The 140,177-nt window shown below is 37.9% G+C and overlaps 14 protein-coding genes and 2 long non-coding RNA genes across 25 annotated transcripts in view; 9 read left to right on the top strand and 7 right to left on the bottom strand.

The window, feature by feature from the left end:
- LOC113675234 (uncharacterized) overlaps nt 1–6,721 on the top strand; it is an 18,298-nt gene extending 11,577 nt beyond the window's left edge. For all 7 annotated transcript variants that reach the window (XM_089200043.1, XM_089200042.1, XM_089200039.1 and 4 more), the window contains 9 exons: nt 730–1,020; nt 1,367–1,419; nt 1,770–1,832; nt 1,921–2,004; nt 2,397–2,483; nt 3,212–3,691; nt 4,236–4,307; nt 5,332–5,433; nt 5,570–6,721. In XM_089200043.1, coding sequence (XP_089056169.1) covers nt 730–1,020; nt 1,367–1,419; nt 1,770–1,832; nt 1,921–2,004; nt 2,397–2,483; nt 3,212–3,691; nt 4,236–4,307; nt 5,332–5,433; nt 5,570–5,680 — 1,343 coding nt within the window. In that variant the 3' untranslated portion in view covers nt 5,681–6,721. The remainder of the gene's footprint in view (nt 1–729; nt 1,021–1,366; nt 1,420–1,769; nt 1,833–1,920; nt 2,005–2,396; nt 2,484–3,211; nt 3,692–4,235; nt 4,308–5,331; nt 5,434–5,569) is intronic.
- A 1,945-nt stretch (nt 6,722–8,666) lies between these two features.
- LOC113675224 (uncharacterized) lies at nt 8,667–18,456 on the top strand. The gene is made up of 8 exons (XM_027191767.2): nt 8,667–9,589; nt 10,979–11,254; nt 12,239–12,333; nt 12,779–12,862; nt 13,438–14,061; nt 15,171–15,236; nt 15,862–16,011; nt 16,271–18,456. Exons 1-8 carry the CDS (start codon nt 9,106–9,108, stop codon nt 16,295–16,297), a joined length of 1,806 nt encoding a protein of 601 aa, XP_027047568.2. The 5' UTR covers nt 8,667–9,105; the 3' UTR covers nt 16,298–18,456.
- Nucleotides 18,457–19,721: 1,265 nt separating this feature from the next.
- On the top strand, nt 19,722–22,002 carry LOC149047809 (uncharacterized). The gene is made up of 3 exons (XR_016184762.1): nt 19,722–19,820; nt 20,663–20,736; nt 21,940–22,002. It is a non-coding gene; the product is annotated as an uncharacterized LOC149047809 (long non-coding RNA).
- Nucleotides 22,003–27,015: 5,013 nt separating this feature from the next.
- On the top strand, nt 27,016–34,747 carry LOC113679619 (uncharacterized). Its single transcript, XM_089198741.1, is given in 5 exon segments — nt 27,016–27,201; nt 27,465–27,542; nt 28,241–28,308; nt 28,725–33,290; nt 33,615–34,747. Coding segments are annotated over 4 exon segments (4,872 nt in total). The 5' UTR covers nt 27,016–27,029; the 3' UTR covers nt 33,279–33,290; nt 33,615–34,747.
- Nucleotides 34,748–38,436: 3,689 nt separating this feature from the next.
- Nucleotides 38,437–44,232, bottom strand: LOC113671289 (RNA-binding protein 28). Its single transcript, XM_089202067.1, has 6 exons — nt 44,041–44,232; nt 43,736–43,930; nt 42,472–43,155; nt 41,203–41,649; nt 40,126–40,390; nt 38,437–39,837 (listed from the first exon to the last, which is right to left on the bottom strand). The coding sequence occupies exons 1-6, from the start codon at nt 44,204–44,206 to the stop codon at nt 38,907–38,909; spliced, it is 2,688 nt and encodes an 895-aa protein (XP_089058193.1). The 5' UTR covers nt 44,207–44,232; the 3' UTR covers nt 38,437–38,906.
- Nucleotides 44,233–44,245: 13 nt separating this feature from the next.
- Nucleotides 44,246–61,309, top strand: LOC113671290 (conserved oligomeric Golgi complex subunit 4). Of its 2 annotated transcripts, none has more exons than XM_089202069.1 (30): nt 44,246–44,382; nt 45,278–45,360; nt 46,484–46,598; nt 46,744–46,794; nt 46,981–47,031; nt 47,355–47,430; nt 48,012–48,129; nt 48,382–48,457; nt 49,102–49,156; nt 49,523–49,624; nt 49,854–49,891; nt 50,678–50,746; nt 51,165–51,220; nt 51,711–51,807; nt 51,960–51,999; nt 52,611–52,660; nt 53,020–53,079; nt 53,234–53,328; nt 53,740–53,796; nt 54,416–54,484; nt 54,940–55,027; nt 55,443–55,505; nt 56,367–56,420; nt 56,860–56,913; nt 57,032–57,124; nt 57,718–57,801; nt 58,624–58,725; nt 59,237–59,365; nt 59,728–59,819; nt 60,527–61,309. In XM_089202069.1, exons 1-30 carry the CDS (start codon nt 44,299–44,301, stop codon nt 60,567–60,569), a joined length of 2,244 nt encoding a protein of 747 aa, XP_089058195.1. In that variant the 5' UTR covers nt 44,246–44,298; the 3' UTR covers nt 60,570–61,309. The 2 variants fall into 2 exon arrangements, with proteins under 2 accessions (XP_089058195.1, XP_089058194.1); XM_089202068.1 differs by having other exon boundaries at nt 52,602–52,660.
- A 1,043-nt stretch (nt 61,310–62,352) lies between these two features.
- On the bottom strand, nt 62,353–64,963 carry LOC113671282 (activating signal cointegrator 1). The gene has a single exon (XM_027187492.2). It carries the CDS (start codon nt 64,961–64,963, stop codon nt 63,419–63,421), a length of 1,545 nt encoding a protein of 514 aa, XP_027043293.2. The 3' UTR covers nt 62,353–63,418.
- Nucleotides 64,964–65,022: 59 nt separating this feature from the next.
- LOC113671283 (uncharacterized) lies at nt 65,023–79,723 on the top strand. The gene is made up of 16 exons (XM_089202066.1): nt 65,023–65,735; nt 68,581–68,754; nt 69,652–69,783; nt 70,315–70,410; nt 70,813–70,927; nt 71,352–71,416; nt 71,539–71,706; nt 72,096–72,187; nt 72,813–72,938; nt 73,433–73,680; nt 74,199–74,462; nt 74,781–75,549; nt 75,719–76,013; nt 76,284–76,414; nt 76,722–76,803; nt 77,150–79,723. Exons 1-16 carry the CDS (start codon nt 65,163–65,165, stop codon nt 77,576–77,578), a joined length of 3,759 nt encoding a protein of 1,252 aa, XP_089058192.1. The 5' UTR covers nt 65,023–65,162; the 3' UTR covers nt 77,579–79,723.
- Nucleotides 79,724–80,006: 283 nt separating this feature from the next.
- On the top strand, nt 80,007–89,359 carry LOC113671285 (uncharacterized). The gene is made up of 12 exons (XM_089202070.1): nt 80,007–80,334; nt 80,456–80,534; nt 80,921–80,977; nt 83,786–83,897; nt 84,372–84,413; nt 84,826–84,899; nt 85,175–85,284; nt 85,613–85,709; nt 86,217–86,293; nt 86,755–87,937; nt 88,193–88,294; nt 88,884–89,359. Exons 1-12 carry the CDS (start codon nt 80,210–80,212, stop codon nt 89,016–89,018), a joined length of 2,193 nt encoding a protein of 730 aa, XP_089058196.1. The 5' UTR covers nt 80,007–80,209; the 3' UTR covers nt 89,019–89,359.
- A 7,291-nt stretch (nt 89,360–96,650) lies between these two features.
- LOC149047808 (uncharacterized) lies at nt 96,651–102,096 on the bottom strand. Its single transcript, XR_016185332.1, has 2 exons — nt 101,847–102,096; nt 96,651–97,490 (listed from the first exon to the last, which is right to left on the bottom strand). It is a non-coding gene; the product is annotated as an uncharacterized LOC149047808 (long non-coding RNA).
- Nucleotides 100,630–108,155, top strand: LOC113671284 (uncharacterized). 3 transcript variants are annotated; one of them, XM_089202074.1, is made up of 2 exons: nt 100,630–100,676; nt 104,803–106,789. In XM_089202074.1, the coding sequence occupies exon 2, from the start codon at nt 104,978–104,980 to the stop codon at nt 105,806–105,808; it is 831 nt and encodes a 276-aa protein (XP_089058200.1). In that variant the 5' UTR covers nt 100,630–100,676; nt 104,803–104,977; the 3' UTR covers nt 105,809–106,789. The 3 variants fall into 3 exon arrangements, with proteins under 3 accessions (XP_089058200.1, XP_089058199.1, XP_027043295.1); XM_089202073.1 differs by lacking the exon at nt 100,630–100,676 and adding an exon at nt 100,762–100,925; XM_027187494.2 differs by lacking the exon at nt 100,630–100,676 and adding an exon at nt 107,659–108,155 and having other exon boundaries at nt 103,498–105,796.
- Nucleotides 108,156–110,829: 2,674 nt separating this feature from the next.
- LOC113665742 (acid phosphatase type 7) lies at nt 110,830–124,988 on the bottom strand. The gene is made up of 8 exons (XM_089202072.1): nt 124,602–124,988; nt 122,568–122,660; nt 116,671–116,826; nt 115,993–116,068; nt 115,094–115,211; nt 114,482–114,679; nt 113,679–113,884; nt 110,830–111,769 (listed from the first exon to the last, which is right to left on the bottom strand). Exons 1-8 carry the CDS (start codon nt 124,923–124,925, stop codon nt 111,594–111,596), a joined length of 1,347 nt encoding a protein of 448 aa, XP_089058198.1. The 5' UTR covers nt 124,926–124,988; the 3' UTR covers nt 110,830–111,593.
- On the bottom strand, nt 119,008–120,632 carry LOC113671287 (uncharacterized). The gene is made up of 2 exons (XM_027187499.2): nt 120,229–120,632; nt 119,008–119,828 (listed from the first exon to the last, which is right to left on the bottom strand). The coding sequence occupies exons 1-2, from the start codon at nt 120,497–120,499 to the stop codon at nt 119,368–119,370; spliced, it is 732 nt and encodes a 243-aa protein (XP_027043300.2). The 5' UTR covers nt 120,500–120,632; the 3' UTR covers nt 119,008–119,367.
- Nucleotides 124,989–128,335: 3,347 nt separating the features above from the next.
- LOC113665722 (putative skeletal organic matrix protein 7) lies at nt 128,336–137,927 on the bottom strand. The gene is made up of 4 exons (XM_089202065.1): nt 137,783–137,927; nt 136,296–136,560; nt 135,272–135,796; nt 128,336–128,748 (listed from the first exon to the last, which is right to left on the bottom strand). The coding sequence occupies exons 1-4, from the start codon at nt 137,886–137,888 to the stop codon at nt 128,457–128,459; spliced, it is 1,188 nt and encodes a 395-aa protein (XP_089058191.1). The 5' UTR covers nt 137,889–137,927; the 3' UTR covers nt 128,336–128,456.
- Nucleotides 129,845–134,855, bottom strand: LOC149047807 (uncharacterized). Its single transcript, XM_089202064.1, has 11 exons — nt 133,590–134,855; nt 133,377–133,480; nt 133,066–133,175; nt 132,801–132,874; nt 132,588–132,700; nt 132,388–132,483; nt 132,188–132,280; nt 131,962–132,062; nt 131,590–131,742; nt 131,308–131,427; nt 129,845–131,218 (listed from the first exon to the last, which is right to left on the bottom strand). Exons 1-11 carry the CDS (start codon nt 134,282–134,284, stop codon nt 131,069–131,071), a joined length of 1,809 nt encoding a protein of 602 aa, XP_089058190.1. The 5' UTR covers nt 134,285–134,855; the 3' UTR covers nt 129,845–131,068.
- Nucleotides 137,928–138,856: 929 nt separating the features above from the next.
- The window catches only part of LOC113665739 (organic cation transporter protein), an 11,826-nt gene continuing 10,505 nt past the window's right edge, over nt 138,857–140,177 (top strand). Inside the window, exons 1-2 of the mRNA XM_027181461.2 lie at nt 138,857–139,064; nt 139,416–139,489. Of these exons, the coding sequence (XP_027037262.2) occupies nt 138,893–139,064; nt 139,416–139,489 (246 nt within the window). The 5' untranslated portion in view covers nt 138,857–138,892. The remainder of the gene's footprint in view (nt 139,065–139,415; nt 139,490–140,177) is intronic.

The raw sequence follows: 140,177 nt of genomic DNA, 5'->3' as shown, positions 1-140,177 counted from the left end.
ATCAGTTGTCGCCAGCAGAGTATAGAGGGGGACAGTTAAAAAATTGACTGCCAATTAGCTGTCAATAACGGGGGGTATCATTAATTTTACACAGCCAAAATCCTTCCACCCCTCCCCCCCAGTCAATGATTAACAACCGGTCTCTAACTGTTGATAATACATCTTCGGGCTGTTCAGGCACGTGATATCCATATTTGGCCTCTTTTCCCTTTCGCGAGGCTTGTTCTTGTGTATATGATTCGGCGTCAAGCAGAGGGAAAAACCCCGACTCTGAAACTCCAATTTGCAGTGGCAAGTTGGATGTACTTGTCGTGTATCAGGTCATTTGAACATGAAGTCAAAATGAATATACAAGTAATCATGCAGTTTTCTACAGTTATCATTCTATTATATTTGCAATAATAGCGTTTCACGGTGACTGCAACAATCTGTTTATAAAACTTCCTCTGACTGCTTCTATATTTAGCCTCTTTTCGCTTTCGTGGGCCTTGGTCATGCGTAAATGACTTCGCATCTTAGCAGCACAAATGTAGAAAGTTAACTCATTCCCTCTGTTGAATAAACTATCCTCCAGCCGAGGTCGACAATCAGTGTCCCAAGCTGATGTTTATCCACTAGATGCACAATTTTTCATCGCATGAAGCCCCATTATTATTTCATTGAACACTCTTCGCCGGAATAATATCACTCAGAAATTGTTAATATCTCTGACTTTTGATGTCGCTACAGATTGTTTCATCGACGCGATCGATGCAAAACATCAGTTAACCGAGTCCGTCATCCATACACTGCGACTGCCTGAGAAAATTGGAGATAAGTGGAAGGACTTAGCAAGGAAACTGGGCTACATTGAATCCGTCGTTAATGCAATTCAAACTGAGGAAAATAACATTCCAAAGGAATGTTGCATCACTGTCCTTGTGCGATGGATGGAACGAGAAGCAGAGGGTGCCACTGTCGAAAGGCTTGCACAAGTTTTAACGGAAATAGAACTGAAGAATCTCTCCCGATTACTAAAAGGTAGGAGACCGTGAAAAGGCATAAGACAATTTATTATATAGGTGGCTACGCCCGTAGGCAAGATGAAGTGAACCTATGTGCTGATTGGCTACCCAAGCAGGCAAGATGAGCACCCCCTTGACTACTCGATCGGGATTGCACCGTTTTGATCCCGCGCCAGAAAGTTCTTTAAAAATTTGCGTGGAGCCGACTTACAAACTCTCTAGTTTTTGGACAATGTCGTTAATAGAGATGCAAAAAGCGGCAGAAGACAGTCAAAACAAAGATTTATGCGATTTAAGTCAATTTAAGCTCAGTTAAAATCTCATGGCAAAATTTCCTCAATGCATGTAATACTTTTTCGTAGATCACGCATTGGATTTCGAAGTGGATGTAGTTGGATCAGACGATCGAGGCCAAGTAAGTCCTTAAAATTATAGAAATAAGTCCTTAAAATTAAGTAAATTGGATAAAAAGTTTAAGCTTCCTGAATATTTGACCGAATCTATACCACAATACCATCGGTAGGCTTAAACCGAAACAATGCAACCTGGCATACAGACGTGCGCAAAACCTGCCTTTAAGGATAGTTTGAAGGTATTTGTTGAAAATAAAGGGTTCGGAGCCGCTAAATTTCAAGTTCTCCTCTCGACACCTACCCGGTTTATCCGCACATTTGTACGCGAGGCTAAATTGAATGCTGAAATTGAAAGTTGGCAAAAAGTAGCTTATTCAAACTAGCTAAACCTGTGTATCGTTCTTTATTTCAGGTTGACAAATTGCAGAAGAAAATAATTGAAATACAAGCAAACGCGAAGCAATTGGAGGAGGAGGTGGCGAAATAATTCTTAATTGACTGTTAAGCTTTTGGAGAGTGAGCGAATTAACTGAAAATCCATTTCTGTCTGTATTTTTCTTAAGGGTTCCAAAGTGAAGGCAAAAATGAAAGAATTAGAAGAAAAACTTGCAGTGACGACACAGGAAAAGCAAATCCTCGAAGAACGAGTGAGTTTTAATGAAATCACGTATCTTATGCGATCGCCGTTTATCTCCAGGACTTCTGGACTATGTCTATTCACTGAATGGCTGAAACGAGATTCAAAATAAAGGAGGTAAAAGGTAAAAGGTAAACAGTGCAGACAACGTCCAGGCTCACGATGAAATTGAATTTGCTATTAATACCTGACTTCATTGAACAACGTAGCCTCTGACGTAGCCAGGCGGGATGGTCTAAGGGCACCCGAGAGATACGAGAAGAATGGGGATTAATCAAAAAGCTGCTCCGCAACTTACCGTGATGTGCTCGCCAGTTGGGCTAATTTGCCTGTATAATTCTTACAAAAAGCAAGTGAATGAATCTCTTTACTCAAAGCTAATTGTTTGCTTTTATGACACAGTGCCAGAAATTGCAAGAGGTTAACTCAGAACTGGTAAAAGAACTGCGAGATGTCAAACAGCAGATCCAAGCCGGGAGTTCTAAACAGGTAGGAAAGTTATTGAGAGGCTACTAGGGTCACTAAGTGTTTATAGAATTAACTCTGAGGGTAACATAATATCATTTACTTCAGCATGGACGCCAGCAGGATTTTTCAGTTGGCGGTCGGTCCTTCATTATTTCTTTTTGGCATTTGAAGGCATGTCAGGCTGTCTTGGGAACCAGTCCTCAGTTATAGCCGGGAAGGGGGGAGGGGAGGGGGGATTTGAGGATTGTCGGGGAATACGTGGTTTTTAGGGGGAATGGAGGGGGGACCACTTATAACCAACAGAGATTAAAGGGGGGGGGGGGTATAGAAAATCAACTGCTAGAAAGGAAGGGTAATAAGAATATCACAGAGCCTGAAGGGTGAATCAGGAAAATTTTATCATGAGACACCCCCACCCCCCTCCTGCGATAGATAAAAGCCGCCCCCTTCGTAGTAAAAACTTTCACTTCCTTTTAACAAAAGTAGTGGTGGACCTTCTTTTCTATTTTAAGATTTATCCCTTGGATTGATTTCTGTGCACCACCATTCCTTCATTAAAAATGGGCGTTTAATATCACAGTAGAGATCAGACTAATAAAGAACGAGAGATCGTTGTTCAGTTGAGGCTTCTCAGTGAACGACTCTACGAGGGCGTGATATCTCCGCTGCAAGTTTCGGTAATGATATTGTGCACCACCATTCCCTCACTGAAAATGGGCGTCTAACATCGCTTTCTGTTTTCTTCGTAGGATGTCAAGACTGGTTTGGATTCACCACGAGAGGAGGAATCAGAAAATACCAGAGATGAGACTACAGAACAAGGGGTCGTTGTTCAGCTAAGGCTTCTCAATGAACAACTCATCGAGCGCGTGATATCTCCGCTGCAAGTTTCAGAAGTAAAAGAGGACAAACTTAAGACTTCTGTCATGGTAGACCTACTGATCAGACTGAGTATGACGCTGCAAGAGTTATACAGCACCACTCTGTCCATGGTTACCAAGTCCTGCAAATGCAGCGAGGATGTGAAACGCGAATTTTATGACTTCGCGTATCATGGTCTACGAGCTGAGCACAACGATTTGATGCACCGAGTGGAGGAGTTAACATCAGTCGAAAAAGAAATGACAGGCGAGGAGCAAAGCGAACTTTCTAAACTGAGAGAGCTCCAGAGTAACCGACAAAGGCTGGTTGATAGATTGGAGAATCTGTGGAGAGGTCTGTTCTCACCGGTAGGGATACACGATTTGTTTAAAATATGAAAATCATGTTTCTCAAATAGCTCACATCACTCAGGTTAGAAAGAAAGAAATCCTGAGATCTCCAAACAGGGGTCGAATCTACACAACTTTCTATTTCTTCTTCAGTGCTCTGAACTATCGCCGCACGATGGACGTCTCTCTAAATTTTCAACGGACCAAAAAGATCGTAGGAATGGCATCAACAGTTTTGCATGTTTTCTCTTTATGACTCAGTAACGTCCTTTCCTTGTTTATAGCAAATAAACCAGCAAAAAAACAAACAAAGAAACGATCACCAAAGAAACAAAGGAATAAGCTGATAGGATAGGTGAACGAAAGAGCGTAGAAATTAGGGAATGTACAGCTACCAGGCATACATAGACTTGGGTAAGTTCGTGACCGAAAATTCGAACACTGACATTGTGATCACAAATAAGTTGTGCACTCACGATGAAATCAGAAACTAAAACTCTGGCGCATAAAATGATTCACATTTGTGAAAAGAAATTATTTGTGTGTCTTCTTTAAACTTCAGTATGAGAGTCGTCCAAAAGTAACATGCTCTGAACCCTATGGAGCAAGTGGATGTTCTGCTGACTCTGAAAAGGTGAGATAGGTTTAGCAGCGAATCACTTTACCTCTCATGATTACTCGTACCTTACTCCGAAGAACCTTTCCTCCGTCTTTTTCATTTCTGTCGTCCCCGAGCAGTTTGCCACGTCAACAATGACCATTTTTATTCGCAGACAAGCCAAAGGACACTGGGTTTTTTTAAAAATGTTTTTATAAATTGGTTTGTTTGTCGGTTTATTTTCATATTTACCTTGAAATGCCACTCAAAGTTTAATTACAGATCTACTGAGAACAAAAAAGTGGCAAAATGGTTTGGAAACTTAAAGAAACCACGAGGCAGAATTACTACCTGAGCTTCCTTACTAAAATACGTTTTGTTACAAGAATTAATTTATCAGTGATCACGAGAGAGATCATGGAAAAACGACGGCAAACACTGAATAAAACTTCAGGGGCCAGGCTTTTTCAAAAGGAGTGTCGTCACTGTGTCAAGCAGTTCTCACCAGTTTTCCTTTTACTTAAAAAGGACTTACAAAGGAGGCTACACCATTGAACTTATAATAGCAAGAAAGGAAGAAGCGAAGGATGTTAGAATTAAGTTATCATGTATCTCCTCAACTTTCCCTTATCCCTTTAACACCCATGAGTGACCAACACATAATTTCTCCTTACAATGTCAATGCAATATCAAGCAGGTAAGTGACGAGAATGAAGAAATTATCAATTAAAGGATTTTCAGTTGATCCAATACCAAATTCTCCCAAACAACATCGTAGTAATTGTATGACAGACGCCAAGGAGAATTACCAATGAGATCCTGGGGATGAAAGGGTTAAACGTTACAACACATACTGAATTGTGAACCCAATTCTTTGAATATCTGGATTAGCGTATGAAGCTTACGTGTAGCCGTACCTCCCCCCCCCCCAAAAGGTAAAGCCTTATGGGGGAAAGGTAAGGCCACACGTAGGCTATAGCGTATGAAGAATGTCTAACTAGAAAAGGGAGAAGACCATTAAAATTTTAAGTAATGTAAGACTTTTTCCTCTGATACTTAGAACTTGCAACGATACCATTCATATCCACGTGAACAGAACACAAGCACAACGGCAGCTACAACAAGCGACGACGAAACACATGAAGGGTGTATCCCAAATCCAGTGAGTAAGGCCCTAACACATTACCAGGGCCACTGAGCTGTGACTTATGGGCATGCGCTAACTTCCCAGTTCTCTATTGTTTTTCTGCCAAAATTTTAATTCTCATGAAAAGTGATCCTTTTTTTTTTCCTTGCAGTTCAAGGGGACAAAGTTGAAGAACCCTTTCAAAAGAATAGGAAGTCAACATAACTCATGTCGCCTGGTGTCCTACTCTGTTAAAGACCCCCAGGGGTTCCGTTTAAATTGAACGAGTAGTTAACAAAAATTTAACCAGCTAGTCGTCGCTTACAAAGTCTTATTGTAGCAGTTCCTAGATCTTAGAGGAGAGCTAAAATGGCGTAGATATACGTAGTTATCGTATTTTAGCCAGAGCAGGTTTAAACATGATGAAGATTCTCGCAACAAACACATCCCGTCGAGAAATGAGGACTTAGAAGCACACGGGATAACCTGGACACGACTTCCGTTGCCTGAGCTATCGAGCGCACCAGGAAAACTGGGTCGAACCCTTCAAGTCGAGGCTTATCGCAAAAGACTATTTTGTGACAAATTCCCATCTCTCAAAAAGAGAAACTTCTAGCACGACATTATCACCAGCCAAATCAAACGCGAGTAACTTCTCCAGAGCCCCGTTTTCACTTTTAACAGGCAGTGACGCTTCCACTCTTTATGCGCTTACTTTTGTCAAAGTTATCTTTCCCATTCTACAATACATTACAATATTCTTTATTTAACGAAGGTGACGTAATTAACCCAATGAGTTATCTAACTTACGGCCTTCACAGCAGTACAAAGACGTAATGACTGATCAGCAAAACGACTTACTACGCGAGAAACTAAAACTAGAAATTGTATGGTTTACCACTGATACCTTGATTCTCTTCAGCTTCTGGCTGACGAGCGGAACATATCTTTAGTCAAAAGCATCAATGCATTGAAGAATCTATCAATTAAAATTTTTGACATTTTGAAATTTCAATTAGTTTTTCATATATAGCATGGGAGCTTTACAAGATTTGTAGATCATCGAATTCTCTGAAATGAAAATTTGGGCTTTTATAACAGTTGTAGATAAATACATATTTGTAAAAGTTAAAAGGTATCCTTTTTTCGGGATCCATTGAATTCACGCGTAAGAATAATATACTTGTACTATACTTATAGGACTTTCAAATGTGAAAACATTGTAAATTGTATATAATATCCATTATTTTAACAACCCTGCGTTTTGGCTTATTTATCGCTACAGCATGAGATCATCTACTCCTATTAAAACTTGAAAATAGCACATCAGGTATATCGATAAAATATGTTTGTTATGAATTTCTTAGAGTTTGATTTAGCGCGGTAGGGTCTGTTATGCGATCGAGCCTTGTATCCTCACCCTATAGGAAATTCGAAGGACGTCATCAGTTTTTAAACTCCAGCGGCCAACATCCCTTAAAATTTGACTTTTTCGCACGTTTTTATTTTATTATAGTGTTTTCCATTTAGAGAGTAGAACTGTTTCAAATTTTTTTACTACGTTTTTCACGCAACTCTAAAATGCCGGCTGAGAATGCCACGCATGTAAAAATATTTTAAGATTTTTTGGCCAGCGTAAAAGTTTGTCTCTTGAGCCGTTTGAAGAATAAAAAAATGCGTTAAGTATAAAAGCTACTCGTTCAAGTTCTGATGCTTAACTAATCACTTTTTTTACCGTAACTGGAAGATGTTTGCACATAATCTTCCGGCCGCCTTATTTGTGCCCCTCGGAAGACCACATATTTACCATCCTATATTGAGTGCATGTTAATGTTGTAAATGTATGTTGGGGATTTTGGCACGTACTGTGGAAAAACCGCAAATACTAGCGACTTGTTTCCGATTTAGGCTGGTTGTTTGTTTATCAATATTTCACAATGTCTCAAATTCTTGCCTTTACGCATTCAATATTTTTATTTTAATTGTCGATGCCTTGTGGGTGCCGAGCCACTAATATTAGCAGGTACCTGCGTTTAGACAACGCACTGGTATTATGCATTCTTTTAAGGAAATATTTTCCATAGCTAATAGTCTGTCTTTCCAAATTTATACATTTTTCAGATGTCACTAGTCTCATCGGGCAAAGAACACGATATATTGGGACCAAGTCTGGACTCAGTCTAGACACAAGGCAGAGGCGGCGGCGGGAAGTGGGGGAAGGGTGGTCGACTGCTGGGGGTGGTAAGGCGTGATGAGGTAATAGGTGAGGACTCGGGAAGATTTACGACTCCATCGAACTTACCTAATGTTTTAGTTTCTTTCCCTTTTACTGGATAGAACACTTGAATAAATAATCTCTTTAAACTCCATTACAAAGCATCTTTAAATCGGTTTCCACTTTGTCCGATGTTTGCTTGGTTTCTTTTTTCGGAAGCCGTTGAGCGATATTTGAAAGTTTTCAAAGCCAGTTTATGACAAGTGATTAACACTTAAATTTTGCCGCAGTTTTCTAAAAAAATTGTATTGCGAATCACTGAACAGCGACTTCTAGGGTCACTTAATTTTTCTTTTTAATTTTCCATTCTATGTTGTTTGTTTTATCATCATCATTATTTCTTTTCTTTGAAGAGAAACTTGACCACAATTATAGGTAAACATTGGATGCAACTAGGAACTTTCGCATATTCCGCCTCTACGCTTACCCCACCCCACCCCAACCTACCGAAGTTAAGCTATACATATCATTACGGAACCGCAGACCTGCACCGAAAAAACAGCTGAGAGAAAACGGCTGTACGTATGATCCATGTCTATATTGCGGTTTTGATTTGATATTTGAACTTCAATTTTGATATAATTATAGATACCTATATATAATTCTTATGTTAATCTTACCACCAAATGATCTGTCAGTGCTATCACGAGTTTCACGCAATATCACTTACATTTCATTGTGTAGGCGCGTTTGTCTGAGCCTTGCAAAATTTTAAATTTTCGGCATTTTTTGCGTGTGTTTCTCATTCCTACAAATCGTTACATACACAGAAGATCATGAAGTGAGCTGCTGAATCTTTCTACAACAGACTCTCTTATCTCGGTAATTTTAAGTTCTGTTGTCGATGCTCTCTCTCTTAATTGCCATGGTGGTTGTCTTAGTTGTTGTTTTTTTTCTTTTTCCTAAATGTTTACAAACGTTTCTAAAGCGTGGTCATTTTACCCGGCCTCCAAGTACTTGTCTTGATATAGAGTATTTGATCGATTTTGTTTAGGTTGATGTGTTGGGCAGGAACTCCGATCTGTGTTCGGGCTCGTCCTCAAGCACACACCTGATTGGTGGCTATTTAAATCGATGACTCAACCATTTATTCATTCTTCCGTTCCTTGCAATCTACGGGCTGTCGTATGGAAAGCGCTGGCACGTTGTAATATATTTGCCCGTAGTTTTCAAATGAAGTGTGGGCGGATTTGTTGGGCACTGGGATTTTAGTACGCGTGTTCAGGATTTGGCATTTCCGTGTTTGCAGCTTCTAGTAAACAACTTATGTTGAATACGAATTTCGAAGCTGCTGGATGTTTAACCTAGCTGCAGTAATTTGAGCGTGACAGTTTTTCTGTTTATTTGATTTTTTTCTAAAAATCACGGCCTTTTGATTAAATTATAGGTATTGTTAATCGAATTTCGCTTAAGTCAAGGAGGAAGCAAAAACAATGACTAACTCTTTTCGTTCGAGCGAAGAAAAGATGGCCTCCCTAACTCCGCGAGAAGCTAACTCCGACTTCGATTTCGATGAATTCTTTGAAAGGTACGGTCCGCTTGACAACGTGGACGCCTTCATTGACTCTCAGTTTGCATACGCTCTAGGAGGCGAAGAAGACGGCGGAGCTCAGGTGTTTGGGAGCAAAATGGAGGTTCAAAACATGGAATCTGGCAACGTGGCCACGTTGCAGAGCTTCGCGTTTGGAACCGAAACGCAATTAAACTTGGACAGTACAATTTCATTATCTTCGCCTCAAGAACATTTGGAAAGTCATTCGGTGTGTCCTTACTGTCGACGAAGTTTAGAAACAGAGAATCCTGAGGTCATTTGTGGCGCAGCACGTCCAGTCGGCGATATAAACAAGATCGATGAGGGCGCCAAAGCAGATGAGATGATGAACCGACGTGTGATTCATGATGGGGTTGAAGGAACAGGTAAGCTCCACAGTTGTTTGTTTTTGTTCAGTCCTAAATTGCATATCACTCTATTGCGGTAGGGGTTTAATCTGTGGGCAAATGCGAGCGATAAGCCTACTAATATATGTGATCAATAGACTCTCTATTTGTTTTGACTTGAACGCCCGATATTTTAGTAACGTCATCCTGTGCTTTTGCCTTGTAGAATAACAATTCCGGAATTTTCATTGAAAAGATGAGGTTCATTTTTAATGTTTTGCACTTTAAGCTGTTTGTGTTTGAGGTATTCTACCATCTTAACATCATTTATCTTTGCTCTTAATTGTTTTGCTTCCAAATGATTTAGCAAGGAAGTGTCAAACAAAGCGTTTTAGATATTTGGTTACCATTTAAATAGGTAATCAGACGGAAGATGCGTGAATTTGTTTATTCTCATTCACACATTTTTGATGAAACCGGTGTACTGAGATCATATAGCGTTAGACTTCATTCATTTGTTGCTAAGGAAATGAAGAAACAACGTTGTGTTTCGAAAGGAAATGCCAAATTTGCTACGGGAATCCACCCGGCTGTTAAAATTAAGTGCTGTCAAACGTCTGTACCTCTGATTGGTGATTTTTGTTCCCTCAGACAAATTGGTAACCACAAATCTTACGTGACGTCAATTCATTCAAAGATAGCGGAAATTAGCTTATCATACACGGCATCATCTTTTTTGTTTTTCTGGTTTAAGAACCAGTTTTTTTGGACAGTTGGGAAAGTCAGAGCACCATTGAGAGATCAGTGATTACTTCTAAGTAGCTTCTAAGTGGGAAATGAAAGTAAATGAGGGTATAGTAAGGGTATGAGGGTATCCAGTTCATGCTGTGAATTGAGTCAATTCAAACACAAATAAAAGTTATGCATAAATAGTCTCTGGAACAGAAGTCAGTGATTTATCTGATTTTCAAAGAGAAATTGAAAACATATGCATAGAGCATACTGACTAGCTTTGTCAATGAAAACAACTTTGCAAAAGAGGAAAATTTTTTTATTTCTTAATCCTTTTCACCTCAACATCACCATGCATATTCTCTGCACTGCTCTCTATACATTTCCTAAGGTGCTGACAAGGAGAATTTGTTTAACAATCAAGAGCTTCTTTTGTTGGTGATCGTCTCCTTTATTCTCATGACCATAATGTTTGATTCAGGGGTGATAATGTAAGGAGAAATTAGATGTTAGTCATTCTTAGGGGTTAAAAGGTTAAATGAGAATTTACAGTGAGTCTTTCACCTATAAAACCAAGAATTACCTTATTAGTGGAATCAACATGTCCCAGCTAATGCCATGATTTCCCCTTTCTGTGTTCTAATATCACTCTTAATCCAAACGTGTAATGAATCATTGTTATTTAATTGTTAACAGGAGACCCAATTGACCCAAGGAAATCTGTGGTAACAGAATTAAAGCTGGCAGAAATAAGTGAAGATGTAGGAACTTGTTGGCGTCAGTTAGGACCTAAACTTGATATTGCAGCAGCTAAGATTCAAAATCTGGATGAGGAGTACAAATTTAATCGAGACAAAGCCAATGCCCTTCTTCTTATTTGGGAACAGAAAGAAGGAAAAGGTGCAATGGCTGGAATTCTTGCAGATGCTTTAGAGAGTATTGGAAGAAAAAGCATTGCAGAAAAACTGCTTGGTGAGTGGGTATCCTGTGTAAGATTAGTGCGTGTCTTTTGCAAGATAAATGGGTTGTAGATGCATGTATGATAATGTCTGTTTTTACTTTGTTAATGTAATTATCCTGAGTTATGTAAAGGCTTGTAACATTTTCATTGTTTGTAACTTAAATGGATCATTGTGAGAATCAAAAAACATTGGCAATACACTTAACCCTTTAACTCCCAGATCAAATTTGTCATTCTCCTTACTGTCAACCATACAACTCTTATGATGTTAGTTCAGAGAATTTAATATTGGATCAACTAATTATCCCCAAATTGACATTTTTCTTTATTCTTGTCACTTAACTGGTTGACATTGTATCGATATTGTAAGGAGAAATTCTTTCTTAGTCATTCACGGGAGTTAAAGGGTTAAATCATGTCATGATGATATCTAAGGGCATAATACATGTACATGTAGCTACAGTGTAAAGGTTTTGAAATTTTTAAGGTGAATAGTTTCTCGCATGCAACTGAGTTTGATGCTGAAGGAACATTTTTCATGAAAATGAAATTGTAAGGTTGTGCTAAACGTTTTCCTCTTAACCCTTTAAACCCAAAGAGTGACTCATGTCTAATTTCTCCCTACAATAAAATTATCATCCCTGATTCACACATTTAAGTCATGAGAATGAAGGAAATGATTTCCAACAAAAGAAGCGTTTGATCAGTAAACAAAATCTCCTTGTCAGCATCTTAGGAAATGTATAAAGAACATGGAGAATAATTATGCATAATGATATTAGAGTGTAAAGGGTTGATGAGATCCATTGCTCTTTGTTGGACAGTGCAAGGCTTTTGATTTTAAAGGGAGAACTAAACTGAAAATTACTGTGCAAGATCAATAACCTCTTGATCCTCTTTTTTCAAGTTATTTTTTCTGATTAGAATTTTCACCAACTTTTATTTGAAATTCAAAGCAGCTGTTGATTATTATTGTGATAAATTTTTCTTTACAGGAGGGAGTGAAGTAAACACTTGTGTATCAGTTGTTGAGGGTCATTCCGTCAGTTTAACAATCAGATTTGATTTTGATGCTGAACTGGACAATAAGGTTAGTAGTTGGATTAAGATCACAGGCTGTGTGTGAAAGTAACCCTCCTTTGGAATTTGCACTAGAATAACTAACAATGTATACCCCTGCTGTAACAAATACAGATAGGTTTGTTATAAAGAGATCTGACAACAGGGTCGCCATTAGAAGGTGGTAGGTAACAGAAATGCTGACTGTCAGGACATTTTTTATCTGCTACCTTTTTAATTGTGATCAAAAGAAAGAAAATAAGTATTTTTGAACTGATTTTAAAATATTTACCTAAATATGTCCCAGAATGCTGGAAAAGTGTCTGAAAGAGTAATTCAAATTTCAAATTTTTTCCAGGAGAGCATGCCTCTCAATTTCCCTAGATGGGTAGGCAGTTCACCTGCCAGATTTGGAAATGTGTCTGCAAATCTCATGATAGAATACTGTTAAACCTTTTTTGTGGTATTTTTTACAGCTTATGCTGTGTGAAGATGTGCAAGGCAACAAATTCATGCTGAAAGCTCTCACCAGCAGTGACAAATTTTGGGATACAGAAGAGGTAATATCTGTTTTGAGTGGAAAAGTTTACTACAAGTCATGCACTTACCAGAATATCTTTTGACATATGTGTCGTTATCATTTATATTTTTAACATGAACTCAGTTATTTACTGGTAGCTATGATTTGAGCTCAAATCATGAAGGGAATTATGAAATGTTAAAGTTATTTGAAGTTTAAGTCTTCAGAGGCTGAAAGAAATCCCTTAAAGATTGAAAATTATGGCAGAAATTTATAGTTAATGTTTTTCCTACAAGTTAAGTTATGTTCACCTTGTCATTATGTTCAACTAGATTCAGTGGGATTTTATGTGGAAAAATATTTTATTAGGAAAATGAAACTAGCCAGATAAAGAAAAAATGCCATACTGTGCTTGGACAATAGGTTCTTGTTGGTGAGGGCAAAATGGTATTGAAAATAATTAGAAGGGACAAGGACACTGATTGATTAGTTAGCCAAACTTTGTATATGAAAATTTATCTAGTTTATGCACAAGAGGGCTGAAAGCTTACTGGGGAAGAAGAATTATTTGATTAAATCAGCCCTCTTAGAGAGAGTTGATTGTTCCCTTTGCAGATTCTTAGAAATAAAAGGTTTTTGGAGAATGTTGCTGTAGCTGCACAGGAAATGGCAAAAACAACAGAGCAAAGAAGGCAAGAGAGTTTAAAACGTATTTCGTCAGAAGTTCAAGAACTGAGGCAGAAACTGAAGAAAGTAAAACTTGATTGTGGGGATGGTGATCCAAATGATGGCTGTAATTACTACTCTGTAGATGTAGCCCAGCCTATATGTGATTCATTTGAGGATTCAGCTCAGGAGAAGTGTCATTTGCAAGATGAAAGTGTGGAGCAGATGATACAGTCATGTGTAGAGCAGCGCAATCTTTGTCAAGGCATCTTTGATGCTCTGATTAAGTTAGTTAGTGAGGTTGGACAGCCCAGGGAGGACAGTGCTAAGTGTATTGGACAGCTTTGTGATTTTACCAAAGAGCTAAGGGATCAGGAGAAGACACTTTTCTCCAAAATTGAGTTTGTTCATAACCAGCATCTAGATAAAAATCAAGTCATTCGAATAGAACAATTACAAAAATGGAAGAGAGCACAGAAGGAACAAGTGGAAGGAGTTGAAAAGCTGTTGTCAAATGTGCTCCAACAAGGAAGTATGGACAGAAGACAATCCTATGGGAAAATGGAACGTCAGGTAATTCAAGTCACTCAGTCTCTCATGTAGAAAGATTTTGTCTGGTTTTTGAAGGTTTTTTTCCTTAACTTTAAGGTAGATATTTTGGGGTTTATCTGAGAGCTGTTGGCCGGAATATCTTTAAGGTTGTTGTTTTCTGTCAGTGGAAGAGAACAATTGGCTTGGAAAGTGAAGGTTGTGTTCCAGAGACATCTAGCCACTCTGCCAGCATATTCTCATGACTGAGGGCAGTTGACTGCAGAGGAAAGTTTATGTCAAAACAAAGTTTATTATCTTCTGGGTAACTGGGTTGAACTTAAAACCACTAGTAAAATGATTTCATAAACTTTCCTTAGCAGTCAACTTAACAACTTATTCTACTACCACAGGGCTTCACTGTTATTATGTATGTTGACAATGCTCTTCTGTAAAAGGGATAACTAGAATGATTTTGAAAAGGAAATGGCAATTAACGGTGTCCAAAAGGCTCAAAGGAATACTTTTCTAAAATTTATTATTTACATTTCTTACATGTAAACACTTAAACTACATTACTTACTGGAGACTACTGGCTATGTGTTGTTTGAGAAACCCTAACTACATAAAGTAATATGTGTTTGATCTTGGAGAGGAATGTGCTGATCAATTCAAGGCTTTAACATCCCTCCCTTTCCCCCAGCAACCCACAGGCATTTGACTGTCATCTGCGCTGGGGGTGGGGAATTTGAACCCTGCCTGGGTGGGGTGGGGGAAATTTGAACCAGAACTGTTAAGTCTTTTAAGTAGAACACATGTTTTATCTTTTAATATGAACAAGGTGTTTTAAGGTAAAGAGTTCATAATTTAAAAAAAAAGGGGAATGATCGATTCACTTTCACCTTCATAAACAGATGGAGAAAGAGAGAGAGAAAATGAGCTCTAAAAAAAATTACAGTTGCTAATCTTGCCTTTAAAAACAATTGATTGTTAAGTCCAGCACTTGGGTGGAGCATTTAACACTATTGTGGCTGTGGAGTCCTGACTGCTCCCTTGTTATTCATTAGTTGTGGAAACTTCTTCTGCTTCTCTTTGCGTAGTCAAAGTTTGAATTGAAAACTGAGGGGTTTTTTTTGGCTGATTTTTCACCATAGAAGCTTCTGAACCGCAGATCAGAACCAATTATGTCCACCAAAACACCTCCTGGATATGGAAGAAGGGTAAGAAATGATTCATAAGTGATAGCTCTGGGGCTAAGTGTGCATTTGTTGTTCACAGCTGAGAAAAACTTATAGATAGCATATTGCTGTGCCTATGTTAATATAAAGAGAACAGATAACCTCAAAAAATTGATAGAACAAAACTTACTGACCACATATGGTAATGAGATTTGACAGAATTGTCTGTGTCATTTACTTGTACAACTGAAAAGACAGCAAGCATAATGGAATTGATTTGTTATGCGCTCAACAGAGAAATTGATTTAAAAATATGAAAAAAAACTACTCTTCAGTATGTGACTGCTTAAAGACAGATGTATTTCCCTGCAGACATCACTTTATTGCTTTTTTTTTCTTCATTATCTGTCTCAGCATAGTAACTGTTATATCAGATATGTTTGTATTATATTAAGCCTCAAGATGTTGCACAAACCTCTTAAAACAAATAGGATTTACTTATTGGCAGTTACCATTTTGTAATTATTGTCAATGGCAATCACTCCATAAGTTTTTGCGGGGGACCATTTTGTAATTCTTTCGTTAATTAGTAAAAAGAGGTGAGCACACGGTGCTGGACAGGAGTTTAATTAGCTTGTGTAACTCATGATTTTATTCATTGTTGCAGAGAGCAAAAACTGACTCATCAAAGCATTCAGGCAAATCACAAAGTACAAATGAACTCACAGAGGTTACCAAGAAAAGTAACATCTCTTCCCCTCGGTGTGTAAGGCGCATGTGTCTCATGGACACAGACAAGAAATCCAAGAAGGAAAAGGTACCAATAATTTGTCGATAGATATTCAGTTTTTTCTCTCAATCTGAAGTATTCATGGTTATCAGGGGTTTCCTTTTCTATAAGCAGCTGCCATGCAATAGTGGTAATACTTGAACAAGAGCCTGCTTGCAGGTTTCAACAGATATCACAGCTACTGTTAAATCTACATTGATGCTCTTTTGTGCCAGCATCATCAGACACTAGCAGATTAGTCTGCATTCTTCACTTACTCATTTTCTTCAAAATTCATTTCTTACAGAAAGAAAATTCTCGAGTGATTATCTAAGGGAACTGAAAACTTTGGAGTTTGAGCTCAGAGGTTTCACCTAAAGACAATCACTGAACCTAGAGGAATGTAAGATTTGCTTATAAAAGCTACTTGATACATAAAAGTTGTGGTCTTTTTGTCACCACATACAGTCTTAATAATTTACAGTTAAGTCTTTCAGCTGCGAAATACTTAGTTTGCATGGAAGAAAGCTAGAATATTTTCATTGATAAATACTTTTATTTCTGCTGATGTTTATAATGATACATGAGAAGATGTTCATGTATATTAACAATATTTTTGTTGCTCAGTTTATTTTAAAAAAGATGCTTTTTGCATGTAAAATTAAGAGATTTCAGCTCAGTTGTAAGTTATACATATACATTAAAGGGAAATGCATGTGCAAACTTTTGTATTGCATTATATTTGTAGCCTTTTTGAAATATCGTTCGGTTATGGTGTGTCATATGTATTGGTTATATGTATGTCAATTCATTTATACACTTGCAATGAAATAACTGTTGATAGCTTTAAACATTGTTGTAGATAAAGGACAACATGGAATGATTATTTTTATAGTTGTACACTGTATGTAGCTGTAGATAGCTCAGAGTGATGATTTTTGTAGGATATTGGAATTCTTAGTTTGAAGAATTGGTGCTGGATCCACTATATACAGGAATCCTGTTTGTTCATTTCCTTTTTGCTCCTTTTTAATGACTTGTGATTTTCACATGTTTGTTAGTCAAAAGTGTTGCTTTTATTGGTCAATCCTTTTGTCAGCTCCTAAAATGGACAACATTGTTGCTGGATTGGCTATGGAGCTGTCAAATGTTTCATAAGATTAGGAATGGACAATGATTTCATGATTATGAGCTGTTCATCCTAAGATCCTGTATATAATTTTTGGAGTGTAATATTTTAGTCAGGATCCAAAGGTTTTTTTTTATAAGTATTGTTGATTAGGTTGTATAGAATGATTTTTTTCTTACTTGTAAAATAGTTGCTAGAGTGTGAAAATGCATTGTTTTTTTCCCAAATGTGTATGGCTTTTGGGACATACCAGTAAATGTATTTTGTTTAAATTAGTTATTAGGACGTGGAAACATTTTGTTTCATAGATGTTGAGTATTTTAAGTTTAAGCAGCAGTTTGTCTTGGATTGTAGTTACTAAATATATGAAAAAGGTTTGTTTCCAAAACTAGTTGGAAAAAAGATTTCCATATGAGTTTTCATTGCAGACATAAAATGTAAAACAAAATATTTGGTTAAAACAATTTGAGACATACTGCTGTGATTAATGTTTTGACAAGGGTATACAATTATGTGTAATTTGAAAGATGAACTGGACAAAATGTTTCCAAACTCAAAACTGTGCTGTCATTCACAAAGTTTTGCATAAGGGGGTATCTGGTTATACCTATATGCACCTTAGAACTGCAGGCCAGTGAGGATGACATTCTTGTGAAGTAGAACACCCAGCTGGCTAGGTGTTACTGCAAGACTGTATCATCAACATGTACAGTTCCATTTGGTAACATAAGATTTACAGCTTCTATCTTTATTCCCTCTCCTAGAATTCATACATTTTGAAAGCCAGAATTTCATTATTCTCCTACTCTGCCAAAGGAAACCCTGAAATTGGGTTAGACATCTTATTTATTTAGAGTGGCAAATAACAGTATGGGCAATTTTTTCCCTGGTTAAGACAAAATGGTACGTAATATAAAAGTTCAGATGTACTATAGGTAGATATGGAGCTATCCACTTTAGTTTTGGGGAGGAAATGTAGACAAAAAACATGTCTAATTTTATCTATAACTAATACTCTTGCATGTTAAAGGGGAGATTTTTTTACTTCAGATACCACTGCAATTTTGGTGTGGTTTTGTCTGCATAGGCTGGTCTATCATAATTGTTTTAAGCCTCTGAAGCTGACTGTTTCATGCAAGTTTTGAGCCGTTGAATGAATATTATTTTCACTGGGCTCCTGAAACCTGTAAGCAATACATACCAAACACTTCTGTGACTATTTCTAACGCACGTTAATTTTCTTGTTAAACTTAAAGGGGTGGTTTGTACTGTAGTGTGGGTCTTTTTCCGGTATGTCAATCAAGATTTCAAGTAATGAATGATGTATTACCTAATCAATTGAAATAAAGAAGAATTTTACATAACATACTTCTCTTCTATTTCAGATGTGTCTGGGAGGGTACTTCCCAATATCAGCACTATAGATATTTACCTCCCCCTTCCCCCCCCCCCCAAAAAAAAAATGAAAAAAAAAAGTGTGATTTTCAGCTGAATTTGTCAGGTAACTGCACCTGCAACAGATGGGAGGTCCAAAAATGGTGTAGTTTAGAAATGCGTCAAACAGTTAGAAATTAAAAAACATCGTTTAGAAGATAATTATTTTTTAAAAAAATGCGTGAAGTTCATTCAGTACTATAGTTTGTACAAATCAACTCAGACTATCTTGTAGCATAGAAATATACTCATGTTTTATTTTGGATCGTTCTTTATACTTTAATTTTCTTTGCCTGTAACAAAAATACATCATCAAAGAAGAGAGAAAAAATTAAAATAGTACACGATATATTTTGTATTGATAAAAATCCATATTTTGCTAACAACTTGTCGCAAAGTGATCGGAAAGGTCAGGCACACCAAATGTTCTATAATGAAGAAATGTAAAATGGTTTCTGTGTTTACATAGCCTGATGTAAACACGCGGGAGGTTGGGAAAACACAAGATAAGCGTAGGAAACCACGACGCGAAGCGGAGTGGTTTCCAGCTTATCGAGTGTTCTCCCAACCTCCCGCGTGTTTACATCAGGCTATGTAAATACGGAAACCATTTTACATTTCTTTTATAAAAATAACTAATGAAAGAGGAACAAAAACCGTGTTTACATACGCTCATGTAACATGGTTTTATGGCCAATCAGAGAGCCTAAGTTTAGGAAATGGACTTATACAAAATTGTATGATCGGGATCGGGATCGGGATTGGCCAGTGTAAACAGACGGGATTACGGGATTGAGAAACGAAAACCGGTAACGGAAACACAGGTTATCCGTCGTGTTTCCGGAACGGTTTAACATGTTTCTGCCACGTTTCCGTTTACGGATTCTTGCAATTTCGTCCTGTGACACCCATTGGCTCTTGACTTCTCGTATGGCAGTTCAGCGCCCTTCGATCAACCTAAGCGGGTGATGGTTTAACGACCATCAAATCAGTAAAAAAAAAAAAATTGATAAATAAATGAATAGCATGTTTATGTCATTCTGCTATACTCCGGATTAATGAAAATAAAAAGTTAAAAAAATGCAATATGTGGCCCTGTCCAAACTTGGCGTATAAATAGTGAAACAGCATAGCTACAAAATAGAATCATGGATCACGAAATAAACAATGACACACGATTTTCTGTTTCGAGTTCGATGAGCTCATATTCAGCTTCTTCAATACTGCTCGTGTTACCAAGTGCACCGTTTTGTTACACACTTGTGGGGCAAATCACATTTTCACAGGAGTTAAGGTGAGGACAGAATAAGTTAATAGCGACCTAATGCAGTGTATGAGATAAACGGGTATTGACTATAGATACAGATAGAAATAATTTGAGACATGAGACAAAAGAATGAAAGAAATATCGATCTTATTTACTCGTCACGAACGCAGAATCGAATCTTAGACCATCGGATTTTACGATCTGAAGTTCTCACATATAGCTACAGATTTCTCGTTAATGAGCCATGACATACAGTGGATCATCCTGTATACTGCTAAGATCATTAATGTCGAAATTTTCATGTCTTAAATACATAATAAAAGAAATGAAATTTCAAGCTCTTTCGTGACAAAGGAAAAAATTATTTTCAACCGACCACCGAAAAAAAACCTATTCGTCAGATCAGGTTAAACGACGGATAAAATATCAATGCTGACATGTAGATAAACATACCAGACCTTGAGGTAGGTCATTTATCTTCCCATGAGGGATCTACGGAGCTGCGGCATTTCTGATTCCAGTATGAAGTGCGTCACTTGTCTGTATGAACTGTTATACAATTATTTATGGCCTCGCTTATTGCATCCAAACTCAGCAGACAATTCTGGAGCTCAGAGAGACAGAGAGCTAGGGCCTCAGATTTCTCTTCCAACTTAAAGACAACTGGTTCAGTAACAATTTATTCATAAAATTCCTGTAAGATACACAGAGGGTTTCTGTACACAAAGATGCATGGAGTACGTAGATTTTAAAGAATTTGAATATTTAAAATCATATCATATTTATTGTATTTCTTTAAGAAGAGTACTTATGGTATTCGCTTTAATTCTTTCCAATGCGCGAAACAATTTAAATTTGCTTTTCTCTAGATACAACGAGAAGTCAAGTATTTTTCTTGGAAAAGAACTTTATTGGAGTTAAATTTATTGCAAGTACTCTTCAGGTGAGGAAAGATAATGAAGAAATATGTAGCATATTATAATCGAAAGACATGAAAATTGGATAAAAAATATACATAAACAATTCATATTATTGGTGTGATTTCTTTAGCTTTGTATCTCCCTCCTGTGATGAATATGTACAACTTGTTATTACAAAGTGTACGAACAGAGAAAGTTATCACTTATAGCGAAGTATCTTGATGTAACACTAAATTCCTTTACATGTGAGAGAAACTCAGTGAACGAAAGCAGTTGAGGTATGGATGTCCATTTAATCTTGTTCGGGACGCGACTACATATGAACAAAACCATCTTGATTTTGTGAATTAGCATCGTTGTCATACCATGAGGAAGGAACAGATTTTATTATTCCAAAACTGATTGTATCGGAATGAGATCTAGAGCGCCACTGAATTTCACCGGACACTTACGCTTTTGACTACAAAAATATTAAGTACAAAATTGGCGGGAGTTATTTACAAGAAAAAAGCTTACCGTTATTATTTTTAGAAACTTTATGAAGTCGTGATGGTGAAAATTTGAGAAAATCGTAACGCTTTTTCATGGAAACATGACTTTAAAAAAATGTTTATTATATAAAATACGCTGATTGATGACGCCAATCAGTTACTGCGCGTCACTCGCCTTTCGCGACACTTTATTAGGTTTGGTGAATAAATGGCAAATTCTCATTCCTTAGTAAAGTCGTCTTTCAAGTTGTCTGCAAAATAAACAAAATAATACATGGTTCCTTGTAGATATAGGATTATTATTCTCGATATCTCACGAGAGAGCGCATTTAACGAGGGATATATCGAGTTGCTCACTTGAAGAGAAATTGCACTGGCACAATATAACTCATCCTTATTGATTCAGCTATGGCAGAGTGTAATATGTCCTGCCCTGAGGAGAAAAGGGATTTTTCGGATTGCGAGTGTTTCGCACTAAAAGAGAAAGAGCCAAATTTAAATTACAAAATGAATTAATCGCCATAGAGAAACATGTAAACAAGTAATAATCATAAAAGGAATATAAAACACCAAAAAAAAAAAACCATCACAACATTTTTTTTTAAGTAGAAGAGCAGTTTTGATCACGAAACTGGGCATTACACGACTTAAGATCTTTTAAACTCGAGGATATGTAATCTTTCATGTTTTCATCGAAATTGTCATAAAGCAAAATATTATTCTTAATATTTTCAGGTATGTAGAATTAACAAATGACATCGTTTGGAGAATAGGATTCAGAGGATGACAGTTTAACAGGTACAAACCAATTTTCATTCTGCAACTGATTATAGCTGTTTATAAGGTTAAATTATTTAAAATGAACCATCGTAATCTTAATTTTCTTGCGGCTTTTAATTTCAGTCTAATTTTCTCGGGTTATTGTTGTCAGACGTAAAATATTTCACTTATATACACTTATAAATTTCATTGGTTTCTCTCATATGACTCGTGGTTAAAAAGTATGCACGCGATGCAATTTCCTAAAGCCTTAAACTCTTAGAAGTGATGTAACTTGTAACTTATCCCTGTAATATCAATACATTATCCAGCAAACAGGCAATGAGAACACTCAAAGTTTTATCAAGGTAGAATTCGTTGTCTTTGAACTAACACTAAATTCCTGTATCTACTTTGAAATGAAACATGTAGCAGCTAGAGGGGAGAATTAACAATTCGATCACGGGAGTTAGAGATTTAACTGTACGTGATGATTATGCGGCAGAAGCGCGTGATGAGCATGTGACAGAGCTAGATAACGTCCTGTATATAATTATAGCTCTCGTCAATATCAAAATCAGCTACTATCTTTCGAAAACAAACGAAGTTTGAAACAAAGTTGGAGGTTGAAAAAAAAAAGATACACAATCCCTATGTTTTTCGTGATGTCGTAACATTCGCGATGTATAGTAATAATGACGGTAATATGGTTGTCGATGAAATACCACAATTTTAACAGTTTCCAAAATGTGACATCTCCACCGCACGCTGTAAATGTACCATTAATATCTTCACATATAAAGGTATTAAGGTCGTCATTATATCCGAATTTATCAACATGACAGTTTTACTTCCCATGTAGGCCGTTTTTTTCCCAATTGTTTTTTTCACCTGAAGCTGAATTCAATTTTTAAAGGAAATAGTTCTTGTAATGAGAAATTGTTACATTACAATATCCCAAATTGAATTGGTTTTCCGGCGAGAATACGGTGCAGCGGATCTCTGTATTCGATGCTCTTATTTAAAAAAATGTATTTGATTCAAATTTTCAATCAATATCTTTTGAATAAAAAGGATGATATATGTCGGCCTATGGATACGAATTTATCTGTTTGAATTGAATTATCTCTTTAAAGGTGTAAAGGATGTTATGAACACTCCATGGTAAAATTCGTATCCACGCGCGGTTATCTAATACCTCCTATATGCGTTTGCATTACTGAATAAGTGTGAGCTTAAGAAGGCTGTACATCGGCCAATTTCCCTCACTGCATTTTGAGCCGGGACCGTGACGAAGGCTTCGTCAGCAACGGATCAAAGGATGTATCACACGATAACAAAATATATTCATGCAACATGGAATTACGAAATGAATCTGCGAGTTTCGTTGGGATTTTTGTTTTGTTTTGTTTTCATTTAGGATGAATCTGTGACCTCTGTTTTAGCCAGAAATACTAGAAAAGCTTTTATTCATAGGACAAAAATATGCTGTTTGGTTACGACGTTATACGAGCTATTCAACAGGCTACAAGCATTTCTTTTTTTCCTTCTGTGGGGAATCAAAGTGGAAATTGAAAGAAAACACATTTTGCACTCTTGGGTTGGCGATCAGAGCACCGATCAGAGCTTTCCTGCTCGCTCACCGGTCCCACCTTAACGTATAAATAGCAGAGGAATTGGGAAAACGTGTCTAGGAAAATGAAAATTTTAACCCCAGAACCATGATGACTACGATTTCTTGATCATGTATGAAAACGAAACCTCGTCAACGACACGATTAATTATTCTGGTTTTTAAACGCTTTGGAACATCAGTCCACCTCCTCGCAAAACTTGACTCGGAAATCGTCGACGGTGAATAAATTTTTGTCTTCAAATGTTCGAACTACGTATCTACAAGGTGGTTAATAGTATCATTTCTGATTAGTTATCTGTCAGAGTTCGGTTTTAGTAGATATACCTTCACGCGCGATTACAGACTAAATGGGCACATTGTTTGCGTGTTTACATCATACGCTGAAAGATAAAACTGTGGGCTCAGTAAATGCTGTTATCGGAGCAGAAAGTTGTTCTGTAGGGCAAGACCACCTCAGCAGCTTCAGGGAAATGTCCGAAATTTCCCATTCACTATAATATTGCAAAAGATTCTTTTTTGATCAGCAATTCGTTGACAAATAATTTTTCAGTTTCATTTCGCTTTCAGTCTACTTCCTCCGCCAAATGCTCATATGGCCTGGCAGTGAATTCATTCGATGGCCTACAAGATTAAGCTATGCTGGAGTCTGTGTGTCGCACTTGGCTTTCAATTTGTTGTAGATGAAGTTTCTTGAGTTTTGATGAATAGGACACTTTCCAGTGCCATCTTCTCAATAATCTCGTATTCAGTACCTTTTTTGAATTCGAAATGGAAAAATCGGATCCTTCCCCAACATAATTTGGAGAAGGACCAGCTCTTTCAGTTATTCTAAATTTCCTGGTTCCTTAAAAAAATTAATGAAGGAGTTTATTGACTGGAACTTATAATTCTGTTAATAAAAAAAAGACTTTGTTCAGCAATTTTTCGATAGCTTTGAGGGACATTTTACACATGCACTTTGTAAAAGAACAGGGTCGATAAACGTGTTTCTTAACGCAATAGGCTCGCGGGGTGTTGGTAGAATTCGTGACGGTAACGCAAACCCTCAAAGGTGTTTCGGTTTCGGATAAGTTTTGCGAATTCTCCCAGCCATACACGCGATAAAATGAAGGAATGAGAGAAAGAGTCTTTTATTGCATTATTTTTTATCCCTGCTTATCCATGCTTACTGGGTACAACTAGCTTGTTTATTGCAACTCACGCATTTTGATAAGGAACAGCCTAGAACGAAGTTTAAACAGATGAGACTACGAAAACAAACAAACAAACAAACAAACAATTGAAAAAACAGACATGACACAACCTGCAGAACTTGACTGGAGCTGTCACGCAATCACAATAGCAGAGGAGGAAACTTTGAGATTTTCATTCTTTCTCTATGATTAAGTATAAAATGTTTTCTTTAGGTTACTTTCATCTGAGTCTCCTCTTTTGATTTTAAACAATGTAACGCATTAAAATCGATTCAATTTTGTTTCTAGCTATGGCAGAGAGCAACCTCCCAAAAACGGGAGAAGAACTGGAGTTGAAAAATGAGTTTCCAGCCACAGGTGAGAAAAAGCAACAGGGAGAGACTTCCTTGTGGTGATTTTGAACCGTTTGTGAATTAATTATATCTTAATTCTGATACACAATTTTTCAATTTTTTGGATCCCTTCGACTTGAAGGTTTTAAGGAATCCACTAAATACGCCAGTATTAGAACGCTAGTTGTAACTGCACATAGTTGTGATCACTAACAAAGTTGAAATATCTTCTCGGTAATTTCAGCGACAGAGGAAAGTCAAGTTACGGCAAGTGACGCTGAACTGGATGTATACAATGACCCCTTAAGAGGTAAGAAAACCAGGTGAAGTAAAATTGTTTGAAAGACTTCCCAGTGAAGTCTTTTTGTCATATTTACATAAAAAATTGCGTATGTCTTGTGAATGAGTTTTTGAAGCAGCAAAAGATCTTCAAATTTCAAACTTTGTTACCAGTAAAATAAAAACAAAGAAAAAATAATTTATTGCTCGATTTGATGGAGCAGAATGCGTAGACATCATTAATTATTTATAGGCAACAAAGCGGCAAATTTGAACGCGACTTTGCTTTGAAGAGCTCATAATTAGAGAAGAATGGGTCAAACTTGGCCCACTAGGCTGAGTTTTAGAAGTGCTTCCTTCTAAATCAACGCACGGCGTTTTAAAGATTAAAAATTTAGCTATAATTTGCACCTAAAATGAATGATATTTGCGAAGTAGAAGTATTTACCTTTTGAATTTGAAGATACTCAAAATTTGGTCATTTTTAATGAGAAAGTTATTTTCGGTGAGGAAGAGCTTTTGGCACCAGTAGACCTATCAAAGTCGAGTATTGAAAAATTTGCCAACGGATAACTTTTTGAGGCTGCCACGAGGAAAGTATTTGACTAAAAGTTACGCTAACACCTGTTTGTCCCTTATTATTCAATACAAGTTTGGCAGAAATTTTACGCAATTTGAGAATTATACAGAGAAGAGGAGGCATTTTGCCTCGGCCGTATCGCCTGTTTTGGTCTTCTAAATATTTTACGCCTCTTTACACAGTTATATCAACACCAGGCCCACGTTGTAAACCTCCAACCAACAAAATGTAGAACCGCTGACTTTCAAAACAGGCGAAATGGCACTTCGCAGGGAAATGTTACTTTCTCAAACCAACTTCTCCAGTTAGCCTCTACGAGTATGTTCTCAATAGACAATTACATGTATGAGAAAACCAAGTGAAAAAAAACTTAAAAAATAATTTTTTTTCGGCGCACTTTTCTGAACGATGGCAAAACCATGAACCCTTGTCACGGGCCCTCAGCACGATGTTTTTTTGTTATCAGAACGTTCACAAGTTTTAACCTTTTTCGATCCTGGCTTTTCTTTGCTTTATTCAATAACTTATGGGGTTTTACATTCTAACTTGATATTTTGGAAAAAATAACCCAGGTGTAAAAGGGTTTTTGGAAAGTCTCACGACCTAAATGTAAACAAAACAGACTTGATTTACTTATAGCCAAGCTACCGCTAAAACCCCTGATAGTCTGTATATTTTTAAACTAACAAAGTGCAAAGATGAACTCTCCTCAAGTGCGATTGTAAACAAAGCTGAGTTGAATTAGGATCTCCCGATAAAACTTTTGATATTTTGGAAAACGTAAGCCAGGTGTAAAAGGGGTTTGTGAAAGCCTCTCGACCAAAATGTAAACCGAGAAACTTGAACTGGTAATAGCCAAGCTACAGCCCAGCCTCCCAACAGCTTACAGATTTTACTTATACAAAATGTTCAAATATTAAACTTTTCTGATTTTTTTTTTCATAACTCTAAGCTCCTTTAACCTAACAGTTCGTTTGGAGGTATAAAGTTGGCATCATCCCTTTAGGGTCGTATTACTAATTACTATATCATTAACACTAAAACGTTATGCTTTCAGGAATAGCGAAAGTATGTCTCGAGGAAGGTAACAAAGAATACAGAAAAGGAGAAGCTAATAACGCGATAAACTCCTACACGGAAGGACTTCAAGTCAACTGCAACGATACACGGCTGAACGCCAAGCTTTACAGCAACAGGGCAGCAGCTCATTTCCATTTAGGTAACAATTTCATATTTAAACATATAAATCTCTCCTGCAGCGTTACAAGATAGCGGAATATATAATCTGCATCAAGAAAAGGAAAAAATCGAGCAACTGCAGAAAAGAGCATAGAAAGAGATATCACCCTTTAGCAGATCAAAATTAAGCAAAGAAATGATCCTCGTAAATGGAGTGCAATTTATGCAATTGTAATTTTTTCAGGCGTCTTTGCTGCTATTGCATGTGATGACCATTTTTTTAAACCTTATTGAATTTCACAGCAAATTACGTGGAATGTCTCAAGGATGCAACGGTTGCTGTTCAATTGGAACCCGTTTTGATCAAAGCTATTAAGAAAGGTGGGTTTTTCAATCATAAGCCATCAACATTCTCTTCTCTGATTTCGTCGAAAGAAAATTTTGTTTATTTGTGGCAGGTGACTGTACCCCAAGTGTCAATTGTCTCTGATTTGTCAATGTCTGTTATGTGAAAAACATAAGAAGATGTCAATAAGCCCTTAAATACCTCCGCCTGGTTAGTTTGACGTTGTAGAGCGCTGAAGGTCGAGGGTTGAAGCCCTAGACCGGACCACCACTCAGAGTCTTAGGATATCTGAGGATAATGTGCTGCCGCCTTAACTATGACAGATGCAAACGGTTTGATATTCATGTCCCGGATAAGGATGGAAAACCGTAAGCCCCGTTTCCTGTATCCTCTCTGTAACTTTTAGCCAGGGACGGTAAAAACCCGACAGGGAGGCACCTGAAAAATTACCTTTCAAATGTTGTAAACTGCTAAATGCAGTCTGCCCGAAACCTTCCTCGAAAAGTGCTGAAAAGTGCTTAAGAGCAAATTAAAATCACAATTGCGCCATATAAATTCATCGTTATCATCATAAATTGATCCTTAATTGGTTGCCGCTTTGCACCAGCTCCTTATTGTTCATTTTCAGTTCTTCCACAAGTTCAAATTTCCCTCATTAACAGAATTTTTTTCCCGGGAAAAATGACAAATTAAGTCGATTACCTCGCACCACCAATTATTCTCTCCTTTTCAGGAGCCAGAGCTTGTGTCGAACTTTGCTTGTATAGAGAAGCAAGGAGCTGGTTGCATATGGGATTGGCCGTATCCTTTAACGAATGTTTTAAACGTGATACCAGATGCAATGCGAAAATCAATACGTTCCAGACGGAGTTCTACACATAATGCAAGCGATGTTCTCTTATACTGCACTTAGCAGTTTAAAGAAGCTAAAATATTATCATGGAGTTCTTTCGATTATTCCACGAAACTTTACTTAAAGAAGAGGCCATATTAACTAATTCTCAGAGGTTCTGCTGAATGCCCCTAATTTTTGTCTTCAGACGAGCATCACCATGACGACCGAACCTAAACTACTAAATGCGCTTCAGAGCTAGTTAACACTCTTGAATAACTTGAAATCAAACCTCTTTAAGAAACCCACGTTCGAATTATCATTCCAATTTTAAAGTTTTATACAATACTCTAGTTATTTTTAAAACACACATTTCATGATTTAGCTACCCTTGACACGTTTTAAGATTGAAAACAATAACAAACGTCTGCTTCAATTAATAAGGAAATCGAATGCTGAACTTAAAGTCAAAGCATACACTTATGCCAGTCTGGGATGTGCTTACTGTAATGCTGGACAGTTCCTCACAGCAATCGAGTACCATCAAAAATGTCTAGAAATTGCTAAAGAAGTGGGAGACAAGGCCGGAGAGGGAAAAAGTTATTGCAATCTCGGCAACGCTTATCAAGGTCTAGGAGAGTTCAAAACAGCCATCAAGTACCATCAACGTCATCTAGAAATTGCTAAAGAAGTGAGAGACAAGGCCAAAGAGGGAAAAAGTTATTGCAATCTCGGCAACGCTTATCGGGGTCTAGGAGAGTTCAAAACAGCCATCAAGTACCATCAACGTGATCTAGAAATTGCTAAAGAAGTGGGAGACAAGGCCGGAGAGGGAAAAAGTTATTGCAATCTCGGCAACGCTTATCAAGATCTAGGAGAGTTCAAAACAGCCATCAAGTACCATCAACGTCATCTAGAAATTGCTAAAGAAGTGGGAGACAAGGCCGGAGAGGGAATAAGTTATTGCAATCTCGGCAACGCTTATTGGGGTCTAGGAGGGTTCAAAACAGCCATCAAGTACCATCAACGTCATCTAGAAATTGCTAAAGAAGTGGGAGACAAGGCCGGAGAGGGAATGAGTTATTACGATCTCGGCAACGCTTATTGGGGTCTAGGAGAGTTCAAAACAGCCATCAAGTACCATCAACGTCGTCTAGAAATTGCTAAAGAAGTGGGAGACAAGGCCGGAGAGGGAAAAAGTTATGGCAATCTCGGCAACGCTTATTGGGGTCTAGGAGAGTTCAAAACAGCCATCAAGTACTATCAACCTCATCTAGAAATTGCTAAAGAAGTGGGAGACAAGGCCGGAGAGGGAATAAGTTATTGCAATCTCGGCAACGCTTATTGGGGTCTAGGAGAGTTCAAAACAGCCATCAAGTACTATCAACGTCATCTAGAAATTGCTAAAGAAGTGGGAGACAAGGCCGGAGAGGGAATAAGTTATTGCAATCTCGGCAACGCTTATCGCGGTCTAGGAGACTTCAAAACAGCCATCAAGTACTATCAACGTCATCTAGAAATTGCTAAAGAAGTGGGAGACAAGGCCGGAGAGGGAATAAGTTATTGCAGTCTCGGCAACGCTTATTGGGGTCTAGGAGGGTTCAAAACAGCCATCAAGTACTATCAACGTGATCTAGAAATTGCTAAAGAAGTGGGAGACAAGGCCGGAGAGGGAAAAAGTTATTGCAATCTCGGCAACGCTTATTGGGGTCTAGGAGAGTTCAAAACAGCCATCAAGTACTATCAACCTCATCTAGAAATTGCTAAAGAAGTGGGAGACAAGGCCGGAGAGGGAATAAGTTATGGCAATCTCGGCAACGCTTATCAAGATCTAGGAGAGTTCAAAACAGCCATCAAGTACCATCAACGTCGTCTAGAAATTGCTAAAGAAGTGGGAGACAAGGCCGGAGAGGGAAAAAGTTATGGCAATCTCGGCAACGCTTATTGGGGTCTAGGAGAGTTCAAAACAGCCATCAAGTACCATCAACGTGATCTAGAAATTGCTAAAGAAGTGGGAGACAAGGCCGGAGAGGGAAAAAGTTATGGCAATCTCGGCAACGCTTATCAAGATCTAGGAGAGTTCAAAACAGCCATCAAGTACCATCAACGTCGTCTAGAAATTGCTAAAGAAGTGGGAGACAAGGCCGGAGAGGGAAAAAGTTATGGCAATCTCGGCAACGCTTATTGGGGTCTAGGAGAGTTCAAAACAGCCATCAAGTACCATCAACGTCATCTAGAAATTGCTAAAGAAGTGGGAGACAAGGCCGGAGAGGGAATAAGTTATTGCAATCTCGGCAACGCTTATTGGGGTCTAGGAGAGTTCAAAACAGCCATCAAGTACTATCAACCTCATCTAGAAATTGCTAAAGAAGTGGGAGACAAGGCCGGAGAGGGAATAAGTTATGGCAATCTCGGCAACGCTTATCAAGGTCTAGGAGAGTTCAAAACAGCCATCAAGTACCATCAACGTCGTCTAGAAATTGCTAAAGAAGTGGGAGACAAGGCCGGAGAGGGAAAAAGTTATGGCAATCTCGGCAACGCTTATTGGGGTCTAGGAGAGTTCAAAACAGCCATCAAGTACCATCAACGTCATCTAGAAATTGCTAAAGAAGTGGGAGACAAGGCCGGAGAGGGAAAAAGTTATGGCAATCTCGGCAACGCTTATCAAGATCTAGGAGAGTTCAAAACAGCCATCAAGTACCATCAACGTCGTCTAGAAATTGCTAAAGAAGTGGGAGACAAGGCCGGAGAGGGAATAAGTTATGGCAATCTCGGCAACGCTTATTGGGGTCTAGGAGAGTTCAAAACAGCCATCAAGTACCATCAACGTGATCTAGAAATTGCTAAAGAAGTGGGAGACAAGGCCGGAGAGGGAAAAAGTTATGGCAATCTCGGCAACGCTTATCAAGATCTAGGAGAGTTCAAAACAGCCATCAAGTACCATCAACGTCATCTAGAAATTGCTAAAGAAGTGGGAGACAAGGCCGGAGAGGGAAAAGGTTATGGCAATCTCGGCAACGCTTATTGGGGTCTAGGAGAGTTCAAAACAGCCATCAAGTACCATCAACGTCATCTAGAAATTGCTAAAGAAGTGGGAGACAAGGCCGGAGAGGGAAAAAGTTATGGCAATCTCGGCAACGCTTATCGCGGTCTACGACAGTTCAAAACAGCAATCGAGTACTATCAACGTGGGCTAGAAATTGCTAAACAAGTGGGAGACAAGGCTGGAGAGGGCAGAAGTTATGGCTGTCTCGGCAGCGCTTATATCAGCCTGAGACAGTTCAAAGTAGCAATCGAGTACCATCAACGTCATCTAGAAATTGCTAAAGAAGTGGGGGACAAGGCCGAAGAGGGAAGAAGTTATTGCAATCTCGGCAGTATTCATCTTCATCAAGGAGAGTTGAAAATGGCAATCGAGTCTTATCAACGTCACTTAGAAATATCCATAGAAGTGAGAGACAAGACTGGTGAGGCGTGCTCACTCTGTTCCCTTGGAAGGAGTTTTGAGTGCCAAGGAAATCTTATGATGGCCATCCACTATTATCACTCGAGCGTAGAGTTGTATGATGATATCGGGGCCAGTCTTCGACCCAACGATCAGTGGACGATTTCCTATCGTAATCAGCACCAAAGTGCATACAGTGGTTTGTGGCGTATTAATCTCAATCAAGGTAAAGTTGTAGAGGCTCTTCTTGCCGCAGAGAAAGGACGTGCTCAAGCTCTGAGAGATCTCATGGCCACAAAATATCAGCCTGGAGATTCTTCAACGCAAAGCGCATCGTGCGTTTCTCTGAGTTGGGTTCCATTGAGCACAGTTTTTATAGCTATTAATGGACCATGCGTTTACTTCTGGGTTTGCCTCAGTGAAGATAATATCCAGATGAGAGAGGTACACGTCAACAATTATAAGTATGAGGATGAATTGGAAGTTTTTATAAGGCAACTGAACAAAACTGCTCTGAAGGAGATCGGTGCAAGAGATACTGTTACAATCGAAACTCCTACGTTTGATTCGTCGACAGAAGAGGAGGTGGCCAATGATGTGATCCGAGTTGATGTGAGGCACTCCCAATCAAGTGCTTTAAAGAAGCTGCATGACATCATCGTTACTCCTATTGCTGATCTAATCGAAGGAAACGAGCTGACATTCGTTCCTGAGGGGCCATTTTGTCTTGTACCTTATGCAGCATTGGAGAACTCGAACTCATCATATCTGAGTGATTCTTTCAGAATTCGTGTGCTTCCCTCTCTGACGACGTTGCAACTAATTCATGATTGTCCAGCTGACTTTCACATGAAGACTGGTGCATTGCTTGTCGGCGACCCATGTTTCAAACATATCATATATCAGGGAAATCTTTTGGTGCAACTTCCAGGAGCAAGGAAAGAGGTGGAGATGATCGGACGTATCCTCAATGCTTCCCCCCTCACTGGAGAAATGGCAACAAAACATGAAGTGTTAAAACGAATATCATCAGTGGCGTTAGTTCATATTGCAGCGCATGGTAAAATGGAAACTGGAGAAGTTATCTTGGCACCAAACCCCACAAGAGAAAACCCTCAGCCACAAGAGGAAGACTATCTTCTGACGATGAAAGATGTGATGGAAGCTGGGTTGCGAGCACGTCTGGTTGTACTTAGCTGCTGTCACACTGCTTGTGGGTAGGTTATGGCCGAGGGTGTGGTCGGCATGGCGCGTGCCCTTTTGGCTGCCGGTGCCAGATCTGCTGTGGTAACCTTGTGGGCGATTGGCGACGAGGGAACCCTGGAGTTCATGAGTTTCTTCTACGATGCACTTTCCAAAGGCAAGAAGGCAAGTGAAGCTCTCAATCAGGCCATGAAGTGTATGAAAGAAATCGAAAAGTTCAAGGAGGTGATGCACTGGGCACCATTTGTACTCATTGGTGACGACGTCAACCTGGATTTCAATGATATTTAGAAGCTGAAGCAAGTAAATATTCTGTTCATACATTCTATTCAATACAAAGTTACATTAAATCATAATTATTGCCTATATGTGAGCACTGATACTCGCGTGTTATTTTCCTTTCAGTTGGGTTACGAATTTATTTTTCGCTCCGGCAAATTGAGATGCAGTACAATCAAGTGGACACGTTTACGCTGATAACATTCTTTTTAGGAAAAATTAGGAGTAAAAAAGCAAGTTTCTTTTAAAACAATCCTTTTGTGCAATGTATCGTTTCATGTGCTAGGAAATATTTCATGGCAACTCAACCATTCCGGCCCCCTAAACTTAGATTCTTTTATTTTTCAGCTCAGGCAGTTATATCATTGGAATCCCAGGGAGTTTTCGGATACCAACAAAACGCTGATATTTGGACCAGAAACCAGTAAGCTACCGATGAAATCTATGTCAAGAGTCTTATTTTCAAAGCAGGAAGAACCAAAAGACGGCGAAAGTCAAGTTTAACAAGAGAACGGATTTCCTTTGATTCAAAAGTTGACTTTTTGCTTGTTTGAACTGCTCTTACGAGCTTCATTTTTGATATCCTTCTCAAACTACTGTTGTCTTTTTTTTTTTATATGATGTCTTGAAATTATCACGATTAGCTATGTAAAAAGTTATTTTTAATCTAAGTATTACCTACTAAGAGGATTAAGGCATTACGTTTACGTCGAAGTTGAAACGTCTTGAAAACGTTTTTCACAGTTTTTTTACAGATTTTTCTCAATCGGTTTTTTTCTCATGAGTGATGTAAAGCTGTTACAGCCATGTGCATGTGTGGAGAATTTCCATGGAAATTGGAGAATAATCAGTTGTCCGATTGCTCGACTATCTTAGTTTATGTGAGATGAAAATTGTGATCAACTTTTCGAGGATTTGTACCCAGTCATTGGAACTTAAAGTTAGTTTCTGCCGATCAGAATTTGGTTCATCTGGACTTAAAATGACAGATTTTGGCCGTAATGGCCAGGATTTAGTATTGGTATTAGTTAATTTTCTGAGATTTCTCCTTAAATTTTGAATGCGATAAATTGTGTTATTTTTTACAAGCAGAACGATGCATTTTAAGTATATTGTTTGAACTAAGAGCTAGTCTAAAGGCAAAACGAGAAGTTTTATTTTAATTTTAGTTACTGGCCTACAAAGCAACAAAAGAAGCTCAGAACGAGCTAGAAAGTTGGAGCCAAATTATTTTATTTAGTTTCTCCGATTAGATTGTTTACTTATTATCTAAGTACAATAAACTAACATTTGAATGTCAAATAATGAAACAAATCGCTTGGCATTTTGTTAGGATAGAAGAGGAAATCAATAACAAAGGGAAAAAATTTCTGCATCAAACTGCATAAGCCATTTCTTGTCGTTTGAAGTAATGAGTGCGCCTATGTCTTATTCGCTTAATAACTTTTGCCCATTTCTTTCAATAAATTTATTGAATGAGAGATAAACTTCGATATTTTGTGACTCTATAACTGTTAGTATCGATCACTGACTGCCGTTTCTTAGGATGTCACGCGTTAGACATTCTTTAGCACGTTATGCGACAGATGTGATGTTTTGTCATATCTTTTCGTTTGAAGAAGTGAGCGCACCTATGTCTAATTAGCTCAACTTTCGCCCATTTCCTTGGATAGAGTTATTAAATAAGATACAAACCTCGATTTTTTTTCAGATTTTATAACTGCTAGTTTCATTGGCAGCCGTTCCTCAGGATGTCACGCGACGCGCTTCTATAGCATGTAAGGCGACATGATGTTTTGTCATATATCTTTGAAGAGGCAAGAAAAAAGAAATTACCTTTCACTTTGGGAGATGGTGCTTTATTCCATTTATAGAAAGAGTCCTCCTCATGGGAGGTACCCAAAGTCGGTGTGGTTCCTCGAGTGTAGAAAATATTGATGAGTTTTTTTTCCACGATTGCAAACTTAACTAAAACAGCTTAACTTACTTAAAACTGAAGAGGGCCGACCGAGGAGAACTTTTTACGGCTAACAGTTAAAATTTTGGCCATTTTTCTGCTGCGGTTAACTCAGAATAACACAAAATAACACTTTGTAAGAGAGGAAAGATTTTTAAGGATAATTTTTGCTACAACTAAGGGTTGAAATTTCAAGTAACAATTCTTAAGTCCAACAGCTAGTTTTATGACTGATTTACGGCTAACGGTTAACCCTATGGGGACCCTCGACTGGGTGACATGCAAGATGCGAAATAATAATGGTTTAAGAGGGTGGCATTTTCAACTCGAATTCAGAACTAGACCTTTTAGGTAAAAACAAGCCGTGGAAAAATCCTGGAGGCAAGGATTAACCTGGGAGAGCCGAAAATTAACTTATCAAACGTAAATTCAGAAACTCATATATTTTCTTTGTATCACTCTTGTATTTAATGTCTCGTAGATATTATTCAGTACCTGACATATACATATAAATATATATATATATATATATATATATATACACACACACATATACGCATTTTAAGTTCATCCGAACATATTAATGACACTGCAGATAACACCAACACAAAAGATGCACCGACAGAAGAATACATGCCCACTTAACGGAAACTGCCTCCAATCATCTCTAATCTACCATGCCACCGTCACACGTTAGGACAACGGCACCATTGAAACATACATCGGACTTACAGAAAACGATTTCAAGACTAGATACAGAAACCACACCGCATCATTCCGACACACAAAACACAGAAACTCTACCGAACTCAGCAAACATATCTGGACTCTTAAAGAAAATAACTTTAACCACTTTATTTCATGGCGCATCCTTTCATCAAGATCACCCTACAACAGCGCAAACAAAAGATGCAACTTCTGCCTCAAAGAAAAATTGCTCATCATCCGCCGACCCGAATTATCATCACTCAATAAACGTAATGAACTCGTGTCCTCACCACAGAAACAAAGCGTTCCTGCGTAACAATTGAACTAAGCATCGAAATTAACCGACACGCCTACTATGCAAATTTGTAAAGTATGTAAACGATGGTACGAATATACTTAACAAAATCCCCTGATAAGAGAGCAATCACAAACAGGCTTGGTAGAAAAGTATAGTCTCTCTGTTTTTTCCTCCCAGCGCAACACACACACGCACACACCCACGCATGTGCGTGCGTGTGTGTGTGTTGTAAAGTATTTTACAAGGAAGCCATTTCAGTGCAAGTCTCGAACTGTGAGGCGGCTTGACCGCGCTTTGTTTTCCTTTAAGAGAAAATAAAGATATGTTTATCTTTGAGTTCTGTTCGCTTAGGAATCTCGTTATGTATATAATAAATAAGTCATTATTCACTCGTTGTGAATAAAAATCGTACGCGCTCATCAACCGTGAAATAACCAATAAATATACTCTCGACAATGCAAATTCAGGCAGCATACAGGACTCTAGTCACATAGTAACCCAGTTCATGGTCATAGTAAACTCGCAAATACCGTCATCCATTTAGTAAAAAACCCGACCCTTATAATCGAAACTGGTCAAGTACTACGAGCTTAGGACAATGAAAAAATTTTAGGCAGAGTTCTCATGAGGAATCGAACCTCAGACCTTCGGATTTATATAAGTTGATGTCGCGCGATCTCACGAACGGGTGGCCGACGTCTTTTTTTTTTCTTTTCCTTTTTTCTGCTGATATGTTTCGGCCCGTGCAACAGATTAAGTGGAAACAATCAAAAGTCTAATAATTGCTCTGTTCAGTCAACAATATGGAGAATGGGAGGCCCACACCTGCTTTCCACTCTTCAGTCTTTTAAAAAAAACTGCTTGACTTTGAACAGCCAATTACCTATGTTACACAAGAAAGAGGGTGGCAAGGGGTTTTAGACTGACGCACGATCAAGGCCAAAATGTACGTGAAGCGTCAATTTTACAGAAAGGCAAGCGTGTTTCGTAAATTTATAACCAGCGCAAGGCGTCATTCGCCTCCCCGCCAAATACATGATTGACGAGTGTCTTCTTTCTTTTCTTGAAAACCTAAAGATTTCCTTGAAACGTTGCCCACAAGTGGAAAGATTTGAAGTTTAGTCTCCTTATTAGTTCGTGACGCGTAAAATGCTGTTTAAAGTACTCTTGACGCGAGACTTTTGCGGAAAGTTGTGCGTGAAATAGGATCAGGACCTTTGATTCCCTTAAGGAAGGCGGAGAAGACACATGTACTCTGGTGCGGCAATGACTTTCCGACAGAGATCGTTGAACGTGATGCGGTCACTTGAGAATCCCAATCGTCTTAAAGAAAAGATTCTTTCGTTTAATTTTTTGGCGTCACGTAAAATCAACTGAACCCGGCCCACTCACGTTTTCCTTCTTCACAAGGCCTATTCCACTTGCATCGTATCTCGCAGATTTCCCATGAATCCTTTCGTTTTTTCCTGGTTTACGGCCGGACCTCTTAAGCTTGCGCAATGTAGGTCATGTGATAATACACTTGAGAATTGTTTCTCTCAAATTTCGTCGTCTCACGTGCAGATGCAAGTTTTTTTTACCAAAGACATGGGAGGGAATTCCCCAGGGGTTTCAATTGGGAGATTAAAATTAACCGCTAAAGAGCTCTACTAGCAAGTAAGCAAAAAGCGGATCAACATCAGTATCTGGGGCAACTGTGGGCAGTTGCCCAGATACTGATATTGATTCCAAAAAGCTTTTAGGGTTTTTTGTGTTTATTCATGAAAGCAGACGATATGAATAACTTTTATTAACCATGAAAAAAAGTTGCACGTTGAAATTATTCGAGACCGGAGCTTTCAGTAACAACGCTGTGTTTGGTGACTAACCCACGACACTGAAAGGTTCAAAATCTCAATTGTAATTGGACTGTTTACTTCATACCTGTCTTCGTTTATTAGTTTTTCCGATTTTTCGAGGTATTCTTGTGCAATCGCCATTATTACCGTTCGCTTGGTCAGCATGCATTCAGTTCATGTTAGACAAACCATTGTAAACTATTTAACTTTAGTTCTTGCTGCTACTGTTACGAAGATGGATTGATCACCAATTAACGCTCGTTCGGCGAACTCCTACTTTGCCTGATTCTGCTTTCCACTCGACTTTTCCACCACACTTCTCGCTCACGTTTTCCATTTGTATTTGTTCTTATCAAAAACGGAGCGTTTAAGCAAACCACGTTTATTTACAAAACGCGGAGCAGCAGGAAGGTTTTTAGAAGTACATCGAATTAATTGATTTGTTTTTGGTTCTGTTTACTTATTTCTTGAAATATGAGAACACAAAAATTCATAAAAAGCTTTACCAAGCATCGCGTGAACAAGAAGAGACACATACGCCTTGCGAAAGATCACTTTCGGTTAAGGCCCATGTGGCGGAAAAACTCTCATTTTAGCCCAAGTTCTCGTGCATTACTGAAACCAACGCTTACGTTCTGTAGATGATTTATCGTTGTCCATTCCAAATAATTTGTTCTTACACTTGGACAAAATTTTAGAAAACTATGTTTTGTTCGGGTGCTCTCTCTTTTTTATTAAAGGTCCTTTCCTTTCCCTATTTGGACAACAGAAGGTTTAAGCAACACTGAACTACATGTCTTGCTCATCCAAGGAAGATTTATCCATTTAGCTTCGGTAGATTACTGAAACCAACGCGTGCGTTTTAAGGATGATTCATTATTATCCATTCCAAACAGTTTGTTCTTGTACTTAGACACCATCTGAGAGAACTTCGACTCGTCGTTCTGCTCCTGTTGTCGTTTCCGGGCGCCTTTCCTCTTTCTATTTGGGGCATCGGAGGTTTTGCTCACTTTAAATTCACTGTTTTGTCTTTCTTTTGAAGCTCTATTTACCATTTTAAGGTAGGGACTAACATTTGGGGCGGTACCTGATGTGACTTTGGTACGAGAATTGTTTCTAAGAACCAAAGAAGATTGTTTATTTCTTCCAACATTCTTTTTACCTCGCTTCGACTCAGATTCTGTAACGTCCATTCTAGACAAATTTTTAAATTTCTTTGCTTTCGATGAGGATAAGTTTGAACTGTTCACTGCCTTAACAACTTTGTTTCTTTCCTGCGCTATTTTGCCGCCTTCGCTGTCCTTGCCCTCTTCCAATTTTCGTTTCTTTCTCGCTTCTCTCTTTCTCACTCGTTTTTCTCTTCGCTTCTGATTTCGCTCCAGCCTTCTCTCCTTATTCGTCCTGGGTTGTTCATCGCGCGCATGCTCGTCGACGCTCTGCTGCTGCTTGTGCTGAGCCTTCTCTACATGACGCTGCTTCGCCTTGAGGACGAGGCTATTTTCTATCGAGAAATCCACAATTGGTCGACGATCCGGTCCAAATATGGCGGGATTGTTATTGGTGACTCTCAGGACGGCAAGAGCGTCTTTGTGATTGGTGAATTCTATGAATCCGTATCCCATGGAACGTCCACGGCCTGTGCTGTCTAACCTATCTTTACTCCGGATAATCAGCACTTTCTTCACGCGCATCCTCTTTCCTGTGGCGGTGCCGAAGATCTCTTGCAATTTCTTGTCGTCTACATTTAGAGGCAGGTTTCGAACACAAAGCCTGGAAACACAAAAGATGAATATTTAACAGTGCTTGCAGTAAGTCATTCAATTTACTTTACCACAGCTAAAGAAATAACGACACTACGCAGCAATTCGTGATAAAATAAACAACAAAAACAACACAAAATAAAAACAAACGAAACAAAAACCATGGAAATATATGGAAAATCCATAATAACGAACGCCCAAAACTCTGAAAAGCCCATATTCCCCATAATAAGCGAGAAGGAACATGGAATAGGAAGCGTGTTCACTGCACTGCAGCCAATCAAAAAAAGACACTCACCGGGTTGTTGAGACGAAATTATTTGGATTTTCTAGCTTTGCTTTCTTCTCTGCTTCAGCTTTCTGTCTCTTCACTAAATCAGCTTTAGACAAGCCCTGAGCAGCTTCTGAGCCTGGTGTAATTAAACCTTCTTTAGCCAGGTATAAATTACGTTTGTCCCTTGTATCCTTGGTTCCGTCCAGCTTCTTTTCCTTTGCTAGTTCTGCCGCCTTTCCACGCGTTACTGCTTTCGTCACATTCAGTTTAAAATTGTCCAAGGAAATGCCTGGGGAATCGACAACGAGAGAACGGTTCAATGGCATCGCAAAGTCTTAAATGATTGCATTCCCATAGTGCTGCTGCGCTAAAAACTCGACTGTGGGCATCTACGCCGCAATCTGACTGCATGCCCGTGACGTAACGGTCCCATTTCCGTTTTGGTCATGTCTTGATGCTCTCCTGACGTTTTTTTTCTGAGTGTGTTTTGACGTTTTGTGTCAATGGCAAGAACACCACTGAACAACCGTCTTTGAACCTAACGTTGTGATTTAGCGTGTGCGACCATGTTAGGGAGCTAATTTAAAGATGACAGCACCATTCAATTGATGAGTTTTTAGCAGATTTGAGGACAATTTTCGAACGTTGAGGTTACACTCACGAATCTCAAAACGGGATAAGTAACAGATGTTTGAATAGCTGAGAACATTCCTCTTTGAATAATCATTCGCAGAGAACAATAAATGAAAGTGGGGGACGCGGTGAGCTGATACACGCGCGCTGGACTCTAGCTCAAGCTTTCACTGTAGCTCGTAGTGCTCATAGCAATAAATTGGCGAGAGTATTCTCGGGTACAACGTAGAACCCACCAGAGATTTGAATGAGGGTAAAATGAGAAAAAAAATAATAATGGGGGCAGTAGCAAAACTCTCAGTCACTCAGTTTCACAATGAAAACCAGAATTTCACTTGGATTTCACCGGCAACTTTACTTTTAGGGAGACTTGAACCTATAACAATGTATGTGGTCTGATGAAAATCGGCGAAACACGTAGATGGTTTTGAAACAAGACATTTTCTTAAGTTTACACAACATTCTTACCGGATCCATCTTTGTCTGCTTCCACAAGACACTTTTCGGCGCCTTCAACCGTTTTAAACTTCACGAACGCCATTCCACGGCTGTGACCGGTCCTTTTGTCCTCAACCATCTTACAATAGTCTACCTCTCCAAATTGTTCAAACAATTCGTAAAGTGATTCCTCGCTAGTGTCAAACGATATGTTCCGGATGAATAAAGTCTTGCCTTCTTTGACATCTGAGGGTTGCTTAGTTTTCTTGGCTTTCGAGGCTTCTTCCTCCTGTTCGTGTTCTTGATCGCTGACTTCATTTTTCTCCTCCTCTTCATCGTCTCCAGTATCAGAGCTGCCAGATTTTTCTTCGTCTGATTCAACATCGGAGTCATCGTTAGAAACATCAACACTGATGTCTTCATCTTGGTTATCATCTGTGTTCTCATCTGTGACTCTCGTCTTTTCGGCCTGTGTTTCTATTTCATGGAAATAGGAACAAAAAAATCAATGGCCTGAAACTGTCAAAAACTGCTGCATATTTTAGGGAACTGAATAAATTTTGAGCCTTTTTCTTTGACGTACAAAATTACGTTAAAAGCAAAGGAAAGAACAACATATCATCTTGCTATAATAATAAATAACCGAACAAAACTTGGAACGTAGAAAGTAAACTAAAGATAAATAAACGTCAAACTTTGACATCCTAGGTTAATTTTGAGCTCTAATGGTGATCAAAGATGCATTAACCCTTTAACTCCCAGAGGTCATCAAAATGTAACTTCTCCCTAAAATATCCATACATTATCCATCAAACAGGTAATGAGAATACTCAAACTTATCTGGCTGAAGTTGTCATTTTGATCTAACACCAAATTCTTATAACTAATTTACAACGAAATATGTAGCAGCTAGAGAGGAGAATTAACAATCAGATCTTGGGAGTAAAGGGTTAATTCACAATTTCCCTGGGAACTACAGGCTTGTTTGTAAGACACTTATTTTCATCTCACTCTGCCTTATTTTTTGGGGCTTTGTGAAAGCTAATACTACCAGAAAATTAACTCATAGTACTTCAAAAACCGTCTATTATTTTTTTTGATACCATCTCCTTGGTAAACACCTCTGCTGCAGCATGGTGCACAATTACAATGGAACTCACAACATGACTGTAACAGGGAAACTGGAAAATGGACAGAAAATTTAAACCAAGGAAACACAACTAAAACATCTATACATCTACCTAATAGCAAATGCACACCAATAAATACATGTAAAATGAAAAAGGAACATTTACAGACCTTCCATGCCTTTCTTCTCCTTATAGTCAGATTTGGCCAGGGCCCAGTCAACAGCAACAGGTCTTCCAGCAATCTCCTTCATGTTTGTCTCTTTGATGGCCTTTGCAGCCTCAAAAACATTACAAAACTGTACAAACCCAAAACCAAGCCGATGCTTTCGTTTTCCATCCATCTTGGTTGGAATGTGAACATCAGAGATCTGGCCAAACTGCGTGAAAAACTTTCTGAGGTCTTCTTCATTGCACTTAAATGATAAATTTCTGACAATGAGCTTGGATTTTTTTAAAGACCTCTGGCTAGGTGTCTTCCCTTCTTTAGAGAGAAGTGAAACTCCAATAGTATTGCCTTTAAAAATCTTTCCACTGAGTTTCCTTACAGCTTCTCTGGCATCTTTATGGGTCTGATAAACGACAAATGCAGTTGATGTATCCTGTCCCTCTGCTGGGAATGTAACCTTTTCTACAGGCCCAATCTTACGAAATTTTTTTCTAATATGGTTCTGATTAAGGCCTTCAGCAAGTTTTGTCAGTGTAATTGTTCTACCCATATCATTTTTTGGTTCTCTGCGCTGGGATTTAATTGTGCTTTCCCCTTGATCAATGCTCTTCAACTTCTTTTGGGGTGGAGTTTCATTTTCGTTTTCATCCAAGGCCATTGTTTGGAGTCCCTCATCTTCAATTTTCTCTAAATGTAACACAACCAAAAACATGTTAACCTTTTGGCCCTAAGAGTGACTAACCTCTAATTTCTCCTTAAAATATCATGCCCAAATCACATATCAAGATCAAGAAGGAAATCATCAACAATTTAAGATGCTCTTGATAGTTAAACAAATTCTCTTGTGATCAGCATCTCAGCAAACAAAGAGAACAGTATGGAGAATATACTTACTGATGTTAAGGTGTTGGAGGTTAATTTTGAAACAGCATTGCAAAAAAAATTAAAACCAACTGCAATATATGAAAATTTGGCTTTATCAACTGAGCTGATAATGTGAATTGGCCACTGTAAAGATCGAGTTGCTAAAGGTGACTTTGAGAGTGCTAGTCCTTTGTCAATTTGTTATCAAGAAGGGCTAGTGCTCAGAAAGTCAACTTCAGAAACTATTTGTCATGGCAAATATATTGGTACATTATCAAATCCTCAAATGAAACCAACTTATCATGTGACACCCACCACCCACCCCTCCCCGGTGCAGCACTACACTTGCCCCCTTTATTTAACCGCAATATATGTTTGCTTTATGTTTATGACCGTAACTCACTTTGACTGTAATCATTTTTAACCTCAGGATGCAATTCCCGTTCTCTTTTTCTCTTTTCATGTTTGGGTTTTTTATTTGCAAAGCAAACACTGAGTTGTCGTCCTCCAAATGATTTCACAACATCTATAGCCCTTTGTGCATCTTCGGCGAGCGCAAATGTAACGTAACCAAATCCTCTACAGGAGTTCTTGACATCTGAAATAGAACACGTTGGTTGATTATTCGAGTGAAGCTAAGCTTATATTCAAACGGTAGATATGTATACGACCATGCCACGTGCGAGTCTGCGAGAAGCTTAATCTTACCTTTGTCTCGAATCACAAAACTACGTTTGATAGGTCCAACGTCACTGAATATATTTTCGAGATCTTGGTCCTTCGTAGAAAAGGGTAGATTTCGTACAAATAGCACCTTCTCAGAAACTGCCGAACCATCTTTTACTTTGCTATCTTCGTTACGATCAGCCGCCATGTTGGATTGCTGAGGATACCTCACGAGTCTTATTCAATCTCTCTGAGCGTCGGTTACATCCGCTGCCATCGCTGGCGCTGAAAATTTCTAAGATGGCTGCGCACGAATTGGATGTTTACAGTTTAACAGATATTGCTGAAATACAAAAAGCTTACGCACAAATCCATCTTCATGAGGTACAGTTCAAATTAAACACACAATTTCTAAGATTTGTATTGCAATTGAGTCGCGACTTTACTCGAAAAATTCCCATGTTTTCAATTTGCAACCGTCGCCAACGTGTCACTTTGATTCGGCAGTCGACTGTAATGTGTTTATACGTTAGGTGAACCCATTGAGGGTCCTTGGTGTGGGTCCAAATTGAGTAAAATTAGATATTTCCAAATGTACAGCTTACTTGCTGTACTAATCACCGTAAAAACAGCGTGGAAAAATCTGTAAGTTTATGTTAGCTCAGTGCAGTTTAATGACCTATCGACTATTTGGAAAATTGAACCATGATGCCAAGCAGCAACAGTGGTAGTAAGTTATCCTCCACAGTATTCAAAGCATAGAAGGAAGGGAACCGAGAAAACTGTTACAATGCTTAATTTAAATATTTAACATGATGGTTTAACCTCAAACAGTTAAAGGTGAATAAACCAGTTGATATCCGATCACCGCGACAACAAACTCGCCAACACCAAACTTGCCAACACTGAGAGTCAAATCGCCACAGTTGTTATCTGTAGCCTGTTGAATGAAACTTACTTCAAATGAAAGCTAAGGTGTAGTGGTATATTGCAAAAAGGGAAAGAGACTTGGAAGTGTCATACGAGAGGCTAGACAAAATGCCTCAGTCAAATTGCACTGGGTAGAGATCTGACTCTCAGTTATGGTGAGTTTGACGGAGGTGAATTGACTGTAAACCAACTGGTTGAATATTATAAGTAAAGTGGTCAATAATTCAATCCCAGGCCTCCTTTAATATTTTGTATATAGGTTATAAGTGAACTTAGAAAATACTTCATCTTTCCAAATTTGTATTGAGGAATTTAAACCTTAACTTGCTTTGCTGTTTCTTGTTACTAGCAAAAACTTAACAATGAACTGGATGCTATACTGGAAAACCAACCAAGACTTGACACAAAACTTAACACGCTACAGAATGTAATGTGAGTGATGAATGGTATTAACCCTTTACACTCTAACATCAGTATTGATATTCTCCATACTCTTCTCTATACATTTCTCAAGGGGCTGACAAGGAGAATTTGTTTAACGGTCAAGAGATTCTTTAGTTGGTGATCATTTTCTTTATTCTCTTGACCTTAATGTTTGATTCAGGGGTGATGTTGTGAGAAAAAATTAGATGCTGGTCACTCTTAGGGTGTAAAGGGTTAATTTTCTGCATTACAATATGATTTATAAAGCATCTAATATTCCAAAAAAAAAATTTTAAATCAAGATTAACTTGAAAAAATTTAGACCACTGTTTTCAAGGTTACTCAATCACATGCTGATCTGGTCTTTTTTAATTCAGCCTATCTATGACTCCTTTTTTTGTTCCAATGCTTCATCTATATTTGTAGTGCAAACCATAATTATAACAAAGCTGCAATTGCTTATCAAGGTAGGGTTGTCATCATGTGTATTCCTATCTCCATATACCAGTTGTTGAATATTCAGAGGTTTGCATCTGAAATTGGGCTATTTTGTTGATAATGGTAATAGGACTGAGTGGAGTCCAATTTGTAATGGTAATAGGATTGTGTGGAGCCTAATTTGGTCTGTAATGATATGAGTGAGAACAAAATCAAGTGACTGCACAGCAGGAGTTCAATTTGTTTATCACAAGTATGATTACAGACTGAATTGGATTACACAAAGTCTTAATCAATATTAATTAATGATAAATACAATTTTCGAAAAAGGAAGAATAGCCAAGTTCTGAGAGAAAGGGAAAATTTGCATTAAAAGACAAAAGAGGCATAAATTGTTTAATGTTGATTGAATGTTGATTTAAACCATAACTCTGAATGTGATTGGCTCATTGAACTGTCCGATAACAAACTGTCAGATAAAAACTGTTCGCTAACAACTTGGCATGTGAATTAGTGGAAAATAGGATTTCTTTAAACCAATCACAATCAAGGGAATTGTAATTTTCATGATTACTGCAGAAATTATGCAAAATGATATTTAATTATATATGCCTTACTTATCCCTTCAGATGGCTGCACAATACAGCTACTATTGATTGAAATTAATGCCTTGTGGTATGTCATGTATTTTTAGTCCAAACCTGCAGTTGGTAATGAGGGATGCCCAACATTTACATACCATGATTTCCAATACATCAGATTTGGCAGAAAAAGTCAGCAGTAAAGTGCGACTTCTGGATCTTGTTAAGGTTGGTCATAACTTATCACTGTAATTGGTAAACAAAAATTTTATTTATATATTTGAATGGGTTATAATGTGTATTAGTTATTGATGACATATACATTGCTGCTTTTCTGGTTTACTAAGATGTTATGTTTTTCTTTTGCTTTCAGAACCGTGTCCAAGAAACAATTAAACGTGTGGATGATATCCTTGATTTAAAGGTGAAGGATGAACCATACTATAGTGCACTTTTTAAGTGTTCTAAACCACAGTCAATATTTGAGTATAAAACTTGGACTAATTATGTTTCTGTTTTGATCCAATGGTTATGAGGGGCTTAGTTGTCCCTAAAGTGATCAATACCAGAGGTTTCACTATTTTAAAATTTTCTTTTTTCCTCTTTGTAGGCTTGTGTTGATGGTGTGCAAACAGCACTAAATACAGAGCACTTTGAGCAGGTAAGGCATCTCTTGTCTTGACTGCTTGAATTTAATTTATACAAGCAAAAACCTCTAATTAAAATCCAACTAAGCTGTGTTATCATCCAGAGTGGCCTATGATACCAATGTTAAGTAAATCTTTCTCTGGAAGTAAGAAATGGCACACCACAATAACTACTATAGATTGTTCTTGCTGTTGTAAATATCAGGATGTTATTAAGTGACTTAAATATTTAGAATAATTTATGCTTAATCAGAAATTATTACTATCATTACAGTGATACTGACTTAAACTATTTTTTTTGGCAGTCAGTGTAATGTGTAATGATTTGTTTCTTCAGGCTGCAGCACATATTCACAGATATCTCAACCTGGATGAACAAGTCCTCAGAGACTTAGCAGAGGACTCAAAAGAAGGTGAAAGTAGTACCATAATTGCTGCATTTTTATCGTTACTGCTGGAACTTTTTAAGAGTTCATATCAATTATGAAATGAGCAGCAACAGTATCATTTCCCCTAAAGGGGATGATAGAGGATCTCTAAACTTTTGTCAGGTTTGCCTGGCTGTTTAATTTGCTGGAATCAATAAACTGCAGTAACTGTAAAAGTAGAGGTTTGTGTTTGTAGAGTTTTGTGTCTTGCCTGAGAACACAATGCAGTCAGGCCTCAGTGACTGACAGAGTCAGGTTGGTCTGGACTGGAAACTTTTTTTGACCCTCTGTCATGACATGTGGACCTTGCTTGCTTGGTCCATATATCTTGCCCTCATGCCAAATATTTTCTGTTAGGTCCAATATGTTTAAGTAGATTAGTATTTATAAATTCAATAGTTAAGATTTTGTTTTGAAAATGACAGCAATAGTTAGGACATTTCTATTAATAAACATTAACCTACTGTATATGCTTCTCACACAACCTAACTGAGCCTGCAGCCCTCCAACAGGTATCTTTGTGCAGCAATAGTGGATAACTTACTTGTAATTTTATTTCCCTGTAGGTTCTGACTTAGCAGGGGCCTTTGTGTTGCTACATGAAGCAGAGACAAAACTGAAAAGAATTGTAAATGACAAGTTTGAGGCTGCTATACAAAATGGTGACAGGGGTTCTGTAGAAAGGTACAGAAGACATGCATTGTATTGTATGGCTTTGTAGTTTGTCACCATGTTTTTCTGCTTTGGATACACTTCTTTGTTCTGCTGCCATGATTATTATTTTGTTAATTTGATGTAAATTTTGTGTCTTTGTATCTGGTAGTTTTCATCAGTATTTCTGTATAATTATTGTGTTTTTGTGAGACTTGGTTGAAAGCCTAGTAATATCTAAATTGACTAAAAATGCATTCTGATCATGATTAATCTTTTTTCAAGGTTTTTCAAAATTTTTCCTTTACTGGGTCAACACCAAGTTGGACTTGAAAAGTATGCAAGATATTTGTGCACTCAGGTTTGTCTGTGTATAGTTACTTCTTGGATACTCAGAAAAATAGGCTTAGTAGGCTTACACGTAGGAATGAATGGTCATTGTATGATTATAGTGGATCAAAACAACAGATCAGTTGAACTAGCTTTGTTACTGTTAATTAAAGCAAGGTATCCTTATAACAAAAATTGGTATAAGTGAAATAAGTACAACAAGGCAAAAAAAAAAAAAAAAACACTGGGGAGATGTAGTTTCTCCCTGTTTATTCAACCTCTTACATCTTAGTCTATCAAAGGGGAATCAAATATTTTTTAATTTTAGGGCTTTTTGAGAGTCAGGATTCTTGGATAACCAGCTTCTAAATGTGTTTGATATATGTTATAGAATGAAATCAGCCATCATTGTCTTAATGGTAGACCCTATTGCTGAAATGATCTATGTCTGATGCATGCAACTTTTGATTAAAAAAAAAAATGAAAATATACACAATGAGTATATTAAGTATGTAGACTAATCAAAATGGCCCTAAACTAGTGTGAGGTGTTTTCTCCTTTGTTTTCAAAAAATAGCTGTAGTCTTTAAAGATAGGAAATTACCAGCAAGTTTGAAATAACTTTGACCAAAAGTTGTTTTCAATAAAAAGATGTGAAATCTTTTTCCTGCTCTAGATTGCTGCCCAGTGCCAGAAGAATTTGGACAATGCTGTTGCTGTCAAAGACTCCGGTGAGAATGTAGTTTCTAATAATCTTTAATAACAAGGTAATTTGTCTTTTCATGTAAGATTTTCTTTATTTATCCTAACTTACATATACTAGGTTATACTATGAAGTACTGTACCTTGGTTATAATGGTATTGTTGTACTTTTAAATAGCTCTAAGCTTTTTGATGTGCAGTTGTGTTCAGTCCTTAGTTGGAGCCTGACTGTAACATTTATTCTGGCATGATAACTGTCCAGATGGGTGTTGTGACTTTAATGGGATTGTTGTTGTTGGTAGTAGCTTCCATTTTCATAGGCTGGGCCAAAGCCATCATTAGTTCTTACATGGAAGAGCTTAATTACTTAGATATTTTCCTTTAATTCTTTTTAGATCGTCATGTCAATGTTGTGTTTGCAAATACTCTCACTTTACTGTTTGAGAACATTGCACGTATGGTGGAAGAACATCAGCCATTTGTAGAGACTTACTATGGTGAGGCTGCCCTGTGGCAACTTTAATTTAAGTTACTTCTAAAAGCCTTTTAGATGCTCCTCCTTTGTGGGAATGTGTACTTGAGCTTTTACATGATATAGCCACAAGCTGGTTGTACCTACCAGATATGAGATTTACCATTAACTCAGTGGAGAGACTGTTTTGCCAAAATTTTCCTTCTTTCTGGGCCACACTGTAAATTCACCAATTTAATTATCTCTCTTGGCAGGTCCTGGCAAAATGTTCATTCTGCTACAAGCTATGCAGGTACATGGTTCATTGTCCACTTATATTAAGATTTTTGATCAATTTAATTTTATATTTCTATTTCTTCTGGACTTACACTTTTTAAAGACAATGCTGGAATTTGTAGTCAGTGTTTATTTTCTCTATCCAGAGCTGCTTACATCATTGCCTCTTTAAAATTTTCCCTCAGCTCAGTAAAATGCTTAGGAGTAGACATTTTCTTTTTCTTTTTTTTTTTTTTAATGTTAATTTCTCAGAAACTGAATCCAACAAAGAATGATGTGGCCCCTTCCTTCCCCCTTAAAAAAATAAATTTTATGGATTTAGTTTGCATTAGACATTTTCAAAGCTCTTTTGGTAAGACTAGACTGGAATTGATGTAATCCTTTTGCTAGAAATATCTGCTAACAGCTTACAATTCTGGTCAGAAGCTGTTTGGACACAATATCATGCCCAATTGCTTGTAAGCAATATCTGCTTTATAAATTGTAGAAAATTATTTACTAATAGAGGATTACAAGCCCCCAATCCCCCTTACTAACCAATATTGAAACCAACTGTGGCTTTTCTGAATGCTCCCAAGAGTCTTATCAGCAATGCAAAGGGGAGAGGAGGGGGGGGGGGGGTGTTACTGTAAGCCCCAGAGTTTTTTTTTTTTCAGTAATTGTATTTTCATCTGTTTTGTCAGAGGTATTCTCAGCTGAGAATGTTGTCAAGGATTATGGATGATGATCGTTGTGATACAGTACCATTAAATTATTTTGTTAATTAAATGCAGCGCTTTTTTTTATGAATACTTCCACATAGGCTGAGTGTGACAAGCAAGTTAATCAAGTTGTTGACCAGTTTATGAAAAAGAGACAGTTCACAGAAAAGGTACCCATAAAATGGAAGAATTTTATTTCAATAAATTTTTCCTGGAATCTGATGATCTAGGTTATATGCTTCTGTTATGAAAATTCCTTATACTTGTTTTCAAGCAAACTCATAAAATTGCATAAGGGGCAGATTTAAGAACAACTATAATTGCATTAGAATCACATGGTGTGCAGCTCATTCTTTATGCTTTTTAGAAAACTTCAATCTCCTTCAACAGTTTTTTTGATCTGTTCAGTATCTAGTTTGTTGACAAAGAACAATGTATCCAGCATAGAAGGCCAATGTATCTACACTTGTAGCGAGACATTGGCAGATCGAATAGAATGAGTACATATAATTATTGTGACAAATGCAGACTGAAAAACCTGTATGAAGTGCCTTGTGTGCATAAGAATTTCTCTCTTTTTCTCTTTAGTTCAAATCTGTTCAGGGCAGTCAAACCTTCAGAGGTTCTTCTGGTAACCTTGATAGGTAAGTTTGCATCAGCTTTGTAATGACTGGAAATAATTATCATGAGGTGAAGCAGACTTAGAAGTGGCATTCTTGATGTACTTGGGTCAATAATTGGAGGAAAAAAGAGGATCCATTACTTCTGATTTGGATCTAGTCGACAAGGATATTGAAAATATATTATTTCCCTGCTGTGTGTCTACCAAGGTTAGGAAATAAGTAATTTATGGATATTAGAAACAGAATAAGTCAATCTTGGACTTGCTTAATCCTTTAACCCCTAGGAGTGTCTAGCTTCTCATTTCTCCTTACTTCATCATCCTTAAATTAAATGCAAAGGTTATGAGAATAAAGGAAATGATCACCAAGTTAAGAAGCTTCTGATTGTCAAACAAAATATTCTTGTTGGCACCATAAGTAAAGGCAACAGTATGGAATTATCAATGGTTTGTTTAGTAGCTGTTTTAATGAAACATGAACAAAGTGTTCATAACCTTGTTGTGTTTCTTAGGTATGACCCCAGAGAGCTTGATGTTGTCTTGCGTGAAGTTGTTGTGATGAATGCAAGGGCTGAGATGTATTTACAGTTCTTGGAGAAAAGGATCGCAGTAAGAATTTGTACTCCTCTAATTTCTCTCAGTTCTTTCTGCCATTTTTGCCACATGCAAAAAGGTTCCTTTAACATTGTTGAAATGATTGCTTATTCTTTTAATCTAAATTTATGTTTTGTCTTTGATCTTCAAAACTTTCTTTATTATAGGATGATATGGCAAATGTTCCTGAAGAGGAAAAAACAGAAGGTAACAGTACAGATAAGTTTTACACAATGCACAATTGTGTTTTTGTCACCTCTAACTTAGCTGTAAGTTATAAGTATGTAGTCTGTGTTAGAAATTTACAGGTATCATGGGAGATGTGTTTGTTTCTCTCTTTGCTTATAACCCTTAACTCCCATGAGTGACCAAGACAGAATTTCTCCTTACAACATCTATACAATATTAAGTAGACAATGATGAAAATGAGAAAAGTACCAGCTAGGGGATAATTAGTTGATCCAATACTAAATTCTCTGAATTAGCATCATAAGAATTATAGGACAGACAGTAAGGAGAATTACTAAATAAATGAGATTTTGGGATTGATAGTGTTAATTTGGTTTTCCCCCTCTTTCATTTTTTCCTTTTTCTATTCATTCTCTTTTCTTTCAGTTGCCTAGTATTTTCCTTTTTAATTTAATGATCATACAAAATTATATACGTACTGAGGTTAAGAAACTGAAAAATACATCATATTAATTACATTTTGAACTCTTTTTCATTGTGGCATTCCTCTATATATACAGTGTAGCATTTACATTACTAAGGTTATCATCATGATAGAGGCTTTTGATTCTCTCTGTAAGAACTATTAGGAATTCAAGACAAAGTTATCGCCAATTGTGAACTAAACAGAAGAATGCAGGTAACACAGGAGCAATCTTTCTATCTAACTTCTTTGAAATACACTAAAAAAATTATTAATGGAAACCTGTATTTACATTTTTTCAGTGTTGTTATATACATCACATTTTTTTACCAAGTTATTCAGATTTGGGTTATGACCATTATCTTCATGGTGCTTGTTTTCACCTTGGAGTACAGATCTCTATGTTGCTACGAAAATATGAAAGGGTGGGTTTCAAAACTGAGTCTTCAGAGTCTTCATTACTATGTCTCCACACATATGAAAAGCTTCTCTTTTCTAGATCACACCTCTGATTTTCTGTTTACTTAGTTTCCTATTGGCTCGTAAATTCTTCAAATGATTCACTTATTTTGCAGGAGCTTATAGGAAACTACATCTACATGGAAGAGTACTTTATGAGAGAAACAGTAATGAAGGTTAGTCTTTTGTTGCTTCTGAAATTAAAAATTTAGACATACTGGTTTTGTAATATTTCTGGGAAAAAGTTTGTCCTGGTCCAATATTTTTGGAGTTGTGATGGTTATAAGTGTTATGTTTAGTGTTTTTGTTAATTCAAGTTGGAATTTTCAGGCTGTAAAGATGGACATCACAGAGGGTGGTGATGATGAAGCTGTCACTTCAAGCATGGTGGATGATGTCTTCTTTATCGTACAAAAGGCTGTCAGGTTTGTTTCTGGTTATAATCCTGAATATTAACTTCCAAAAGGTCTTCTTACAATGTGTGATTTCAAGCTGTGAATAGTTTTCATGAATAATTTTATGACAGTGAAAGACCAGTTTTAAGATGTCTTTGGAGCATCCTGTGTGTTTTTTTTTTATTATTGATTTAACAGCTCGTTATTTATTGATGTTGTTTTTTATTGAGTATTAAAGAACTAAGGCTAAGTTTGATAAGGGATACCTGAAAAATTTGTGTTAATCTGCAATGCAAAACATGCCAACATCTATAACAATATTCCGTGTCACTTTATGTTAGGGTAAGCTCTGGTCTCGTGGACCACTTAATTTAGGAGAAACTTTTAATTCTTCAGAAGGTTGATTATCTACTTCCTGTGTTGTTGTTTTCATTCATTCAGACGAGCCTTATCCAGCTCTAGTGTGGATGGAACGTGTGCAATGCTGAATCACGCATGGTAATGAACTTAATTGTGAAAGAGTGCTCCAGAAACCAATTTCTGATACCAACACTGTCTTAAGATTCCTGAGAAGAAACCTAATCTATCAAAAATTTCATTCAAATGCGCTTTAAATTTGACCATGGACGTGGTAATTTTAATCATGTTCAGCAACCTGGCCACGTAGCAATGACGAATCAAAGTGTCACTTTTTTTTCTTTTCCATCACTTGTCAATCTGTTTTGATAACTACTAGCTGAATCAGAAGGCATTTTTGAGGAGCAGGGGTACAAGAATTGCAGCATGTGGTTATGTGTCTTAGGCCAACTTGCTGAGTCAAGTTTTAATTCTTTAACTCCTAAGATCTGATTGTTAATTCTACCTTCTTGCTACTTTACATTTTCCTATAAAGTAGTTATAGGAATTTTGTGTTAGATCAAGATAGCAACTTCTACCTGTTAAATTTGAGAATTCTCAATACCTGTTTGCTAGATAATGTTTGGATATTATAGGGAGAAGTTACATGTTAATCACCTCTGGGGGATAAATTTAAAATTATATCGTTTTTCTGACTTATCATCTCTTATTGTTTGACTCAATTAAGAATTTCCATATCAACTATCTTTAATTTCTCTAGTGCTCTTCTGTCATCTGATTACCGTGATGTGCTAACTGCCCGATTAAAAGCAGGTTTTCCATCTGGAAGGTATTTATAGTGCCTCTATGAAAGCACAATAACATTATAGATATAGCAATGTTGCAATCGTACTTAGTAATCTCTTTATTTTTATGTTGTTCTATTGTTACAATTTTAAGGTTGGATGATTGTAATTTATATCAAGCAATTCAAACTGGTCAAAAATTTCAAATCCTCAAATTCACAAACTTGTGATCTTTACTTTTTTTACTTTTTTACTTTTTTATGTAGAGAGTTGCTTTTGATATCTTAAAAAAATTCCTTGTGTAAATTTTGTAATAGTTGTAGAATTTTTCATGGCTTAGATTTGTTCTTACCATCAAGTTGTCTAAGACTCTAAATATTCAAAGTGTGTTGGAGCAATAACACAAAATTTATTTCCTTATTGCTCCACTGAAATTCGAGTTCCACAAAGGAGTATTCTAAGATGTCCTTGTACTGATAATTGTTCTTTTGTATTCCAGTCTTGATTTATCTGGAATGTTGCAAGGAAAGCTGCAAGTGGGCTACTCCACAACGGCTGAAAATGCAGCTGCCCGGAAGGCTTTCCTTGTAAGTGTAACGCTACAATCATCCTCTATCAATCATTTTGTAGTGTTGTAATATTATCTCCCCATTACGATAAATTTTATGTGAGAATTAGACTCTTTTGAATTAATATTTGCTGATTCTAGCAGTATGTAGGACGCTCATCAAATATGAATTTAGCATAAGCATGCGATTGCCTAGCTCTTCTTCGTAAGGCCAAATCAAAAGAACCTAAACTCCATTCCTCAGGGCGGGCCTTAAAGTTTTTTTCTTTGTTCCACGTGCTAGGCAAAAATGAGTCTTTCTTTTCTGTACAGACATTGCTATTTCTTAATCAATGATTGTTTTTCTCCAAGTGAGGCTGTGAGCAGTGGACGTATGAATTCATCCCTTCTCCTAAGACTAAAGCTGCTAACAAATATTTTATGCTGAATTTCAGGTGACACTTAACAACCTTGAAGTTAGCAGCAACAACATTCAGAAGCTAAAGAAAGATCTCGAGGTAAATAATGACTGAAATATATAATGGTGATGGTCATCCGTTGAATGTTGTCATCGTCGTCGAGAGCTTAGAATTTACTCTTACTTGTATATCAGATAGTACTAATGATATGGACGCAAGGTTCAAAATTCCAAACTTTTATATATATTATTTTGTGACGAGTTGGCTGAATGAAGCGAATCCTGTGATTTAACTACCCAAGCAAATACAGCCCTCTCGGTTGTGCCCGTTTTGATGTAAGCTTGTTTTGTCAAGATGATGGAATGTTTGCCTCGTTTTTTATGGATTGTTGTGGACTTCATTTTTATCTCGGTCTTGGAAACAGGAATTTGGCCTATATTGAACTACCCTGAGATAAAAAAAAGCTTATGAAGCATTTATTACTACTCCTTTTGCGTTCATACTCCACATTAGTACAAACAGTTCTTTTAAATTTAAGGATAACCTGATATGATTGCTGGGGTGGAGAGGGGGACCACGAAGGACCAGCGATCGGCATGCCAACAAAAAGTAATCTGAACTCAAGCCTGTTGACCCACCCAGCCGGAGCTTATCCCGGTTTCTATAGTAGGAGTGTTATCACTCCCCCCTAGATGGGATGTTACTAGGCTTTCCTGACAGTTAGCCAGTACCCATGTATACTCCTGGGAGGAGAGGGAGAGGCACTGTGAGAGTAAATAGTTTTGCCTAAGAACACAACATGTTGACCCAGCCTGGTCTCGAACCCAGACCTCTCGACCCGGTCTGTTCCACTGACCATGAGGCCAGTGCCACAGGCAACACATCCAATTTACTTTCATCTTGTTGCGTTGAAGCGTCATGGATTGATTTTTAAGTGTTTCCAAACAATTTGCCTCCCAGATTGAATGTGACAGGAACTTGGCTTTTGGAGATGCTGCTAAACTGAAATTAGAGGCAAGTGTTCACGTTTTTTACCATTCTTGACATGGACCATAATCGACTGGCTTCATAAGGCATATAAAACTGCAACTGGATATGTTTTTAACTTTACCTTTTTGTCTACTTACAGGGGAGGGTAGAGTAGATCAACATGTTCATTTAAGAAACTTCAAACGACTCCATTAGTCTCCTCTACCACGGAGATGGCAAATGACAAAAGTCCCATTAATTCTAAGTAGCTCGTAATATTAAACAAATAAACGAAACAATAAGCAAAAGCTAGGAAAACAACAACAAAAAATTGACTTATTTGATTGAGATGAAAGGACCATTAGAAGAAAGAAGGGTTTCAATCTTATCCAGCTATCAACAAAACTCTTGCCATGACTTATTTGACTTTAAATAAAAAAAAAACTTTGCAATTTTCTAATTATGTTTTTTCTTATCTTCTCAGAGCTGTCTTTCAGACTTGATGAACACATCAAATATTTTCAAGGATTTACTTCAAGTATGGAAGTTTCCTTTTACCATCTTGTCCGTGGGGTTAAATATTCTCTTTACATCTATCATCATTAGTTAATAACATATCCTTTAAAAATTTTTTTTACCATTTGTATGATTTGCAGGGTGGACTATATCAGTTATGTTCTACTGCTGTCATACCAAGATTAAAACCCCTCATCGATGGATTCAATTCAACAAGCCACAACATATCTGAGGTAATCATTTCCCTCGAATTCAATTAAAAATTAATTCACTTGTCAGCAATATTTTTCTTTTGTTTCTTAACTTGTGTCGCTTTCAAAGATCCAATTAGTAATTTTATCTAACATCCGCGATCATTTACCAAAACAGTCAGAGAGGTAAACAGAGGCACTGTGAAAGTAACGATCTTGCCCAACAACAGAATGTAAAGAACCAGTTACGGCTCGAACCCAGACCTCTCTATATATATGAGGTTAAGTTCACTAACCATACTTTCGTTTCACAGCGATTGGTTACCCTGTGTGAAAAAGGGGGGTAGGGTTACTAACATTACGTCAAGTTTTTTTTAAAAGGTCTGTCTCAGTAAAGTTTCAGTTTCATTGACTGACTTCTTTGAATAGCCACTGAAAGTTAAGTTAACCACGGTGAATGAACCATTTAGGAATTGCTGATCCGCTCAAAGATGTTCTCGACGCTTTATCCAACGCTCCAGTTATCAGCTAAAACAATTAAGTTATGGTACATGACGTTTATGAATTTCTGCTTAGTCTGTTGAACTTTTGTTTTATTATTATTATTATTATTTCTTTTTTTTTTTTGGATGCAGGAGGAATTTGCTTTTTATGAAGTGAATGATCCATTTGTTCAGAATTTCATCACAAGTTTAGACTCAATCTTAACATCTTTTAAGGTATGTCTACACCGCTTGCCGAGCGGCCTCGTTAGTTAACCGATCTGGAGAAATTGAGTAACAATGAAGTCTGCAAGAAGATGTTGGTTATTTGTGTGTGTTAGTTCCAAAGGTAATCATGGTTAATACAATCATTTAAACCGTAAAATTGACCCATTTAATTTTTTGTCTCTTTGTCTTTCTCAACTTGTGTGGTGAAAAGGTTTGCCATTCTTTGGTGGGTTTTTAATTAAGGGAAGGTTTACATCATAACAGCGGTCATGTAACGTCTCTATGTGTTGATTAGAGCTTGTGGCTTTTAATCACACTGCCGTATAATGTCATACTTAAGAGTTGTTATTGTCATGATCTTTCGTTATTACTGATTGTACGTTAGTACAAGAAACTCTTTGGGTAAGGGAAAAGGTGAATTAAGAAAACGAACATTTTTATATTTTTACATTGTATTATACTAGTTTTTATATTGTAATTATTTCTGAGTGAGGGCCACAAGTTTATTAGCTATGCTATTATGTGTTACCCTCGTAAAATAAAGTCTTTATTATTATTATTATAACAGAGTGATCCACTTAGTCTGGATTTATCTTGGTTTCACTCGCATGAACTGACCCGGTGTATTCCTTTTTTCATCGATGGAATGTTAGTCCATCACAGATTACTCACCTCTCCCCGCGTCCACCCTCGTCAAGTTTCTCTCCCAGGTCCCTGGTACCCTTTTGGTTGTAGAGAGGCTAACCGTCAGGCCGCTGAATACCTCGCACGTGAAACACGCTTGAGCTACGATAGGGAAATTATAAACCAATGTGCCATTTTGTTACGCAGGTTCCACTGACACCTTCCAACTATGACTCTTTAGTAAGCATGGCAGCCACTGAAATAACAACTCAACTGGAAACCTCGGTCATGAAAGCGAGTTTTAACAGAGTAAGTTTTGCAGTCAATAGACAGGCCTTACCTCTAGTTGCTGGTGGTTTTGGTGTGCCCGCGATCCTCATCACAAAGCGAAACTTCAACGGCTAGAGGCTGAGCCTAGTCAATGTCTAAATGGCAATTGGAATGTGCAACTGTAATTTTAACTGATGCGACGGTTCACTCCGTAAAATCCCTTTTTATGATTTTTAGGCGACAGGAAACCTAGTTTGAGGTGTCTTTTTGATTTACGAATTATTTTGCTTTCTTATAACATTTTGTCCCCGCGACTTGTTGGAGCGATTTTTCACCCGTTGTCAACTGAATTAATACGGGGCAAGGAACAGTGGGCGCAAATTTGAACTTGACGTGTACTTGACGGTAGCTTTGTCTCAAGATACATGACAGTTTTGGAGAATGAATTGTACTTTAAAAGAGATAAATATTACAAGATGTGTTACTAACTCTTATTGACTTCAACATCCATTAAATGAATCTGATCCTCTATTTCATTGTTTCAAATCAGCTGGGTGGTCTTCAGTTCGACAAGGAACTACGTTCGCTGGTCGGTTACCTGACAGCTGTCACTCAGTGGACCATACGAGACAAGTTTGCCAGACTCACACAGATTGCCACTGTCCTCAACTTAGAGAAGGTAATCGTGATTCTGTAAACAATAGCCGCCATTTAGCACGAAAGTATGCTTATGCATTTGTTTGCGCACAGAAAAACTGTGAGCTTACATATTTATAGCTTGGAAGGCAGAAACATTCAGACTTTGAGCATGCTCAAAGTGTCTTTCGACCATTCACTGCTCTGATGAGCCATGAGGCTTTCAATGCTACAGAAATGTCTGGAAATTGTCCAAGCGTTTATTAACAATGCAAATAAACAGTCCTATCAACAATCAAAACTCTCAACTGCTCGAATTTGCATTTCTGTAAAAATTATTTAAGTATAATCTGGTCGATGAAGAAGCGATTTTTCCCTTACAGTCCTCTATTTTCTGTTTAACAGGTGGGCGAGATTATGGATTACTGGGGTACTAATTCAGGACCAATGACTTGGAGACTTACTCCTACGGAAGTCAGACAAGTCCTGTCATTAAGGTGAACTACTATATTCTGATTCCCTCAATCCTTTTTCTTCCAGATTATGCTTTGATAAGCTCGGAGAGCAGCGCATGTTTTCACAACTGGAGGTGTCCCCTTACCAAATGCGAAAATAGGGGTCTTTGTTGAAGTAAAACGAAAAGGCTGCTGCAAGTAAAATCGTTGGGACAGGAGAGTACACTTTGGCTACTGTGGCTATAGCGTAGTAACTGAAAGTTCGACTTCCATTTTTTCCGTTTTTTGCCATTATGGGGGGAACTCTAGAGCGGAAGCGACTGACATTAAGCGCAAAGCGAGCGTGCAAGAACAAGTGTGGAGTGAGAGAGTGACCATGAACCGGGAAAAATAAAATGCTTACCCTCCCCTGCCTTTGCGTTCTTAAAGTCCACTTCAGTCCTAATGTTGTTCGCACTTTGGGCTATTATCTAAGAAGAGAGAAATTAGAAGGTCTTTGAACATTCCCATCTTTTCTTCAGTGTTTGTTCCACTGTTAGTTACGCCTCGCTATTGGTCTTTCGGCTTTCTTTTCTTGTTGTCCTTTTCACAATGTTAGAAAATGGAAAATCCATCGACAAGGTATTGTTAGGATAAATTGTACACTTTACAGCGAGGAAGGTCTTGTGGGGTGGAGCAGGAAAAGAGGGGTTCATGGCATTTGATTAGTCTTTCCATTAGAACTTATTCATGTGTTTATTTTTTCACAGGGTCGATTTCAGAAGTGAGGATATCAACCGATTAAAACTTTAAGCTGGGAACCAAATAGTTTTTACAAAGAATTATTAGGAGATTTCCCAGAAAAACCTTAAATGATGCAGAAAATAAATATTTAATGACTGATGTAGATAGGGAGATTGTAAATGATAGAGGGAGTTCAGAGCCCTTCTTTAGATTACAAGTTTGTCACAAAATCATTTTGAATCGCGACAAAATTTGATACACAGCTTGCTCCGCGAGCGAGTAGGATAAAGCGAATCTGTGTTTTTAACCGTACCTCAGGTTGCCCTCACACGATTGCTCTCTTGACCAAGCTTCGGCTTTTATTTTGGTGCCTTATTATGGTCTACGACTTTGTCTCTGTCCGTGAAACACAATTAGAGATCTTGAGCAATATATATCGAGCCATCTTGCCTGCACGTTTGGTTGCTGACGTCTACGATCAACAGTAAGCACAAATATGACTATGAATATAATAAAATCGTATATGGGAACTGCGGATTAATAAATGAATATGTGAATGAGCTTTGCTGCAATAAACACTTCTTAAGAAGTAGTAAAGATAGAGTCTGAAAAAACTGATTCAGGCCAGTACGAGAGTTGAACCCATGACCTCTGGCTGCGAAAGAGAGTAGATCTATGTTCAGAAATGTAGATATGTGTATTATTTCAATATACCGGTAAGTATATTTACCTATTGTGCGTTTCTCCCGTTTCGTTATGCCTCAGTTGGCAGACTGTCCAGGTGTAATAAAGGTGCACTAAAGTGGAAACGTGTTGCTGGTTGTCTCTTTTTCTTTAACTTTAAAGTTGTATTGAGCAGTATGAAGAGCTCGTCAAGTACGACCATGGCTAGACGTCATGTCATGTTATATAAGGAGAACAGAGCAATCTTGTTGCAAATGAAAGGATAGACTGGATGTCGAAGTAAAAAAATATATGTTTTGGCTTTGGCTAATTTTTTTTTTCTGCACTAAACTTTTTTTTAATACCGGTAGCTTTAATAACTTGAACTGTCATCTTGGAGTATCTAGCAAAAAAATTCAAACAGAAGGCAAATTTGGAGCCATTTTTTTGGAGGGTTGAGGGATGTGCCATCTACACTTGTGCAAAGATACTTATCAATAAATCCTCAAGTTTCTCTGAGCTGGCAATCCTAGTTGCATTTTGGCTCTTACTGTACCAGGGCTTAAATGGCTTGTTCATTCCATTATTTTACAACTTGCAAGTTGCAACAGTAGACCTCAACTTTGCGAAATCATGTGCCACTTGGTCGCAAGTTCAAGCTTTACACGTTGTACAAATCTTAGCCTGCTTGTTTGGGACAACTTTGAGGGGCTAAACAAAGGGAAAATTAATTGGCAGGTGAATGGGTCTTCTGAACAGTTTCCCTGATTGAAAAATAGAGAAACAAGTAGAAGCCGTGAGTTTCAAACATGTTTTCCTTACTAATTTTTTTGAGCATGTATAGATAAAGTCATCATTCATCCATCATGGTCAATTCTTGGGTAACCATGCAACTCATAGAATATCCACCTTGGAGAAAGGCACATGCATATGTACCATATGACAACTGGTACCACCTGCAATGGCTACAGTATTCACAGATAAATAAAGGTGGTGAATTATGATTTTTCTGTTTGACTGTTAAAGATAGAAATGTTTTATGACATTTTAAGAAATGTGAGCCACAGAAAAAATCTCATTCCTCCCTGGAAATCACAAGGTCTAAGCTTCTTTTCCTTTCTTTTGATCAATGCTTTAAAAAAATGTGTGACCCTGTTTCTTGTTAATAATCAATTACAAAAAGAAACAATTCTTTCAACAGTCTTTAATCATCTCTTTCATTGTGATAATTCCTCAAACAAGAAACAAACTGTTTTTATTAATTTAATTAGTATCTACCAGTTACAAGGTGGTAACAGATCTACCAAATGATTTAATAAAAAATAATTCTCAATTTGGTGTGCATGAATCCACCAGATAGAAATTAAGAAACACAGTAATATTTCAACCTTGCACAACCTTTAACACCAACTTGATGCAGTATTGTTTACACTTCTCTTTAACAATATACTTTCTGTTGCATTTAGAGTACCCAAACAGTAATTAAAATTTAACCTGCAATTGTCAAATAGGACAGGGAAAGGAGAAACTAAAGAATTTTTTTTTAACCAAAATGCCATTAACTTCAACTATGACATGAATTCAACAAAATACATTCTAAGTGACATTAGATGAGTGAATCAAGTTTGATCTTTAATTTGGTAATCTTTGCACTAATATGATACCAGTAATTTTGGTCAATGTTTGTTGATCCTAACCCTGAAGTAGGCATGACCACAAACAGATAAACAAAATACTCCACATTGTGCAGTCTAATCATTTTGGTGAAAGTACTCCAGAATGTTTTAAGGCGCATTAGCACTTACCCTGGGTTCAATTTTGATTTGGGTTTCTTTATTTCTATGTTCACAAGCCTTTTATCAAATTGTAGACAAAAATAATTAAATTGAATTTTCTTTCCAAACTTTCAGATCTGAAATCAAATTTCAAACTAACCCTGCATTATTTTCACCCAGATTTGAACAACCTGATCCTGAAAATTACTATGGCAGTTAACAGTGAATGACATTTCATTGACAACCTGACTAGTAATCATCATCAGAGTCAAGGTGACTTTTGTGATGTCATCACTTGTTTTATTACTGGACACAGATTATGACTTCCCATTCAGTTATCAATTTGTCACTTCTACTAACAGAAGTGTTCTTTAAGAATGTTCTTAATTGCTCACTATACCAACACCATTCAATTATTAGTCCTAAGTTCATTGTATTACTTGTATCAAGATTATGACATGGATACTTTCAGATGTTCTTTCAAGCTGATTTTCTAAGGCCTCCCTTGGCTGCCTTGTGGATTGCAGGGTCAAGTTTCCATATTTTATGCTGTCCCTTTACAGGAAATTTTAAAGCCAGCTGCTGAGGATTCTCACAGATAAAGACATAAGGAGATTCAGACTCGCCCTCAGGGAACTCTTCCTTGTAATCTTCTTGGGCAAGACATTCCATGAGGTCTACGCACCCAAGTAGACATGACACAGGGTAATGCTCAGGGAATACAACATTTTCATTCCCATACAGAGTCTTATACATACTCTCCACTGCTGCAATTTCCTGTTGAGTTGGCTGCTTAGCAGCTGCTGCAATCCATAGACGTCCACGATGAGCACTGTACCATGTGCGGCCTTCTACTCTCTTAATACCCAACACAAGGAGTGATGCCCAAGGCTGATGCATACTTAAGCAAGCACCTGTATCACTCATCTCTTGGAATTCCTTATCCTGAATACGTAAAACTTCTTTACCATGCTTTTTCTCCAAAACACCCTCATAGTTAGGTGCTTTGTTACCTCCTTTCTCAGAGGAAACAAATTTTAAAGAAGAGACATTTGGAAAATTAAGATTAGCAACTCTTGGTGGTTTGGTATTTTTATCCAAATTATAATAACCTGAAGCAAGAACGGATGAATCAGCATCAAAATCAACCTCAGGTTCATTCTCATCAACAACCTTTCGACCTGCAAAGTCAAGGGTAACCTTCATCTGCCTGCGTGAACCATAACGCTTTTCCCGCACTTCGTTTTCTTTCTTCTTTAAAACTTCCCTCTCCTCTTGAGACAGCCACTTATTGGTGTCACTAGCAAAGTAATCACACTCATCATCAATCACTTTGGTACGACGGACACCACTCTTGTCATACTCTATGAGTCTGTTCTTATGAGCAATTGCTCTTTGTAGGCCTTCGCCTAATTTTGTACGTGAGTCGTTTTCTATCCCTTGCTTCAGTAGTTTCTCGTGGAGTTTGTGACTCTTTTTTGAATTCCGCGCCAGTATCTCTTGCTCTTCTCTAGTGCAAACCAAAGCTCCACAGAAAAAGCAAGGCCCTGAGCCTTCCTGTTTACAGACAATCCGTCCACAATCTGTGCAGTTATTGACCAGATCGTGTTTCTGAGCCAAGCACTCGCATGGGTGTCTTCCGGGAAGGAGAACCGAAGTGCGCGATTGTCCCTCTGCCCCATACAGTGGCACAAACTTAGGGGCTTTCTTCTTTGTTTGTATTCCTGGATAAATAGGTGGATCATTTAACCCATTACCAAGTTCACCTGAACATTTTTGGGAGTAAGAAAAAGTATCGCTAGCATCTGAGGTGTTCGTAGTTTCCGTCCTCACTACATTGGAAAATTCCACCAGAATTTGCTGATGTTCGCGATTCTTGAGATCTAGAAAACTTCGCAAATATGATTCTAATTCACTAGCAGTATTCAGTGACAAAATATACCCCGTCAAATCGTCGTCGACGTCTCTAATTTTCAACAATTCTTGGATACACCATGCCTTCACTTCTGTAGAGACCACCGCCATATTCCTCTTGGAAAGAACTACGCATGTGCTTATTCACTCCGCTGAAACCTCGCGTGTTCATAATAACTCAGATGTTTGAAGGAAGTGAGAACTTCGTTGAACGCCTATGTTGCGATCGGAAGAAACTGCGGGTTTCCGATTCTGCTTTATCGTCGTATACTCATGTTTTGTTTTTGCCAAGCTTGTTTTAGTGTGAAATATGGACAGCGTGCGCTATTTGTCTTACCATCAATGGAAAGAAAGTAAGGACGACGTAAGTGTCACTTATCATCAAAGACTACTAGCCAACGTCGAAGCTCTTGAGGCGAACGTCGGGGCGATAGACAAGCTGATAACTGGTTATTTAGACGCTACAAAAGGTTTCTGTGGGGCTGGTTCCCAACTAGCGGAAGCCTTTTCAACGGTTTTGAAAGAAACGCCGCTTTTAGAGATTTCTCAACAGCTGAAACAAGTCGTGGAGGAAATCGATCATGTCGCTCATAAGTCGAGTGTTCATATCACGAGTAGTCACATTTTGGGAACGCTTTGCGAGTTCACAGCCACTTTGCCTGGTCTTAGACGAGCCATTGAAGCGCATAAGAGAAGCGTACAAAATTACGAATCGTGTCAAGAAAACTTGGACTGGTTAGAGCGAGACGATAGCTTTGTAAACAGTGATGGAAAGCGACTCAAAACAACCAGACAAAGATTCCGTGCTGCAACCGAAGAACTTACGAATGAAGAAGAAAAGTTGTACAGAAGCTTTTCAGAAGTGGAGGAAAATCGAGTTAAGGTATGTTGTTTTTGATTCTAGAATGTTCTGTTTCGATTCGGCATGATGTGTTGATTCATTGATTACAGACACGCTGAAAGGATCTGCAATGCGGTGGGATATTTCATACGCACCAAGACTTGCTTTAATTATCTTCAGTTTACTTTCATTGTTTGCTTCGGTTTAAATAAACTGGATGAAGTTATAAATATCTGTCTGACATAATAAACTCTTTAGACATTACTATAACTGGATGAATTTAAACAAGTTTAACCTTTACTGAGATATCTTCTGGCTTTGCTTGAGTAGATTAATGGATTTCTCGTTACAAGGCCAGACCAACAAATGCCCTCGTGTAATCATTTTGTCATGGTCTCAAAATAGCCGTGACTGTAGAGAGCCAGAGAGCGCATCACATGAAAATCACAGAACAAATGCTGAAAAAATTTCGTAGCGACCAAGGAACTAGTGCATTAGAGAGAGTATGAGGGGCAATGCTGAGATGTTCGAGGAATTTGTTAAATGTAAACAAGAGTGGTTGGCCATCAGCTGTGGAGGACAAAACAAATTTTTTTCGAGACCCAGATGGCGTCTTTTTGGGTTTTTTGATTTGAAATTAAATTCTTGCCCTTGATAATGGGAAGCAGGACGTCTTTAAAATGATTACTCCTCAATGCGAAATGAAAACCAAAGTTTTGGATCTTTTTATAAGTCCCTCATGCTGAATTGAAAATATTTTCACACTTCAAAGTGTATTTGATACATCTAGCAAGTTGCATAACTTTATGCAAAGAGTTAATTTCTTTCATAGTGAGAATTTTCTTTCTCCACTTGGTTTGTTTTTAGTCATATGGGTGTGAGTGAAATAAAATGAATTCAGATCAACTCCCTTTCTTTTGAATTGTGTCTGCATGTTTATTTTCATTACAAAAAGAAGCAAAGATTTTACCTGCCTTTTTTCATGTCATTACACACTCTATGCATACGTTATCATTGAAATCTGAAAATAAATATGCTTGAATTTGGAAAAATGTTTTTTCAAGATAGAATTTTAGTTATTCTGCCCTCAAGTAAATATTCATAGACACTGTGAAAAATAATTTTCATAATTCTGAATACAAATTCAAGATTAATTGTTCATACTTATTTTAATTGATTATTTAAAAGCAACCGATGTTTCTACTTACCTACCACCTCAAATGACCAGAATTCATTGTCTGTAGAGCATTTTTTCGACATTGATTGATACCTTCAAAAGTACATCGATTTTTGTTATTGCTTTTTCCAATCTAGAATTGAAATCTTCTGCAGTAAAATGTGGTTCTAGAAGATTCTACCTGGCTGCTAATTAAGCCACTTACTATGTGCATATATATCAATGAAAGTGCTTTTCACTTACTATTGTTTCCTTTTAAACAGGAAGGCTTTTTGCCCCTGTGGTTTATTCTTTATTTAAGCACAGTTATTAATTGTGGCTTGAGGCTTTGGGTTGATAGAAAAATTGACAAGCAGTCTGTTGGATGACTGATAGCTACAAACATGTTTGATTTTACCATGAAGAGATAAAGGAAACAGGAAAAGGAAAGACAGAACAAGCTCGCTATTTCCTGAGTCCCCCTTTTATTATACACCTTCACTAAGAAAAAATAACAAAATTAAAAAATTTTCAGTGTTAATGGATACTAGACAGTTCAGTTTTGTTGACAGAGTCAGAGTTTATCACAGCTACTAAAAGACCTACTAAATAGAATGACACATTTTTGTCATATCTTAGATTCTGCTCACTTTTATTTGCAACAGACCACTGACTGTCATAATTAGAATAACCTGTCCAAAATTCTTGGGTTTATCTTTTCCGAATGCCCTGATAAGCCACCCCTTATCAGATTAACTTTATCTAGAGCGTCATGTTTTTAATGAGTTCCCTCTGAATTGGATTATGCTTTCCAACCAATCTCCTCCCTTAAACTGGGAGAGGATTTAGTTGAAATTATTGTTCACTTGGGCTAGGTATCATTTTAGTTCAGCGTTATACTTATATGGGAAAGCCTATGTCAGCTTTCATTCTAAATATTGTAAGGTTTCCATAAAATACATACTGATTCAATATTATATACAGCTGGGAAATAGTCAGGAGTGTGATGTCGTGCATTTTGTCTCTCATCAGTGAGTGTCTGATAAAACTTTCCTCTCTGATAAGCTCTCCTCTCGCAAAAACATCCCTCTTCTGAAAATCATAGAAATTGATAACTCTTCCTCTCTCTGGATGCTCATTAATGAGATAAGTCTGAAAATTGTTGGTAGATCTAATATGCTGTATGATATCCCACAGCAGAAATTAAGAGAAGTGACTCTTATGATGATGAACTGCTGAAAAAGCCCTGGATAGCAACAATAAAGAAATAAATATCCTGTCTGACCATTCCTATTGAAATCGATTTTCCATTAACCCAGTTTACAAGGATTCTGAATGAACATTAAACTTTTAAAAGCTATGGAGGAAACCAGTTTCCCATGTTAAAAAAGACTTGAAGCTAAGGGGTTGAACTTGTGGTAAAGGAGACAAATCTTTAAGGCAACAGGGTTGAATGCTTTCATCTTCTTAATTGCAGTACTGAGGACCCAACCTGAAAAATGTTCAAGAATGTCAATACTTCTACCTTTTATTTAAATTTGCAGTGAACTACAATCTGCTTTTTTATGCAGTTACTGTTCTGTTGAAGAGTTTTGCACAAATACATAAATTGTTGATGTCTCTATTTACATTCAGTCAACATGACCAAGTTTTATTTTATTGTGTATTTGTTTTATTAAGGTTCTAATTACCACCCTAAAAGTCAACTCTGATTTTGATCCTCTTTTCTAGATGTTGGGATCATGTTTCCTTTCACTCTTACAAGTGCAGTCCCAGTTCTTGTCATCATCAGCTGACTTGACAACATCATTGGGTGGGTTCCATGAGATTGGTGACTATCTGCGGGACAGAGAAGTCACCCTGGCTCTCAAAGATGCCACTGCAACATGGCTGTCACTTGCTCAAGTATGTTTGAAAAGTCAACTTTTATTTATCTATTTGATATTTGTAAACTTAGGATGAAAATGAAAACAAACTTGAAGATGTTTCTGAAAACTGCAGCTTTCAGAATTTCTTTAATTTTCATATCAGCATGCTGTACTTGATGTGCTTTAAGAAGATTACTATTGAACTATAATTATCAGAACTTACAATGATTGCTATCACAGAGAATGTTGTCATGACCATTACCAACAGTACCCTGGTTGTTGTTATTTTTGTAGTTGTTGTCATCGTCAAATTGCATTAGTGTGACTTACATTGGTAACTCATACATCATGTCCCTCCATGAAGTCCTTGTTCACTCAATTCATTTTATTAGCATTCTGACTCATGTTCGTAATTACATGCTCATCAAATTCTAGGAAGTCTTAAATCAACACTGGGTGGGTGGGGGGGGGGGGGGGACATGCCCTAAGAGATTGTATGGTCGACTCCTGATTAAGAGGGTCAGGTTCAAGTCCTCAGGGAAAGGGAATGAGAGAGGGAGAGAGGGAAGGGTTATTTTTTTTTTGTGTTCTTGAGGGAAATACATGTTCCTTACTATATTATCATAGCCTCCCTCTTTACTCAAGAGTTTGTGTTGAGTACCAGCAAACTGGCAAGTTAATCAGGTGAAATGCTATAACATTCTTGCAGAATAGATTTATAGAGAATACCAACTTTCCTTGTCATGTTATGCCAGCGAAGCTGGGATATGCTTCATCCTGATGGCTCACTTTGCTGGAGTGCAGGCTTAACTGTTATCAAAGTTAAATCAAGATTTCTCAGTGCAAGCTAATGTTAAAATTGAAAAGATACATGTTTCCATAGGGAATACTTATTGTCCTTGCAGCTGTTACAGTACAAAACTTTTCTTTGCAGTCAAACCAAGCTTTGCGTCAAGGAGAGATGTTGAGTAGGGAACAGTTGCAATTCTTAACATTGGGTGCTCAAGGAGAACTGGCTGATCCAGAGAGAAAAGAACTGATTTTGAAAGTCAACAATTTGCTCAAGGTAAAACTTTTTACCATGCAGTGTAATGTTTGTTTGATTTTTAAAAAGAATATTTAGGGTATACACACCCTGTACATAGGTTTGGCTTGAATTAAAAATGGAAGAGCTGGTTAACCTGTGTTTCTATGGAAAGAGCAAAATGAGCCACATAGTATTTAATGTTTTATATCATTTGATTAACCCTTTAGACCCTAAGACTGACCATCATCTAATTTCTCCATACAGTAATACTGCTGAGTTATTCATTAAAATCTTGAAATAAAGGAAATGATCACCAAATTCACCTTATTAACATCTTAGGAAATGAATAGAGAACAGTGTGGAGAATATGCATACTGCTGTTAAGGTTAACAATAAAGAGAGAAAACAAATTCTAACGAAAAGAAACTACTAATTATGTCACTTTTGGGTATTGAACCATGAGCTCTCTTCCCTCCCTGTGGGAATTTTCCCAATTTTCCACACCATGCATATCCCATAAATTAGGAGGAACAGAGACATTCCATATTTGTTTATGGGGCTTGTTTATAGAATTACAAAAGGGTGTTTAATCAAGCTCCAACACCAGAAGCAGACATACCTGCTGGCTTCCACAGGAATCCCAGGGGAATAGAGCTGGCTCTAAAGGTATGTAACATCATCAGATGCAGTAGACTATGTCAAAAAATCTGGCCGTCGAAAAGGCCACATTTTGGCCATAAAACGATACTCAACTGCTCTATTTTATTGTGGAAGGAGGTTTGATGATGATTATTTTTGAAGAGGTAAACAATTTATATTTGAATACTGATTCATGGCAAGAGATAATGTCAAATATATAAATACAGATTAGTCAGAAAACATTGTGTCTGGATTGTGATGAAATGCTGTGCAACTTCAAAACAAATGAAATGATCAGAATTTAATCTAATTCTTTTGGTCTAAGTAACCAAGAGATAGAGTTATTTAGCTCCTAGGCACTTTAGATTCAGAAATCAGAACATCTGGTACATTTAAAGACTGCGAAATCATGGACATGACTTTTAACAGGGTTGCTGTAGTGAAGTGGAAGCAATGGCTGCTGGTGGTGTCACAGAAGCTGTTACTGCTCAAGAAATGGAACAGCAGATTTTGAAGCAGATTCCAAAATTACAACTAAAAATTGGTGAGAGATAGTTTGATGAGTAATCTTGCTACTAAATTAATATAAACTAGATGATACATATGCCAGACACTATTTCAATGTTGTATTGTAAATCCAAGATACAATAAGGGGTTGTTATCTTGATCTAGAAGGAAATTTGAAGTAGTTTGTGGGGAAAATTGACAAACAGATCTTGAGAGTTGAAGAGTCAGGTAAAAGCAACTTATGTTAACTTTTCATTGTCATCATCATTGTGGTCATCCATTCTTATCCAGCCAAAAAGTGCATAAGGCCATAAATTTGATATATTCCTCTAAATTATTCCTCTTGATAAGTTGTGTCCTTTCTGGGCTAATTTCTACTGGTATGAAACTTGTTGCTTTAAAAGAAGTGATCACAGGGAAAATAAACTTGTCTTTGTCTTCTTCTTCTTCTTCTCTCTCAGGTCATGTGTTGACTGAAGTTTGCTCCTCTCCAAGTAAAGCCAATGACAATTACAAATCTAAGCTGGTAACTACCTTTAGTAGATAATAAGTAGATGTGTAACTGGACAGTTTTTGAATGCAGCCATTTTCTCTTATACCGCATAACCTTTTGTGTCACTAAGTGAAGTTTTATTTCAACCCAAACAGCACTGTATCAGAGACCTGGTTAGCTCTGTTGCAAAGCAGAATGACATCCCTCTCAATCGTGATACCTTGGATATGTTTGTGCTGATGGTGCTGTATGAGGCCTGTTCTCCAGCATGCAGTTCTGCAGCCAAAACAGCTGTACAGCTTCTGTTTGGCAAAGCCCATTTGGTAAGAAAATATTCATGAGACTCAGCAGCTCTGATTGTTTTGATAATACTTTTGGACTGGTTAACTTAGAAGCTTTGTAACTCAAAAGGTAGAACACAGGAACATGTATTTGTTTGCTAATAGCCAAAACACAAAGTCAGAAAAAAAATAGGCCAATAGTGTTGGTTATGAAGCTTTATATTAAGTGGCCTGAGTTGGTCAATGAATTTTAACCATTTGAATGTTTGTGAGAACTAGCAAAACCATTCACAGTTATTTTAGGTTTGTTCTTTTCTTGCCTTTTTTTTTTTTTTTTGCCCTGTTCTTGGCATACAGAATGTATTTGAAAATATGCTACAAAGCAACTTACGCATTGTTATTTAACTGCATGGCATTACTCTTGTATTCAGGTAACAGCTAAACCAAGCAAAGAGAAAAACACTCGGCTGGCCCAAGTGTATGTAAAAGGAACATCCATTCATGTTGAAGTGTCCACCACATGGTATGTAGATATTTGGTTTGATACATAATATTCAACTGATTCCTTTGTTAAATGCTAGACTTAATCTGTGTGTAAATTTACCACCCAGTGTCAATAAATCAGAAATGGAAATAGGATGTTTTTATCAGGTAGCTAGACTTTGTATAACAACAATTTTTTTCAGCAAGAAGGGAGAATTTGTTACTAGATCTTGGGAGTTAAAAAGTTAATGACTAAGTTTCAAACACAAAAATGAGAGAAGAAATAAAGAGATAGTCTAAAAAAGAGATAAGAGTGAATTTTTCCAGACTTCAACAAGATTCTCTTGCTTGGCGATATATTTGTAAGGTAGCTGGCCGTTTTGGTCAAAACATTTCATTAAGCAAGTGAGATGGGAGAATTATTAATTTTGGTGCAAATCCTCAACAAAAGCTTTAAGTATTCTGCTCTGGCTTACAGACTAATATCCTTAAGTCTAGAAAGTGAAACCTCTTAATAACTGCAGTTGCAGTAATGGTAATGCTAAAACAAACATCAGGGATACAGAGAGAGGCAAACAAAAAAGACGACATGTTAACAGTTGCATGCTACCATACTTGTAAAGTATCCAAAACATAAAATGGTTTTGCACTTTTCATTTTTTTAGGATAATCACAGAAGACTCCTCCACCTTTGCTTGCCTGTCTAAGGACTTGGACTTTCCTTCTCCTCTGGGAACAGTTGATGCTGTTTACACATCCAAGTTTAGTTTAATGGATTATTTAGAGGACAAGTGAGTGACATTCATTGTGTTGTGTTCTTAGTTCTTCTCTTCACCCAGGTGTACAAATGGGTACCAGCAAATGTGCTGGGGGTAACCCTGCAATGGACTAGCATCCCATCCAGGGGGGAGTAGCAATACTCCTAGCGGCTTCATGCCAAGAAAACTGGAGTTAAGCACTGGCCCCATAGGCCACTTGGGCCTGTATAAAGGCAACTTTTAGTTGTTAGTCTAGTATTTGTTTTATTTTGTTTTTTATTGTGGGAAAATATGTTCTGGAAATTCTATTCCACTGATTCTTCTTAATGGGTGTAGTGTTAAGGATATCTTTTTTTGGGGGGGGGGGAGGGGGGCATGTAGGAATGAGGCTTATTGTGTAAATAACTTAACATCTCTTTATTGTGGTTTTTGACAGATCCTTTAACAAGTTGTTTATTATTTGTATCATAGTATTATTGTCAGTGTTTTTTCTCTCCTAATTTTGTCGTTGTTGTTGTTGTTTACAGAGAAAGGCCTTTACCTGCAATTCATGTTAAGCGTCGTGACCTTTCCAAGTCTCCACCCTTGTTGACCAAACTTGATATATCACCAAATCATAAGCACAAGAGCTTCAGAAAGACTTTTACTAAAGCCACGTCCAAGATATTTTCTCGAAAGTCTGTGACATCCAAAGCAGTCAATAATCTGAATGCTGTGGTAGATGCAAGCAATCAAAATGTTCTATCTGGTGCTGGGGCTAAACAGGAGTCATCAGGTATACTGTGCATAAGCAAAATATTAAAATCGTGATTAAACATCCCAGAAAGAAAATAATCGTGATCACATTATCGTCATCTATAAGGAAGTGAATTTTATTGTGAGATCAATGAGCTATGTAATTAAACTTTATTTCAACTTACAGCTTTGCATTATTTTATCCAATGTTCTTCAATATTTTGTTTGTTTTTTTTTTGAGAAAAATCTATAAGGAAAACATTTTTTTTCTTTTGGATGGATATTGGTTCTGTCTAAATGAATGCAATCTGAAGGGGATTGAAGTTTATTTCTCTCAGAGTTTCTATACAACTGAAGTGTAACAATTAAACAAAGCCTCACTGTTTTAAAACACATAATTACATGTTTACTAAAGCAGTTTGCCCAGGGTCATTCTGTGAAGTGGGTCTAAACAGAGATCCTATCTCCTAACTGTCCTAAATATTTGGTTCATACATGCAGAGTTTTTCTGTTTTCACAAAATCATTTAATTTGATTTCATATCACTCTGGATTTCAGGTTACCGCACATCTGTTGCATCCAGCACTGACACAGGAGAGGAACATGACACTGACATTGATGACCCAGCTCCTCTTCCCCCACCACGCCCACGTCACTGGGCAAGAAGGGCCAAAGAACAATCAATGGCTCCTGAGAGTATTAGTTCCACCTCAGGAAAGATTGTTGAAGAGCTGAGCAAGGCTGATGATCCTTTGTCACCAAGCGATTGGTCAAAGTCTGTTCCACAATTTCCACTGCCAACTTTTAAAAGCACAATGCCGTGTAAGTAGAATTCATGAGCAATTAAATGTAAATTGTACAAAGCTCTTGCTTCTTGGAAGGAAAGAAAATTCCATTTCATATGTCAACAGAAAAAATTCAGATATTGTTTTAAAGTATTCAATAATCAAGCACAAATAGAAATACAACGTCAACAGATTTAACACAGAAGCTAGGTTGGGTCAAAGTCTACATGTTGCCCTACCATTTGATTCTTTACTGTACATGCTTGACAATATTTTGCACCTTTCACTAAGCTATTTTGTGGTTGATTGAGATTTAACAACATTTCATATTTAGGGAAAAAATCTTTATTTTTAGACTGTCATAGTGAATTGTCACTTGCGTCTCAAGAAGAACTCACAGATGTGATAAACTTCCTTTCTGGTGCACCAATCAAACATCGGCTAATATCAGATGATGATGCAAATCCAAGCATGGCAGAAAGCCACATGACTCCCATAGACAGTGGCCTGGGAAGCATTTACAGTGTAGCTTTAAGCAACATTACTGTTCCTAGCTCTGCAACTGCATGTCCAAATGAAGAAACTGAAAAAAAGGAATCATGCAACAAGAGTCAGTCAGAAACCAAGGAAAGTGTTAACACCCCAGTGCTTAATTTGTGTGAGGGGGTTAACTCTTCCAAAGGAATGATGATCACCACAGAAACACAGACCTCACCATCAACTGAAACATGTCCAGTTTTGTTTGTCAAATCAGCAAATGCAGACAATGAAAGCCAACCTGAGCAAAACCAGCCGGCAAAGGAAGATAAAGAAGGTGGTGTCAAAAATCCAGTCCTAGAGTTACCACCAGATAATGCGAAGTCAGAAAGTGAAAATAAAACTGTTGATGGTGCTGAAAAGAAGACCAACACTCCCCAGCCAGTGTTGCCATCACAAACAAAGCAAGATGGTAGTGATTTGAGTGTTAAGAGTACCGACAGTGCCCCCTTAGCTGATGCACCTACATTGAGTATCACAATTAACCAGCAGGTAAAGCAAAGTAAGACTCCCAGCCCAGTTTTGGTGACAGTGAGCTCTGATGAGTGTCCTGATGAGAAAACAGTGACCATCAGTGAGAGCCTTAGGTAAGAATCACTCCTTATTTAACAGATGTACATGACTGGAATGTGAGTTGTACTCTTGCATATGGGCTCGACAGTTTATTCTCACAAAATTTCTCCCCAGTCAATTAGACAAATAGATACCTGTGACATGGGAAGAAGTAACTGGATTCCATTTTTTGTTCTTGAATAGGAGTGTTTGGGAGAATGCTAGCCCTCCATCAGATTCCTCTGACATCATTTCAGAGGGCTCACTGCTACATAAGAAAGACATACATGGATCACAGGACACACTCTACCACAGCTGCTGGTCTCTGTCTGATTTCCCAGGAAATGAGAAAAATGATGAGGCTAATGAAGATGCCAAGAGTCTGAATGAGAGTTTGCTGCCCAGCAATTCAGGCCCAGGACTTATGGACCTTGGTTTGAAGTGGTCCAGTTATGGAAACAGTATCCATGGCAACCCAGTATGGGCCAACATTCCCAGTGTAAGTATTAATTTAAAATTTTCCTCCCTTGCCAATGCCAAAGATTTTAATCTGCCCATAAAGTTTGGAACGTTTATGTTTTCAAGCCATGCCAATCGAAAAGAAGCGGCAATTTAATAAGTCGGTAGATTTAATGTTATATATGCAAATCATAGTTTATAGCCCAAAACGACTTCAACAGATATATTTGTCACCTGTTATAATACGCGAGGTCATTGGCGAAATGCATTTTAAGATTCATTGTTTCAATATTATTTGCTGATTTTGCAGGCTTCTGCGAGCAATTGGAACCAGTCTCAGGAATCCCTTACCGCTGATGGATCTGGAAGAGGAAAGACTGTATTCTCTCTTGGGCTGGGGATTACTGGACCGGATCTGTTAGCTGCTGCTCGGGGAGGAAGGTACCTCATGTAGCAAGCATGAATTAATTATGTGGGATATTTAGATAGATTGAATTCTTTGCAGGTTCTGGTTTCGAGAAAACTTTACTTCAAAGTTCAAGATTCGTCTATCAAACTTTATTTTTTACCAAAACGTTTACCAGTGAGCCGTGACTTCGCGTGCTAGATCAAGTTTTGTAGGCTTGTTTCCAAACATATAAACTCGGGCTATGATATGTTTGGTCCAATAGTATTTTTTTAATGTTCTGCAGCTACATTCTTACTTCTCGTTGTTCATGTAATGGTATTTTGTGTGATTAATTTATAGTTGTGAGGCAATGCCTACGGATAGTGTCTCCTTTATACCTAATGTCGGAAAGCCTTGGAGTGTGGAAGATTTAGCACAAAAGGTAAACGTGCGTTTTCTTGTTTGCTTGTTTGTTTCCCTCCTTACTTCCTTCTCTCCCTCTTTCTTTCAGTATTTTCTTTTTCTTCTTGGTGGATAAAAGAATTATCATCTTATTATTATTATACGACGATAACTACCCGAAAGCTGGAAAGGAAGCACTTTCCTTGTTTTTAATGATCGTCTTTGCTCTTGGGTTTGATTCTCATAGAGAATTGAGGGGGGTAAAATTATGACCCCTCCTACATGCGAGGTGTTTTATTACTCGGTTATCATTTGTTTTTTATTATTTATCAAGTTGAAATTGAATTGTAATACGTGATGATTTTCATAATTTGTTATTTCATCAGAATCCTTGGTCCTCTCGAGATTCTTCCCCTCCTCCGCTGTGGGCCAAGACGACATCGTTAACGGAAGACACTCTGAGGCCTTCTCACCATCGGCCTCCCCTTCCTCCGCAGCACTACAGCGACCCTTTCCTCCCAAGGGAGAACTGGTGGCCTCAGGGGAGGGGTGCTGTACCTTCAGGATATCCCCACCCCTCTTATGCACGTTACCATACAAACCTTCAGCGTCAACGTGCTTTTGACAATATGCCATACGGAAAGCTAGGTACTTTGCAGCGAGGCCGCGGCACAGCAGGTGCACAGTCGGCGTTCCAACCGGTTCTAACACGTTTTCGTAAGCAAGGTCAGCAGTTACCGCAAGCTCATCTTCAGGTACCATCTCACTACGGAGTAGGGCATGGAACCCAATACAAGTCAAATCCCCGCTTTTAATTCCGGTGAAAATTGAGTAGAGGGACTATTTTACATTGTAAACTTTTTATCTTGTTTTAGTAACTGATGAATGATTTTTAGTTTTATTCTTTAATCTGTTCGGGGAGACCTACTCGAATGACTGATGCGGTAGACATACAACAACTTTGAATCTGTACGCTATGAGCCGGAAAAAATTTTTGCTTTGTCTCATGGAAGGGAAATATCAACGTATTGTCAAAAAGAGAGGGGATTAATATGAAAAGATATATTAACACCAAATTGTTAGAACCAACTTTATAAAATATGTTTGTTATTTAGGAAAGAGATAAATTTTAAGATATTGGTGATTAGAAGCGTTTAACAAAGGATTACATGTTATAAGGAATCATGAATTAGTTATGGGACTTGACATATCTTTTGTATTGGCTTGTAAATGCCATAATCTCGGATATCATGATCAGATTGTTTAAGAGTTCATACTGATGTGTAATATTTGAATGTTATTTTTGGACAAATGATCTATTATTGTGTAAACAACTGGGATTCAACTGAAAAGCAAGATGTAAATGTGAAGTTAAAAAAAGCTAATTACGGATAGCATCAGATGTCATTCAAAGTCAGGCTCGCATGAAGCCGGTAAGATGTTCATCGATTGCATTTTTGGTTGTGAGAAGCCGCTGCCTTTTAAAGAGCTATTTGGAACGCGGGCGCGCCACGTGGCTCATATTTGATTTAGATGTAACCTGTGAAGCAGGAAGTTAGGCAAGGCTCTTGTGCATTGTGCGATTTTCTTGTGAAATCTGGGAAAATCGTATCTTGTTATTGATTCAAAGAAGAAAATGTTTCATATTACTTAGCTGTAATTGCGCCGAAAGCAATCACTCTTTGTTCCTTTTGACAAATTTAATTTTTTTATTCCATATCCATACATGCACTATGTGATGGTAATTTGTCAAATCGTTTTTGCAATAAAGCCTTTTCTTTCTTTCTTTTTTTATCTTTGATGCGACCAAGGCATTGGTTAAAGGCTCAGTAATGTCGCTTAGATTTGATGGTAGTTATCGCATTCGTGCTTGATACAAGAGTATAGGATACTACTGCTGAGTGTCGTCAGAAGTTTTAATTTTGTTACGGCCTATGTCACAGACAACTCATTTATGAGTTTCCTGTATTTAGTGCTTTGTTAGACCACATGGCTTTATCCTAATTTTTATTGTAGATTTAATAGTTTTGACTTTCACTGAGCTTATTTAATCAGACACAAGTTTTAATATTTTAATATCTTATTTTAATGTCAATGTTACTTTTGCTCCAGTAATTGGGTAAATTGCCTTTACTTTTGTAGATCTCAGAAATAAGAAGGTCGCGCTACTTTTGGTGACATTTCAGTCGATGGATAGCGTGTATTCAAAATAACTAGCGTAGGATTATTATTTAAAAAAATCAAATATTACTTTGAAAGATGTCGAGCATTTGATTTTCTTTGGCTGAACGACTAGAAGGACGTGCCAGTTTTAGTGACCTGGCCCTAAGAGGCGGCCCATAGAAGCCTGATGGTATGTGTTATCCTTCAGAGTTATATCATGAAAAAACAAAATTCAGGGTAGTAGCGTAATGATGGTGATGTAATGTTATATCTTTGCAACACTCAGCCGTGGGAACTGAGTTTCGTAACTAAGGAGAGCTTTCGAAAGTCTTCTTACAGTGGGGCAGGTTGTGTTACCTAGCCACTCCACTGACGACTTAAACCGCAGGGTAGTGAGGACTGGTACCTCTTCCCTTGACCTCGTTACGCAACGACTTAACACTACGTCACCATCAAGAAAAGCGTGGGTCGTACTGGACGAGATTAATAGAAGTATCTTTGTTAAAACGCAGCATTAAGTAGTTACTAGGCTGCAGTAAGACGCTAACCGAGCTACATTTTTAAAAATAATTGGAATACTACACTCTCTGTGATTGGTCCTTAACATATCACTAAATTAATAAAACTACGTTATTTAAGCAATTCCCTGCAATTGCTATTAGATTACTGGCAAAGTAATCCACTGAGGTTGATTGATTGATTGATGTCTCTTGTAGTTTTGGTCACAATAGCTGATAAGGTAATAAGGAAGAATGAGTTAAAGAGATTTATTGTAATAAAACGAAGTATTATTTGAACATTGAGTCTGGGATTATTCTTTATCAGATGGCGAAAGTGTGACTGGGAAAAATAATTTGAGCATCTTCAATTGGGTACGGGAATGAGCCATTTTTTCGCCTTTTTTCTGTCTTTTCGGTTTTTGCTGTTGTTGGTGTTGTTGTTGTTGTTGTTATTTTTACCTTACATGGCATTATATTCTCCTTATTTGGCATTTATGTGAAATTTCTTATTAATGCTCTTCATGTGGCCGCCTACTGCTGTAGTGAGGCCCCAAGGATGTGTGAGTCAGCGGAAGCCTGCGCAATAAAATGGCGGGAAAATCTCCCCGCTAAGGAATTGGAGCAGTTGAAAACCTTGGTCGACCTTTCGCGAAGAACTTTCATTCAGTTCAATGGAAACGATATTTCTGCCTTCTATCTTTCTTTCAATAGCTTATCACATCTTTCACTGACTGATTTCACGACGAAACTCGAGCAGACACTCATCCCCTAAATAATTATAAAATGAGGGACCGCGAAGCTCTGTTTCTCGGTTCTCTGCCAAGCTTCGACGAACTAATGGCGGTCAAAGCCATCATTCAATCGAGAAACGACGATGAAATAAGCACTATCCAGCCCTTGTGTTGCAGGTATAGTTTATTTCGATAGCCCTAAGGTTACTGCTATTTTTAAACTCGATTTTACTGGCAAAGCATAAAGATGGTAGCTTTTGTCTCAGTTGATTTGCAGGTGTTTGAATTTTGCTTGCAGAGAGTTAATTTTCACGGAACCCAAAGTTCTTGTGTCACCATTAATGGAAGAAAGGAATCAATTATTTCTCATAACTGCGGTTGGTATCAATTATTTTTAAACCGGTAGAACTGGAGCCGCTATGTGTATTATAGCAACTGATTGATTATTTGAATTTCAAATACACAACGATGAACACAATGCTTGAGTTGTATTAAGGGTAAAACCAAATTGAATAGTTGAATGAGCTAACGAAGAGAAAAAGTTATTCAATTAAATTGATTATTTATTAACTTATTAATTCGTTGTTGTTCAGTGTTGTTGTTCTTGCCTTTGTTGTCGTTATGGTTGTTATGGTTGCTGTGTTCGTCGTGGTAGCTCTTACAGATTTTATCAAACCGAGATATGTACTTAAAGATTGTGCTCTTTATCTGAATGGCATTCCATCTTACAACTTAATTTTCCTTTCAACCATGTACTTTTTAGAAGCCAATGTCTAAGTCTCCTCAATTTCAAGAGCTACTGCAAAGGCTGAGCATCAAGGTAATCATGACTACAGCTCAATCAAATGGAGTATGAAATCAGCCCAGAAACACTTAACCCTTTGCGTACCAAGTGGCCATATATGGCCACTTAAATACAGACCCCATTCGGGCGGCCTGAAAAGAGCACTTTGAGGGGCTGGAAACTAATACTACATTTCAATGTAAATTACATAAAGTCGTTAATTAGTTTTTTCGAGGATTTCTTCTATCGAGCTTGTTTTTGGGCGAATTTTGAGGCTTTTTGTGATTTGGACGTTTTGAACGGGGAGATTTAAAAATGGCGGCTCTTGAAGGTGATGCTGAACTACATTTCGACGATCAAAACAATGTTGAAATTCAATTTATCGACGAAGAAGACTTGCCTTTAGCGAATTTCATCGAGCATCGAGCCTCTGATGAGGAATTTTACTCTGGTGCATCGGAATCAAGCTCTGACGATTCTAGCGAAGAGTTGGAAGAGGAAGATCACACTGACAACGAAGTGGAATTGGATGAGGAAGATTGGTCTAGAGAAATTGGACGCAGAGTAGATATTGAGTTTAGTGAAGAACCTGAAATAAATGTCACTACAAGAAATCTGAAATCGTGTTTGGATTTTTTGGAGCTGTTTTTCACACAAGAGGTATGGCAGTTGTTAGTTAGTCAGACTAATTTATATGCAGAACAGAAGAGAGGGCCAACAGAAAGCTCTGTTTGGTATCCAGTCACAGAAAGTGAAATGAAGGCCTGGATTAGTCTGTACCTAAATATGGGGCTGGTTACTAAACCGAACCTTAGTTCTTACTGGAGTACTGATCCTGTCCTAAGTTCTCCTTTCTTCCCATCCGTGATGTCCCGAACTCGATTCCTACAAATTTTGCGGTATCTGCACTTTGCTGACAACACCCTTGCTCCCCCACGCGACTCCGCAGACTACAATAAGCTGTACAAAATCCAGCCTTTCCTAGATTTGGTCATAGCAAGGTTTCAGGAAGTGTACACCCCTGAGCGGCAACTTGCCATAGATGAGACTTTAATTAAGTTCAAAGGCAAAGTGCATTTCAGACAGTTTATCCCTATAAAGCCAGGAAGATTTGGAATAAAGGCTTTCACACTTGCAGAATCCACCAGTGGCTATGTGTTGAACAGCAAGATTTATACTGGCAAGGAGAATAATGAAGTTCAGAAAGACTTAGGAAGGAAGGCAGTTATGTCTGTGTTGCAACCTTATCTAGATAAGGGATTTTATGCCTTCATGGACAATTATTATACTTCTGTTGCTTTGTTTGAAGAGTTAGAAGAAAGAAAAACCCTTGCATGTGGCACAGTTCGGGCCAACAGGGTAGCCTTACCAAGAGAGATTTGTGGTGTGAAGGAAAAAGCAGTGAAAGATCTTAAAAGAGGAGAGTGTTTGTACAGGCAAAAGGGAAATTTGACTTGCGTGACATGGCGTGACAGGAAGCCAGTTAGTGTGTTAGCTACCCTTCCCACCAGTACAATGGACTCGAGCCCAGTTCAGCGGTCAGTAAAAGTAAATGGGAAGTGGGAGAAGAAGCAGTTTTCTAGACCAGGTGTTATTGACCTCTACAACACCTATATGGGTGGTGTAGATGTGTCTGACCAGCGAACTGTCGCATATGCCAGACTTATGAAGGGGTCAGTCTGGTATTACAAAGTGTTTTTTTATTTGATAGAGGTGTGTGTATCAAATGCACACATTCTCCACACCAAATCCCAGAATCATTCCAGTCTAAGAGCACTGCAGTTCAGAAAGGAGCTGGTCAGCACATTAGTTCAAGGCAAGTGCTTTCGAAGAGACACGGGATTTGTGGAAACTCCTGTTGCTATCCCTGACATAAGATTCAACCGGGATCATTTCCATTACCTTGTGAGCAATGAAACAAGACTAACTTGCAAGGTCCATATCCAGAAAGTGAAAACAATATACAGCTGTGCAATTTGTGGTGTTAGAATGTGCCCTGAGCCTTGTTTTCAAAGGTACCACACGTTGCGAGACTTTTACTATGATGATGAAAGTCGAAATGGTCCCCGTCGGCTAAAAGAAGGAAGAGGGAGGCCATATCAAAGAGGAAGAAGAAGATCATTAAGAAATTAACTCTTGGTTAATGTGAGAGCATAGTTTTGTGCAAGTGTGGTACATAACTATTGGCTATATAACCGATAAAGAAACTGTTTGCATCTTTTGAATATTTCTTATTTCATTTATATTTTACTCAATTTTTACTTTATGAAAGGCAATTATTAATCTGTCTTAAATTCTCTAAAAGGAGGGTTATTGCCCTAATTAATATTTCTTACCTTTTGAAATTGTGTTAAAAGGTGATTAGAATTTCAAGTAAGAAACCAAAAGTTGGAATTGTTTGTTTAGAGCTGGTGATTTCAAAGTTCCTTTAGAAACTTGCATAATTATGCAAATTATGCTTATTGTGACGTCACAATTTTGACATGTGTCAATTTCTATAATTGTTGTGAAAGTAAATTTTTAATGCACTTCCCAAATATATATAGTTTTATAGGGTTTTGTTGTAAAGAGCAGGCTTGACAAGCATTCTTGTATAATGTACTCATTTTTGTGACAAATAAATACCACCCCCCTTGGTATACAAAGGGTTAACACATTACCTCTCCAAAAGTAGTTGGATAGCTAACCTGGACTCGCCTGAAGAGAAAATACTTCCTCCATCAAACTCCAATTGTAAGGGTCCGTCCGTTTTGTAGCAAAGACTCAGATGTGTGAACTGCCCCACTTTCCCTTCCAGTCTATTTTGTATACAGAACAATAGTTGTGTTTATCTATTCTTAACAGATTACAGAACCAGTAACCTTGACTAGGACTGTGTTTCAGTTCTGTTTTTCTTTCACAATGAGACAGAAACTTGCACCGTTGTGGAACAAAGCTGGCGAATTTCTTGTCCAAGGTAATTTTGGTGTGGCTGCAAATCATTCAGTTGATTCTTTATTTACATCTTATGAAGAATGCTGTATGTGAACTTTGTATACAACAAAAATGTTTGTTTCGTTGCAGGAAAACACTCTGTCACAAAGTAGGTTTGGGATATTTCAACACTTTCAAGTTTAGCCTCTAAGAGACCATTTATTATCTATTACCTGGAGAGGGGGAGTGTCGGAGGGTTTTTCTTTTGAGGGGGGGAGGGGGTATCGCAGGGTGTTCGGGTGGAAGGGAGAGGGATCAGATGCTGCCAACAGAATATAAAGGGGACAATAAGAAAATTGACTGTAGCTCCCACCCCACCCTCGCAACTCTCCCAGGCTATGAATAATGAATGATACCTAAATGCTTGCAAAAACACTGAAGCTATTTTGCTTGTCAATCAATAAATTATTTCACTTTGTACAGTCTTATTTATTCATTTATCTATATTGCTACATAGGTCGAGACTTCATGCTGGAAAATTCAAAGCTAAATGCAATCTGTAAGTAATATTGAGACATTATCTGGGAGAGTTAAGCTGGAATTCTTATCTGAACTTGGCAACGTTCACTTCCTCCCTTGGCTTAGTAAAAGACAGTTTGGATAAGAGTATAAAACTAAATTTTCCACCACTCTTAGAGGAACAACTCACTGTTGCCCAATATTAAGAATCCTCAGCTGCTAAGTTTCAGTTTTATAAGAGAAGCTTGGAGAAATTATATCTTGATGGCTGGAATGGTAATCAAGAATGAGGTCACAAATTAAATAGTCAACTCTGTTCTCGCTATTCGATATATCTTATGCAAACCATGTTTTCTCAAGTTTTAAATCTAATGACTCCCCTCTTTACCCAATGAAGCTCGAATTCGTTGGTCTTTGAAGTCTTTTTAGTGCAGTTTACGTTAAAATTGCAGCTTTGGAAGTAACAATCACCGACAAGATTTTCATTGGATTGGAACCTTTTTCTCTCAAGTTAACCCCGTGCAAGGTATTTTACATTTGTAGAGCCTCTGTCCACTTAAAAGTATTCAATTTTACGGGCGAACGTTCAGGGTAACCGCAAGAGGAAAAAGACAACCATTTCGTCTACGATGAGTTGTATTTTTTTTCAAAAGCTTTATCTTGAGTAAATCTTCGAAAATTATGATAATCTACCGAACGAAATGTGCATTTGCGGCGCAAACCAGGCGCGTAAGACATCGTTTGGTTGTTTTTTGGTACTTTGACCTTTGCTTATTTTATTTTATTTTAATTTTTATCTAGCCTGAGCATTTTACCGCGTCAGTAAAAGCACTAGAAGAATTCCACAGTAACAAAGAATCTCACATTAGTGACATCTCTATTTCTGACGACTTGTGTTTTGTGTTGCCAAGGTAAGCTACCTCACATAAGCATTCAACTACAATCATAGTAGATTTGCATCAGAGGAAACTTCACACGTACATTGCAAAAAATAGATAGAAACTGTGCGCTATTGACTCGCTGGATGTCGCGTGCATAAGCTTTCCAACCTTTTTTAAAGAGGGCTGAAAGGAGGCGGGGCTTTTTAATGATCCTAACTAAGCAAAAAAATGTTATCACGCTTACAGCAGAAAATGGAGTTCAGAAATGCTTGGAAAGATGTTCTGTTGTAAGAAAGCTTATATCTAGTGCATCTTATCATTATCTTGCTGTCGCAAATTGACCTTTGCACTGTTTTAGCCTGAAAAAAGGAAGGATTGTTAGCATAACACACCAAATTCCTGATGAATGCCCTTTTACAAGTTACGAAGAACTGCGAAAACATTGGAAACTGATGGTATGAACATTGAAAGATTGAACATTATTGAAACGGATAACCGATTCAAAGTAGACTGTTCCAGGGGTTAAGTGCGACAAAACGGAGCGCAGTATTACACGACGCGACAGTAGGGGCTGAGCAAAAAAATGAACGGCGCTATAGTCAGGTCGGGTCGCGTAAAGAACACCACATTCCCAAACCTCCCTCCAGTTTTCGTCCCGCCGCTATTACCAAGCAGTTTACAATCACCCTCAATCACCTTCTTTACTAATTGAACGCATGGAACAGTCTAACTTCAAGTTCGTGTTAGAACCTGTAATATATTTTGATATCTATTTTTTTTTTGTGGGGACCTTAAAAATAAATATGAGTGTAAACTTTTCCGGTCTTTTATAAATAAGAGTAAAATGCTAGATTAGCTATTGTAGGAATTTTTATTCACGTTTATAAGTGAAACCATGCACCCCATTTTCGTAAATTACTTAACTTCGTCCACTTTTTTGGGCTTTTTATTTATTTCAACAGTACGGATACAGACTTCCACCGGAAGAAAACATTTTCTACAATGTACAGTTCTATTACATCAAAGATAAAATATTTACGTATCCTTTCCTCAACGTTTTTCGAATGGTGCAATTTCCGACTTTAAAATGGGGCCCTAAGAATACTGAATGTAAGTTAATTTTGTGGTTTAATTAAGAGGCTGGACTGGAAAAAAGGAGACTTCAGCGGCCTCAAAAGCCATCGAAACCCCTGCCGGGTTTTAGTTGTAAGGAAAGCTTGTTAGTCCCATACTGCCCCTTCGTCGCCCCCCCAAAAGTGCAAATGGCTATGGCAAAATTTCTTAGAAACCTGACAAAATGGCGTAGAAGGGGGGGGGGGGGGGAAGAAGAGGAGAAAGAGGTGGTGGTAACCTACGATGAACAAGCATTCAATCCGGAGCGTACCAATAGCCATGGGAGATAAGCCCAGTCGGCCGAAAAGCTACACTTAACTAGACCAAAACTTGACCTCTTTTAAGATTTCATGATAGAGACGGGAGAATTTCTTAACATTGACGCAGATACCCAGCTAGCTGTATTCGAAGCAGCCAAGTGTTAGTGTCTCCTCGCTGTGATCACCAGTTAATTTTCAACTCTTTTTTAAGAGACCTTTCAATGCGCATGCAAACTGTGTGCGGGGCACCATTGACTTTTAGCTCTTCTCCACTCTATCCAACGAGCGGCCTTAAACACGCTTCTAACCCAAACCACTTAAATTTGACAAAGAAAACACCCCCTCAATTCAACCAATGTAAACCCTTCACTGTGCGAGGTACAAAAACACCCGAGGACACTCAGAAGCAAGTAGTCACATCTTCATTATCTCGTTTGATTTCGTCTCAGCCGACCTCTCACTCTCCTGTCGTTCAACCTATTTCACACCTTTCTTCACCATATGTACCTTGTTTCACCAGCAGTAGCTCTGTCAGCAGCATATCAAATGATTCTGACCTAATTACAGCGTCTGCTTCCCAATTCACTGGCACACGAATAATTCCAATGTTTTCAAGAAAACGAGTGCCGAGCCATGAAGAGGAACAACGTACAGGTTACAAAAAAGGGCACAAAACAGATCTTAAAGGAGGATCTGAACCTCGAGCCAAAACGGCGTTCTCTGGATTTTTATCAATTTATCACGCTGCTCACACGCACAAAAGCCCACTTTCAAATTCGTCGAATTCATTGCTAGCTTTCCACCAAGCAGAAATGAGGAAGACAGTGAGAAATGAATCAGGAAATAAATCAACACACTCGAGCCGCACTCTGCTTGAAAACAGGAACATTCACGCTGAAGGAAGACGAGGTATAAGTGATGGGGCAAGTGAAGATATTGGGAGAAGCGTTTCAAGCCCAGTGTGTGTGACAGAGGATTCTCCCACGACGGTTTTTAATGGGGCATCATTATCTAGGCGTGACATCTCCTCCGGCCACAGTCTAAGCCTGTCGAGTCCAGTTTCAAGGTCCTTGCCTCAAGCGAGACCTGGATTAATAATAACACAAGCGCCTAAACGTAGAAATATTGCGGCCTCCCCTACAGATAACACAAACTGCAGATCATTTGAAGACACCGCGTACGCAGGCAATGAAATTTGTCTGTCGTCAAGCAGTAATCCTGCAAATAGATCTTCATTATCAGTAGCAGAAAATGGCAGACTGGGTACCAGTCCCTGTCTGCTGAATGAGCCTTGTTCTACTCCTGTTCGGGTACATAGTTTTATGTGGAATGATTTTATCATAGCCCGATAAGTGTTTATGCGGTTTAACCTCTGTCCGGGAGGTTTTTCGGGTTCATTTTCAACACCAGAAAAAATTGAGTAATTTATTTCTTCTTTGACATTATTCAGAAGTCACTTGTAATCCGAAGTATCCCCCGATACTTCAGGAATGTCACAATAAACATAAAAATATCCAATCCCTACTTAGGTCTTTAAATTGATTGAAAGCTTTTTTCCGTTTCAGATCAATGGCCTTCTAAATGAAGGCACGCCTTCTAAAGGGCCAAAGTCAAAGCCGAAACTTCAGGAGAATGTGGATGTCAGAGAGCTGGCCATAAAGCAGCAGGTAACGTAAAGTATTCCTTCCTTGTTCCATATTGCTTTTCTCGGATTTTATCATCTTTAAGGGCATCGTCTCCTTTATTGTACACTGAGCCTAAAGTCATAGGCTGCATGTCTGTCGAGAACTCAAGAAAATAATTTGATCAGCTTGCAGAGCAGTAATCGTTGCGAACAGAAATGAGTAATTCAAAGAAAACAAAGAGAAAACTGTTTTCCAATTCCAGCCTCATTTCATTCCAAATTCTCAAATGTGTTAACAACTTTGTTTCAAAGAAGAACCCAGTAGTCCACCAAATGCGTTCTTTTCACGAGAAGAAGCTTAAGGCTATCTGACAAAGGAAGCAGATCCTCATCTTTCTAACCGTCAAGGCATTTAACTCTGTTTTATCAATGCTAACAGCTGTTCCCTTTTCCGCTCTTCCAGTTAGTTTCATATTGATTTTTAGCCTAAAATTTCATTTTGAAATTTGAACCGCGCCCTTAACTCTCACTTATCAGGGAGTCAGCCTTCCCCTCAGCTTTTGTTCGTCACTTTACTATTATCTTGAGTGCTTTGCCTCATTACGAAGCTTAAACATACAACATACATTTAGCTCCACAAGGTAAACATGGCGACGTTGATCGACTGGCTTAAAAAGCGAGGTGTCCCTGTGAAATCTAAGGACAAGAAAGAAGAGCTTGCCAACAAAGTGAAGGAGTACATTTCAGTGGTTGCACATGAACCATAAGCTAGTGTCGAATAACTATCTTTATTATTCACTATCACGTCATTTTACCATGTTAAGACAATGGAACGCACAAAATATGCTACGGTATTACTTTGTAGACGGACAGAAACGATCCGCGCGATCTTAGATTTCTTTTCCGTTTTTTAGACATGATTTTTTTTTCAGCAACTAACTTAAAATACCACAAGAATTATTTAATGTTGTTTTCTTCTTTCACGTACTCCATATGTGGTCGGTAAGATGCTCAGATATGACCCTACTAGGTTTCGAACACTAAATGCCATAAGACTAGAAAATGAAATAAATCTGGAGTAATAAATCCCCTTTGGTTTAATATGTTATACTAGCGGTATTTTCCTCATTGATCTTATTTTTCCTTGCCCCCTACGAGGCTCATGAAAATATTATGCAACTCGCAAAATATCAGCACGTACTTTGTATTAAACCATTGAATAAGGTGTATTTATTCTTTCCATTATCCACTGAATCAAGAAAAATACACCTACGTGCTTTTTCAACCCCTCTAAAAAGATGGGCGTTGTCATGACACCTTCATTATTAAAGAAGTAGACATGAAATTTACTAGGGTATACAAACAAATACACGAAGAAGAATGATAATGAATTGGAGTTATTGATAAAACACTGCAATCGTGGGATGAATAAACATACGTTTTTATTTCAATAAACTTCCCGTCTAAAAACGAGTAAATTTAAACAAAAAGCAGGTTTCCTGAATGAACGCCCCCTCTTTCAAACACAACAACTTTATTTTGTACCCTAAATTAATTTATACGATCCAAAAAATATATTACATGAAAAATGGAGAGTTTAGACTTCCCATAATAACCACTGAGGGCTAAAAGATAGGGCAGCTTCACTTAGGTTATTAACAAATTATTGTTTAAAAGGTCAGATACCATACACGCGCGCACACTACACAAAATACAAAAAGAAAAAAAGCTAGTAGAAAAAGAAAGACAACAAAAGAAAGCCAACTATATCAGTATTTCAGAGCGGAAAGCCAGAAAAAACTTTTTCTTAAAACGTGTGGGAGAGAGAAGCTTTATGTCGACACGTTGGAATTCCTTCTAAATTTAAAGCTATTGTAACATACGAGAAAAGCTTTCACATCCGGGGTAAATTCTTCTTTTACATCAAGTTTATAGGGAGAAAAAGTTCTTCTCAACTCTCTTCAATCTTCATAGAGACATTCTCATCTAGATTTGTTTTTAGAGAGATTCATATGTTAGAAATACCTTGAGGATGTTTCAACATGAATATACTAAACACTGTTACTGTTTTACGCATGTAGCTTTGTTATTCTTTCAGTGTAATGAGTTGTGTCTTTACAGTGAAGTAAAATTAGTGACAGCTTAATAACAGACGAACTCTTTTTAGCAGCCTCCTTAAACACGGGGAATCAAATAACCACCTTGCGATGTAATACAACACTTCAAGAGTTAACACTCATCTCTAATAACACCATGACTAAAAACGCAGTCAATTTTCCCCAATATTTATGGTGTGAATAACGAGTAACGCCATAGAACACGCTTTACAGAAGAAAAGAAAGAAAGGAAAAGGTAAATCGTCTTCATTTTTAGCTTCACAACTTAAAACAACTAGGAATAATTGACTTAACATGCGCGGAGTACAATTCACGTTTTTCGCAAATATTGTGATCAGGTCGTTTCAAAGCCGATATCGCCGCAATTAACAAAAAGTTCTAAATAAGCACGATACCGGACTGGGTAAGATTTGAATTTACTTCTCAAGTCATTTTTCAACCCGTACGCACGTGCCTCAGCTTAACCGACCCGATGCATGTAAAATTCAAACACTGGAATATTTCCTAGAAAGTGGGTTACATTTGACGTAGAACGCTGCCATAACACTATACTTGACGACTTTGGTCAAAGTAGCAACAGGTTTAAACAATTTTGCTTCACCCTTCAAAATTATTTGCTAAAGAAATTAAACGAGGTATAGCTCAGAAAAAAAGCTTTGTTTTACACTGAAAATGCTACTCGTTACAACTGCACAAAACTATAGAATGACTTTTTCCATTTGCAACCTCAGTATTAAAGGCGAGCTACTGAAGCGTGAGCGCAACTCAGTTAAAATATTCTAACGCAGCATCGCGCGAATGAACGTAATTTTCCACTTCGATACCTCGAAGCCCAGCTGAGAAACATCCGGCATGTGGGCGAACCGCAACGTGTACCTCCATTATGATATTGTTCTAGAACTTTGAGAGTCCAAATTTTTTTTGTTATTGAGTAGAAGATGCGCTGATACATCGCTCAAACCCACGTTTCCGGCGCTTTGTCAATCTTTCCGATCATTTTTTTTGTTATAGTACATTCCAGTCATAAAAATCTTTTTAAATTAGTCTTCGTCTCTGAATGTATTTAATAGTAAAGCCAAGGTGTCCGAGTTTTCCCTTTTTTAGAGCTCAAACAGAAAGAAACAGTTTTAAGTAAAGCTCCAGGAATTTATGGAATTTGTAAAACGATTCAATGTGTTAAATTATATTCAAAAAATCTGATGGTCTATCTAATGCTTTCCTTTCTGATTCTTAAACTTGGTTAAGCGACGTTTTTAGGTTGTATTAGTACGTTTTATTCTTAAAAGTCTCGACAAATGCATACTTTTAGAACAAAAAGTATGACTGTAATCGAGAAGAAAACTTCAGAAAGGCGTCTATGGTTTTTCTGGGTCATTAGTTAAGAAAGGCCCCTTTCTCCCTGAAAGGCGAAGAGCACTTACAAGTTTAAAATAAAAACAAAACCCTTAAAGGTAATCACATCTCAGAGTAATGAAACGACTACAAAAACAGTTTTGTTTTATTTCCAGAAAGGTTAGTCTATACTATCGTTATACTACTTGGTTTTAGACAACGAAGTGATCACTGCATCGCACTTTGTCTCACTACAATGCCAGCGCTCCCTTGAGCAGTCGTTCAAGGAACATAAACAAAATAGGCAATAAAAACAGCATAAAAATTTTACGTAGGAATCATAAAGAAGTAATGTTCATAGGTTTGTAAAGAACGAGCTGACGAAAGATGGTTTATAACACATTCTTAATCATTTTCAGAGACAAACAAATTAGATAAGTGCGCAGACTGAACAACATGGCCACTTAAAAATAGAACTACATCAAAAACCGCAGGCCATTTACCTGTGTGTTTCCCAAGTACTTCAAGTGCTTATAAAGTCGTGGTGTCTATCGGGAGTAAATTAATTAGCTCAGTACGTAAATTATGATGCAAGAGGTTTTGTTCTTCACAAGTGCCCTTGGGGTGGCAATTCCTGCTCAGACGTACTTCACTAGGCGCCGCTTTAGTAGCGTGTAAAATGGTCTCTTGAAATTCACTAAAACGTCTTAAAGGCCCTTGATAACCAAATGATAAGTATGTGCTTTGTCATGGGCGAGAAAGAACGCGAGAGAAATAAAACCACAACAAAAGAAAGCAGCTTCGGTTTGCCATGAAATAACGATGATCTTTATAATCAAATGGCCTCGCGGGTACTTTTGCAATTGTTTAAAAGAATTGTTCATCTAAAAACACGTTTTGATATGGAACGCGACTTTAACTAACGTTATAATCTCCAGTCGACACAAAAAGATAATTAAATTAAAAAAACAGAAGGGAATTATAACAGTCAAACGACTATTTTGCCCCTTTATGGTCTAATCTTTTGATAAAATCAACAACAAAAATCACAAGCGCAGAAGATCAATTCGGAAGCGAGCTTTCGTTTGAGGACTTCTTTGCTAGTTTCTATCCTAAGAATTACTTGCAGATGGGTGTAAGTGAGTGTACTTCTAAAATTCACATAGCGAGCCACAGAAAATGAGCTTTTCATGAGTCTTACTAAGTGAACTTTTGCTCTTGTATTCTACGTAACGCTGGAGAGAAAGTGGCTAAATAAAGTTCAGCAAAACTCCTGCTGTTTAAAAATTAAACGAGACTCAACTTCCAAGGATATGCTCAATGCAATGCGAAGCAGAATTTTTCAACCAGCTGCTCAATTTTACATCGGTCTCATTTTTCTCGTTCATTGTCACTCCATTGTTTTCGCTAGAATCACGAGAGATTTTTGTTTTACGATCCACCGTCGTTGTTAAGTTCATGCATAGAATAACGTCGTGCAAGCTGTTTCCAACGTGAAAGATAGGGTAGCAGCCAATTAAAATGGCACAACTATGGCCTAGAAAAATCATTCTAAGTAAAAATCGGTTCACAACAATACTGTATGCATAAGGGTTGCCTTTTCTCTTACTGTCAAAACGAGTAGTGTTATACATGATAAATTTCTGCTACGCCAAATAACAGAAATTGTCAGGATCGCTTTCGGTTTGCAACTGACGGGTTTCCTTTGTGGGGTTTGTAACGCTTCGTTAACTTTATCTTGTTGATTCCGTTAACTTTTTTGATATTGATAATATTGTTTTGACTCGTTTTGTTTCAGTGTTTTCTTTGCGCTTAGTTCCACCCATGTGTTCTTTTGTCCCCAACCCAAAGGCAATCCATTTGATTATTTCACCAACTAACAAGCTTCCGAACAAAAGATCATTTATCTGTTCTCACAAAAGACTTCACACAACAATCACCGCCACCGCTGCTTTTTTTAAACCGACACGACTTCTATTTTTCATCAATAAAGAATGATCTAAACATATTCTTTGTCCTCTACAAAGAAGGCACGTTTCCCTCAATTCGAGAAAATGAAAAGAGCCGTGAACGTGACGAGGGAATTCAAGAGCTCCTCTTAAAATAGTTACAGAGTTTCGTGTCAAAGATGCGGATCGTGATCAATGGTTCTATTGCTCACGCGAACACGCGAGTTACTGAAATCGAACTTAGGAAAACGACAATTGGCTCAATGTAGCATGTGACAGGTGGCACGTGCTGTAAATAGTATGGCACCTATAACTGACCAATCATAAAGTATGTTATATGTGGAAAGATTTAATTCAGAATGTTATGGTAACGTTGTCTTTCGAGCCAAAAAACAGCCATCACTTCCCGCTTACAGTCCCATCCCTTGTGTTAGAAAGGAGTGGGGGTCACGAGGAAACTCCTTTCCTGCCTAAAGTTTCACGTGGCCATGAATTCCTTCACCTGGGAGTAAATTTCTTCCTACTCAACCCTCTACCTCATTTCAAAAATTGAGCATTTGCAAAGTACGTTTCGCGCTTCATGAACTACTGTTGCATCTACATTTTAACCTGTATCATGAAATATCCTCCATCCCCATTTCCATATTGTTGAAAATAGTTAGAAAAGATTTCTTTCTGATATCTAAAACAAAATTTTTAAAAGAGCGGCTAAGCTTGAACCTTCCTTGAGAACTGCTTTCCAAAATTTTGTCAAAGATCGCAGTTTTTCTGAATCATGCTAAAGCTTTCTTGGCAGACGTCGAAGGAATAATACGAAGGCGTGATTTGGCCGGACAGTTGCTTGCGAGGAACAAAATCACAAGATTTCATTTGGTTGTGACAATAACAAGGTGTTGCGCTTGTGAAAGAAGGGCCCCGTCAAGTGTAATCTCCTTACTGATTTCTGTGAGCTTTTTGTCTTGCGCTGTATGTTGCTTTAAGGCCAAGCTTGCCATGGTCGTTAACCTTGAGCTCTACGTGAGAATCGTTTACCACTGCGATTCATTTTATGTCCAAAATAAAATAATTTCTTTCTGTGCCCAAGCGTATTCGTTGGGTGAACGCTGAGTACTTATATATTAATCAATGAAATGTGTGATCTCCATTTTGAAGTCGTGGGTTGGGAATGCTGGAGGAGAGAGGGAGAGAAAGAGAGAGAGAGAGAGAGAGAGAGAGAGAGAGAGAAAGAAAAAGAACGCAGACTCACGCTAGCTTGTAATGCTAATAGAAACCCCTATCAAGATAGTTATGGGTACACTTGAGGCTTAAAACTTTGCACTAAAATAGATAACTAGTTCGTATGGTTTCACCTTGACCTACGCGGCGCCCTGAATGAAACCCTCTGACGCGGCGCGCAAAGTATTTTTCGTGAATATACACACCTTACTAAGCACATCCTTAGGATATTAAGTGTTTAATTGACACTGCAAGGTATAACAAAGAAACTCGTGTTGTGCTGACACGTTGCGTGGGTTGGAGTGTTTAAACAAGCTGAATGTGATATCGCAGTCCATGACAGCTGTTAAAGGTTTGTTTAACTTCCCGCTATGCCGTGAATTTCCCGATGCATGCAGATTGTAATCGACTTTGAAACGTTTTGTTTACGATGATTTGGATTGCTAAGGTACATGTAGAAGAGTCGGATGACTGTAATTCGAGTCGATTAAAAATCAAAACCGTAACTAACTCATAAACAATAATGACCTGTCTACAGAAAATTATTTGTTTCCTTCAAAGAAAATTTTGACAAGGATGAAAATTGGTTGCTAAAAACTAAAAGTCGTCCATGCGTGCTCTATTGTTAAAACAAACAGGTTCACTCCTCGGAGGACAGACCGCTCAAAGTGTTTAGATAAATTGTTTCTTTAGCGATTAAGAAGCCCCTTTACACTTGAAATTACTAGTCGATCCTTTGCCTTACTGTGTCTAGTTTGGATATAAAAATCCGTAAAATTCAGGTAACATCCCCACTAAACTTTTCCTCTTTTTCTAACTAACTGTAATTGTCAGAAGTGATATATAAAATTAAGTCTCATCGCCTTCAAAACGAAACTTTGCAAGAAACAACTCAACTAATTCAAGACTATCCGTTTGTTCATTAATTGATGTAAAAAATAAAAATTACACCATGCAAGAACTAACATTCCTCTATAACGCCAGACAATCGTCTGCGGTTTCAAAGGAAAAGTTTGATTTTTAAAGGAAAGTTCCTCAAAGTAGAAAAGAGATTAATAATCAGACATGATAAAAATTAAAGGTAATTAGGACAGAGTACACAACTCTAAAATTTGATACATCAAAGAAGGATGCTGGTCTATAAACCTGTTTTTTCGTCCCTGTTTTTAAAATTATGTAGGCGTTACAACAAACCCATTCAAAAATCATTTGATGTCTCATTAGCACAACTATTTTGATGACAGGATGGTTTGATGGTGATCATAGCTCGTTTAACAGTGCTAGGCTGATTAATTAACCTTCAAACAAAGAAAATAGTTTATTTCATCTCTATCAAATACTATTTGGAAGAGCTACACCGCAGGGAATCTTGCGCTCGATCTAACGCCCTTTTGTGTCAGAGTTGGTGTTGCTTAGCTGAACACACTTTTATACATCGATTCACATGGCTTTCAGGAATCGCAGTTCTCTCAAATTAAAACCAAACCCGTTTGCAATCCCCATAGCTCTTATTGTGAGTTTAAAACGTTGAATGGGATTTTTCTTCTCCGAAAAAGCAAAATGAAACACTCTTTGTGCATTAGGCGATTTTGTGCACACTTACAGGTCGAGACATTTATTTAGTTCAATCTTTCTGCCAGCTAACGAGACCTACCGCCGAAATGAAAGTGCGTTTTTTTTCGAAGCCAAGATCTCATTTTAATGGCAAGGATAGATCGACAACCATGTGCTTTAACAATTCTTGATAGGTGTCGAACTCGGGCGTGAAACAGACACCTGCCCATTATCACAACAAATGAATTTATTTTTTGATCTTCCACCCAACAATGTTCAAGTCACTCGTTTGTTTCTCAACAATAATTAAAGTAATCGAGAAACACTCTATCCCACGTGCGAACACAACTTCACCAAGCTAAGTTTAAAAAAGAGTGATAATTACCAGACAATGGGAAAGTTTGAACAGGAGCTTAATACTTAAGGTTTACCTCAAAGCTGTGAACTAAACAGTTACCAAACATGGAGTTGTGAAAATATGTACTGTTGTCAACACGCTTCCGAGAAATAGACCACACATGTTTTTTCGAGTGGCTCTTTGAACTCATTTTTCCTTGCGACCTAAAGCGAAGCATCGAGGAAAATCTTCATGTTTGTTTTTATTTTTTTCCAAATCTAAAAAATTGTCATCGATGAGCCTATTGCTAATGAAGTGATGATTATTCCCTTCACATCATTTTTACAGAAAAGTCCATCTACATTCAATACCAGTAGCACACTTCTGACACATCTTGTTGGAACTTACAAGAACATCCCAGTAACCTTGCTGGGGTGCTAGACATTTGATATTATTCATCACAAATATCGTCTGCATTTATTCGCATTTACGTTCGGGATTAAAGGTTTGACCCACACACCGACGTTTCTACGCCATCCATGGACTTATCTTTAACATCAGATACTAAAAACATTGTGCGTTTAGAATCGTGCGGTGGAGATGGGAGTCGGTTACCACCCACGCCCCTGTTCCCCCGCCGGCTCAATAACCAGTCGTCGTTCGTTGCAGGAGCCCGTGTTCCCTTCCTCGAGGGTATATATATGTAACTTTCCACCTCAATTTTAACGCTGACACCTTGAGATCAAAATAGAACAAAAAAAATTCTTATTTCCTTCAGCCCCAAGAAAGCATACATAAAAACGGATAACATGAACAGAAAAGACAAAGACTCTGTCTTCTGTCTCAATGACACACTGTATAGACTGTAATACCAAAAAAAACTGAACTGTAAATATAGACGATAATAAGAAAAGATAAGCAAAACATACTATGGTATTATCGGAAAGCAGCTCGCATATCTCCCCCAGCACTGCCACAGGGAGTATGTAGCCTGGACGGTTATCAGGTAAACAGAATTTAAAGTAGCATCTGCCACACCTGAAAGGTGCGGACTCAATTCGATACACGCCTAATGATAAATAGACTTCAGGAGTTCGTCGCTGAAACACCAGAATTAAATAAAATAGATCAAGTATAAAGAAAAATAGATCAAGTTCAATATTCTGGCTGAAATGCGAAAACCGCCTTCCTCGAAAAACACCATCTTAACGGTAGAAAAGGAAAATTTAACTATGCAAAAAACACAAGCTCGTTACATAATCAGGTGAAATGTTGTGGAAATACATGATTCATAAGACAATGTTTAAAACGTAGGCCCTGAAAATCGAACAAAAAATCGAAAAATATTTTACATCTAATATCCGAAAAAAAAACTAGAATCGTGCGTGTCGAATTATTGTGTACCACGGACTAAAATAACTACCATAATAAAACTTTTAACTTTTTTTTTTAACAATAGTGCAACATAATTTAAGCGTGGCAACGGTAGAATAACTTTTCCGTCTAATCTTATGGTTAATTACTATTCCCACATTGAATAACCCATGGAAAAACATTCAAAGGTTCATTTAGGGAATCTTTTCATGATCTTGACAAAAAGGTGGTGTTCTCTGCAAAAGAAACCTTAATTACTGTACCGGAGATTTTGGCGACGAGACAACATGATTGAAAGCAAAAATAGGCAGTTGTTGTTCAGCAAACGTGTATACGTCTGGAACGTACAGTGAAAAAGCTCTTTTCACTTTCATGATTTAAAACTACGGCAAACATAACGATAGATAATAACTTAATTTTCAAGCATGTTAAATCCCTGTTAATTCGCAGAGAAGAAAAAAATTAAACAACGAATTCAGTCGCAATCACCAAAAATATCCACTAAATTTTTTTAAAATAAAAACTATATTTTCAGTTTATAAAATCAAACTTTTGTAACAGGGTTAGATGAATGTGAGATCAAGTAATCTTGATAACGCGTACACGAATGGGGAGCAATATGAAGAGGAAATAAAAAAATTTTTCAACATGGACAGTTGGTCGCGTTCCCTCGACCATGTGCCACTTGTGTTTGTCTTCCGTTAGCTCCTCGCAAAATAAGCGAATAATTTATACTTAAAGAGCTAAAGAAAACAAAAGAACTAAACTTTCCCCTCTTTCTTCCTGCTTATAATGATTATCTATACCCAATATTTCGTTTGCTTATCGTAAAAAACAGGCCTCACGCTTCAGAAGCATGTATTCCAATCTTACTCTCTTTTCTCTTGCTCCAGGCGAAAGATTTAATATATCCAGCTAGGATGTGTGTTCGCCTCTTTCTATCGAGTTCGCGAAACAAAAGCTGTAATGAGCAGTTAATGGCCACTGCACACAAAGTGCCTCTTAAAATGTTCCCTAGCTAGATAATGGTTGAACTCAAATTTGAAACATTTTTTTCCTGAAGCGAAATCAAAACACGCAAATATACGCTTGATAATTGCGCTGCGATTAAATTGTTTCTTGTTTCTTCGAGAAAGATTATATCTACATTTTAACACGAGCGAATTTCAAATCTCCCCTCTGTGATTCAAGGAAAATGCTAAATAAAGGAAAATCAAACAAATTAATTGAAATCTAGGTTTGATTTCTTGGTCTCTTCTAGTGCTTGATTGTAACACGGGTGCTGCTCATTATTTTTTTTCTCTTTTACCTGTCATATTTTACATAAATAACCCGTTATAGAACGGAGTTCAATCCGAACCCATTTCCCAACAGATTTGAACAAAATTGAAGATTTTTATTCCAGTATTTTAATTGGTATCACTATCTAAAAAGCTTTATATTTTCAATTTCGTAAAATCGTAGATTATTAGTCTAAACGTTGTAGCGTTAATTACTCGTTTAAGTGCAAAGCAATCAAGTGAGCATTTCTCTGTTCCTCATCAATAACAGCAGCCTTTGTTCATTGTGCTTATCCTCACTTTTAAAGGTTATTTTTATTCAAACAACGCATTTGGACACTTCACTTAGCCAAATAAACGTTTAAAGCGAGCGGCTCATTCTTTTTCAAACTAAAACAAGAATTTTTTTTCTTGGACTCGGCGACCTAAATATTTCACAGCAGTTCATCCTGATAAACCACTTGTACGAAACTTAAGAAAGAAAACAAGAGACAGCTATTTTCAAAAAAAAAAAACTGAAAACAGTTTAGTTTTGTCAAAGTGAATTCCCTGTTATGGAAAAGATAAAAGCTAAGATATAGAATAGAATCCAGAAAGCCATTATATAGAATTGGGTATACGCTATTATTTCAAACTATTTTAATAGTACAAGAAATATTTCTGTGTGCATGACTTTTAGAGTTTCTTTATTAATTCAAAGGACTAATGGAAGTAAAAAAGGGAAAGCCGCTTTGAAAATTTAACCTTTGAATTTGCCGATGGCAAAATTTAGGAAAGGAAAGTTCGCGTATTTTTACGTTTACAAAACCATGAAATGTTTAAGCCGATTGCCTCTGGGAAAACACCATCCATACACAAGTGTTTGGATGTGATAATTGACAGTTTAAATTACCGATCTTCTACCCAAATGGCGGAAAACGTTTTGATTAAGCTGCAACTTTTCCTTTGACACTTGAGATGCTTTGAATCTGAGACTATTCTCAACGAAGAAAAAAAAAAGGATCATGCGAAATTGTAATCCCACGAAGAGAGCATACGAAATGAAACATGTGAACATTAACTAGCACGAAATACACCGACAAAATATGTTTTAATTTCTGCCATTTAAAACAGGATGATGGCCAAACCGTGAAATAAAATAACAGGATACAAATTAACCGTAGTGTTATTATCCTGCATTGGATAGCCAAAAGCGATAAACAAACACCAGTCACAGCTTACTAAGTGGAAGGCGGAGGGCGAACATCATCAAAACCATATCCCAAAGGTAATAAATATTTTAAGTATTTGTTTCCTCTTTTTTTCTTCCTTTTTCCCTGAAGTTAATTTTTCTGAATTTCTAACAGCTCTTCAGAGTCGGTCAGCTGACTTGGATTTCACAGGAATAATTTAACAAGAAACGCTTTTTTAACTTGCGGGCGGTTTTGCTTGAAGTTTTAATCACTTCAAAGTATTGGCAGTGAAATTCCGCTCAGGTTCGAGTGGTGCAAGATAACACTTACAAGCCACTGCTCAGGTAGAAAATAATTATTTACCCTCCAAATTTTCAAGAGGAAAATAATTTTATAGCCAAAAAGGCAAATTAATAGACTGGAAAATTCAAAAGTGCATGCTTGTACTGAGTAACCCAGGCAATTTTCATTCCCCGCGTTTTTCCCTACATAACGTTGATGTTATGAACTCAATGTTTTCAATTGACGCATAGCGGGGGAGCATTTTTAACATTTTCATTTCCCTTATTATATCATTTGTTTCTTTTCAAGACCTTAGAAATGTTTGCCGAGTAAAACTCTTGTTTATTTATGAAATTAAGGACGAAAGATACTTTATGTAACGTTGTTTCAAAACCACAAATAATTTTCTTCGCGCACCGCAAATTTGTGATGATCACTACAGCCCTTCCTTGCCTTTCGTTCGTCGATTAGCGATCATTTTGTTTCACCATTAAAACAGCGATGACGGAGCGAATTTGCGATATCATATCGAACTACATTTTTAAAGTGCAGGTCAGAGGAGATGGACATTAAGATTACTTTCTCGTGCGAATCATTTTTTTTTTCTCAGCATCCATTTTTATCATTTTAATTCACTGCCAAATTGACTAGTTTTATTTTCTTAAACTCTGCTTCCAACATCCAACGAAAAAATATAATATTTTCACATTAATGGATTTGTCGATCTGATAGCGCATTCTTTTAAGTTTTAAAGAGAAAAGAGAGCCATTTATTGGAGATACGATCAAAATTTTGAAGAACTTTTTTTCTCAGTGACCCGCAAACGCTCGTTATACTTCCATCTAACTAGAGCAGGTGTCATTATGTATTTCCAAAAAATGGTACATTTCCTCCATTTCCTAGACTTAAAAAAGACTTTAAAAGATTCAGGGAAAATTTCAAACGTCCACTACTGCGAGCATTTTTGAAGCACTTAAACTTACTTGAAGTAATGAATTTTCCGCTTTCGTCTGTCACACTTGGTTTGTTAAAGCAATATTTTCTCTTCCTTTTCCGTAAGACGTTCGCTCAATTACCAGTTGTGCGTTCACAGAAACTTATCCCACTGCTGTCCTCGCGAATAACTTGAAGTCATTCAAACCAACCTACCAATTTATTGAGCACGAAAACCGCGATATCTATATAGCCAGTGTTTTCTCTGTTCCTTATTAGCATGTCTTTTGTAAAGACGGCAAATTTTACTTGCTAGAAATGCAAATTGGCAAAACTATGGTCGTATTAGCGAACAAATCGCTGTATTCGCCTATTCTATGCGGGGTAAACATTTATTTTCATCTCATTTTTCTCTATAGCCATTTCAACGGCTCTCCATTGTGCGTTGTTTTGAAGACCAAAAAGAAAGGTTTATTTTAGACAGGGCTGAATCCACTGCTATAGAATAACAAGCCATGCACGCAGTCATGACAATTTCTTGACTCCTTCTGAGCGAAGTAAGTGATAATTTTAAAAGACTGCTCGGTAATTCTTCATTGATGCCCGCTCATAAAGGTGCTAGAACAAATTCACTTCTAAATGTCAACAACTATCACCCTATTCTCATGCCGTTATTGAGAAGCGAAAAGAATTGTTTTCTTCTGGTATTTTAGAGCTCGGTAAAGTTAATGGGAGTGCTTTGGTAGTCTCCAACGGTGATAACCCAATTCATACATCAAAATATTTTCCCGCGAAGAACAAAAAATTCAACTGAAAGGAGCGTGGTTTCTTGAAAAAAAATAGACTTATTTTCAATCTTTTTTTTTCCGCCCGCCCTGATAGTTATCTTGAGTACAATCTTAGACTAAAAATTCCACATAAGATCTAAATTGCTTTCTCGAGCCGTAGACAGGTGTCTAACAATTTTAACTAGCATTTAAACTTGCCTCTAGCTATATTACAACAGAATGTTTATTTTTCTCAAGAGATCGTCTTTCTCCCATCTTTGTCTCGCTAGTTGGATTAATTCAGCGGTCAAAGTTTATTTACACAACCAGGAAAAGATATCACATCGCTTAACGCCAGCCTCACAGTAATAAATACCATCATTTTTCATTTATCCTAATTTTTGCGAGGAACGTTAATTTAGTGAAGAGTTTGTTATCTTAGCCCCGAGCAGAAGGGGCCATAATTAAAAGTCGCACGTCGAGAAATGTTAACTTCGCAACATTAGGTTGTTTTAGAAAAAAGCGATCTCTGTTATTTGCTATCCAATTATCCAAGGCATTTCACGGGTGGGCAGCGCTCCTTCCTGCTCGCTGCTCCCTAAGACAATCACAATCACCGATATATCCACAAGAAACAAAAGATAAAAAAGAGAACAAAGAGCGCTGTTTTGGTAAGCTTTATCTCTTTTGTGCAGCATTCATTTTCTACCTTTCGTTCTCTCGTGGTAAACTTCACAGTGGGACACAAGTAAATTTTCAACTTTGTCTAATTGGAAATAGTTTGCAGCGAAAATCCCTTTTCCTCCATTTTTGTGCCGTCAACAATTGAAGCTGTCCTTCGTGCTAAATAACGTAATTAAAGCCAGTTTTTGTCCCTCGATTAGCAGTGTAAACAGAGAGGAAATCAATTGGAATACAAATACAAATGCAAGTGTAGAGAATTTTTCTATAATTCCATAAACATAATTCCACGTCGCAAGCCATGCAGCTCCAATATTCTGTTCGACTCAACTCCCACGGGTTCGCCCCAGAATTTAAAAATATGATTGAAAACTGCTTCAGATCGCACGGAAAGCACCCGACAAAGAATAAAAAAACGACTTCTTCGCAGGAGTCTCCTGGATTTTTACGAAATTTTTAAGACAAAAAAAAAAGCAGGTAAAAATTGAATCGCTTTGCTATATTGAATTCGGCGCACACACGCTAAAGAAAAGTACATGTTTAAACTTTCGGCTAGGACAATAGTACTTACAATGATCACAATAAAATTTGCCAATTCTCAATTCGGAAATATTTATCTAGCGGTGCAAATCGCCTGTAACCCTAGTTCTTAATGACTCTGCAAATACGACGGTCTATCAGCAGATTGGATCTAATTTGTCAATGTTCTCTCGTAGGTAATGCAATCATCAAGTATCGAAAGCGTTCGCACTTCAAGGCGCACTCATGCACGGAAAATCAGCGTTGAGGATTTTTAAAACTGTGTTTTGCCCTCTTAGTTTTTTACATCTAGAGTACAATAAACGAAGACCTCTAGGCCACTGTTTGAAAAGCTTTTTCTCTTTTCATTTATTGTGCCGTTCAATGAAAACCAATTGACCTCGAATATGCGAAGTTCGCTATGATTATTCGCGAAAGGATCACACAATACTGTTTTCATTATGTAAATCGCTCCAAGCAGTCCATTAAATACAGAAAAGCTGAAAAGTTTGTAAATCTCTTTAAAAAAGCGACAATGACGCACAGAAAGGCAAGGTAAGCCCTTAATGAAACACGTGCAAAGCTAACAATAGCGAATGCCGCAGATGTGGTGAAGGCATTGAACGGAAAACATTATTATATTGAAATAGTTTGAAAAGCGCACCTGCCTGAGCCGTGCAGGTGTCGCGCCACTGTGATTAGAACAATGTTTGAATGAGAGAGCAAACAGAACCGAAAACTTCCAATAACTCAGTGATCATTGCGTTATAATCCGCCGCTAAGTGTTCCCACTTGTGCGATCCTCGTGTAATTCTCAAAATATCGATCTCTGGGCTACAAGCGAAAGTTTCACCGCTCTAGCGCACGTGCTTCAGAGTTATGGCACAAGAATTGCCGCCGAACTTTCCCGCGCATTGATTGGCCGACAACGGAAATATACATAATTCATGCACAAATAATTAACACCTATTGTTTACTTCTTGTATTATTATTGAAATGAAATATTAGCATTGTCCTATTATATCATTATACCCATCAGCCATAATCACGCCTGTGAGGTGTTGTAGCTGTTGAGCCGGTCGACCAGGCAAATAACAGATTGAGGTTGCTCCTTTGAGAACAGTTTGACCGTACTCATCCTCGCGTGAACATCACTCCGTCCGTCACCGACTGCCAAGACAACAGGGATCAATCCTATTAACAACTTCAACGACATGGGCAAGCAAGAAGAAGGCCACATTAAAAGACCCATGAACGCGTTTATGGTGTGGAGTCGTGGTAAGAGAAAGCAGTATGCTGCGATAAATCCTCGAATGCACAACTCTGAAATCAGCAAGCGACTCGGAGCCGAGTGGAAAATGCTTTCACAAGAGGAAAAAGAACCGTTCGTGGCGGAAGCGAAGCGACTGCAGGCCATCCACATCCAAGAGCACCCCGATTATAAGTACAAGCCGAAGCGACGCAAACCGAAATCACTGCAGAAGAAAGAGCTTGCGGCCCCGATGTTTTCGCCATACAGCGCCCCAATGATGGCGGTCGATAAATTCTCAACGAATCAATTGCCTCAAACAATAGCTCATTCAACGGCTTTGTCCGCGGACCCAATGTATTCCAAAATAAATGGAGCAGCAGCGTTTCATCACTCGGTTTCACCAGGATATCCAGTGATTTATCCAAACGTAACCGCAGTGAACACTCACCATTCGGTGACTCCACCATCGCGTCAGCTATTCGCTAGTTCCTTGGACACGACACATTCATTCCGCGCCGCCGATGTCATGAGCCACAACAGAGCGTTGTACACCAGTCAAGCCTTCCAAACTGCGCTACCTTCCCAAATGCAGCAGAGAATTTCTAGCGTGGACGAAACACGAGGCGCCTCTATCAGTAGTGGAGCGTCTTCCAGTCCGACTGCTTCAAGCAGTGACGCACCGAGCAAGTCGAGTGGTTATACAGTTTCCACTGCTGAACTGAACGGACAACGCGTTTGGCAGCCTCAACAGGATCTGTCCCGACCAGTGGCCTATGTCCCGGTATTGCTTTAAATTTCTTATGTATTTGCCACACCTTTTAATTTAAGGACTAACCCATAAACTGATAGTATATCATTAAAGATTCGATCATACCAGAAACTTACCGCATGAAACTCATTGTCAACATACGTTACCAAGTTAAATCATTCAGTTTCTATAATAATGAACGAAGATCACTTTATCTCGAATGTTTTCGCTAGTTTTTTTTCTTTTGCTTAAGTATAAAGTTTATTAGCGCCGACGAGTACATTAGAAGCATGTGATAATGCGTCTTACAGACGCCTTTTCAGTCCATGTCAGTTGAATTCTGTATTATTTCTAGCAGCAAATTTCCGTTTAGCACAAAGAACGCGGGCTTGTGATAAATACGGATTAATGAGGAACAATTTTGAGTTTACAATGAATAATGACGAAGTCTTGTCAAACGGTACAATAACTCGGTTAATATAGTGTAACAACATATCCCTCGGTATCACAGACATTCAATTTGCTGTAACGGTTTGATGTCTTCTTGATCTGAAACTATTCTAGAGCGATCAAACGAAATCGAAAATGAAGTTCTAATTTTTTTCGTTTTAATATATGCGCATTATCTGGTGCATACGTATGTTGTGAACAAACAAGGGCACAATGCTTCAACTGTTTTATCTCGAAGGAAGTTTAAGAGTTTGGCTCTGATTATAAACTCAATCGGCCGGGCATGTATTTGACACTACGGCATCTTGTTATATAGCGGAACAATACTCTAATCTCGGGATTCAAACCAACATTCTGTTTAGGTCATTGTTATGCAAAGATTGTAATTCACTTAATGCGATAAAACAAGTGGCCACGTCAAAGACGAGAACAAAACAATTTCTAAATATCTAGGTACAACTTTCTTTTTAGTACGATCAATGAAGAGATACCAATGTTTACATAATGTTCATCGCCTCTGTCGCCAGCGTGCAATCCCGCGCTCAAGGTACGAAAGGAGCGAAAGATTACTTGAAATATTTATTTTTTTCACGTTTTTGCATATTTATGGCGCGGTGCGATCAAAAGCTTTCATGTCGCTCGCTGAGGTAGTTTCCATTAAGTTAATTTCGCCCTTAATGGCAAGCTAGAGAGTTTAAGGAAGTTTTTCTACTCTATTACATGAAACAGTCAAAGTAACACGACACGTTCGCATTCAAGTTATCGTCATTTTGTTTTTGACAAATTGTAAATTATGAGATCCAAACCCACATGCCGAACGCATGGTAGACTACGGAAATTTAATTCATGCCTCGGTGGTCGATTTAGTCACATGCCAACTTCGATAAGCAAACTGAGAAACGAAAGTTCTAGGCTGTCCAATTTGTTCAAACAAACACACGACCGAAAAATGTGAAGGCTGGGATAGGCAACCAACGAAGGCCACACGGCGTGAAAGCATCATCGCTTATTTTACCAAGAGTCTAGTAAATTAGAAATGATTTATTGGATTGCCTAGTCTTTTCCAAATACTCTTTATAAATTAATGAGCTCTTTGAGGTATTGTTGACCGTAGTTCGCCGGAATAGAGACCTCAACTTTGTATATATAATGACCGCGAATATTTACGACTTTAAAATGAATTAGAGTTGTGGAAAAAAAAGTTCACCGGTCGAAAAAGTTATCATAATTTAAACATCAACATTGATAGGAAAAAAAAAAAAAAAAGACTTCGACAAACCAATTCACTTTCTTTCAAAAATATGTTAAAACTTCGTTTGTAATAGAACATCATCATTGTGGTTATTTTTATGTCTACGTTACGCGGTACTTAAAAATACTGTAAAATATGTTGCAAAGTTCATTTATAACGAACAAGTTTAAAGTTTCTTTTCTATTCATTTCAGATAACTATGAAGAGTAAAGTCCGTTTTCCAGCCCATTTCAATTTTGCCTAGTTGTATACATTTCGATATTTGAGAATTAATGTATATCTCAGTGTTATTTTTGCCATACGCTTTAAGTTTTCTGCATAGTGATTGCCTGAAAATTAGTCAGACTTCACTTAAGAATAAACATTTTTTTATACAGTAGCGAGCAGCGCCACAAATTGTGGCGTTCAAAACAATCCCTTGAGGAAAATATTTTTCTTTTTGTTACATGGATCGAAATGTATAATACTAAAGTGACTTGCGACACCCTATGTATTAGTAGGTACGAATTTTGTTGAACAAGTATTACAAATTTCAAGTTTGTAAATGAAAATTTTTGTAAAAGTCTTCATTTTTTCTGTTGAATACGTAGCAAATTATTACATATCAGAAATGCGCTGATATTTGAAAAGAAGTATGTAAAATTCTTATCTGTGTAATATAAGAGTAAATAAAAGAGTGAACGTGAAGAATCTTCGCCTTGTATTTGTCATCATGCAAGCAATTGACGCAAAAATCGAAACTAGTGCATACAAAGCTTGAAATTCGATTTTAAATTCACCTTAGCCATAACCGTCTACTCTACATTTGAGTTATCGTACATGCTTGAATTTTAAATTGTTCGTAAGTTGCACATGAGGTTTAGATAATTAACGAAATTTTGGTTTATACAGTTGTGCAAACTTCGTACCGTCTAAAGCAAATTTTGCCGCGTTCAAGCTTTCTAGATTGAATACAGTACTGAAGTAACAAATGGAACCTTTTTTTAGAAAACAAAAGTGAAATTCAAGTTTTTAAGTATGACTCATTCTGATAATTTTCCCCCTTTCTGCCTTGTTTAGGCTTTTCAGTTTGAATGCAGCACTGACGAGTCAAATGGAAAGTTATTTAATGTTGCTCAAAATAAGTTAATTCCCATTTACTATGCATAACTCTCACTGAAAATTTTTGGAATTGAAATGAATGTCCCCTTTGCTGCCATATCGTTTTAGTGTAAGTGGTAAATGGAAAAAGTTTAACCAGAATCGAGAAAACCGACAAAAAAATGTTTTGTTTATCGAAATGCCCTTAACGCCCAGAGATCATAACAATAAAAGTATTGTTCGCGCTCTAGTGAGAAGAAAGTGTGAAACATTCAACTTTTGTACACTCAACCGACAATATAATTTTTCCCCCTTTTTTAATTACGGTACAAACCTCTAGTCTGAGAGACAAATAAGGCAACAAGCTCATTACTCTGTGATTCGAAGCACTTCTCAAATGAGCGCGCTCAAATACACATTTGTCCTATTAGGAGTTTAATTCCGTCGGCCTAATCTGTAAATTTAATTCTCCTGGCCAGAGAAAGGTAATTTTCCCTGTATCGTCTAGCCCTTTGCGGAATATATTCCACCGTTGGAGAAACCATTCATGTTTTCAGCGTGGGTGTTAGATAAGATTTTCACCGCACATTTATTTTGACTCATCATACCGTTTATTTCTGACTTACTTAATCACCGGTGTAGTTTATTTGTGCCAAAAAAGGCATAATTTTTAACCATTTTTGTGAAAGAGGAAGTAATGCAAGACCAAGACTCTCTACACCCGAGAAAGAAATTGTTATTATCTTGCATGTGCCGTCAGCGCCGAGCGCAAAGTTAAAATACTTCCTATAGCACAAACGCACAAGAAACGTGAACTTTGCGGGTCGTAGAGAGCTTACAACAAAAGATAGCTTGACAATACCGGTTACCGCAAAGAAAGGCGTAAACAATAGCTTACAACATGTGAAAACAGTGTATTGTAGTGGGACCATGTTGGGTATCATTGTCATTTTTATTAGCCATGTGGGAGCACACGGTGTGTTTTCAAAGAGTTTTCATTGATGCTGGGAGTTTCGCCTGATAATGACATCCCCTCAAGTTGCGCGATTGTATTCAACCTACTTCATAACTGAGTTCATTCCTTTATTCGACAGAATTTTCGCGTGTTCTCTTTCAAAGCCACACTATTGATTGTCAGATCACGAAAAAACTGGGGAATTTGACAACAAAAGCACTCCTTTCTTTTGCACCAAAAAAAAAAAAATTTTTAAAAAAGTAACCAGTTTCACAATACCTTCAAAGACATACCAAAGAGCGACAAATCTCATTACACTTTTTTTGTTTACCTCGATCTTTCATTAAAGGAAATGGGAAACTACTTATATTCGTTTTCCTACGAAGCAAAAGGTGGATGAACAGAACTTTCTGATATATTCTCCACACATTAAAATCGTTTTATCTCAGTTGAATCTGATGTGAACTGCGTTGCTTGTGATCTTATCAATTCATATACTTCCTTTTAATTAACAAGATGTGGGACTGTTTAATTAGGTGTTAGTACGAGCGTTGGAGGAACTGCAATATTTAGCAGCTTGTTATTGGTTTTGTTAACAACACATTATTAGCACAAAGTATTGCTCCATTGATTTTCGCTTCAAGATTTCCACCGGTAACAATCGCGCCAACGATTCGCTTATCATTTCACCATCCAGTAGCGATAAAATCTTAGCAATTCTTGACGACTGGATAAAATTAAATATAAGTCAGTTTCATGAAAATTTTTGGTGGTGAATGACAGAGAACGATTTCTTTTGACGGAAGGAAGAGGGCGCGGAGTTTGGTAAACATCGTTTTTGGGCAATCGCACGCGAAGCAATTCTTCGTGCCTTTTGTTAAGTTTTGTCTCACTTTACAAGTGAACAAAGAGTTCTAGATAATTACTTTTGAGAACAACTGCCAGTACAGTTACCAAGTACGAGTTCTTTTGACTCGCAAAGCGGCTGACAATAACATGTTGTTTGATCTTGGAGGAAAACAAAACGCTTTGAATGGGTTTACTTGGAGATACATTACACCTCGCTCGCTTTGACAGTTTTAATAAACGCGAACAATGGAACGCCTTTGGACTAACTTAAGCAAACACACATTGCTCAAAAGGTTATTAAAGCTCGTTTTGCTGTGTCTCAACTCAAATAAAAAGTAGACACTGTTTTCCGTCACGTTGACAAACAAGTCATAGAACACGCACGGAAAGTCATGCACTGCAGGTGGTAAAATATGTCTGCTCAGTTAATCTAGCGGTGAACTGATTTGTTTACATATGGAGACCCTGCACTAAAACAGCTCCTGACAAACGAGTACTTTATTAAAAAAAACTCCACCTTTCATACACAATTTCTTTGGTAAAAACCGGCTTCATATACCGTACGAGAAATAGAGTGATTTTACATGCTCCTAAGATCGTTTAAATGACTGCGATGTCGCCATTTGTTCCTTAAAACCCGACACAACAGCACAATCCATGTTTATTATCTATTAGTTCCCCGTCAAATGACTTTGCTCCCCTTTGACCCACCATCACACATCGAAGTAATGCATCGCGTCTAACACATCTAAAATATCAAACGCCCGCACACGAGTGCACTAAGGCGGTGGAAAGGTGGTTACATATATATACGAAGCCGAAAAAGAATCTTAAATGTATTCAAAATTCAATTCTTACAATAAGAGTCCCGTACATGATCGTAGCAGTTCGAGCGTACATGATCGTAGCAGTTCGAGATTACAGTCTTAAATAAGAAATATTTTTCGTTCAATCTGACACCATCCAGATGACTTTTGGAGCTCCAGTTCAATATGATACTACTTAAATTTTATTACATTCAGTGCGAACATTTTTGAAGAATAGAAACTTCGAAATCTCTCCAAAATTATGTTAAAAACAGTTAAAGAGTGCTAAAAATATAAACGTTGTACTGTATGTTTTGGAATAAGTAACATTTTGAGTTCCATTGAATGATTCCACGTAAAGTAGCTGGTCAGCGAAATTCTAGGTTAAATATACAGTGTCCTGTACTTTGTGTTGTTACCCTCTGTCTCCTACTATAATCACGGATCCAGGGGTTTGAAAGGCCCGTGGTGTTCCTGTTTAATCCATATACTGTCTGTAACCGAACCATCATAAGCTTCAATTTGTTCCCAGTACACATGAGTTGAGTTCTCAATCCTCAGTTTACCGTAACCAGCATTGCCTGGGAACCACTCGCGGAAGGCGGACCAGGGACCTGACGAAAGACGACGATTAACACTTGTAATCTATTCCAAGAATCTACGTTGGGACATTTCATTATGTTGCAGAGGGAAGATGAGCGAGGATTATGCGCTGAAATCTACAGTTTTCAAGTGGAACAATCTACGAGGTAGCCCCTTAAGGCACCATGTTATTAAAAGATCAATTCATGTTATCTAGAAATTTAAAAATGAGAAAAGCCTCGAGAAGCAAGCAGTGGTGATCTGCAAAGAAAGGAATTCACTTTGCAACTTTTTTTTCATTCCACAGTCACGTTAACTCGGACAATTGTATAACATAGAGAAAGTATTTTTTTTGTTTTGATATTGAAGAAGGAGTAGACATCTTCTTAAGATTGATTCACGTTAAATGTGTCGATTGTAGTTAACACCGAATCTACAGTTGACCCATAATTCAAACTGAAATTAAGGCTGAGACTGGAGTCCAAAATGAAATCGCAAACATATTTACAAAGTGTATAAAATTGGTTAAAAAACAAACAAACAATCAAAACAAGAATGGCGCCAGTTCTAATCTGTTTGAAAAACAGCACGTTGTCCTGCGAGTGGTTCAGCTGATCTGGAATCCATGACGAGACTTTGCTGGTCACAAATGAATGCCACCTATTAATATGAATTTACTCAGGACTTCCTCAATATCTTGCACTTTCCAACAAATCTTGAACAGAAATCACAGTACGATGCAGTTTTGAAGGTAAACGAATGCTAGCACCAGAACCCCACTGCACGGGATTAATTTGTCAATAAATGAAGGTGTGTTGACCAAGTGAACGGTAAGATTACCAAGGTACTTCCTCTGTCCAGCATTTCAAATGCAGACGCCACCGATTCTTTTCTGGAATAAGTTATTCCACACTTATAGAAATCACTTCGCCAGAAACTCTACAGAGGTTGATAACCAGCCAGGCGCATGGTATCTTCAACAAAGGACGCTCTGTTACTCTTTTTTGGTAGAGCTTTAGCAGATCACGAAATGACGTTTCAGATACCTTCTGCTGAGTTTATTTCTTGAAAAAAAAAAAAAAACTAGAGGCGGAACTCAGCGAATAGTTGATTTCCTCGTCAAGAAAGATTAAATTATTTTTTGACCAAAGATGGACCTCCAGCGTCAAAAATCTGCACAAGTGGATATTACGTCTCCATTTTAGTTGCTATACTGGCGTTTAGTTCTGAACGACCACCATTTTATATGTACTAGTGGTCGTTCGAAGAACCACGAATGCAGAGGGGTTGCGGCTTATCGACGAAAGTTCTTGTCGAATGTAGAATATAGAGGTGGTAATTCTTCTCCGAAATAAAGTTTTACAAGCAAGATAGTATGCGATAAAGTACTATTCTTCAACTAACGAAATAGCCGCGTCCTAAATTTAACAAACTAGAAAAAAACTCTACCAAACGTATTACCTCTAATTTGTATTAGCGGGATCCACAAAGTTCACAAGGATTTCAGATCTTGACCCTTAGCAGCACAAATAACGAGACGCTCTTGACTAAAGCCTGACACGTTTTTGAAGTGATGCCTATAATAAATAGAAAGCGGCTTCCCGAGCAGTTTTAATTGCATGAGACTCTTTCTAAATTTCGAAACCGAAGCATATTTTAAGATAGGATAATTATTAGGAAACTGCAGTAGAGCTGGTGAAAACGGTTTGAGGTACCAAGGACGCGAATTATTTAGAACAAACCACAACTTTACGACCGCGAAAAGAAGCAGCGGCTTAAGTTCTGGGTAGCGAGACTATACTATGAAGATTTAGCACGGCGACCCTCGATTTTCTTGAAGGGCAACAGTGCTACCTATTATATATTAAACCGCCCTTGATTTGGAAATCCACAACCAAGGAAAACACACTCATTTATACCGGCTAATAAAATATTGCATACCTCTAGGTCCTAACATGGGATTCACGCATATTCCATAAGCCTCATTGCAGCCTGCTGCGCCCGATATCAGGTGGACTGGGGCCTTTGGATTGCTGTAGTTGTGGGCTGTTACTGTGTCGTTGAACACTGGCCAGAGGCGTTCGTACGAGTGTTCATGCGCTTCGATGATAATGTCTACACCGTACTGGAAAAACAACGGTTCCAAGCTAAAGAAAAACACAAACACAAAACTGGTTCGAATTCACCATCTAACTGTTCGCTCTCCGTTATCGTAGAAGTATTGTGCATCACATTAACTCAAGCAACGTCAAGCAAGGGAAAGTTTTGACCCATAAAATTGTTTTTTGGGACAATTGATACCTTAAAAGTTCACCGATGTCACCATGATCTCTGTGTTTTCCAAGCTTACTTCCCGTTAGATGTTTCCACGCGTATACTTTGCTTACTGTTTCGTTTATTCAAAAGGCTTTTTCTTTGCACGCATGATCTGTACCTTCCATGCTGTAGGATTCTTTGATCACCTCTCTCTAAAGACTTTCACTCCTTCAAACGCTGTTCTGTCGGCAATATCATCGACGCCCATTGTCCTTTGCGCTAACCTTAGCCTTCATTTACGCTTGTTTAGATTAACCTGTTTTAACTTTCCATTATTCTTTTCAAAAGGAACTGGGTCAGGATTTTAACATCTTGAAAAAAAACTACCCAAAACTATATCGCATTCGAGACCTCTGGGACCTCGTACTAAAATGTTATTTCACATGTCGCAGAGAGAGAAAAAAAATGGGGGGAGGGGCGTAACCAACCTGTGTCTAACCACAGAGTGAAGCGTGGTACAATCATCTTTATCAATATTTGAACAGTACATTGGTCTGTGACCAAATGCAATTATCCAAGGACGCTTAGCACGGTTCTCGGGCTGATTCGCCTTTTTAAGGTCGTTGGTTAACCACTCGAGTTGACCCTGAACGGAGCCGTTGGTGAAGTATACTTCAGACGAGTAACTGTAAGGAAAACAAATGGAAATAAAAATTCAAGAGAAAATAAAAATAAAATCCGTTCGAATTCCATCCAATGAATCTGATTTATGGTTTAGAGTTCCCAACTCAGCACAAGTTGCTGTACTTGGTGAGGGAGGGGGGAGGGGGTAGGGGGGAGGGGGGAGGGTGGGAGGGTGGGAAAAATAAAGATGGGGGACTACCGCATGAAATGAAGGGAGCTGTCCGTAAAACAAGAAGCTGTCATGATGTTTCAGTATTCTGGTGAGGTTGATCAGAGAAGACATTTTCCATGACCTGACAACGACCTCAGTCGTCTTTTCGGCGCTGAATTTTATGACGCAGATAACGCACGAACCACTCCGTGATTTTTCACCTTGACGGGTTCAAAAAGTAATGTAAAATATGAAATAAACATACGCGATGAAGTGAGCTCTGGCGACGTCAAAGCTGTACCACATTCTGTCGATTTCAGTGGGCCACTGAAGTTGCGGCATGGAAAACCTGTATCGGTAATGACTGAAGTTGAAAGGAATCTCTGCAACAAAAGGAAAAAACTCAAATACATCTCATAATAAGTGATATGGACTGCAGAGAAGGCGTGATTTTGGCAAGTGAGAGCTCAGTATTTTCTTGATGAAAACTATAGCTGCCATCTTTGATTTTTAGAGCTTTCATTTTTACAGGGGAGGATGGGAGAGAAAGAAGTTTGTCACAACGGCGTAAGCGACAGTCAAAAGAGGTCAGTCTCATCTTTCCCTACCTTCTCCACCCACCCGTCCACTCCGGCCCGATAAACGATCGCAAGCTTGTAACCGCGCTAACTCGTCCTAATACGACGCTTGCATTACAGGCTATTGGTGACAACGTTCGTTCTCTTCATGAATTTAAATGACTTTCCTAAGCCTCTTTCAATCTACAATTTTCTTTTTTTGTACGGATCGTTAATATGTGGAATAATTTGCCTAAAGATATTGTACACGCAGGATCATTGACTTTATTTCGTAACAGACTAAAGATTTACATGAATATTGATTGAGATGATGGTAAACAGTTTTTAATTATCTGTATATAATGTTTTGATCTTTTTATTCGGGGAATCTTTTATATAGGGTTAACCTCTAGAATATCCCCTTTCGAGAGATACTTTTACAATTTTTTTTATTTTCCTTCTCTTGAATAAAGTATTGTAATTGTATTGTAATTACAGGCTATTGGTGACAACGTTCGTTCTCTTCATAAATTTAAATGACTTTCCTAAGCCTCTTTCAATCTACAATTTGAGAAGTTTTCCTACTGAACCAAGAGTAAACTCTTACCGTGATTTCCAACACATGTCATGTAAGGAATCCACGCGGCCATGTCCTGAATTCTCTTCATAAACGCGTCACCATTCTGAGGTAGGTAAAGAATAAGAGAGACTAAGAATTTCCAAGTGAGTATGTCACAAACGAAAAACCGAAGAGAGAAAATACTGATCTCAGGCTACGAAACTGCCGAGAAAGGCTTGAAACTGAGGCTTCAAGCCACATGAACGGTAGCCAAGGAAAGCTTTGAACTACGACAGACAGTTTTCCGCTGCTCTACACTTTCGTGACAGTGATCTTAATCAGTGCGCCTCGATTGGGTATCAATTTATCGATTTGCAACCCGAATCTGGCCCTTTAATTGTTCATTTTATTCCTGTTTATCACAAAACAAGACAAAATCAGCCGAAAAAAATCAAGTTAACGATGAAAAAATTCTAGAAAGAGATGAAAAGATTTAAAAGGAGGGGAAAACTAAAAAGAGATCTAAAACAATAACATTTAATTAGAATAATTTAATACCTCAGCGCCTTGGGAGGCACATGGTGTTGGTTTGAAACAGTTTATTAGAAAATCTCCGATCTTAAAGCTGACAATTTCCTATTACTTGAATTTCACTCGCACCGTGTACTTTTAGGATGCCTATGGGCATTACATCGAGGGAATAGAAAAAGCTGCATCACTACTTACAAGTCCTCCATCAGTTTGAAGGTCGTAGGCGAAGTCCCCAATATGCAATGCGGCCGTGTTGTGTCTGGACCTAGCTTCCATAATAAGCCGTTTGAGACTGGGAGCTCCTCCAATTCGACCCATGTCTCCATAAACCAAGAACTGCGGCGACCAATCCTGCAAAGGACAAAAAATTGTGAAAACAAATTTTTTTCATCATCGTTGTCTGGTATCAACCTGATCAGACTAAGTTCCCTTCGCAGATTAGATTGGTAAAATTATCATCACCTTTAACTATTTTTAAATATGTGTAGGGTGTAGTCTCAAATGGCTCCGGTTTCGCTAAACTATACGCCACTTTCTAAGCTGAATTTCTTACGTTATTTCGACTGAGCCCAATTTTCCTCCCTCGGGGGAGGGGGGAGGGGGAGTGGGGGCTTTGATTGTACCACATTCACTCCAAGAGCCTTACAAAAATTGCGAATCTATTAATTGACAACTTTTACTGAATTGCTAAGTTTGCCAAGAAGAGATACAAAGATTCTCGATTTAGGCGAGACTGAGTAAAGGCCGAAGAGCAAGAAATGTTTAATTACAGTGAAGTGCCGGCTATTTTCCAATATATATCTGCGAATTAAAAGCTGGTTTGTTATTATTACAGACGGAACTGAATTTTAATCTTCCAAAAAGAACTGCATAATGATTTTCGGAAATTCAGTTAAACTATGAATAGATTGTAACGAATTTCCCAGAAAAGTGCCTCGAAAAATTGCTGCCGATCCTTGCACTGGACACGACCTGGAAACGTGAAAGCACAACACTGAATTGATGGTACTCAAATGGCGCGATCTGTTCAGGTGTAGAGGACAAATCTGTCTTGAGGTGTTCGTGGGAACTGAAATAAGAGCACTTATCACTCAGAACTTAAGGTTTGACTGGGGAAGTGTACTCGCATTGAAAGATTGCATCATACAAAGAACATATTTGCACAAACGTTTTTTACTTCGTTAATCAGCTATTGATACGTGGGGATTGTTTATCGTTAATCTTGGGTTGAATGTGAACATGTCAACATACATTACTTTCCAGGGGTCGCGCGAAACTCCCAACAGACGCCGAGCTGTCTTTTAATCGTCTACCTCTGTTCCCAGGGAAAAAGCAGCCTTAAAAAGTGTTTTCAAAATCAACAGAGACTGCTTTCGCAAAAATTACCAACTACGTACAGAAGCTACAAACAAGATACTTACAAATAGCTTTTCTAGTCTACCTATAAACTTCCTAAAACAATATCATATAATTATCATTAGTTTCGGGAAAGTTATAAACCGAAAATTTTCGCCAATCTATAAAAAAAGTGAAAATCAGTTGACGCATAGTTAGATCTGTCTACCAGAGAAATGGTTAGAACTAAGACTAGATTTTCCATTTGAAAGGCATGAAACAAACAGCAAATAACAAAGTAGTCAACAAGTGTTTGTTGGAAGACAGTGCTGCGGTTCAAAATTTGGTAAACAATCATACTTGTCTGAAAGAAATATTCAGCATTACGTCGAAACTTTATCATAAAAATGTCTAATGGAATCGCACAATTGAATATAATCTCGCACTCTGATTGGTCAACGAAGCGAAGGATTAGCGTAGAATTGCGAGTTGAAAAGGAGGCTAAGTGATATTGATTCGCATCTACGTAATCAAAACAACTATCGTCATATTGTAACAAAGTTATCTACAATGTCATTTTAAAATGTTTTCAAAACCATCTTCACCTTTTGAAGAGCTAAAAACAAACAAAAGCGTTTTTTAAAGTGAGCCAGAGGCTCTTCCCTGTTTTAAAATGAACTAAAATACTTGGAGAGGCATAAAAACCCTCTTTCGCTCGCGACAACGAGAATGGCAAGCAAAAGTTCAACCAAACAAGACGAAGAATCGACAACGGAAGAAGTGTCTGGGTCGATTGTCATATACACAGAAGAAGAAATAAATACCTTTAATCGCGATGTCAAACTTTCAGTGCTTTCGCTTGAACACTTCATTTCTTTCAGTATTGCCATCAAAGAGGTAAAGGTGTAAATTATTTTCCTTCTCGAGCAAATGATTTGGAAATTTGAAAAAAGATGTTAGAGATAAACAGCTTTTAAATTCAGTGAAATAGCACTATTATCCTTAAGATAGTGTGAAGCTTGTTTAAAAGTTTGACAACAAATGTAAAAACAAGCACAAGGTACAAACAAATTTGTCGAAGATTCCAACGTGTATGACTGACCTTGCTTCCTATTCGCTAACGCAGTGACAGTTCTGACAATTGACTTCGAAATGGCTTTCTGGGGCGCGCGCTCAGGATAAAAACAAACAATATTATTACTGTTTTCTTTTTTTCTTATTTTTATTCAATTATGCGATTCAAGGAAAATCCATTACCTAACTCGTGAATTCCGCGTTAAATTGCACATGAAAACCGATATCATCGCTTAGCGATTCGTATCGGTTTTCGCGTGCAATTTAATACGGAATTCCCTCGTCAGGTAATGAATTTTCTTATATGATTGACAAAAAAACGGTGCACATATCATAAATACGGTGTAGTAAAAATTTCCTGTTTCGCGGAAACCACAATTTCATAAAGAAAGCTAACAGTTCCTTTGCAGCCCACAAGAACGACAAACAGTGAAGGAAACAAGTGAGGGCAAGTATGAGAAGAAAAAAGTTTTTAAAACGCCTTCAAAGTTTCGGCACTCGGTGTTTCTGATTTCCCGCAAATGACGCCAAAACGGCGGCGGCTTCCAAAGACGTACTGAGACTGAAGGAGTTGCTTTCCGTTCTCGGGGAAAGATTGCGGTACTTCAAAATAGCGCTGTTGTCCGAAAAGGCCAAGTTAGGGCTTGTTAGAGGTTCGATCACAGAGTGAGAGGCTGTCCGCTCTGATGCCTGCCAGTTGTTGTAATGAAAGCCGCCCAGGTAAACATCCCCTACGGTCCATTGAGGCTGGTAAGGTGTAGACAAGTAAGCACTACAGTTGAGTGGATGTTGTCCAACGACCCCGAACTGAGAATGCAAAATGTTGGACACACTCTGAATCAATCCTCCATTTCCGTTTTTCGCTGTCTTTTCAAGTCCGTTGACGGTGCTGTATTCTTCGGTGAAAGGCGATCCAGTTTTAACAGCCGCAGGAAAGAAACTCACTGCAAATTTGATCAAACAGCTTCGTTAAAAAAAAAATGGTTCATTTGGAAAACCATTTGATAGCCATTAAAGAAAACTTTTAATAACAGAGAAAGAAACTTTCCTTAAGCGTATAAAACCATTAACAAAATACGTTTCTGATATTTTTTCTGAGTTTCAAATAAACAATTTTAAAAAAAGAACAAGTTGGAAGTTGCAACAACTTCACTAGCACGTCCGAAAGAATGTTGTTTATTTAAATGGTCAGCTTAAATCCAAGAAGACAAAGCCAAAAGCGCTAGACTCTCTAACTGTTTTAACTGTAGACATGAAGATACATAGAGATAATGCTTGATTTACACCAAAGGAAAAATGACATTCGGTGAAATGAAAAACAACACATAAAAATTGTTCTGTTACCTCGAGTGGGCTCCACGGCGGGTGAAATGCACTGATTATTCCTTCTTCCGATATCTTTCATTTGCTTTCGCCGAAGACGAACTTGCTTTTTCATAGTGACTCGTTTTTGACGTCCGTTTACACACAGCTCACAGTGGCAGCTCAAAAACGGACAACCAAGGCGTTTGTGACCCTTGAATTTCGATCGGACTCCATGATTGATGCAGAGCGTACACGACGGCTTGCGCTCTTTTCTGTCGTGTGTCTGTTTTTTTCTAGAAGTCTCGCTCATTTGTCCTGACAGTATTTTGTTAAAAAGTTGTCTACCAGAAGAGTTTCGTTCTTTGGAGACGACGCCCTAGATGCCTCGATCATCGCCGAGCAAATTGAGCGAAATGTGTTGCTAAGGTTGCGACGAAGTCACTGACAAGCACATGTCAGTAAAATAAAAACTCTCGCTCGTGATTGGGTAAGGTGTTACTTACGTGCTCGTGAAATTGACAGAGAGATATCCATTCGCCTCAAAACAAAACTTAGGTCACTTTGTTGTTGCTGGTACAGCGCACACGAAAGTTTCTTCTTAACTAATTATAATAATGGTGATAGGATTGAGTGGAGTTCAATTCGGTCTGTAATCATACGAGTGATTAACAAAATCGGACGACCGCGAAGCGAAAAAAAATACATTTAGGACAAACATCTCCAGTAGGAACAATGTCCAAAGCAAAAAATTTGGAAATTTCCCAGTTTTTTTTTTCAGGGTAAGTGATTGTTGCTATGGTCATTGTGATTAATTCCGTGAGTGGTAGATTTAGCTGAGTGGACTTAGTATGATTGGCTGCTTTGACTGTCCGATTACACTGTTCAATAACAGCTGTTCAAAGTGATTAGTGATATTCAAAGCAGCTGATGCGCCAATCACAGTTGAGGAAATTGTAATGGTTATGATTAAACAAGTAATGCAATCTTACTAAGTACAACACGAAAAAATGAGTAAACCAACAAAAAAATTCAAGATAATAATAATAAAAAATATGTGTTTAGGAATGATTCTAGAGTTTACTAGTGGTGAGAAATGAAAAGTTAACCAAAGCTTCGGCAATTCATTACGTTCCATTCTCTGCACCAAGTATTGAAAGCGGGTTGGTTCCAAATGTTCTGTGCTAATTCTCAATTTTTTGGTAGTGAGGGCTGAAGAAGAGTGCCTCAACTATCACTTAGAGACAAACAATGGAAATGTTTACTGCAAATGAGACTCAATGTTTTTAAAATCCTCATGGAGAAGCTTTTTGACTATCATAGTTGTTGACTGATAAAGGTTACATAAAAAATAATAATAATAATAATTAATAATTAATAGTAATACATAATAAAATGGTCTGATGGGAAGGGAAGGAAAAAAGGTTTCATACAAAGCAGCAGCAACTCTTGACACTTATCAAAATGATGTTTACAAATTTTCTTTTCAAGCCTGTAGATATCAAAAGTCAAGTATTCTTCCTATTTAACAAATCAAATAAGAGAATTATCAATTCAAAATTACAACTGTCTAATTTAAGGCTGTTTTAATGCCAAACAAAAGGAAATTGTTCCAAACATTAATTACAAGGTAATAAGCCATTTGCCATACTATTTTGTAGCAGCCATAACTTGGTTATACCTGTTCCAACTGTTCAGGCAACAATGGCAGATAGAGGGATTTCATAAGTCACCTAGAGCTCTGAAGCTACATGTATACGGATGAGTGCCAGACTAACACATCTACCCTCTCTTCCACTTTTCATAGACTCTGGAAAAATTTATGCCACAAGGATACAAGGCAGAAATACATTTTCAGTGGGGCACATTGTTAAATGGTTGGACATGCCACATAAAATATCTAAAAATGCACTAATCACCAATCAAAACTATTTTGTTGCAACCAATTTTTTTCCTGTACGTTCTTAATAAAATGTCTTTTATTCTTAACAGAAATGACAAAATCACACAAAACATTTTGTTTGGTAAGTGTTTTAGAGAGAGGACAAAATCTCATTCCAAACACATGTGAATCAAGTCAATTACTTGCATGGCATTCAGATTTCTTGAAAGACAATTCAAATAGGATAAAGTTTTATTTAGTTGTCTTTGTTTACTTATTTTCATAAATCCTCTCTTGAGTAACCAAGACAGAATTTCTCCTTACAATATCAATACTGATAAGCAATGAGAATAAAGAAAAACATCAATAAGGGGATTAAAAGTTGATTGAATACCAAATTCTCCACCATAACATCATAAGAATTGAATGGCATTCAGTAAGGAGAATTACTAATGAGATCTTGAGAGTGAGGGGGCTCAAGAGATATTTAGCACCTTACCTCATCATCTCTTTTAGCTGTGAATTCAAACCCATCACTAATGTTACTACCACTTTGTACACGGTATGAGTATTTCATCCCAGGAATTAAACCCTAAAAGAGTGAAAAAATATCAACATTAGATGTAAGAAAATAATCATGATCAACACATAAATTCCACACAACAATTTCAATACAACATCCAGCAAACATGTGAGGAGAATTGACAAAACATAAACTTAGGAAGTTCAAAAATAAGTTCCATAATTGTAATTTACTGAAATAAGAAATATTTGTTAAATTACAACATTGGTCTTACTTGAGAAGATTTTTCTACTCTGCTGAGTAAAATACCAAAACTGTTAGTCAACCAAGTAGGGTTGTGCTAGTGGTTATATTACTATAATTAACTATAAATGTTTTGACACATTGAAAGCTGGAGTACACCAGAAAGTAAGTACATGATGGCTAATATTCGTGTTCTCCAATGATAGGATATCATGGCTTTGTATCCCATTGAACAGTTTGCTCAACCACTGTGCTAATCCTTTTATTCAATCAGAGGCAGTTTATTATATTTTGTTTAGTGTAGAAAAGATAAGTAAATGAAGCCTGCATTTGGTTGGTAGCTTGAAGAGAGGTAATAGTTGAAAATCTAACTTAAAACCTGTAGACAAAAATTGGCTTGCTATCTACCTTTTTCATACATCTGGGTCATTTAGCTCCCCATTCAAGTATTGACATAATTTGTGTAAAAACATCAACATTGTCAGACAAAATAAAACTGATCTCCATTCATGTTAACCATTTAACTCCCAGAAGTTATCAATATGAAACTTCTCCCTATAATATCCATACACTATTCAGCAAACAGGTTATAAGAATAATCCAACTTATCATGTAGAAGCTGCCATCTTGATCTAGCACTAAGGTCTCATAACTAAGTTACAAGGAAATGTGTAGCAGCTAGAGGGGAGAATTAACAATTAGATCTTGGGAGTTAAAGGGTTATATCAATAATGCTTTACTAGCAAGCACTGTCAGTTACTGCTGTTATTGTTATTGTTATTGTTTAGCTCAATTTTTTCAAAATTTGCCCCACTAGAGCACTACAACACCATTAATGTTTTTGTTGACTGGAAATTTGGGGAACAATTGAAAACAGATTTTTATTAAAAAGTAAATACAGTCCTTTAAAAATATTCAAGGTGCAACCCATACCTTACCTAGAATGATACTTTTTCTGATGTAGGATTAACCTGGAGTTTTAGTCAACGCGACCATTACTCTACACAACCATTAAGTAAGGAAGGCTCTGAGTATTTCGGTTTTATAAAACGAGTTGATAATGAAACTTAGCCTCCGTAAAGAGTTTCTTAGCTGAGAAACTCTTTACGGTGGTCAATTTACATTATTCAATCGGTTGTTAAAACCAAACTTTGTTACACAGATCAAACACAATTTCTTCAGAAAGTTACCCCCTTTTTTCATTTGACTACTTGTTATTTTGACATTGGCAATAAATCTTCTTAAAACTGAGAAGAGGATTACCAATGCGTAGCCAGCACCAGCCTGATAAATTCGCCAAATTCAAGAACGAGTTACACAATGTGCTTTGCGACCTTCTAAATGTATACTAATACATATTGAATCTGATCAGAACCAATTGCCAAAAAGAGAATGTTTCAAACTGCTGTTTCAAAGAAGCTGCATATTACCTTTACTAAAACGGTTTAAATCACGTGTTGGTAACTTTATCACCAATCACTTATTTACTTCATGCAATTACATAAAGCACCACACGCGATGGAAAGTGTAGACTATCGCTTGATGAATCGTCAACAACTGGTCCATTTCCTGTTGAGGCCAGTCTTAACGAAATAAACTAACTGACTGCAAAAGACCTTCAGACAGAGCTAGTACAATACTTTGTGTCTAAAAACAGTTACCATCATAGGCTATTGAAAACCGCTTCAAAACTGAAAACTTTGAAATTACGCTCGATCGATTGGGAATTAAGTCACCATTGTTTTAAAACACTTCTGTGGCTCTTACCTGAAGAACAACGCGATGAATGTATTTCAGTCCATCCGGATTTCCTTCAGTAAATAAAACAAATTTTCCCCTGCCTTCAAGAGAATAATTCTTCGGCGCTAAGCCGTAGAGGACGACCGAACTGGCAAACTCCGATGAATTCGAGGTCGACCACATTATTGTCATTTCACTCGGAATATTTCCGAAGGAAATGTGAATTTGCTCAGGCCCATGAGGAGAATCATACGGTGCTAAATCAGACATAAAAAGGTGTTTCACTGCTTGATGTGATGATGCTAAATTCAGAAACGAACAGAGAGTGAGGAGGAAATAAATTCCTTCCATTTTCTCAACAGCTCAAAAAGCACACAGCGTAAATAAACCGGCTCACTCGAGATCAGGTGACTCAATAATTTGCGTGACAAAAGCTACATAACGCAAGCTTTCCGTGATGCTAGTTTGGTCTCGACGAAAGAAACATCAACCTCGAATTCTCTCTTGTCACGACATAACGTATTTTAAACTGTGATTTCCAATTTTTTTGTGAGAGCTGGCGGAAGGGGAATATTTTTAGACTTATTTGAAAGTGTTGAGCTGAGATATGAAGGTCAACGATATCAAAGGGACTTATTAGTACGTTCCTCCTTTAGGACGATGTAATAAATCAAGAGCTTATAAACTGTTTATAATCTATCAGTTCAAAGATTCCCCTTCGACTTATAATTATTTCTTGTCTTCAAATGAGGATTGAATACTTTGTCTCTTTTTTCATGTCGCAATATTGAAAAGAAAAAATATATATAGAGGAGTGTAGGTGGCTCTTAGTTCCAATTTCGAACACATCTCAGTTTGGTCTCTTGTCATTAAATAAACTTGGCGTTTGGGAATAGCTGGAAATTGAAGGAAACCTCCTCTTGTTGCAATAGAAAACAAACAAAAAAGATAAAATAAAGAGTGGGGGTGGCGCCAAGATCCTATTCAGGGCAGATTTCGGTTTGGTCACTCTTCCTTAAATGCACTTGGTTTTTCGTCCACCCCACGACAGGAGAACTTTTATTAAAGACGCTGTGAACGGTCGAATCTTAGCATAAGGAGAAGAGGCACTAAGAAAAAAAAGATTGCATATTGCCCATGACTCTTTCTTTCTTTAATCTAAATGACAACTACAGTCTGGGAGCAAATGTCATAAAATAAGGTCCCGTGTGAAGTTCGTGCTGAAAGCAAGCACCTAGTGTAAAAGTGTTCATTAGGTCCTACTAAACATGAAAAGTTTTGGTGCCAGCTTTGCCACTTGGTCAGACGGCTTTTAAGGGGGGGGTTAAATTCTGACCCATGAAATCCAGCGTGAAAACGAGGCTAAAACACATAATTCCTCATAACTTTGTTAATAACAGACAAAAATACACCAGACTTGCTCACATGATTGGGCATGATCCTCCCTGTTGGTTTATGCTAATTTACATAGGTCACGTGACCTTACGCATGAAAGCGTGGCTGAAACACATAATTTACTATAAATTTGTCAAAAAAAATCCTTATCATGCTAAACTTGCTCACCTTAGTCAGTTAGACATCTTGCATCGATTGGTGCTACTTTGTAGTGTCACGTGACCCCATACATGGAAATGAGGCTGGATTGCAAAACACGCCAGAGGTGAACACATCATCCAGGACAATAACGTTGACTCATGGTAATGCATATTAATGCTGTGTTGAAAACTGGACCGAGAGAGTCACGTGATTTTTGTTTGTTTCTTACCCCCCACGAATTGAACTTTGAACTCTTGATAAAATAAAAAAAACTCTTCAACGAAGGAATGTGAATTAGGAATGCGTGAAAAACTGTCTCGTATATTGTTATTCTTACAGTCTTTACTATTATCTTTAGTTGTCCTGTTGTATCCGTTTTATACATGCTGTATGTATAGCATTTGAATGAAAAAAATAAAAGCTAAAAAGCTGCAACGATAATGTATTTCGTGTGGCTTATATGACTTTATTATGAGCGATTTCTACAATCCTATTTCGCAATGGGAGACAAGTCGTTGTGGCATGGGGAACGGAATGTGTGGCAACGCATAGAGACGTCAGGCATTTACGAATTACACAAGAAGAAGCCGACACGAAGATTATTTTACATGCTCTGGATGCCTCTGCTCAAGGTGCTACCCAACTATCTATATATTCTCCTGACACTGATGTTCTTGTTTTGGCTCTCCGACGGTATCCAGATTTGTGCTCCAACCCTTGCTTTGTTACTGGAACCGGCAGTAGTCGTAGAGTTATCAACTTGAAGTCAATCGCAGACGCCCTTGGGCCCACTAAGACGGCTGCGCTGTCAGCATTTCATGCGTTGACCGGAGCAGATGTTACTGGGAGTTTCTCTGGAAAGGGAAAAGCCATTTGTTAGGATGAGTTTGATAACACCAGCACTCCTATCTTGCAAGCTCTTGCTAACCTCGGTTGTGGGGAACAGCCAGATGACGGCACAAGAAGTGGAGTGGAACAGCTGGTTTGTCGGATGTACCAACTAAAGACAGACATCAAAACTATCAAAGCCCTCAGATGGTCCCTCTTTAAGAAAAATCAAGCTGAGTCTGAGAGGTTGCCGCCCACACAAACTGCTCTCCATCAAGCCATACTGAGAGCGCACTACCAGCTTCTTGTTTGGAACAACGATCATGTAGCAAACCCAGTGTTGCCCTCACCAGAAGGCTATGGATGGCAAGATGAAGATGGAAAGTGGGTACCAGTCATGAAAAATCTTCCACAAGCTCCAGAGGCAATTATACAGCTTGTCCGATGCAAGTGCGCCAAGTCCCGTTGCTCTAACAACCGTTGTCAGTGTCAAAAAGCCGGACTTGTCTGTACTGATCTCTTTCTGTGCTTTGAAGATTGCCAGAACGAGTATGCTGAAAGTGATGATGAGTATGATGAAGACGAAGTCGAACAGGAAATTCCATAGGAATGGACAACAGAACAATGTATATAGATATTCAGTAAGACTTTCATGACTGTATATATAAAACAGCAGTGGTCGCTATTTTCATTTTCTGCCCTTGTTCCAATATACACGCGAAAATGAATACATGGAACCAGTATCATAAGTTGGCAAAATTATTGATTATGTGTACAAGATAAATTCTCAAATGGAGCCTCCGCAGTATTTGCTTTATCCGTCTTGTCCCTGTGCTATGGGCCATAGGACAATGATTAGTTGAAGTTTTTATATCTGAAATCGGATAACCAGATATGTATCTGCCAAGTAGTTGTTAATACATTTGGCAGGACAAATGCCATCCTACACGATGCTACCAGATATATCCAGCCTCGTTTCCATGTATGGGGTCACGTGACACTACAAAGTGGCACCAATCGATGCAAGATGTCTAACTGACTAAGGTGAGCAAGTTTGGCATGATAAGGATTTTTTTTGACAAATTTATAGTAAATTATGTGTTTCAGCCTCGCTTTCATGCGTAAGTTCACGTGACCTATGTTAATTAACATAAACCAACAGGGAGGATCATGCCCAATCATGTGAGCAAGTCTGGTGTATTTTCGTCTGTTATTAACAAAGTTATGAGGAATTATGTGTTTTAGCCTCGTTTCCATGCTAGATTTCATGGATCAGAATTTAACCCCCCTTAAAAGCCGTCTGAGCAAGTTGCAAAGCTGGCACCAAAACTTTTCATGTTTAGTAGGTCCTAATGAACACTTTTACACTAGGTGCTTGCTTTCAGCACGAACTTCACACGGGACCACATTTGCTCCCAGACTATACAACGCTTGCCTGCCGGCATACGATTTGAACTGAATTTCCGAGAAATCTACAATCCCTCGAGATAGAAATAGAGAACCATCTGAATTTTTTTCTCAAAACATTCGGAAATTCCTGAAGTACGCCACATTCTTATAACCATTTGCAACCAAAACACCTCCATGACTTTTGACAACATAACGGGGATTCCATGACGTCACCAGATTGTCGTTAAGGTATACATTGACTTTCCCTGCAGGAAGGGCTGTTGATACGGTCACCTTGACACTGAACCACTCTGCTCCCTTGGGGGGACCGGCAGGGCAAGTACTGCTTTTGGCTCCGTCAAACTTTGGTTCGGCTTTGTAAACGTAACCTGTTTGAAAACAACCGCGAACACTGTGCAGCCTGAGAAAAAGAAATAGGGAAAATTAGAGGTAATTATGGCATATCTTAATCGACAGTGGGATAAAATGGCTCTGCAATAGTCAGTACTTTTTGCATCTGTGAAGAGGCAGGCAAGTAAATTTCTAAGCCTTTTGACTAATAAAAGCATCTGAAAGCCAAATCGGATCAGCCAGTGGACTCCAAATCTTCTCGGGTAGGTTATCACTTCTTACTTTGTTGCACGCTCGAGACACACGTTTAGTTTTAAGTCTTTCAGTTTATGTTTCCACAATATTTCTGCAATTTTTTCATATTCCGTCCATTCCCTCGCACTTAATGTGTATTTCTGATTTTGTCAGTGCTTCTGCAAAGGAAGCGTGATAAGAATCAGGGCCAGTTTCAGTAAACTCGGATACTGGTTGTCCACCGCCGCCTAGGAGACCTCTTATGGCCGTCTGTTTAGCCCCCGAACGGGCCATTGTTTTTTTGGGTTTCGTGGGTGTTGCCGGTTATAATACCATCGGCAGCCGCTTATCGTAAAAATTTTTGAAACCTATGGTGAATTTAAACACGAAGGCGCGCTATAAAAGGAGAGGTGCCTTAGGTACCTCTGGATCATTTGTCAATCAACCGTCGTGGCATACAGAACTCCAAAACAGCTTGAGCTGCAGTCAATGCAAGGCACTGACTAGAGGCGCATTTCTCGTTAAATTTCTACGTTTTCATCAAAATGGAAGAATTTGTTGAGGTTTGTATTACCTTCCTCCGAACGAAACCGTCTTCGTTTTTGGCGGTAAATTTGAAATTCGAAATGATTCGCTTCGCCATCGCTCAAAATTGCCATTGCGTAATTTCATGTCTGTTTCCAAATACTGGATGTAGATAACTGTAAGAATAAAAAGAAAAGATGAAGAAATGTTCAAGGCATTTCTTCAACAATGCGAAGGGGAAGTGCTGTCAACCCAGCGGATGAAAAATAAAAGCAGAGCGACTGTTGCAGGCGAAGTTCTGGAGCGCGCGAGTGAACCGTCGCCGACCACCGATTCACTTCAACATGTCCAGGCGTCGATGTCGCCAAACGAATCATCTGTACGGGCTTCCTCCACAAATGGTACGATTTCTTTTTCTTTTTCTTTTTTTTAATCTAAGTATAATATGATTACAACAATACTGGATGATTCTTGACCTTTGGAACAATACATTAGAAAGGTAACTTAGGATTACAGTTCGACACTAACAATCACTGTGATAATGTATCACCAAGATTGAAACACTCGCGTAACACTATAATTTCTCAGAAGTAACTAATTGCAGAGTTTTTACAAACTAGGAAATACTAGTTAGAATATACTTGCAAACCACAGATTTTTTCGTATGATGCGACAGTTCATGTCTTAGACTGCTTCCTTTTGATGCCTTCATTTTCCGAAATGCAGCCTTGCGTGACACCTACAAAACGTTTTGCCCTGCCTAAGAATGTTTTGAAAGGAGTTATTTCTTTAGAACTACAGGTTGTATTTATTGCAATATTTTATACTACACCTTGGGCAAACTTGTCAATGAAACATGAAAAATGTACATAAAAATTGTCCAAAATAAAATGTAGGCGGGAAGACCAGTTGTACGATCATATCAGACTTCATGACTGTTCAGTTACGCTTTCGCTCTAATAGTTGTTTTACTTTGTCTCCACAATAGCTGATGCAAGAGGGGACGAGTTCGAAATGTGTATTTACTGTCGGCAAACGCCATGTGTAACGACCGACAGTCGCGAATACCTTGGCTATCGCGAAGCACATATTCAAAATCACGTGCGACGAAGAAAAGATTACAAGACGTACTGGAGAGCATTGAACAAATGTGGGCTCTGGAAAGACCCTATTTATCAGGCTAGAAAAGTCGAACTGGGGGACCACGTTAATGCTGTGCGGGAAAGGATGCCCAATTGTGTTATAAAAGATGTGAGGTCAAGGTTTCCTAACCCTCCTGGTATTCCCTATATGGGGCATAAAAGGGAATAATAAAATTCTCATTCAAATGCCCACGTCAAAGAGAGCCCAAGTACCAAATTGTTTATGGTCCATTTTATAATGTCCACACAGCAAATTATAGTGACTTTCCTATAAGTTAGGAAAAGATATACAGTGCAGAGAAAAGTAACAGATAATGAGTCTACTTGGAAAATACCTAGTGTCAAACCTCATACTCATGTTTTCATCACTTAGTACCAGCAGTTGGTAGAATTGGTCCTCCCTAATGACCTCACATATTTTACAGGACATTTGGGCTCCTAGTTGTAATTATCACAGAAACTGTGGTGCAATGGAAAACAGATGAGACATCATTTGTTTATATTAAAAAAGGTAGACCAGATAGTTTCTCTGAAATGAAATGTCTTTGAAGTAAGCACCCTGGTCTCTGCCAAGCGATTTGGATGCCTGGCATGTTGGTACATCTGTAGAGACGATGCTTCTCGATTCACATTTTCATTCTGTAAGACAAATGAGTCAATAAGCATGAGATAGCAGTGAATCAAAAAAGTGCCAAAGTTATTTTGACGAATTAACATAAGTTTCTTACCCAATCAAGAATGGCTAACTCCATGCGCATGTTGTATGAGTCATCCCCATAATGAATCCGCTTTGCAGCATAAATGAGCATCACTGAATGGAGAGACTCAATCCAATATGTTTCCCTGCACTAAAGAAGGCAACAAATTATGGGTGATTTTTCTTTAACTGGAAAATGAATTATTTTGTTCAACTCATTTATGGCCCTTACCTCAACATCATTAATTTGGAAGAAGAGATAAACTTCTTCATGCAAAGAAACATAAACATACAGCATGTGTCAATTATTTACCTGCATGTAGTCCGATGCATGCCTATAAATTGAAGTGCTCATAATGGCTTTCCTGTAGGCAGCTACTGCTTCAGGTTTAGTTAACAGTCTTTTGCCCATCACATAGCCATTCTGCTTGCACCGTGACTCTGCATGGCATCTGACATGATTACCCTGAGTAATAAATACACCAAGTTATGGAAAAATAGATTAATAAATCAGTAGTAATAATTATAGTAAATATAATGTCTCTTGTTCGCCATTATTAAAGAAATATGTGCAATCTTTGAGGTAATGATCATGTCATATCTTGCTAGAATAACACAACAAAAGGTACTTACAAAAATGAAAACAAAATACTATGTTCTCTCAATAAACAGTCATTCAAATTACCTGGTAATGGTCAACTACATTCAACAGTGTACCCTGAAATTCTTCTTCAGTGGGTGGACTGTTCTTCATGCAGAAGTACACATGAGTCCTTGTACTTTTCACTGTAAAATATTCACAATTATTATATTCCATTGTATTCATCTCATATCAAGAAGGAATTTGACATCTGCAGATAATTGTAGAGAGAATATAGCTTCCGATGACTCTCATAAGAGAGATATCTTACCTTTGTCGGACAATTCAAAAAACCACTTTGAGCCCTCATCCCTCTGTGGTCCTGAGGCAACTTTCTTCATTGCTTTAGTCACAGACTTTGCACCTGAAAATAAACAAAAAATTTTAATACCAATAAAAGGCTAATTTTCAAGAAATAGTCATAATTATCAAGACAAAATGAGCCAAAAAATACAAGTGTATACTGAGTACCATGCCAAGAGTCAAAGGAATTAAGCATTCCTTTTGACAAGATCCATGTTTTTAGCTGTAATACAAAGTCATGTGCCACCTCTGCAACATGGAACCCTGAAAAAAGAATTACTTTAGTTGCATTATAAAATATACTTCTGATCTCCATATTTGTACTACATATGTGATAAGATATTATTGAGGATGCAAACTTATCATACCTTGTGTCTCACAGAGATAAGTCAACAGCTCTTTTGTCATAGGGACCTCACGGCTTACTGCTGAAGTTTCATTGGCCTTACTCCAGTTGACAACTGCTAACACCTTTTTGGTCCTAAAGATAATCAGTGCAAATGAAATGATTTTAGGAATGGTGTTGAACATAATAGAGGTTCAACATATCATACAAAGAAATCGAGTAGAAAGCATCTTACGAGAAAGAAAGGGCTGACACTGTTGTGTGTGCTGCTGATCGACTGGAATCATGCCTTGCATCTGTTATAACACACTGCAGGAAAATGGTAGAAATCAAAACATAAAAATGGTCACATTTCTCTACTCACAGATATTTTCAAGGTGTACAATCTGATATAAGATTTTATATCTTTGTACGTGCCAGTCTACATAATATACTCCGAGTATGGCAGGTGTATAAGTATGTGGCCAAAGACAAAATGAAGTTAAAATGACTACTTGTACCTCTCCATTCACAGCATATGCAGGGTTACTCTTCACTTGTTCTTGAGCAGCCAACATCGACTCATTGGAAACCCTCTTCACGACTGTCAAGTAACCAAGCTTTTTGAAGACTGTTGAAGTGATTAAAAATAGAAGTATTTTAGAATGCATCTGGTAGGGCAGAAACCAAAGAAGGAACAGTTCAGTCAGTTTGAGCTATCTTGATAGAACATTCATGATTTAACAACCTGCAAACTGCTGTTGACTGCCTTCTCCTTGCAAGAAGAAAGACTACATGATTTTCAGAGCATCTGAGAATGTGCATTGCTAACCTGTGTCGAAGGTCTTTTCTCCCTCTGACCCGATGTTGGCTGCTTGACAGAAACTTGTGTATTGTGTCTCTGTCAAGCCACAGGACAATACTCCATGAATCAATCTATGAAAAAGAGAGACAGATAAGTGACCAGTTACAAAAAACAAAAACTCTAAAATACCGAGATAATAAATTTCAGTAAATTTAGAGCAAAAAATGAAAGAGTGCTCACCTCAAATTTACATAGTACTTTGGAGGAGATCCTCCCATGATGGGGGAGGAGAGCCACTTGAAAGAATCTCCACCAACGCATGAAATTGTCACTGACACGACATGACTCTGTCGATTGAAGACAAGTGATTCGCAATCGAGGGGTTTTCCACAATAACAACATGATGTCGATAGCGTATTACAGAAAAAAGAAAACAGAGTTCGCAGAGATTCTTCGCTGCAGAGATATATGGAGTCGTTCTCTGCTGAAGATGCAGTGATTTGCATTCTTTGTGGCGTACGTTCTGCTTGTGGAAGAGAAATTGGAGAAGAAGGATCACTGAAAGGCAAAGAAATACGCGAAGATGGAGTAGAAGAAGCTGAAGGAATCGAAAACCGTGCAGTTGTGGATGGTGTAGAGAGAAGAGAGGGGTTCGGACTTCCCGTTGATGATAAGCTCAGATCGCTCGATGTCAGTCGTTTCCTCTCAATTTTCTCCTCAAAAGCTAACAGAAGAGCTTCCATTAAATCTGCATTCTGTGTGCTTGTGGTCGCTTTTGTGAGATTCAATGAGCCTCTGGCCATCTTTATGCGGTCTTTGATGCCGAGAAGTCTGCTCTCCTGAGTTCGAGGAACTTCTATGTTGAACGAGAACTGAGGACCTCGATCCGTTGGACGCTTTTTCTTGGGTACAGATGGGTTATTTCCCTCAGCCATAACGATTAAATTTCCCAATAAAAATATCTTTCGAGCAGCGACAGCCAAGACTTTTCCCCAAACTGAACTAGAGTTGTGAAATTCTGTCTCAAAATCGCACTTACTTGCGAAATCATCCACATACTTTAGAGGTTTTGTCACAGAATATTGTCACAAATAATAATAGTCTGAGCATTGCGCATAGAATGTTTCATGAATCCGCTAGTTTCAATGAGAATAATCTGAAGGCTCGGAGAACCAATGTGTATAAGGGGCTTGGGACATAAGCCGAAGTTACACGGCGCGAATTTTGAAAAGACAACTGTACGAGTGTCTCGTCGACCGCAGATCGCGCTTTGAGCGGCCGAACGATAACTTAATGCCAATTAATATCAAAATGAGCTCAATTATGGGAATTAGAGTCAACAACACGCAATATCTTCTAATTTATTGACACAAAAAAACACTTAAAGTGTGTCTTTTATGCAGACCGTTTCACTCATGGTGGGACCGTTGGTCGCCATATTGGATGAGTTTTGCATTTGAGCTGAAACAAAGGGGAGGAGCCAAGCTATTTATAGCGCGCCTTCGTGTTTAACTGATTCTCAGACAGTTCAAGTCCTCTCTGATGAGGATGAGGGGTGTAAGGCCCTTCTTCTTCCCATAATCTTTTGTTTACCCGTGAAAAACATTTTTACCCATAAGTCTCACTCAAAGGAATCACTATAGTACATGGAATATTACTCTGCCGAGTTATACTCACTCAAATTGATCGTGATAAATAGAGCTTTCTTTTCATTTTTTTCTCCCCCACAAATTATATTTCAGTTTTTGGCAGTTTTGGAGCTGGAATGGCATTTTGGCCTCGTCAAGCAGTTTTCAGAGAACGATGGGCAACCACTTCCCTATAGACGATTAGGGTTGGTTTCAGAGCGATCAATCCAATCATTCGAGAATTAAACTCGATTTGTGTCAGTTTAATCTGAGACAAAAATAGCTATTCCAAACCTGAAGTACACGAAGTCATAGTTGTCCCCATCTTCAGCGTTGAAAAATACACCTAAATGCCCGAAGTTTACTCCATCTCGCCCAATAAAGTTATACATGTCCACACTTATCTGGTAGTTCCCGGTCCCGCAGCCATTCAAGTACGATACTTGACAAAAGCCATCCTTCGGCCAGCTTCCGTGATCTGCATCGAGTTTGACATACCCCGGAAATTCGACTGTTCTCGCGCATCTTTTAGAGACGTAGAGCTGAGGGTCGATTTGGAAGTTTCTAAAAAGAACCACGTTTTGGTATCCATGGAAGGTGAAAACTCCTGCACGAGCCTGTAGGGTATGATGGGTCTTGATAGTCGTCACCAAGTCTCCATTGAAATAGATCTGTGCATCTTGATCGTGAGCCTTAACTAACACTTGGAACCAGACGCCACCTTTGGGTGGACCGTTAGGACACGCTTTACTCTCGATAAAGTTCAGGTTTCCGCTTTTCATGAATCCTGTCTGATAACAGCCGCCAGCACTATGAGGTCTGTGTGCATGAAGAATGGAAAACTTAACAAATTAAATAACGTCCTTCGCTCTTGGCATATGACCCGCCTGGTATAGATGAACGGACAAATCATGTCTGCGACTCATTTGGGAAATTTCATATCGGTTATAGAGTTGAAATTCCAGATTGAAAATTGTGCCGTTCAGATGGAAAAGTTTAGATTATCAACCGTAATTAAAAGCAATCTATAAAGCTCCATTCTGTTTGCCAAGCTGGATCCTACACTTGAGAAATCTTGGCAACAGTAAACCAGTTTTCATGATACAAAGGGCCGCGTTGCGCACACTCTTGAAATGGTCTCCCGAAGAATTCCCCGCACAAATGGCATTCAGCGAGAAAGCAACAAGCGTTTGAGCAACATGTGCGCGAGTATCTATCATGTGAACAACACGCGCGAGTAACACGCGCGCGAGCTGAGGATCATTCACTCTGACCGTCGCGCAGTCGCGCCCCGTTAAAGCTAGGAGACAAAACTCACCTAAAATAGACAAAATCAAAGTTGTTCTCATCCCTTGCGTTAAAAAGCAATCCAAGATGGCCGCTGTTTATTCCCTGCCAACCTGCTTGGTTAAGTAACTCTGCTGATACTGTATACGCCTGTGATTCAAGAGTCGGTTGAGCGAGAACACGACACATGGACATTTTGTCTGAACCCATTGCGTCCAATTTGTATTGACTACTTGAAGATGATTTCATCATTCTTGTGCAGTGTGCCACCGTAGACAGGGAAAACTTGTCCCGGTCTAAATTTGAACAATTATGAAATAAGCATTAGTTTAAAAAGGTATGTGTCAGGCTAAAATCAATCATCTACACGCTACCAGCTACTACTTAGCGTGTCCCTGCCATTTTCATTTTAGATCTAACCCATTCACCTTTCTCCTTTTCAGCGCCCGAACAGAAAAAGGAGGCGAAACCCCGTCTCGTAATTTATTTCCCCTATAAGAATACATCCAGCTTAGAGGATTGTAAAATACTCTAAAAGCTTGAGATTATTTTTGGTTTATATAACTCTCAGTGTCAGTGCTCCAATATGGATATGAATATCAGAGATCCTATTTAGGGTAAATGTACCAAGATTTTGAGTAACTTTCTGATGGTGTGAAAAAATTTCGCTTTAGGAGGAGAAACAATGAAGGAGAAGATTTAATAAGAGAGGCAACAGGAGTGCATAACAGGAGCGCATAACATGAAAATCCTCCGTCTGGTCTCTAAATGGAAACTAATAAATAGAAACTAATAAATGGTGTTTGTTTTTACTGATAGAACTTTTTGTTATATCAGTAAAAACAAATACCATTTATTCGAGTCTTTCGAGAAGTCCGAGTTTGATTCTCATTATATCCCGATAACTTTTGTGTAGAAAATATTTAGCATTTTTCCTGGTTCGACGGAAAATTAAATGATTAAGAGTTTTTTATAATATCCGTATTGTTATTTAAAAAAAAAAAAAAAAAAAAAAAAATATCCGTATTGTTTTATTTTATAAGAACAAAACTAAGAATTGTTCGAATGTGCAATATTGCTCATATTATCCCCAAACCAGACAATGCCTCGTAGATACGGCTGTTGCAAACTAAAAGCATATTGAGATAGCCGTGACACTTTCTTGCTTATGCTTATTCAGATGCGATGAGTTATGTTTGGAATTCACGTATTTGGGTTTTCAAGGATTCAAACCGTGCTGAAGGAAGACTTTCTTTTTTAAGTGTCAGTAAAGGCAGAACTCAAAGCGTACAGCTGTAGCTAGCGATCGCTTATAAATTAACAAGCAAGCACTTCACGTAAACGAATGAAGTGATATTTCAACCGCAAGAGTACTTTGTAAGCGCGCTATCCAATATGCTTTTAGTTTTGCTTGGAACTGAAATAGTTTTTTTTTGAGCCCGGACAGCAAAGTATATCGTTCTCAATAGCTAATGGGAAACTACTATTAATATATGAATGAAAAATGATCTCAGTTACCATTACTGCAGTTGCCATCATTCATCGTAGAGCTGGCTAGCTCACTGTGAATGCAGAGGGTCAAGAAGGCAAAGTGAATTATACGGCTGAAAAAGAGCACTTGCATGTTGTTTCTTGCTTTAACGGTAAAGCGACACTGAATGCAGGAGCCGAAATTTGGTAGGGGTGTTTAATAAGCAGGACTCTGGGTACTCCAATAGGAAAGTAGTGCCAGTACTTTAACGGCTCGATCCTCGATAGCTACGGACATCGCTTAGTATATATAACAACATGATTTCGAGTGCAATTTGGTACTGATGGCGATTTTTTCAAAGACAAAAAAATTGCACGAGCCCGTAGGGCGGGTGCAATTTGTAGTCTTTGAAAAATTATAAGTGCTTATTTACTCCAAATTGCACGAGAAATCACGTTGCTACTTGTTGAAAATTTACATGAAAAACGCATCACAGAAAGTCGAGACAGACAAAATTCTGGCAGCGCTTACGCCCTATTTTTAATCTGCACTCGTGTTGCATGAAAAATGCACTCATTTTCAGCCGATCATACGAGCGTAATTTTTTCACGTATATTATTAAACTGAATCTTGGAGTTAACATTAGGATTAGTGTCTTTTTTTATTTCTCTCCTTTTCCATTCTCTTTGACTTTTTTCGTGGGAATATCTTAAATTTGATGCTTCTTTTTTTTGTCAAAAATGAAAATATCTGCTGATCCTTTTAAAATTAATAGGTGTGTGGAGAAGGGACGTGTAAGAGGCGTGTAACTGTCCAGCCCCACCCAATTTTGAGAGTAACTCTTGCATGCATAGCATTTTGATTCAATTTCTTTCACGAGTCGATCACGAGTACCTCTAACTATCGTCTATACATCAGGGAGACTACACTATTTTAAAATACCTTATAAAGTGAAAATCTACGTTCTCTGTCTAGCATAAAGGAAGTATAGAGACGCCAAGCCTGAACAGAAAAAATACACTTTAACCGAGTGTTGCTACTCATTGAGAGAATGCGCCTTTGTGTAGACATTCATTTGAGATGTTACAGCGAATTGCGTTACGTCACGGTCGTTGTGATATCTCGTGACAGATTTAAAGCGTAACATCACAACAAACATGGCTGGTCCTTCTCCAGTTGATAGTTTCTATGCGACTTTTCCGAGACTTAAATCTGTTCTTTATCGGAGTACGTCGATATTAGCTTTCATTCTTTTCTTCCTCACATATCAAATGGCCATTTTGGAATTCTTAATCGACGAACAAGAGAAGGGTGTCTGTATTTCAGCAAGTAAGCACTATTCGAATTTCTTCTTTGTGTTACGCATTTCAAACAGGCTTTCACTTTTTCTTCGTTTGTCTTTAATCGGTCACTTTTACAGTCTAATTTTGCTCGTTTGACACGAACGAAGAGGGAATGATTTCTTTAATACAGGTGTAATCTTGTGATGACCATGAAAACTGCATAGGACATTGCTATTGACGAAAGAAATTACAATTTGTTAGTGCACATTCCGCTTCACGTGGCTCTTTGGGTTTTCAATTCATGGTCACATTTTTCGGGTGATGTTGCTATATAAATTTGTATCTTAACAATTTTTCTCCACTGGTGTGATGTGAACTTATATTTCTTCATTTCCAGAGAACTGTCTGGTATATACAAGCGTTGATGTTCAGCCGCTGAACAATTCGAGTCTACCGACAAACTCTACCGAGGTATGATATTTTTGCCAAAAATTTATATTTTCGTTCCTATGGTTGTGAACGTCTCTGAGAAATTTTCGCCGTATGGTACTGAAATTGCCTTTTTTTATTTGAATGCAAAGCGAATCCTCACAAATGATTGCAAATCTCTGGTTTTGTCAGTTCCTTTTCGAGTGTAATTTTTGATCAGGGTGTGCGTGGATAGTCACTTAGCAGTTTTCATCATCAATGTCAATGATGTTTGTCAATGATGTTTGTCAATGATGTTTGTTAATGATGATGTCGTAAGGGGGAACAATTTTTGTCACAACAGGTTGAGTGATAGTTTCTGAATCAAGCGTTCAGAGTAGATGTTGGTATTAGCAGACCCGTACGTAGAGCAAGTTTGTAGTTCCCATTTTTCGCGTTAAGAATTTATTCAGTTCATCTTTACGACTTCCGGCACCAATTGCAGTTATTGATTAACCTGTGACTTCTCCCTTATATAGCAAATGACGATGTTACGTACAACAATGATGAGAAAAGCAAAATCATGATCCTAATTGTTGTCTTAACCCTTTCACCTTGTAAGAGTGACCAACATCCAATTTCTTTCCATAATATCACCCTTCAATTAAATATTGAGGTCAGGAAAAGAAAGGAAATTATTACAAAACGAAGAAGCCCTTGATTGTTGAACAAATTCTCCTTGTCAGCACCT

The sequence above is a fragment of the Pocillopora damicornis genome, chromosome 3, assembly GCF_964200805.1.
Source record: "Pocillopora damicornis chromosome 3, jaPocDami1.2, whole genome shotgun sequence".
Lineage (NCBI taxonomy): Eukaryota > Metazoa > Cnidaria > Anthozoa > Scleractinia > Pocilloporidae > Pocillopora > Pocillopora damicornis.
Note: the sequence above shows the minus strand (reverse complement) of the source record. Positions and strands in the feature narration are given on the sequence as shown.

Bases quoted from the DNA above. Each gene is read 5' to 3' on its own strand.
- LOC113675224 (XM_027191767.2), top strand. From the start codon at position 9,106: ATGACTAACTCTTTTCGTTCGAGCGAAGAAAAGATGGCCTCCCTAACT. The intron at 14,062-15,170 runs GTAATTCAAGTC...TTTTCACCATAG, and splicing joins ATGGGAAAATGGAACGTCAG to AAGCTTCTGAACCGCAGATC. The intron at 15,237-15,861 runs GTAAGAAATGAT...TCATTGTTGCAG, and splicing joins CTCCTGGATATGGAAGAAGG to AGAGCAAAAACTGACTCATC.
- LOC113671289 (XM_089202067.1), bottom strand. From the start codon at position 44,206: ATGGCGGCTGATCGTAACGAAGATAGCAAAGTAAAAGATGGTTCGGCA. The intron at 43,931-44,040 runs GTAAGATTAAGC...GTTCTATTTCAG, and splicing joins TTTTGTGATTCGAGACAAAG to ATGTCAAGAACTCCTGTAGA. The intron at 41,650-42,471 runs GTCTGTAAATGT...TCCATGAAATAG, and splicing joins GGAGAAGAAAGGCATGGAAG to AAACACAGGCCGAAAAGACG.
- LOC113671290 (XM_089202068.1), top strand. From the start codon at position 44,299: ATGGCTGCGCACGAATTGGATGTTTACAGTTTAACAGATATTGCTGAA. The intron at 54,485-54,939 runs GTATTTATAGTG...TTTGTATTCCAG, and splicing joins GCAGGTTTTCCATCTGGAAG to TCTTGATTTATCTGGAATGT. The intron at 56,421-56,859 runs GCAAGTGTTCAC...TTATCTTCTCAG, and splicing joins CTGCTAAACTGAAATTAGAG to AGCTGTCTTTCAGACTTGAT.
- LOC113671282 (XM_027187492.2), bottom strand. From the start codon at position 64,963: ATGGCGGTGGTCTCTACAGAAGTGAAGGCATGGTGTATCCAAGAATTG.
- LOC113671283 (XM_089202066.1), top strand. From the start codon at position 65,163: ATGGACAGCGTGCGCTATTTGTCTTACCATCAATGGAAAGAAAGTAAG. The intron at 69,784-70,314 runs GTAAAACTTTTT...GCTTGTTTATAG, and splicing joins AAGTCAACAATTTGCTCAAG to AATTACAAAAGGGTGTTTAA. The intron at 72,188-72,812 runs GTATGTAGATAT...TCATTTTTTTAG, and splicing joins GTTGAAGTGTCCACCACATG to GATAATCACAGAAGACTCCT.
- LOC113671285 (XM_089202070.1), top strand. From the start codon at position 80,210: ATGAGGGACCGCGAAGCTCTGTTTCTCGGTTCTCTGCCAAGCTTCGAC. The intron at 80,978-83,785 runs GTAATCATGACT...TATTCTTAACAG, and splicing joins TGCAAAGGCTGAGCATCAAG to ATTACAGAACCAGTAACCTT. The intron at 85,285-85,612 runs GTAAGCTACCTC...GCACTGTTTTAG, and splicing joins TTGTGTTTTGTGTTGCCAAG to CCTGAAAAAAGGAAGGATTG.
- LOC113671284 (XM_027187494.2), top strand. From the start codon at position 104,978: ATGGGCAAGCAAGAAGAAGGCCACATTAAAAGACCCATGAACGCGTTT. The intron at 105,797-107,658 runs GTATTGCTTTAA...TATTCATTTCAG, and splicing joins GACCAGTGGCCTATGTCCCG to ATAACTATGAAGAGTAAAGT.
- LOC113671287 (XM_027187499.2), bottom strand. From the start codon at position 120,499: ATGAGCGAGACTTCTAGAAAAAAACAGACACACGACAGAAAAGAGCGC. The intron at 119,829-120,228 runs GTAACAGAACAA...TCAAATTTGCAG, and splicing joins CGCCGTGGAGCCCACTCGAG to TGAGTTTCTTTCCTGCGGCT.
- LOC113665742 (XM_089202072.1), bottom strand. From the start codon at position 124,925: ATGGAAGGAATTTATTTCCTCCTCACTCTCTGTTCGTTTCTGAATTTA. The intron at 116,827-122,567 runs GTAAGGTGCTAA...TGTCCTTTGCAG, and splicing joins CAGCTAAAAGAGATGATGAG to GATTGGTCGCCGCAGTTCTT. The intron at 113,885-114,481 runs GTTGGTTACGCC...GTTTTTCTTTAG, and splicing joins CACTCTGTGGTTAGACACAG to CTTGGAACCGTTGTTTTTCC.
- LOC149047807 (XM_089202064.1), bottom strand. From the start codon at position 134,284: ATGGCTGAGGGAAATAACCCATCTGTACCCAAGAAAAAGCGTCCAACG. The intron at 133,481-133,589 runs GTGAGCACTCTT...TCTTTTTCATAG, and splicing joins AAGTACTATGTAAATTTGAG to ATTGATTCATGGAGTATTGT. The intron at 132,875-133,065 runs GTACAAGTAGTC...ATTTTCCTGCAG, and splicing joins CATATGCTGTGAATGGAGAG to TGTGTTATAACAGATGCAAG.
- LOC113665722 (XM_089202065.1), bottom strand. From the start codon at position 137,888: ATGCAAGTGCTCTTTTTCAGCCGTATAATTCACTTTGCCTTCTTGACC. The intron at 135,797-136,295 runs GTGAGTTTTGTC...TCATGCACACAG, and splicing joins TTTGATTTTGTCTATTTTAG to ACCTCATAGTGCTGGCGGCT. The intron at 128,749-135,271 runs GTTTGGAATAGC...TCTTTTTCTCAG, and splicing joins TATGACTTCGTGTACTTCAG to GCTGCACAGTGTTCGCGGTT.